The 144,179-nt window shown below is 36.5% G+C and overlaps 9 protein-coding genes across 11 annotated transcripts; 4 read left to right on the forward strand and 5 right to left on the reverse strand.

The window, feature by feature from the left end:
• The first annotated feature begins 7,776 nt into the window (after window positions 1-7,776).
• On the forward strand, window positions 7,777-13,252 carry LOC128224776 (beta-1,3-galactosyl-O-glycosyl-glycoprotein beta-1,6-N-acetylglucosaminyltransferase 3-like). The gene is made up of 2 exons (XM_052934823.1): window positions 7,777-8,899; window positions 12,531-13,252. Exons 1-2 carry the CDS (start codon window positions 7,777-7,779, stop codon window positions 12,818-12,820), a joined length of 1,413 nt encoding a protein of 470 aa, XP_052790783.1. The 3' UTR covers window positions 12,821-13,252.
• A 7,971-nt stretch (window positions 13,253-21,223) lies between these two features.
• LOC128241659 (beta-1,3-galactosyl-O-glycosyl-glycoprotein beta-1,6-N-acetylglucosaminyltransferase-like) lies at window positions 21,224-26,061 on the forward strand. Its single transcript, XM_052958684.1, has 2 exons — window positions 21,224-22,345; window positions 25,120-26,061. The coding sequence occupies exons 1-2, from the start codon at window positions 21,289-21,291 to the stop codon at window positions 25,407-25,409; spliced, it is 1,347 nt and encodes a 448-aa protein (XP_052814644.1). The 5' UTR covers window positions 21,224-21,288; the 3' UTR covers window positions 25,410-26,061.
• A 3,514-nt stretch (window positions 26,062-29,575) lies between these two features.
• On the reverse strand, window positions 29,576-30,272 carry LOC128216196 (uncharacterized). The gene is made up of 2 exons (XM_052922772.1): window positions 30,116-30,272; window positions 29,576-29,793 (listed from the first exon to the last, which is right to left on the reverse strand). Exons 1-2 carry the CDS (start codon window positions 30,270-30,272, stop codon window positions 29,576-29,578), a joined length of 375 nt encoding a protein of 124 aa, XP_052778732.1.
• Window positions 30,273-30,557: 285 nt separating this feature from the next.
• Window positions 30,558-32,950, forward strand: LOC128218701 (uncharacterized). The gene is made up of 3 exons (XM_052926383.1): window positions 30,558-31,030; window positions 31,176-31,328; window positions 31,457-32,950. The coding sequence occupies exons 1-3, from the start codon at window positions 30,727-30,729 to the stop codon at window positions 32,257-32,259; spliced, it is 1,260 nt and encodes a 419-aa protein (XP_052782343.1). The 5' UTR covers window positions 30,558-30,726; the 3' UTR covers window positions 32,260-32,950.
• Window positions 32,951-32,955: 5 nt separating this feature from the next.
• On the reverse strand, window positions 32,956-45,986 carry LOC128218709 (uncharacterized). Its single transcript, XM_052926389.1, has 3 exons — window positions 44,886-45,986; window positions 36,254-36,406; window positions 32,956-34,423 (listed from the first exon to the last, which is right to left on the reverse strand). The coding sequence occupies exons 1-3, from the start codon at window positions 45,190-45,192 to the stop codon at window positions 33,849-33,851; spliced, it is 1,035 nt and encodes a 344-aa protein (XP_052782349.1). The 5' UTR covers window positions 45,193-45,986; the 3' UTR covers window positions 32,956-33,848.
• Window positions 45,987-47,102: 1,116 nt separating this feature from the next.
• On the forward strand, window positions 47,103-56,842 carry LOC128224368 (troponin C-like). 3 transcript variants are annotated; one of them, XM_052934195.1, is made up of 6 exons: window positions 47,103-47,228; window positions 47,550-47,583; window positions 52,742-52,885; window positions 53,260-53,421; window positions 53,753-53,833; window positions 55,576-56,842. In XM_052934195.1, the coding sequence occupies exons 1-6, from the start codon at window positions 47,226-47,228 to the stop codon at window positions 55,602-55,604; spliced, it is 453 nt and encodes a 150-aa protein (XP_052790155.1). In that variant the 5' UTR covers window positions 47,103-47,225; the 3' UTR covers window positions 55,605-56,842. The 3 variants fall into 3 exon arrangements, with proteins under 3 accessions (XP_052790155.1, XP_052790162.1, XP_052790146.1); XM_052934202.1 differs by having other exon boundaries at window positions 56,201-56,842; XM_052934186.1 differs by lacking the exon at window positions 47,103-47,228 and having other exon boundaries at window positions 47,508-47,583.
• Window positions 56,843-58,598: 1,756 nt separating this feature from the next.
• On the reverse strand, window positions 58,599-60,801 carry LOC128244517 (F-box only protein 39-like). Its single transcript, XM_052962521.1, has 3 exons — window positions 59,814-60,801; window positions 59,379-59,537; window positions 58,599-59,105 (listed from the first exon to the last, which is right to left on the reverse strand). The coding sequence occupies exons 1-3, from the start codon at window positions 60,799-60,801 to the stop codon at window positions 58,771-58,773; spliced, it is 1,482 nt and encodes a 493-aa protein (XP_052818481.1). The 3' UTR covers window positions 58,599-58,770.
• A 24,431-nt stretch (window positions 60,802-85,232) lies between these two features.
• On the reverse strand, window positions 85,233-90,495 carry LOC128218927 (homeobox protein unc-4 homolog). Its single transcript, XM_052926705.1, has 3 exons — window positions 90,168-90,495; window positions 89,426-89,601; window positions 85,233-86,295 (listed from the first exon to the last, which is right to left on the reverse strand). Exons 1-3 carry the CDS (start codon window positions 90,493-90,495, stop codon window positions 85,570-85,572), a joined length of 1,230 nt encoding a protein of 409 aa, XP_052782665.1. The 3' UTR covers window positions 85,233-85,569.
• Window positions 90,496-132,521: 42,026 nt separating this feature from the next.
• LOC128224628 (homeobox protein unc-4 homolog) lies at window positions 132,522-139,162 on the reverse strand. The gene is made up of 3 exons (XM_052934556.1): window positions 138,354-139,162; window positions 135,948-136,117; window positions 132,522-133,242 (listed from the first exon to the last, which is right to left on the reverse strand). Exons 1-3 carry the CDS (start codon window positions 138,682-138,684, stop codon window positions 132,601-132,603), a joined length of 1,143 nt encoding a protein of 380 aa, XP_052790516.1. The 5' UTR covers window positions 138,685-139,162; the 3' UTR covers window positions 132,522-132,600.
• Window positions 139,163-144,179: the final 5,017 nt, after the last annotated feature.

The following is a 144,179-nucleotide window of genomic DNA, read 5'->3' on the forward strand; positions in this document are numbered from 1 at the left end:
TAATTACAGATTGTGCTATGCTTTTAAAAAACTGAGAAGAAAATACCATGCCTTATTTCAAAGATGTTAAAGCCCTTATTTCTAAATATGATAATTTAAGACCATTTACTTAATTGATGCCTTCTCACTGATATAGGGCATTCAATGAGCTAACATAACATCCGGTGATTTTTCGTATAACAAGACTGTGGGGTTATTACTCATATCCAGTGATAGCTCTAAAATAATTATTGCTCCGTTTGAAGATTGTATGTGTGAAAGTCTATAAGTATCTTCCATGGCCGACAGTTTTAGATAGGTTTATATTTCATCCGTTCGTGACGCATTGCATAGACTTAACACAACTTTATGAACTGAAAACAACGCACAATCATAAACAGCGACTGAAAAAAATGAAGTGAGATATTGGTTCAAGTAGAAAAATTTATAATCCCAAACACTGAAAACATATATTTGAAATCAAATGGCTATGCGACTGCCCCAATTGAAAAAAAAAACGATGACATTGACATCAATTTTGTGTTGCCTGATTTTTTCGGAAAAACGTAAATAATGATAGGCGGTTTCTGTAGTGTACGTAAATCATATTTGCCTTGTTTTGTTACACAACAGTGGGCAGTATTTTAAAATGACTATCCAGTAATGATTATAATACACACGAGTAGCACATGATCGGCAATCGAACCGGTAAGGGAGACCACTGTGTTTTCTGTTAGTCTTAATTATTTGAGTCTATTTGAAAACAAAAAGCCGTTTCAATTTAAACTACCTCTGTTTCAGGTAAGCCAGATGGCGTGAGACCACAGTTATTTTTACTATATGTTTCATATAGACACTAACCTGGCTTTTGACTTTATACACACCCCAATTGAAAAACAAGGACATGGCATCTCTAGAACAATTCAAGACACAAAATATAATCACAAGAAAACACCATGTTGACCATTGACCCGACTGTCAAAATTGAGTTCAAATACATAACCCCTCCGCCAGGGAGTCAATCGGCTACAAACAACTAATTTTCAGACTTCCACAAGCTATGATTTTTCCAATATTTACATTGAAAACTATCAATTTCAGCAATAGAGTGTCAAATTCAGTCAAGTTCTCTGCAAAAAGAACATTTTTTGCTTCTTTTTCATTCAATTTTAATAAAATATTGATACTTGAACACAAGCACTCTTTGTTTCTGTATTCACATCCGGATCTTGGTCAACGGGGGGCAGGTAACTGTGGTCTTGAGCCAGATAATAAGCCTTGGTTGGCTGTGCACGCGGCTTGGGGCGGAGTGAACCCGTGCAAAGGCAACCGCTCAACCTTACTTACTACCGCCAACTACCCTTCATCAACACTGGCCGCGTATCCTGATGTTCCCTGTATGTGTTTGTGTGGTATATATCATATAATGTGTATATACAGCGGTCCCTGTGAGGAGCATATGTGAAGCGCCGCTTCACATAACAGACTTGGCAATGTCAATTGAGGAAAGAACTTAAACGTGTGTTAATCAGCAGTAAGCGATAACTACACTTGTTTTGTATTTCAATATGGGGGAAGTTATCTCCCATGGCACGACCAACGTTTTGATTAACATTAAGAAAGGTTTGTTTGTCATTATCTCATCTATACCCGAGAGCATTTACACTTGTTGTTGTATATGATCCGTTGAAATGATCATCCCCTGTTAAATATCTGTGAATACTCAAAATGTTAAGTTTGTCAATGCCTGTTCGTTTTGTTGTTGCAAAATATACTAGTAGTCTTGTTTTATTCTGGCCATAATAGACGGAAATGCTCCACTTTATGTCCTTTTAAGCAATTCATTGTTTTACTTCTTTCAGTTTTCAGATGTGTTTTTATTCAATCATGGAAATCGCTTAATGATTTTTTAAATGTTTTTGATAAATTTGAATAACATAATTAGTTTTACGCATTACTTTATACTTTGTCATTGCTACTTATGTTTATTTACAGAAAATAAATTAAGATATAGTTTTAAATCATTATTTTATCTTGAATTTAAGTTATTCAAACAGCTCTTCAAAAGGGGCAACACATTAAGATCAACAATTTCTATTTACATGAAATAAATATATAGTTCATACTAAATATATAGTTTCTTTAATGGTATGTTTTCGTTCACCTCTTGAGCGAGTTAAAACGCATCAGAATATGCATGCATAAAATCGAAAACATGTTGTGTTCGTAAGTAGCAGGATCAGGTGAGTCTGGAATTGGATCTGTGAAAACAGAACAGAACAGGGAGTCCGGATCAGATGGATCTTGACCTTGATCTGTGGTAACAGAACAGACCAAGTAGTCCGGATCAGATGGTTCTTGACCTACTTAGTAACAGGACAGACCTGGTAGTCCGGATCAGATGGATCTTGACCTACTTAGTTACAGAACAGTCCAGGTAGTCCGGATCAGATGGATCTTGACCTACTTAGTACCAGAACAGACCTGGTAGTCCGGTTCAGATGGATCTTGACCTACTTAGTAACAGAACAGACCTGGTAGTTCGGATCAGATGGATCTTGACCTACTTAGTAACAGACCTGGTAGTCCGGATCAGATGGATCTTGACATACTTAATAACGGAATAGACCTGGTTGTCCGGATCAGATGGATCTTGACCTACTTAGTAACAAAACAGACCTGGTAGTCCGGATCAGATGGGTCTTGACCTACTTGGTAGCAGAACGGACCTGGTAATCCGGATCAGATAGACTTGACCTACTTGGTAACAGAACAGACCAGGTAGTCCGGATCAAATAGATCGGGACCTGGATATTTGGTAACAGAACAGACCAGGTAGTCCGGACCAGATTGATCTTGACCTACTTAGTACCAGAACAGACCTGGTAGTCCGGTTCAGATGGATCTTGACCTACTTAGTAACAGAACAGACCTGGTAGTTCGGATCAGATGGATCTTGACCTACTTAGTAACAGACCTGGTAGTCCGGATCAGATGGATCTTGACATACTTAATAACGAAATAGACCTGGTTGTTCGGATCAGATGGATCTTGACCTACTTAGTAACAAAACAGACCTGGTAGTCCAGATCAGATGGGTCTTGACCTACTTGGTAGCAGAACGGACCTGGTAATCCGGATCAGATAGACTTGACCTACTTGGTAACAGAACAGACCAGGTAGTCCGGACCAGATGGATCTTGACCTGCTTAGAAACAGAACAGACCAGGTAGTCCGGATCAGATGGATATTGACCTACTTAGTAACAGAACAGACCAGGTCGTCCGGATCAGGTGTATCCTAACCTACTTAGTAACAGAGCAGACCAGGTAGTCCGGATCAGATGGATCTCGACTTTGATTTTTGGTAACAGAACGGACCAGGTAGTCCGGATCAGATGGGTCTTGAACTTGATTTTAGGTAACGTAACAGAACAGACTAGGTAGTCCGGACTAGGTTGACCTGGACCTGGATTTGTGGTAACAGTACAGAACATGTAGTCCGGGCTAGGTTGACTTAGACCTGGATTTGTGGTAACAGTATATATATATATATATGTCTTTTAATTGCTGTAAAACATAACTGATGATCATACCTACTGTCTATGCAAAGAAATATTTCAAAACAGATTTTAATTGGGCTCATTGCAAGAAGGAGAGAGGTCGGTAATTGTTCCTCCAAAAACTGCTTTTCGTTATGAAAAAATAGTTTTTCTTTTCGTCATAACAATATACAAACATTTAATGTTTATATAGTGTATACCTCATTTGTAGGTATATAAATATCCTGAGGATAGAATATGCATTCAGAGACTATAGTTATAAACAACTGTTTGGACCAGAAACGTAATTTGCTTTTCGTTATAACAAACAATATTTTGTATATTATGAGCATTTGCCCACGACTATTGCACGGTTGCGAAACAATGGCTCCAGCTCTTTTACGAGAACGAGATGTTATAGTGCTATACTGGTTCTAACATAAACAATGTAAAATAACTATAGTAGTATACAACATTCCTGCTGATTGCTTCAAATACAATGTTGAACCGTAATTTAGACATACATGTATTAAGTATGCCAGATAGTAAGTGAATTGAGTTCAAGAAGGTGGGAGGGACTGCATTTGAACATAAATAAGTGTAAGCCTGTTTGTTTTTTAATTAATCAGGTTTGTTTTATTTTATTCATTTGTGTCATGGTTTATTTCAGAATATACAATACGTATATATATTTTATTGTCAGTTATATTGATTTTATTTATTTCATTTTGTACAAGTTTACCAACCATGACTTTTCATTCTGATACAACTTTATCAGTTATAATAAAACGAGGATTCAAGATAAAACATTTGTTTTTGTCAAAATGAAAATCAAATAAAAATGTTATTGCCAGTCCATTTGTTGAAGAGTATTGCTTCTTAGATTGCCCTACCAATTTAAATATAGGTACTATATTTGAACCAAATATGTTGAAATAACAGTGTCCTCCAATAACAGAAAGCGCACATGGTTTAATATAAAATGTCCGGAGTTCGACGATTGAAACACTTTTTAAAACCCCTGAACCTTTTTTAAGATGCAGATATTGTCAAACTTAATCAATTTATCATAGTATTACACAACACGGGTTTGCTTTATTATTACGATAACAGAAGTTAAAAATAAACACCTTAGAAGTATCCTCGCTCACTTTTATCTATAGAAATGAATGAATTAACATATATCTAACAGAACAAAATAGATTCCAGTTTTTGCTTCACATCTGACTTTCTGACTTGGAATATATCGAAGAGTAATACATATAACATTTTTTTATTCAGTAATCTTTATTATTAAAGAATTTAGCGTTCTGAATTTGCCGATATTTCTCATCAAAACGTGCATTATTATACAGCGTATTGGCTCAGCCTCCACGCTTTGGCTCCAGCTCCCTGACTTTTGGCTCCAGCTCAACCCAGAAAAAGAGTATAAACATGCTTATTCTGGTAAAAAGGCGGTCATTTTTATTCCCGACAAAATAAAAGCTGTCGGTAATACTGGTTTTATCTTAAATGTAAGCTTCTTGAGTGAAATTCAGCAGGAAATTGGTGAAACTGTTCTACTTTCGTTTGTAAACATGCAAGAGTTTGATGGGAGCATCGGTCTTATAACTCCATAAACAATATGTTTACAAAATAACCGAAATACGTGTGAAGATTAAATATATTTATATGGCACTGCATTCCCCGATTTCTCAAATAAGCCCTCGTAATTGTGATATTAGATAAAATAACGAGTCATACTTACGTTTTATGATGATGTCCGTTCTTTTGCTCTAGCTCGGAAGTGTCATTGGCTCTTTATATATACAGCTCCTAAAAGAGCTGGAGCCACTGTTTCGCATCCGTGTTTTGAAGTTACCATAAATTGCTCAACATATTACTCAATAACCGAGTAAAGTGTACAATTTTCCGCTTAGCCTCCGATATGTTTTATAAAAATGATATGAAAATAACAAACTTACAGCGATAATCCTTTCCGAATCGAGTGTTTTTTTGCTTCACGTTATAACCAAATGTGACGTCACAAACCACGTGGTATGTCCACACTGTTTACGAAAAGTGTTACCTCTGGTCGTGTATATCACCACGATCCAGTGTTATCCCACCACTTACCAACTTTACCTCCAACACTTCACCTCGTTACGATTCGACTCCGTGTTAATTGCCCTGTTAAATTTAAAAGTAATTTTATGAATTAAATAATATTATTTGGAACATAGATGCATGATAAACTATAAAAAAAACACTATCAGATATATTTTTTTCCACACGATCCAGAAATAAAAAAAAATACAGCTTCGTTATCAGCGATACTTTTGCATGAGGGGCGACCCACGGGTAGAGGCGTAGAAAACACTTTTTCTTTTTCTTTTTTAAAAAAGGGGGTATTTAAAACAATAGATTTAAATACTAATACAACTCAGAAATTGGCATAAAAGAAAATGTGTTAATTAAAGTGTAAGATGCTGACCCACCTCCAAAGAAGAGTGCTTGACGCATCCTAGGTGATGTGGCTCACGTTCAAGACGGTACACAGATGTTTATATGTACATGTCAAGGCCATCATCTGAGCGCTTGTCAGGAAAATGGAAATTTTAAAGAGGATTTAATTTGAAGACTGATACAGTTGTTTCTAACATTTTGATGTTAGTCATTTTGTGATATTGCGGAATGGATTTAAATTATCTATACACAGAAGCAAAAAATCACTTTTATATTTCTGTGTTTAGTGCTGTTTACCAGGTTCAAAGTTTGACCAGGTTTTTATGTGTGCTTAGGGTGAACTAGGTCCCAGCTGAGTTTTGTGTGCATATTGTTCATTGGTATCAATTAAAGGCTTAGCCCAGGCTTTGGATTGATTGAGAAATTTTAAATAATTTAATTTGCACAGGAACACATTGAAGATTGGAATTTGATCTACAGTTTCCGACTTAAGAAAAAGACGAGAATGGGACATTGAATTATGCCTGTTTGTCTAAAGACAATATAGTTATACCAATATATCGCATACCATTTTAAAGGTAATTGACTCCCCTTTTCATGTCACCTTTTTAAAAATGGATTGTTTATATGTTGGTTGAATGTTGTTTATTTCATTTTATGTACCCAAAATGGTTTTAATCAACATTTTAGTGACTAAAAATGATTCAGACGTCTGTGGTTGAAACTTACAAACTTGAACTTAAAATATGAAATCCTGTGTTACAGTAAGCTCAGAATTGTCCAAAGTAATATAAATGTCAATGAAGGGAAACCTGCCTACATTTTTGTTTTCCTTGTTTCTTAACGATGTGCGTGACTATTTTACAAGTAACAATATAAACCGTATACATATATACGGACAATATAAACAATATAAAGTTCATAAAATATTCATCATTCTATATTCTTTCGGGCCTTTGAATTTAATTATTTCACAGGACCAAATTCTGCTTTAAAAATCATTTTGCGCATAGTGAAACTGAAAATGGATTTAAAAATGCAGAAAATATTCAAGGATATCTAAAACAAATAAGACCAGCAATATCTTATCAACCGGGAAAAAATGTGCACGAACTAGATAATGGATGTGTGTTAATAATTGGAGATAATTTACGTTGTGCGAGCCCATGTGCATGGAAGCTCTGGCCTTTTCTGAATCTGGCATGGCAGCTTTATAAAACCTTGCAATGATAGAAACATTTGTATTCTATCCACGCATGGCGTTTCTGGATTACGTCCGTTAAGTAAGCGGCCTTGTGCTCTAGAATAGTGAAGCTGGTGGCCTTGCGGCTTAGTGGTCTGACGGCGTAAAGTCGGCACTCTAACGGCCGGGCAGCGGGAAGATAGTAGCCTAGCAGTTTCTTGGCGTGAAAACAATGCTCACGGGGCATAGTATCGTGAGGTTAACAGCCTAGCTGCAAAATTATCTTTTAAAAAATAATAAGTTTTAAAGTTCAAAAACGCCATTTTCAGCAGTTTATTGTTTTAATTGACGCAACGTATGTAAATTATTATGCCACGTGCGTTTATTAAACGGGAAAATGCATAAGTTGCGCTGTATTCAATGAAACGTAAATGTCACTACTGTAGACAACATTTAATAATTTTTAGGCCTCCAGTCCGTCAGGCTGCTGACTTCACACCCAAGGTGCGGGGCCGCTTACTTCCAACCTCCGAACCCTAGGCCGTTCTCTTCAGGCCGCTTACTTCAAGCCGCCAAGCCGCTAACTGCATGCTTTGTTTTGTACTGCAGATTGCATACAGGGTCGGGAATGCGGTGGATTTGGTTTCGGCGGCGTACCCTGGCGCTGGTGCTGCTTGTATGCCTGGTGCTATGCATTTCCATCCGTCTGTCCACCAACATCCAGCCGGCATCCATGTTATACCAGAGGTGGTTTGAGAATCTCTTTCATTTGTCCGCGAATAAAACTCGTACAGAAACTCGACAAATTGAGAGAGACATTGAAAATGATAAGAGATTCCCTAAAATACTCCGCACAGCTAGACAACGAGTTTTTGACGTTAACTGTGCAGCTGTCATTAGGGGCGACGTTAAAGAGATTAAAATAGGCAGCACAATTATGGACAAAGATGGGTTCGTGCGTGGTGGCAATATATCAGACATATCATATATCAAGTTAACGAAGGACTGTGATAAGTTCAAAGAAGATCGTGATTACAGGAACTATATTCTCTCTGCGGGAGAGGAAGAGTTTCCAGTGGCCTACAGCATACTGCTTTACAAAGAGGTGGAGCAAGCAGAACGGCTAATGCGCGCGCTATACACGCCGCGGAACGTGTTCTGTCTGCACGTAGATATGGACGCGCCCCCGGAAGTTCACCAGGCCGTCCAGGGCATAGCTGACTGCTTCCCAAACGTGTTTGTAGTCTCCCGGAAGGAATACATGGTATACGCCGGCTTCACCCGCCTCCAAGCGGATATCAACTGTATGCAAGATCTCATGCAGAGGAACAGGGATTGGAAGTATTTTATTAACCTCCCTAGTCAGCAGTTCCCGATTAAAACGAACAAAGAAATAGTGCAGATTTTACAAACATACAACGGTGCTAATGATATAGAAGGCCTTACAGGAAATAGACGACTAGAGCATAGATTCAAATTTAGATACGTTTATAAACGAGCTGCAAAGGACCAGATAAAACCGACAATAATTAAAACAAACTACCAGCGGGTGGATCCACCGGCGAACGTGACGATGGTCAAGGGAAGCGCATACGGCGTGTTCAGCCGGGCGTTCGTGGAATGGATGCTCCAGAGTAAGACGGCTCGGGAGCTGCTGGACTGGATGCGGGACGTGTACAGTCCGGACGAGTACTATTGGGCCACTCTGCAGTACAACCAGAACCTCGGCACTCCCGGCTCGCACTACTCAGGTAGGTAGTAGATATATACACGGGGGGAGCACACATGTAGTCCACAATTCAGCACCCTTACAAATCACAATATTACACTCAGGTCGATCTTGGATCTATCTTTTAGTTCACACTATTAGAACTGGCAAATATGAAAATGATAGGATCAAGCGGTCGGCAATGCAAGTTATGAATTCGCTATAGACTGACTTCAAGAGCATATGAGCACGGTTGCCGCTATAAAATGAGTTTCAATAGCAGTTGGTTAAGTCCCGCCTTCATTTTATTACCGGAGTTTTATTAGGTGATTATTTTCCGACGGTACCTTTATGTTTTCATTATATAAGCAGACAATGCATTTTAACAAAGATTCAAAGTCGAACATTCAAAATCATTAAGTCACGACATTGTTGTTGGTATTTGTTTTTCAATTTGTACATTTTTTGGAAGCACTTACTAATGAATGGTCTCCGGAAGTACTTGTATTTCATCGGAGAAACTGCACGGCCATCATTCTTTAGATTATGCAGTTTTTGTTTGTGTATCCTTTTAAAGAAAAAATGCATTAAACACTGTTGTGTTGAGTGAACTTTCGTTAATGTGCACACTCATGAAGTTGTCTCTCTTTCGCAATACTTCTCCATAATGTTAGTACCGAAATGATATCAAAGCTCTGAATCTGTGTTTTAAATTGTCAGCTTAATGTTTCATTTCAAAAAGTTCTGTATCCATGCTTGGTTTCTTCTGGAACTGTCATCGATGTATTTTCTTGGACTTGTTTTATATTTTTATAAGCCTCGTGAAACTAGGTGTAGTATAACTCTGAACATGGCTGGTGAAGCACAACTGATATATGAATATGTATCTTAGCAGGCTTTAAGATATTAAGACAAATAAAATTTAAATTCGTCACCTTCATGCAATGCACTAGGGTGACAACATATAATTCTATTCAAACTTTATGAAGTTTTATGGACAGCAATGAAATCTATTATAGATAACTGAACAATGATTTAGTTGCGTTGCCTTGACACAGCGATTTATTAAAAACAATGGCTTTTAATATGCAAAGCATTCGTTCAGCAGAGGAATGCGGAAAATCACACGTTACGTTAGATATTCAGCGAATAGATAAACATGCTATTTTAGACCATATTTATTTTTTAGGATAGAGAATCAACTGTCGGCCCGTCCGTCCTTGGTCATCGGGGCAAGTCTACTATCAGATCCATAACTCTGAATTGCATTCCTGAATATATGTGATTAGTCGACCTTTACATCGAGGACGTATTATATTTACACAGCTAGCACTATGAATAACTTACTTGACAAAGAAAATGTTATCAGGCTCAAGGTTTGACCAGATTTTTATGTGTGCTTAGGGTGAACTAGGTCCGAGCTGAGTTTTGTGTGCAGTTTGTTCATTGATAAATTAATAGGCTTAACCCAGGCTTTGGATTGGTTGAGGAATTTTAAATAAATGATACTCAGCATGATTGATTGACATAAGGCTTTTAAGGCAATACATACTGGCACTTAAAGGGTCGGGTTAATGGAATACTCGTAGCTTTAGATTGAAAGCTATTTTGAAAGAAAATGTTCATATTATCAGAAAGTGGACATGCTTCATTCATTGTTATATAAATGATATGTTTTCGAACAATGTTGAGAACATTTTCACATGATGTAAAGTTAATATGAAGGTTATCGATGTTTGATGTACTTCATACTTGGGTGACAGCTTGCAATATTATAAAACTGAAATTATTGAAACAGGACGTTACAGCAAACAATCTTTATTATATATGATAGGGAATCGCCTGTCGGCCCGTCCGTCCTTGGTCTTCGGGGCAAGTCTACTTTCAGATCCATAACTCAATATCTTGTTGAGCTACTGTGTTTAGTGCTGGGCAAAATAACATAATTTTGTGTGTCCTATTTTTAGAGTTATTGCCCTATATCCCCCTATGCACTTTTTTCTATAACTCCATGTTTTTGAAGTACTAACAACAAACTTCACAAACACACACATTGAATGTATTGAAGATAAGTACTGTGCTAAAGAAACTTTTTTTTTATTTTAAGTTATTGTCCTTTGATTATTTTTATACTTATTTTTTACTAAAAAAGTCTGCTTTACTACATAACTCCATGTTTTTGAGGGATTTACTTCGAACACATGTAAACTGTGTTAGGGAGATATGCTATGCTTAAGAAATTCTATTTTGTGTTTGGCATTTTAGAGTTAATGCCCTTTGATTATTTTTATACTTTTTTACTTCTCTCCATAATCCTTTTGAATTTCCGGTATTGACTTCAAAGATCATACACATATTGAGGTGAGTTGACTGTATTGAGGAGAAGTGCTGTGACAAGGAATTTTGTGTATTGTATTTTAAGAGTTATCGCCCTTTTATTATTTTTAACTTATTATTTTTTGACTTCTCTCGAAAATTTGTTTTTGAGGTATCAATTAATACAGCAATTGTCAAATTAATTAAAGATTGTGCTATGCTTTTAAAAACTGAAAAAGAAAGTCTCATGCCTTATTTCAAAGATGCTAACGCCATTCAATAAGCATACGCAACTCCTGGTGATTTTTCGTATAACAAGAAGGTGGGGGTATTACTCACATCCAGTAATAGCTCTAAAATTTATTATTGCTCCGTTTTAAGATTGCATGTGTGAAAGTCTATAAGTATCTTCGATGGCCGACAGTTTAAGATAGGTTTATCCCAACCGGACCGTAGGGTGTTTTTCGGGTTTCCGCAGCGGCCTGGAAGATGCTTTTTCTCCCACCTCAGTTAATCAAAATGTAGTTAAAAATGTATTTCAATTATTATTATTTTTACATACGGGTTATTTTTATCTTTGCCCGTGGGCAAGGTTAGAATTTCCAGCATGGTCAAATAGTTGGATTTACCTACCTGGGTTGGTAGAAATAAGTGATAGTTCGCCCAAGAAACAAATAACTAACATTCACATTCGAATGTTCGCAACGTTCGAATTTAGCTTTATTTTTAGGCGTGTTGCTAACATGTATTCATATGAAACTCTTTTATGTCATTATGGCGCCTTTATTTTATCCGTTCATGACGCAGTGCATAGACTATAAACAATTTTGTGAACTGAAAACAGCCCACAATCACAAACAACGACTGAAAAATGAAGTTAGATCTTGGCTTTAAATGACTCGAAATATACATGTTTTGAAATCATATTCTGTCGAAGGGCCGTTATCGTTTTTCATCCGGTGAATCTGTACATTAAAATAAATGCTGGTTCAAGTAGAAAAATCTATAATCCCAAACATTGAAAAGATATATTTGATATAAAATGGCAATGCGACAACCCCAATTAAAAAATCCCATGACCATGACATCAATTTTGTGTTGCCTGATTTTTTTCGGAAGAAATGTAATTGACGTTAAGCGATTTCCGTAGTGTACGTGAATTATATTTGCTTTGTTTTGTTACACAACAGTGGGCAGTATTTTAAAATGACTATCCAGTAATGTTTATAATGCACACGAGTAGCACATGATCGTCAATCGAACCGGTAGGGGAGACCACTGTGTTTTCAGTTAATCTTGATTATTTGAGTTTATTTGAAAACAAAAAGCCGTATCAATTTAAACTACCTCTGTTTCAGGTAAGCCAGATAATAAGCCTTGGTTGGCTGTGCACGCGGCTTGGGGCGGAGTGGACCCGTGCAAAGGCAAGTTTGTGCGAGGCGTGTGCGTGTTTGGGCTCGGGGATCTCGAGGCGCTCGTGCAAAAGCGACACTTGTTCGTAAACAAGTTCTACCTGGAGTACCAGCCGCGTGCGCTCGAGTGCCTAGAGGAGTGGCTGCACAATCGGACAGCGGAGCCCGCCCACCAACCGCTCAACCTTACATACTACCTGCAACTACCCTTCATCAACACTGACCGCGTATCCTGATGTTCCCTACATGTGTTTGTTTGGTACATATCATATAATGTGTATATATACAGCGGTCCCTGTGAGGAGCATATGTGAAGCGCCGCTTACGGTAACAGACTTTGAGTTTGAAATGTCAATTGAGGAAAGAACTTAAACGCGTGTTAATCAGCAGTAAGCGATAACTACACTTGTTTTGTAGTTCAATATGGGGGAGGTTTTCTCCCATTGCACGACTAACGTTTTAATTAACATTAAGAAAGGTTTGTTTGTCATACTCTCAACTATACCCGAGAGCATTTACACTTGTTGTTGTATATGATCTGTTGAAATGTTCATCTCCTGTTAAATATCAGTGAAAACTCAAAATGTAAAGTATGTCAATGCCTTTTCGTTTTGTTGTTGCAAAATATAGTCTTGTTTATATTCTGGCCATAATAGACTAAAAATGCTCCACTTTATGTCCTTTTAAGCAATTCATTGTTGTTACTTTTTTCAATTTTCAGATGTGTTTTAATTAATCATGTAAATCGCTTAATGAGTTTTTAAATGCTTTATAAATCTGAATAACATAATTTGTTTAACTTTATACTTTGTTATGTTACTTAAATTTATTTACAGAAAATAAATTAAGATATAGTTTTAAATCATTATTTTATCTTGAAATTGAATTATTCAAACAACTCTTCAAAAGAGGTAACACATTAAGATAAACAATTTCTGTTTACATGAAATAAATATATAGTTCGTATACAGTTTCTTTAATTGTATGTTTCCGTTCACCTCTTTAGCGAGTTAAAACGCACCAGAATATGCATGCCTTTTGTTTATTTCATGGAAATGGAGAAGTGAACTAACGTGTGTGTATAAACTGAAATATACCATGCTTTCTTAATCACTATGAACGCAAATGTTGAAAAGTTGAAAAAAAATGCTAAAATCGAAGACATATTTTGTTCGTCAGAAGCCGGATCGGGTGAGTATGGATTTGGATCTGTGATAACAGAACAGACCAGGGAATCCGGATCACATGGATCTTGACCTACATAGTAACAGAACAGACCAGGTAGACCGTATGAGATAGATCTTGACATACCTTGTAACATAACAGACCAGGAAGTCCGGATCAGATGGATCTTGACCTACTTAGTAACAGAACAGACCTGGTAGTCCGGATCAGATGGATCTTGACCTAGGTCTTTGGTAACAGAACGGGTAGTCCGGATCAGGTGAGTCTTGACTTTGATCTGAGATAACAGAACAGAACAGGTAGTCCGGACTAGGTTGACCTGGACCTGGATTTGTGGTAACAGCACTGAACAGGTAGTCTGGACTAGGTTGACCAGGACCTGGATTTGTGGTAATAGTATAGAACTGGTAGTCCGGACTAGATTGACTTGGATCTGGATTTGTGGTAATAGTACAGAACAGTTAGTCCAGACTAGGTTGACCTGGACCTGGATTTGTGGTAACAGTATAGTACAGGTAGTCCGGATTAGGTTGATCTGGTATCTGGATTTGTGGTAACAGCACTGAATAGGTAGTCCGGGCTAGGTTGATTTGGACCTGGATTTGATTACAAATTTGAGTGACATACTAAGCAGTGTGATGGTGATATTTACTGTAGTTGTCATATAATAATAATATATATATATATATATGTGTGTGTGTGTGTGTGTGTGTGCGTGTGTGTGTGTGTGTGTGTGTGTCTTTTAATTTCCGTAAAACATAACCGATGATCATACCTACTGTCTATGTAAACAAATATTGCAAAACAGGTTTTAATTGGGCTCGTTGCAAGAAGGTGAGAGGTGGTTAATTGATCCTCCAAAAACTGCTTTTCGTTATAACAAAATAGTTATTGCTTTTCGTCAGAACAAAATACAAACATTTAATATTTTTATATAGTGTATGCCTCATTTGTTGGTATGAATATATCCTGATAAAATATGCATTCCGAGACTTCCGCTTAAAAGCAAACATGGTGAATATACCAGAAACGTAATTTGCTTTTCGTTATAACAAACAATATTTTGTATATTATCAGCATTTGCCCACGACTTTTGAAGAAACTATAAATTGCTCAACAACCGAGTATAGTGTACGATTTTCTGCTTAGCCTCCGATATGTTTTATAAAAATTGACATTTAAGTAACAAACTTACAGCGATAATCCTTTCCGAATCGAGTGTTGTCTTCACGTTATAACCAAAATGTGTGGTCACAAACCACGTGGTATATCCACACTGTGTACGAAATGTGTTACCTCTGGTCGTGTATATCACCACGATCCAGTGTTATCCCACCACTTCACCTCGTTACGATTGGACTCCGTGTTATTGCACTGTTAAATTTAAAAGTAATTTTATGAATTGAATAATATTATTTGGAACATAGATGCATGATAAACTATAAAAAAACTATCAGAGAATGTTTTCTACACGATCCAGAAATAGAAAATTAACAGCTTCGTTATCAGCGATAATTTTGCATGGGGGGCGTCCCACGGGTAGAGGCGTAGAAAACACTTTTTTTTAAAAAGGGGGTATTTAAAACAATAGATATAAATACTAATAAATCTCAGAAATTAGCATAAAAGAAAATGTGTTGATTAAAGTGTAAGATGCTGACCCACCTCCAAAGAAGAGTGCTTGACGCATCCTAGGTGATGTGGCTCACGTTCAAGACGGTACACAGATGTTTATATGTACATGTCAAGGCCATCATCTGAGCGCTTGTCAGGAAAACGGCCGGCTGCCTAGGAAATTTTAAAGAGGATTTAATTTGAAGACTGATACAGTTGTTTCTAACATTTTGATGTTAGTCATTTTGTGATATTGCGGAATGGATTTAAATTATCTATACACAGAAGCATAAAATCACTTTTATATTTCTGTGTATAGTGCTGTTTACCAGGTTCAAAGTTTGGCCAGGTTTTTTATGTGTGCTTAGGGTGAACTAGGTCCCAGCTGAGTTTTGTGTGCATATTGATCATTGGTATCAATTAAAGGCTTAGCCCAGGCTTTGGATTGATTGAGAAATTTTAATTAATTTACTTTACACGGGAACACATTGAAGATTGGAATTTGATGTACAGTTTCCGACTAAAGAAAAAGACGAGAATAGGACATTGAATTATGCTTGTTTGTCTAAAGACAATATAGTTATACCAATATATCGCATACCATTTTAAAGGTTATTGACTCCCCTTTTCATGTCACATATGTAAAAATGGATTGTTTATATGTTGGTTGAACAAAAATGAATAAAACTGGACTCTGCCATGAAATCCGGTTAGTTTGAGTTACACACCTTGTTTCTTTTTTTGTATATCAAAAGCACTAAATATCTTAGATGTGTTGTTTATCTCATTTTATGTATCCAAAATGGTTTTAATCAACATTTTAGTGACTAACAATGATTCAGACGCCTGTGGTTGAAACTTACAAACTTGAACTTATAATAATAAATCCCGTGTTACATTAAAATCAGAATTGTCCAAAGGTATATAAGTGTCAATGAAGGGAAAACTGCCTCCAATTTTGGACGGTACTGCGAAGCAGTGCCGTTTATAGGTATCATGCTACTTTTCGACAGGCATGCATCATTTGGTCCTCGGCTTCATACCTCAAACAGAAGCGTTCAGGAACCAGTTTTAAACGGAAGTGCACGGCCAAATGAAATAGACCTTTTGTCCGCTATTCATAAGTATTCAAGTCAAGTAGCGCCCAAAGGCGGCTGATTCATATTGTAAAATATATTCTTCGACTGTAATTCCACAATATTCCATGGCCGAGTTGTTACGATTGTATAACGAGGTCTATCTCGAAGCTTTGTCGGAGGAGGCCGAGTTATAACGATTGTATCGAGTTGTTCCCCTTCGCATAATTGTTGTCTGTGTCAGTCTACTTTCGTTTTATTGGAAAGGTGAACAACTTGTTTTAATGCATCAAATCCTTGTTTAGTGCAAAATAACATTTTTAAAACACCCCCGTTTTTTTGCACATTCCCGTTTAGACATTAGGGATTGGAAGAATCCCGTATAACACGTCTATTATTTTAAACTAGGTTACTCAATAGACTGCATAACTATTACAGTTAATTTAGGTTTGATTTGTGCATTTACTGTTTTTATTGCAAATGTTAAAAATTCATGGTGTTGCAGGTATCGAGTGTGCCATTACACAGCTCAGAAACAATTTATTCATTTGTTTTGTTTATTGTTTACCAAAGGAAGCAACAACTTCAAATAATTCAGTTCTTTTCCAAGAACTCAAAAAAGCTATTACAGGTCAAGATCGCTTTATTGAGAGATTTCAATTATGATCAAAATGAAAGGGCTTCTATTGCACACTCATTTCATACCAATTTCAATCTACGCCAGTTAATAGATTCAGTTACAACTGATTATGGCTAATATTAATACCATATATACACAAACTTGGATTCAACTTGTTTAAGATCTTACGGCACTCTAGAATCATACTACTCCGATCACATACCATTGTACCTTGTACTGAAAGTTGACTAAATTTTAGTTAAATGCTATAATATGATTGACAGTAAGTTACCAACTATGCTTCTTTGACTGAAAAAGTATTATACGTGAAGCCAGTGGTCGAAAATAGCACCAGCCCACAAGTCCTGCACTGGTAAAATGACTTCCGGGCTTGCTCAAATTCTGAATTTTATATAGCACAGCTTGTTCAAACATATGATTCCATGCAATAGTATAAGAATTCAGGCTTGTTCATCCAAAAGTCTTATTTCGATGACAAGAATAAGGCTAAGATCAATACTGAATACTGGCCCTGGTCTCAACTGTTATCACTGTATAGCAACACTATTTATTCAACCGTTACTTTATCATTTTGAATTATATTTTTTAATTATTAATTGGAGTTGTTTTAAAAAAATTCCAGCATCTGTAGTACAGTATTGACGCACTACAAATGAACCTGATTCTTCAATTTCCATATAAAAAATCATTAAGCTGATCAATTGATAAAATAGACGTCGCCATTTTAAAATGAAACATATGTATTTGCAAATGAATTCCATCAATGAAGCCTTTGAAAAAAGCGGGCCATACCCCAGTCTTTGCCTGTGGGAATGTGGTGTACCACAGGAGGTCAGATGGCATTCCATGATGGAATTACATCTCTTACCAAATTCAGCAGGTCAAAAGTGCTCTTTACCATCCACAGACATTATTTGGCAGACTAGGAACAAGAAAGACCACTTAATGTAATAGCGGTTTGTTTGTGCATGAACAGCAAATGCATCCGGTGCTGGTTTGTTAACATAACATGTAACTGAAAAGATTGAAATTACACCAACTTCCTTCATTAACACAAACTATCTGTGTACCTGGACCATCAGCTTGAACAGTATACTACTTCAACTACCATTTCCTTATATTCAAACATTACTAGAAAGGTCTGAAAGGCAATAATGCTATCTTCAGTGATTAATGAAGAATGATAAACTCCTGTGTTATAAATTCTGCTGCAACTTGAGATCACCAGTATGTACAGACATTGCCAAATTTATTGCATTTATTACTTGTGTCTTATCAGTGCTCTATGCATAGATATTGTACTTGAAGTTAACTATGATTTTATTAAGATGCGATTTTTCACTCTGTATTGATGTTCACATACTTCAATTTCTGTTGCTATACCGGTGCCACTAACAGATAATCTAGATTAATTTGTTTTTATTTATTTCTACCACTGTTGTCTATGATCATTTTCATATCATATAGTTAGTACACTTCATTATATACAAGGCAGTCAGTGTCTAATTTCCTTTACCAACTCAGCAATAAGCCTTTTGACATTTCTGCTTTCAATTGTCTTTATATTTTTCATTAACATTTCTTTCTAAGTTTGAAGTCTGATCACTGTTAAGAAATGTCTTCCAAATTGATAATTATTTAAAATAACAATAACCTAATGCCCTTATGGAAACATATTCCAAACATTCCTCAACGGCTATGAAATTATTTTTGAACAAACCTTTTTGCAGTTTACAGCCTTTAAAATATTAAGATTCCCCCCCCCCCCAACCATATGCGCTGCTTAACCTATAAATAAATGATTTTTGACATATTATAATCATTTTCACTCATTGCATGTTTTTCTGCTACAATGTTATCACGTTTTCATGTGTATCATTTAGATTCATTGTTTTCACATTGTTACTTTACTCATGATTCATTGCTAATCTCATTTTATGTAAATGTCTTCTTGTCCAATTGTAAATAATGACAAATGCTGCTCAAAAGAGTGTGATAATGGATATACTCTTCCTGTCATGTTATTTGATAATTGTCAGCTGCGTCATCTCCCATGAATTGCATTACTTTTACTTTGCCTCAGCTTTAATAGTATGTGTGATGGTTTTATGTTGTTGCTATTAGAACAGGGGTTATTTTGATAAGCCAAATATCCTGTACATTATCATTTCGCCAAAGTAGTTCATTATAGATTCATATAACACTACAGACTGGTTAATTGTAATGGTAAACTATTTTTCAATTCTTTTAAATGAAATCCATCCTTTGATATAGCCTTCATCTTACACCATTATTTCCTAGAGCTTTACCTTGCATTTCTGTCATTCAGGCATGGTTGAAATACATTTCAGGGGACTAGACACCAGATGCTACCATTACAAGATGAAAAAAAAACTGTCCAAAACTTTAATGGAATTTATATCTTAGTGTACATTTTAATTGAGTTTTTGGACCGAGTAAATCCAAGTTATTTTAAAAAAAAAGCTTCTGAGTGTGTCTTGTAAAAATCACAGGACCCCCACATGCTATCCTTTAGTGTATACACACAGCTGAGACAGGGATATAAATACCAATGCACATCAAAAGATCACAGTCTGCCCTTGCACCCTGCCCTTTTTAAATCATAGCTCGGGTCCTGAATTCCCACTTAAGAAACTTTCTTCTACAAAACAATACCAGACTAGGAGTGTTGTACACACATCTGACATTCATACAACCAGTTGTAACTCTCCTGCTGCCAGCTTTAAGCAGTAGCGTCCCTCAGCACTTTCAATGCTTTGATTGTTTTCCTTGTTTCTTAACGATGTGCATGACTATTTTACAAGTAACAATATAGACCGTATACATATATACGGACAATATGAACAATTTAAATTTCATAAAATATTCATCATTCTATATTCTTTCGGGCCTTTGAATTTAATTATTTCACAGGACCAAATTCTGCTTAAAAAATCATTTTGCGCATACCATTTAAGGAAATCTTAAAGAAATAAGACCAGCAATATCTTATCATCAATCAACCTGGAAAAGAAATGTGCACAAACTAGCAAATGGATGTGTGTTAATACTTGGAGATAATTTACCTTGTGTGAGCCCATGTGCATGGAAACTCTGGCTTTTTCTGAATCTGGCATGGACGCTTTATAAAACCTGGCAATGTTAGAAACATTTGTATTATATCCACGCATGGCGTTTCTGGATTACGTCCGTTAAGTAAACGGCCTTGTGCTTGTGAATAGTGAAGCTGGTGGCCTTGCGGCTTAGTGGCCTGACGGCGTAAAGTCAGCACTCTAACGCCCGGGCAGCGGGAAGATAGTGGCATAGCAGTCTCTTGGCGTGAAAACAATGATCACGGGGCATAGTGGCGTGAGGTTAACAGCCTAGTTGCAAAAATATATTGTAAAAAACCCAACAAGTTTTAAAGTTCAAAAACGCCATTTTCGGCTGTTTATTTGTTTTAATTGACGCAACGTATGTAAATTATTATGGCACGTGCGTTTATTAAACGGGAAAATGCATAAGTTGCTCTGTATTCAATGAAACATAAATGTCACTGCTCCATTTAGGCCTCAAGTCCGCTAGGCTGCTGATTTAACACCGCCAAGCTGCTAGGCCGCTTACTTCAGACCTCCAACCCCTAGGCCACTCTCTTCAGGCCGCTAACTTCAAGCCGCTAGGCCGCTAACTGCATGCCGCTCACTTAACGCCGCCAAACCGCTAAACCGCTAACTTCAGACCGATAGATTTATGTTCAGCATTGGACTAAAAAGATCTACGTGTAATCGCCTTTTGAGAAAAAGGAAAATTGCTTTTATCTTTAACCCTTAGACACCGCATACAAGAAAAACTGATATTTTTGTTGGAGGAATAAAAGAATCGATCTATCTATCTTATTTTATTTATTTTGTCAAGTCTCTGGAGTGTAATAAATTCGGATATAAATGCTTTAGGTTTGCATTAATTATAATGCAGGTTCACGAAATTGCGAGTGTGCCTTTCGCAACCGCTTAACACACAAAAACAATAAAGGATTGAACGATATATAAAAATGAAAAATGAAAAACAACATTTGTTTCCAAGTCGCTTTGTTTTGTGTTGCAGATTGCATACAGGGTCGGGACTGCAGCGGATTTGGTTTCGGCGACGTACCCTGGCGCTGGTGCTGCTTGTATGCCTGGTGCTGTGCATGTCCATCCGTCTGTCCACCAACAACCAACCGGCATCCATGTTATACCAGAGGTGGTTTGAGAATCTCCGTCATTTGTCCGCAAACAAATCTCCTACAGAAACTCGACAAATTGAGAGAGACATTGAAAATGATAAGAGATTCCCTAAAATACTCCGCACAGCTAGACAACGAGTTTTTGACGTTAACTGTGCAGCTGTCCTTAGGGGCGACCTTAAAGAGATTAAAAGAGGCAGGACAATTATGGACAAAGATGGGTTCGTGCGTGGTGGCAATATATCAGACATATCATATATCAAGTTAACGAAGGACTGTGATAAGTTTAAAGAAAATCGTGATTACAGGAACTATATTCTCTCTGCGACAGAGAAAGAGTTTCCAGTGGCCTACAGCATACTGCTTTACAAAGAGGTGGAGCAAGCAGAACGGTTAATGCGCGCTCTCTACACGCCGCGGAACTTGTTCTGTCTGCACGTGGACATGGACGCGCCTCCGGAAGTTCACCAGGCCGCCCAGGGCATAGCTGACTGCTTCCCGAACGTGTTTGTAGTCTCCCGGAAGGAATACATGGTATACGCCGGCTTCACACGCCTCCAAGCGGATATCAACTGTATGCAGGATCTCATGCAGAGGAACAAGGATTGGAAGTATTTTATTAACCTCCCTAGTCAGCAGTTCCCGATTAAAACGAACAGAGAAATAGTGCAAATTTTACGAACATACAACGGTGCTAATGATATAGAAGGCCTTACAGGCAATAGCCGACTAGATCATAGATTCAAATTTAGATACGTTTATAAACGAGTTGCAAAGGACCAAATTAAACCGAAAATATATAAGACAAACAACCAGCGGGCGGATCCACCGGCGAACGTGACGATGGTCAAGGGAAGCGCATACGGCGTGTTCAGCCGGGCATTCGTGGAATGGATGCTCCAGAGTAAGACGGCTCGGGAGCTGCTGGACTGGATGCGGGACGTGTACAGTCCGGACGAATTCTACTGGGCCACTCTGCAGTACAACCAGAACCTCGGCACTCCCGGCTCGCACTACTCAGGTAGGTAGTAGATATATACACGGGGGGAGCCCACATGTAGTCCACAATTCAGCACCCTTACAAATCACAATTTTACACTCAGGTCGATCTTGGATCTATCTTTTAGTTCACACTATTAGAACTAGCAAACATGAAAATGATAGGAACAAGCGGTCTGCAATGCAAGTTATGAATTCGCTATAGACTGACTTTAAGAGCGTTTGAACACGCATGCCGCTACAAAATGAGTTTCAAGAGCACTTGGTAAAGTCCCGCCTTCGTTTTATTACCGGAGTTTTATTAGGTGATTGTTTTGCGGCGGCACCTTTTTGTTTTCATTATATAAGCAGACAATGCATTTTTTTCAGAAGATTCAAAGTCGAACATTCAAAATCATGAAGTCACGACATTGTTGTTGGTATTTGTTTTTCAATTCGTACATATTTTGGAAGCACTTACTTAAAAATGCTCTCCGGAAATACTTGTATTTCATCGGAGAAACTTTGCACGGCCATCAATCTTTAGATTATGCAGTTTTTGTGTATCCTTTTAAAGAAAAATGCATCAAATATTGTTGTGTTGAGTGAACTTTAGTAAAAGCGCACACTTATGAAATTGTCTCTCTTTCGTAATACTTCTCCATAATGTTAGTACTGAAATGGTGCCTAAACTCTAAATCTGTGTTTTAAATTGTCAGCTTAATGTTTCATTATAAAAAGTGCTGTATCCATGCTTGGTTTCTTCTGGAACTGTAATCGATGTATTTTCTTGGATTTGTTCTTTATTTCTATAAGCCTCGTGAAACTATGTGTACTTTAACTCTGAACATGACTGGTGAAGCACAACTGATATATGAATATGTATCTCTTCAGGCTCAAAGATATTTAGACAAATAAAATTTAAATTCGTCACCTTTATGCCCTAACTCAATGTCCGCTTCCATGTCTCATTGCAGTTATTAAGTTATTGCACGAGGGTGACAACATGTAAATCTATTCAAACTTTATGAAGTTTTATGGACAGCAATGAAATCTATTTCAGATAATTAAATAATGATTAAGTTGCGTTGCATTGACACAGCGCATTATTAAAAAAATGCTTTGAGGAATGCGGAAGATCACACGATATTCAGCGAATAGATAAACGTGGTATTTTAGACCATTTTTATTATATAGGATATACTTATAGAGTAATGACCTCTGGTAATCGGGGAATGACCTCTAGTCATCGGGGCAAGTCTACTTTCAGATCCATAACTCAATATGTTTTTGAGCTAGTGACTTTAAACATCATACACATATCGACTGTGTTGAGTGCTGTGCAAAAATATGTGTGTGGTATTTTAAGAGTTATTGCCCTATATCCTCTTTTGTACTTGGACTTTTTTTTCTATAACTCCATGTTTTTTAAGTACTAACTACAGACTTCACACACACATTGAATGCGTTGAAGAGAAGTACTGTCCTTCAGAAACATTATTTTGTATTTTGTGCTTTTTATCTACTTCTCTCCATAATCCTTGCGAATTTCCGGTATTGACTTCAAACATCATACACATATTGAGTTGAGCTGACTGTATAGAGGAGAAGTGCTTCGAAAATAAATTTTGTGTATGGTATTTTTAGAGTTATCGCCCTTTTATTATTTTTAACTTATTCTTTTTTTTACTTCTCTCGATAATATGTTTTTGAGGTTTCAATTAATACAGCAATTGTCAACTCAATTAAAGAATGTACTATGCTTTTCAAAACTGAAAGGAAAATCTCATGCCTTATTTCACAGATGTTAACGCCCTTATTTCTAAATAGGATAACTTTAGACTATTTACCTAATTGATGCCTTCTCACTGATATAGGGCAATCAATGACCATACATAACACCCGGTGATTTTTCGTATAACAAGAAGGTGGGGTTATTACTCACATCCAGTTATAGCTCTAAAAATAATTATTGATCCGTTTAAAGATTGTATGTGTGAAAGTCTACAAGTATCTTCCATGGCCGACAGTGCAAAATAGTTTTATCTCAAAATGTAGTTAAAATGTATTTTAATTTTATTTTTTAAATACGGGTTATTTTGGGTTGGTAGAAATTAGTAATAGTTCGCCCAAGAAAAAATAACTAACATTCACATTCGAATGTTTGCAACGTTCGAATTTCAGCTTTATATTTTAGGCATGTTGCAAACATGTTTACATATAAAACTCTTTTCTGTCTTTGTGGCGCCTATATTTTATCCGTTCGTGACGCAGTGCATAGACTATACACAACTTTATGAACTGGAAACAGCGCAGAATCATAAACAACGACTGAAAAATGAAGTTAGATTTAGGCTTTAAATGACTCGAATTAATATACATGTTTCGAAATCATATTTTGTCGAAGGGCCGTTATCGTTTTCAATCCGGTCAATCTGTACATTTAAATAAATGCTGGTTCAAGTAGAAAGAACTATAATCCCAAACACTGAAAAGATTTATTTGATATAAAATGGCTATGCGACAGCCCCAATAAAAACCCAATGACCATGAAATCAAGTTTGTGGTGCCTGATTTGTTTTCGTAAAAAATGTAAATGAGGCAATTTCCGTAGTGTACGTGAATTATATTTGTTTTGTTTTATTACACAACAGTGCGCAGCATTATAAAATAACTCCCGTAATGTTAAAGCGCACGAGTATTACATGATCGTCAATCATACCGGTAAGGGACACCACTGTGTTTTCAATGAGTTTTGATTGTTTAAGTGTATTCAAAAACAAAAAGCCGTATCAATTTGAAATACCCCTGTTTCAGGTAAGCCAGATAATAAGCCTTGGTTGGCTGTGCACGCGGCTTGGGGCGGAGTGGACCCGTGCAAAGGCAAGTATGTGCGAGACGTGTGCGTGTTTGGACTCGGGGACCTCTCGGCGCTCGTGCAAAAGCGACACTTGTTCGTAAACAAGTTCTACCTGGACTACCAGCCGCGTGCGCTCGAGTGCCTGGAGGAATGGCTGCACAATCGGACAGCGGAACCCGCCCACCAACCTGTCAACCTTACTTACTATCGCCAACTACACTTCATCAACACCGACCGCGTGTCCTGATGTTCCCTGTATGTGTTTGTACGGTATATATCATATAATGTGTGTATATACAGCGGTCACTGTGAGGAGCACATGTGAAGAACCGCTTCCGGTATCTGACTGAGTAGGCCATGTAAATCGAAGAAAGAACTCAAACGTGTGGAAAAGCACTGAACGATAACTACACTTGTTTTGTAGTTCAGTATGGCAAGGGTTATCTACCATGGCACGACCAACGTTTTAATTAACATTATGAAAGGTTTGTTTGTCATAATTTCATCTATACCCGAGAGTATTTACACTTGTTGTTGTATATGATCCATCGAAGTGTTCATCCCTTGTAAAATATTTGTGAATACTCAAAATTTTAAGTTTGTCAATGCCGATTCGTTTTGTTCGTTTTGTTGTTGCAAAATATAGTCTTGTTTTAATCCAGCCATAATAGACAAAATGCTCCTCTATGTCCTTTTAAGCAATTCATTGTTTTACTTTTTTCAATTTTCAGATGTGTTTTTATTTAATCATTTAAATCGCTTACTGATTTTTCAATGTTTTTGATAAATTTAAATAACATAATTTGTTTTACGCATTACTTTATACTTTGTTATGCTTCTTATGTTTATTTACAGAAAATAAATTAAGATATAGTTTTAAATCATTATTTTATCTTGAAATTGAAATATTCAAACAGCTCTTCAAAAGAGGTCACACATTATGATCAACATTTTCTATTTACATGCAATAAATATATACATGTAGTTCGTACTCAGTTTCTTTAATGATATGCTATCGTTCACCTCTTTTTCCAGTAAAAACGCATCATACTATGCATGCCTTTGGTTTATTTCATGGAAATTGAGAAATGAACTAACTTCTAAGTACAAACTGAAATATACCATGCTTTCTTACTCACTTTGAACGCAAATGTATCGAAAACATATTTTGTTCTTAAGTAACCGGATCAGGTGAGTCTGGATTTGGATCTGTGATAACAGAACATACCAGGTAGTCCGGATCAGATGGATCTTGAACTACTTAGTAACAGAACAGACCTGGCAGTGCGGATCAGATGGATCTTGACCTGGATATTTGGTAACAGAACAAACCAGGTAGTCCGGACCAGATGGATCTTGACCTGCTTAGTAACAGAACAGATCAGGTAGTCCGGATCAGATGGATATTGACCTATTTAGTAACAGAAAAGACCAGGAAGTCCGGATCAGATGGATCTTGACCATGCTATTTGACAACAGAACAGACTGGTAGTCTGGAGCAGATGGATCTTGACCTTAACATTTGGTGACAAAGCAGACCAGGTAGTCCGGATCAGATGGATCTTGATCTTGATCTTTGGCAACAGAACAGACCTGGTAGTCCGGATCAGATGGATCTTGACCTACTTAGTAACAGGGCAGACCTGGTAGTCCGGATGAGATGGATCTTGACCTACTTAGTAACAGAACAGACCAGGTAGTCCGAATCAGATGGATCTAGAACTTGATATTTGGTAACAGAACAGACCTGGCAGTCCGGATCAGATTGATCTTGACCTACTTAGAAATAGAACAGACCAGGTAGTCCGGATCAGATGGATCTCGACCTACTTAGTAACAGAACAGACCTGGCAGTCCGGATCAGATTGATCTTGAACTACATAGTAACATAAGATAACTGGTAGTCCGGATCAGATGGATCTTGAACTGAATATTTGGTCACAGAACAAACCAAGTAGTCCGGATCAGATGGATCTTGACCTACTTAGTAACAGAACAGACATTGTAGTCTGGATCAGATGGATCTTGACCTGCTTAGTAACAGAACAGACCAGGTAGTCCGGATCAGATGGATCTTGACCTGCTTAGTAACAGAACAGACCTGGTAGTCCGGATCAGATAGATCTTGACCTGGATATTTGGTAACAGAACAAACCAAGTAGTCCTGACCAGATGGATCTTGACCTGCTTAGTAACAGAACAGACCAGGTAGTCCGGATTAGATGGATCTTGACCTACTTAGTAATAGAACAGACCAGGTAGTCAGGATCAGATCGATTTTGACCTACTTAGTGACAGAACAGACCAGGTAGTCCGGATCAGATGGATTTCGACCATGATCTTTGGTAACGTAACAGAACATACCAGGTTGTCCGGACTAGGTTGACCTTGACCTGTATTTGTGGTAACAGTACAGAACATGTAGTCCGGACTAGGTTGACTGGGACCTGGATTTGTTGTAACAGTATAGAACAGGTAGTCCGGACTAGGTTGACCTTGACCTGAAATTCTGGTTACAGTACAGAACATGTAGTCCGGACTAGGTTGACCTTGACCTGGATTTGTGGTTACAGCACAGAACAGGTAGTCCGCACTAGGTTGACTTGGACCTGGATTTGTGGTAACAGTACAGAACAGGTAGTCCGGAGTAGGTTAAACAGGACCTGGATTTGTGGTAACAATTCAGAACAGGTAATCCAGACAAGGTTGAACTGGACCTGGATTTGTGGTAACAGCACAGAACAGGTAGTCCAGACAAGGTTGACCTGGACCTGGATTTGTGGTAACAGCACATACCAGGTAGTCTGGTCTAGGTTGACCTGGACCTGGATTTGTGGTAACAGCACAGAATAGGAAGTCCGGACTAGATTGACCTGGACCTGGATTTGTGGTATCAGTACAGAACAGGTAGTCCGGACGAGGTTGACCTGGACCTGAATTTGGTGGTAACAGTATAGAACAGGTAGTCCGGACTAGGTTGACCTGGACCTTGAATTGTGGAAACAGTACAGAACATGTAGTCCGGACTAGGTTGACTTGGACCTGGATTTGTGGTGACAGTACAGAACATGTAGTCCGGACTAGGTTGACTTGGACTTGGATTTGTGGTAAAAGCACAGAACAGATGGTCCGGACTAGGTTGACCTGTTGTTCGATTTTTGTTATCAGCAGTGAACAGGAAGTATGGACTGGTTGTCCGGTTAGCGAGTTTGTCCGGTTACCACATTAGCGCACTCGCTTCTTACATAGGCGACCCGGGTTGTATTCACGGTCTTGGCGCATGTGCGTATTGATTGTGGTCACCAAGCCGGACAAATTGGTGTCCATCGGGCACTACGATTCCCCCAATTACACAAAACCACATCCTCGCAAAACACGCGAGAATGTTAAAATAACATTTACAGTTTATTTTAATTTTCACAATCATTGCATTTTTATTCATTGACTTAATGACCGATTCGAATTATTGAAATGCCTCTTGCTTATAAAGATTGAATGTTGGTCTAGCACGATTAACAATATTCAACATTCATCTTATTCAGAAGTTTTTAAGGATGAAAGTTTAGCTGGTTCGACAAACGACAGTCTCTTGGCATCTTCATTCTTTGTTAACTTTGAAATGCATTATTTTACGTGTTTGTAGTTGAATGAATATGAGCGATCGTTTGACCATGACATGTATTACTTGACATCAGGGTATGATGTGTCACCAACAGATAGCATAAGGGCAAAATAATTGCCGTTTGGTATTTTATTCAAATCTCATAAGTTACTTCTTATGGATTCACCGATATGCATGTTGTTGCTACACTATTTTGTTTCCTCGAACTATTTAAATACTCTACGTGTGTGCTCTTCTTAAAGACTCTTCGGTGTTTTTAATTCTGGGATTCATCTCTCTGGCCTTGGCTCTTCTTTCTGCCGCCCTCGCCTTTACTATCTCGAGTTGCCGCATTCGAGCCGAGGTCGCACTACAAAATGGTTCCAAATATTGCGAGAAAAAGCACGTGGCTGAGAAAATCGAGATACACGCTTCTTTGTTTCGAGCAGTCTCAGTTACAAAATTTTGACATTCAATCGCAATAATTTTAGTGATGAGACAAAGAGAATGTAGCACTCTTTATAATATATATATATATATGTTCCACTTTTTTTAGGATAATGGGGCTCGTTTACGCACGAGTACCTGTCCATCGGCGGTTGCGGTTGCGCCTCCTCCTCCGCGGCAAGTACGAGGCGGCGCCGAAAAGCGTCTGCGTGTAGATGTGTCCGGCACGCGCTTAGCCGCCGATCTTCCAGTGCCTCCTCCCGAATGTGTCGCGCCAGTAACTTCCGGTCTGACCGCGTCATTTGCAGCTTCGTGGTTTAAAATAACTTCAAGTATTTATATTGAACGAACAATACTCAACACTACTAAATGAAAGAGTTGATTTGGTGTCTGGGTTCACTATAATATATAATAAATGATTGATTAATTTCGATTAAAGGCATACGTACGTTGTGTGGAAATCCAATCTTTGTTTTATCCCCGCCTTTTCGACGCAGCCGGTTGACAATCCTGTCGGGAATCTGGCCTGGTCCCCCGCCAACCTGGAACGCGATTCCACCCGGAGCAAGCCGCGGATACTGGCCTGTTAATGAATGGATCAATTTGTTTGTCTGTTGGAATCAGGGTTTTTGGCTTTGCTTGAATTATGCATTTTGGGATTAAAATCATATGTATTCGGTTTCGTGCGAATATCTTGAACGGTTTTTAGTAGTCGCCAACGTAAACTTTTGCACGACGGCGACGACAAAATCTGGGCATTTTGTTGTATTTATTTTTAAATACAGCCGCAAATTAAGATGAATGTATTCACATGTATACACAAAAACGAGTTTTATAACTGATCTTAGAGAAAAAATATTTTTAATCAATTGTATGAGATCAGAGTATTCCTGCTATGTGCCTACCAGGGTGCAGGTCCCTGACCACACTCTCGATACCGTGGACTGTCAAGTGCTTCTCGCTCGGCGGTGAAGAAGGTGGGTCTTCAGATGAAATGCAACCTTCTGTGTCCTCTTCAGGTGAAACTTCCCCCGATATTTCCTTAGACTGACAGTTGCCCATCAAGATAAAAAATTGCTGTGTGTCATAACAGCATACGCCGTTGTTATGGGTGGCAACGTCATCAAGTATAAAATGACTTAAAGAATAGTGCATCATGAAGACGGCGTCATAATTATGACGTCACTTACACCGAGGAATGATACACGTCTCTCTTTTCGTTGAGTATGCTACACTTTGAATCAGTCTGAATTTATTTGACAACGCAGATAAAACTGTCTTTCAGATAAGCAAGGATTGAGAATATTAAATATTTACTGTTTTACAACCACTCAAAACATAAAGCAAATACTTTAATCAGCCGTTATCAGTCGTCGATAGTCAATATGGCTATGCACTTCCCTGTTTGACACACAAACTTTGAATTTCCATCACATTTCGAAATTGGAGGTGTTTGTTAAAGAGGAAAATTCAGCATGTTGTGGATTTAATACAAATTCTTGGAATTTCGGACAACATGTCGCGGTCCCGACACGCCACATGGTCGCTAGTGGTGACTTTGGTAGCCATGTTTCTGCTCGTGATGGCCTACGCTCTCCCGTTCTGGGTGAACTACGAGTACAAGCCCGAGCAGTGCACGGACGGGTTCACGGTCAGGGTTAGTGTTGGGGTCTGGTATGTGATGGCATGCAAGGACGGAAGCCGCGGCTCGTGTACCGTGAGGGGTATCCGGCTACAGAAACACAGCAACAACACTTTCGCCTTCCAGGTACCCGGGTGTACGACTGAGGATGTCGCTGCCAACGTGGCTTCTGGCTTAGGTTTGTGTTAAGACCTTATCATCTCTACTTCTATTTACTTGGCAACATTGAAAACATTTATTTTGATCTCATGTCCAAGGTCGCTTATGGTCTTGAAAGTGTTGTTTACAAAACATGTAAAATTAGTACCGTGTTTTTCTTCAAGGGTCGTATGTGTACTGGTGGGCTGTGCAACTGACTTCGACCTTCGGCCTGGGCCTCCTCCTGCTGGCCACCCTCGTTCTCCTCTTTACAAGGTGTGCGGGCGTAGTCTCAAAAGCGCTCAACATCGCCATGTGTGTGCTCCTCGCATTGGGCGGTCAGTAGAATAGTTTCAAAAAGTAAAAGTGATTACTAACTTAAAACTGCTAAATCAAACCTGCCTAGCTTTCGGCTTTTTGCTTTGTTGTTCACAATCATAAACATATAATGTATATACTTTTACAGGGGCGCTAACTCTGTCTGTGGCTGTCTTGGTTGCTGTTTGCCTGGCCCATACATTTATCATTCCGGATCTGCAAATACAGCCGGAAACCTTCCCATGGAACGCGCTTATAGCAGCCATAGGCGGGGTGCTCGCAATCGCTGGGGCGTGCCTCACCGTGGTGACCGTGTGTTTATGGACTGAGACTGAGGTGAAAGCAAGATCCGACAGCATGGAAATGTCCGAGATGTGTCACTCAGACGGTGGTATATATATTGAACCCGGAAGTGGTAGCCTCCCTCAGGGCGTTGTGCTCTACACCGGCCGCGCAAACACACCACGTATTCCAGTTTCCGAAGATCGGTATGAGAACACAACACATCAGCGTGCGAATACCGACGCTCGTAATGATTTCCTTTCGTCAAATCCAAACGTTTATCAAAGAAACGAGCGGCGACCTACGGAGCATTTTACATCTGAAACGAAGGAATCGGCAAGGCAATACCCCGAGCCTAAAGCAGACTATGACGTAGGTAACAAATATGGCAGAACACACTTTTCAAACTCTAAAAAATACAAAGAAGAGGACTCTTGGACGATGGATACCATGACAACGATGCCAACCTTCCAAGGCGGCTATAGTCAGGGACGACAAAATCCTTCTTACAGCTTAGATGGTGATGATTATGAATCGAGGAGTGAAAATAGACAACAGCGAGGTCTTCCGAGATACATCATTGGCGAAACAGGTGAGAGATATAACGACAGGAGTGAAGCAGGGCACATAAGCGACTGGAACGCAAACATGTCAACTGGTTACAAATAATCAGAAAGTGGGAGCAAGTTTTCACATTCTACGGGTTGGGCTTGGGGACGGAGTTGTTGTGCCGTCCAGGTTGACCCCACAAAATTGTGAACTATACTGATTTCTTGTAATTAAATTGTTTTGCGATGCTGTGATGACTTATACATTTATACATGTACGTAGATATATCTAGACAACTTATAGGAATATAGCTTAAACAGTATTTAATTAATTTTGATATCAAATGGTCAAATGCTTTATCTTTTCTTTTTCTTTCTTTTCTTTCTTTTTGTTTCAGGCTTTCATTTATTTATAACCGATCGCCATGTGTATATGAAGAATATTCAATGTATCAAAGATCAAGAGCCATCTTTGACTTATAACATTGTCTTTATTGTGTGAACTGATTGATACGAACTAAACTTTGTTTTGTTCTGTTAAAAATTAACTGAACGGCTTGCTTAGTATATTCAGTCGTCTGCGAAACGAAGGTTTTCTCCTTAACAACTGAACAGCGTATACAATCAACAACTTTGTTAAAAGTAAAATTATTTATTTAAAAATATATATATCGTCGATCCTCTATACGTCATATTAATAACTATAAAAGAAATGTATTATTTTATAGATATGTACAATGTATAGTGTATGGTTTATGATTGCCGTAGACAATAAAACTACAGCAGAATGGAGATTCTTATAAATGTACTAATATAATAGGGTACTATGCCCGTCCGTCATTTATTCAGAAGTAAGTAACTACACTGTGTCGCGTTAGGGATGGCCTCGAAAAATGAAGGCCAACAAAAATTTGAAGTTTACGAAACGAACTTTGTAGTGTTAACTTTTTTGTTCTAAGGCTAACTATAAAGCTGTTTATTATAATTGATATACTGCATGTGTATTGCAGTAAACATGACATTACCTGAAGGTTAAAAAATGCGTCCATAAAATCGTGCATACATCAGTAGGTAAAAAGATTAAAATTAAATGGAACGTGTTCTTCCTCCAGATAACAGATCATAAACTGTCTGGCATACATTGCAGCTATTTACGAACATTGTCGCGTAAAGCTTGTTATTTACTGTTGAAAAAAACATCAAAACCTTAGTTTTATAATCAATCACGGTGTACCTGTTTTCTTGTTATTGTTTCCCTTTGTGTAGGACGGTTGAGTTGCTTTAATTAATTAATGGTAACGGTAGCTATATACATGCATTCTATACTTTGCAGCCAAATCGGTTCAAGGGGGATAACCCACTATAAAATCACACTTATAACTGCCCATGTAATTTATCTGTGGATGTGAGCGGTTGCATAGAGCACCAATGTAGCACGTCAATCCCTGTAAGTCCTATACTTCACAACGGCGCGTAAACTTACTGTTTTATATCCATGTAAATGTTTCGATGTAATGCCACTGACACTTGAAAGCAGAATATGATGGTTAATGAGGCTCCTATATCACACTGGTATTTCGTATCCTTGTTTGTAAATACACGCAAAAGTGCATGAAACATTGCATTGCGACTAAATGTCGTTGAGATGTCCGAATAAAATTACAAATTCTACGCGGACAATGATACACCGGAACTAGACTACATCCCGTATCAATATTTATATTGTGAATATGGTCGGTACATATTATCTTGTCGGGAGGCGGAGAGCGAGTTCCCGCCGGTATCACTCTTCTCATAACTGGGTGGCGGGTAGTGTCCCCTATCATATCCCTCATACCCCTGGTTCCGGCTACCGCGATCTAAACTTCTTCCATAGTCACGGTCGCGCGACCTGTCATCATACGGGTCTCTGTATTTCTTTGACTTCGAGAAGCCGCCGTAGTCTGGACGGCGGTCATATCCGTTTCGTTGGCCGTTGCTAGGGGGCAAACGTGGTCGGTCGTAATTTGGTTGTGAGCGTGACATCATTTCGATACCACTAGGGGATACAGGCCGTTCGTCCTCGGAAATGGATTCCTTGTCTTGTTCGCGGTATTCCCCGTAGTCACGCCACTTACAGGAGACGACGAGGACCATGATGGCGGCGATGATGGAGATGAGGCTACCAAACCCGAACAGGAGCACGGACCAGGGGAACGTCTCTGCGGTCACGCTGTATCCAGGGATACTGAACACCAACGCGATCAATATAGGCTGAAGGATGGATATCGCCAAACTAGGAATACCTGTCAACAAATGAATGTTAATAGTTTAGTTAAATGAAAAACATGAAATCCTAACTTTATAAGGACAATGTTTTTTTTAAAAAACAAGAGCTATTACAGGAACGTGACAAATGTCCCGAAATACCTCATTGGACAGATAGCCGTAAATGTTTAGGCCTATATCATATGAACATATATCTAACATAGTCCCTGTCTTGGTTGAAAATATTGATTGCTGACATTTTTAAAGAGTAAAGATGTGCACAAAGATGATAAGTTACTACAAGATTGAGTGTATGTTAATTCGTGTCTGTTATACTTTTAAATGCGATTGATGTACATAATTGAATATGTATATGTGAATAATTCACATACTGTTAGAGATTCAATTTAAATGAACAACTATAAAAGGACAAACGGTCTAACAATACTTATTTTATGTTAAAGAAGAAATGAAGAAACAAGAAAACAACACTACACCTGTAAATAATGTAGATAAATGGCTTGATCATGTTTACCGTATTTAAATCTTAGTATCCAGGTAATCTGAGGTAATGCTCCAACAGCACGAGGTTCATGCGCCGATGAGTTCATTAGCTATTGGTTAGATATTGACCTTACTTTACTAGTCATGGACAATCTGCACACCATGTTTGAGGTACAAGCGTTCATCGATTATTGACCGGTAACGGATTTTCAGCTCAAAGTCACCAAGACCGTGACCCACTCACCATAAAATCAATAGACTTAAGCTACTGGTCATGACTAACCATTCGAGCGTTCTTCGGTTATTGATTGGAAACGGATTTCATATCATGTCTGAGCTACTCACCAAAAATCAGTAGGGTTTACCTTTAAATATAGGTGCATTAAAATATGTACGTGAAGTTAGCGGCCTAGCGCCCTAGCGGCCTAAATTGAATCCTATTTCGAAGCATGTTTTTCAAAAACGTCGATAAAGCAGTCAGCTAATTCAAAGCATTAAACATGCCTGTTCTTTTAAAACAATGATGTATTTACTGTTTTTATGCACAAATTATCACTCTGAAGCGTTTTTCATTTTTTTCCCCAAAAAAGTCGATCGAGCACTTCAGCGGCCTAGCGGCGTGAAGTTAGCGGCCTGCCGGCCTAGCGGCGTGAAGTTAGCGGCCTGGCGGCCTAGCGGCCTAGCGGCCTAGCGGCCTAACATGGTTTCCTATTTCAAAGCATGTATACATGCATTTTCTTCTAAAACAATGATATGTTAACTGTTTTTATACACAGACTATCACTCTGAGGCGATTATCAACATATTTTTGAGAAGGAGAGGCATGTTCACATGCTTTGAAAAGCTGACTGCGTGTTCGACTTTTTGAAAAAAGGTTGATAATCGCCTCAGAGTCTGTGCACGCCGGCCGCTAGGCCGCTAACTTCACGCCGCTAGGCCGCTAGGCCGCTAGGCCGCTAACTTCACGTACATCATAAAAATGCATTTCTGAGCGAACGAATGAAAACATTCTTTGAACAATTAAAGTAACCTAGAGATAAAGGCTTGAACAGCTTACATGGTTATCCATATTATAATATAAAAACCATGTTGTACATGAGTGAATTGTCTTTTGCCACACGTGAACAAAATATGCGTTGAATATCTTTGACGTTTTAGTTACGGCCAAGGTTAACGTGTATCAACAACGACACCAACGCCAACGACGACAACGACACCAACGCCGACGACGACAACGACACCAACGCCGACGACGACAACGACACCAACGCCAACGACGACAACGACACCAATGCTAGTACAATACCCCGATTTTTTCTTGAAAAAAAACGGACGAGAAAAATACGTATTTAAAGAATACTTACTTCCAAGCAGCATGATGAGACCGGAAATGACGAAGAACCCCCTGGAGTGGATGCCGGCGCAGCGGCAACAGAGGAGCACGAGGGCCGCGAGGAGGACGAGGCCAAGCCCGACAGTGGTGCATATCTGCACCGCCCACCAGTACACATACGATCCTGGAATGTGGAAGGGTGCATGTGAATTATAGGGACGTTAAAAGGATACAACGCCAAACTATGTATAACCACATTCACACGGTCCACCATTTTGATGGATATATATTTATCTGTCTGTGCTAGATTGTAATGACACCTATCAGCTTATACACTCGCCCTCGATGCCGTTTTCTGGGTATTTTGTTGTTTTATAGTGTTCTATTTGAGAGGCCAAGAACCAGGAACCCCTACGTGTATGCTCGAACCCAGTAACTCTTAAGTTAGAGGCGAGTATCAACACCACTCGACCACTCTAGCTTATCAATGTGCGGTAAACTACACGTGGATATCCAAGACAGTGGTGGGTGCTAGTGGGGGCTAGTACAGGGATGTTCCAGGAAAATGAAGATCATTTAGACATATTTGAAGGGATGGTATTTGAGTTAAATTGTGTTTGTTAAGTAAGAACTAATTAACAAAGCTGGCTAGCAAATGTGGTATGCTGGAGTCGGACAGTTGTAGTCTCTTCATTTATGGAGGTATATAAATGGTCTATCAAAATGTGAAACTATGTACTTGTATTAGCGAAGATAAAGCGAAGATATTATTGTATTTGGTGATAGACCAACACATATAAATATTTTTGCGCTATGTCAATGATTTGAAGTTGTAGAAACATTAAAATATCTACGCGTGACATGTTTATTTAAAATCTACTTTGTAAATGCAAAAAGGCATGCTATTGATCAAGCAAGAAAGACGTAATTTAGTATGTATGTTAAAGTAAGTAACTTAGATATACAATGAGATTGTCACCTGGAACGTTTTTGATAAAACTGTTATATGGCTGTGAATAGTGGGGTTTTGGTGACCTTAGCTCAAAAGAAAAATACATATTGCATGAAAAAATGTTATGCTCAATAGTGACTAGGGTAGATTCCCACTAAGTATTGCTATGAAGAAATGTCTTAGCGGATTATGGTATAAACTACAACATATTTTCGATATTATACCAAGTACCTTGTAATAAGTCCATTAAAATGAATAAGCATTACTCTTGGCTTTACAATGTAAGGACTAAACAGTATAGGGCAAAACCAGCTGTATGACTACACACGAATCTTTGTTAAAGGGGCTGTACTCCGTATGATAAAATAGCGGAAAAAAAGAAAATTGTCGAAAACTGATATAAACTTGGCATCGATGTGTACAATGCATTGAAACTTACTAACTGAAGTACCACATAGTTTACAATTTAAATAAGTTTAGCAGTTATTTAGTATTTTTACATTAAAAAAGATTACTGGGTATGTCTACCAGGTAGAATTCATTCCTTATGCGTGATTGGCTAGTCACGTGATATTTCCGAGGTAGGTGTATAGATTAATTATGTCACCTAATTAGAGTAAGTCGTCGTAGCTCAGTGGATACGACGCTGGACTGCAATATTGGCGACAAGGGTTCGAACCCGGTCTCCGACACATTTTTGTTTTACATTATGGTACTTTTTTACAATTATGATATCAAAGCGTAACACATTCTATAAGATAATTTTCCTGAGATTCGTTACAGAAAAAAACGTTTTGGCGTCAATCTGGTGTACAGTCCCTTTAAATCCTGTTGAAATGTCACTAAAATATCAATACAAACATACTTGGAGCAATATTGTTAATGAGTCTCCAAAATGTTACAATTATAGTATTTACAAAACTGATCATACATTTGAAGAGTTATATAGTTCAATACCAGACAAGTTTATCCAGCATCTCATAAATCTAAGACTGTAATAACCACTTGCCGCCGAAAATGTACTTTATGTAAACATGGTATTAAACATTAAACAATATCAACATGCTTTCAAAGGAAGGTACATGTATATGAGAATGCCCGTCAAAAGCTTATTCAGATATGCACATTTATCTCGATTGTATTGAAAACTTTAAGAAGCCCATTTAGGCAACGTAGCCTCGCCTCATCCAATTTTCCTTTAATACATTTTTTCTGTTACTGGTTAAATGCTTCGTATGTATTTTATGTCTTTTAATATTCAAATACTTCATGCTGTAACATCTGACCTCCCATGTACACGTGCTGAGAGGGAAAAACATGTAAACTTATCTATCTGGATACGTTCAAATTAGGCAGTACATAATTACGGATAAACGCTTCAAGTTAGCTTATAGATCATGAATTCATGTATTTGTATAGGACCATCAGTGACCATGTGTGACAATAAGTCATCATGACCATACCTCAAACCAAATGTATCAAATATCCAGGTCTACTTGTTTCACAATCGTATATTTTCATTGTATTTATGTTCGAAATTGCAAACTTTATGGTTGAGTTGGATTCAATTACAAGATGCAGTGATCAGATAGTCCCCAGTGTTGACAGGGTACAATGCAGTCTGTGTTTTTCACCAACACTATCACAATGTTAGTATTAGGTTGTGGGAATGTAGATATACGTAGATAAAAGGAAGAGGGATGTTGCTAACGGCCAAAGTTTTCACATCACTGAACTTAACTTTTCTAAAAGTGTGTGTATCCACTGAAGCTTTAAATGGCTGACGTACATCTCGGTAACCAAACTAGTCAAGGCGTTGAATGGACCGGGCACGGCTGGCAGGTTAATGTTTTCTCAAAGATGATGGGGGTGTGTGTATAATGAGTGTCATCTGATGCCAATTCTTAATGCAACTATTGAACGAAACTTGGTGAAATGTTCTCGCTTTTAGTTTAAAAAACACACGACAATTGCATCTGCATTTTATGACTAATTATAACGAGGAGTCAGACGGTCGTGTCAATACCGTGCGCTTATTGACAGGGAAATATGGATATGAATCAATAACATTTTCACACATTGTCTTCTTCCTTCTTCAATGTCATTCATTTGATTCGCCTGAAATATGATATAAGCTTAAGATCAAAATCTTAAATATCTGCATTGAAATATGTTATCGTTATTCTTTTTACCTTTTCATGCATAAAATATGTTTAAACGGAACAAAGACTTCGCCTAAAAGTTACCTTTATACTTCAAATACGTAGATGGTTGAGAACACTTAAATCATAGTAACTTTTAGCGTAAGTATCTATAGGTATATTTATTGCTTTCAAGTAACAAAATCTTACTTCATTGAAGCGTAAATGAATCACCATCACCTGAGTAGTAACATGAAAAAATAGACACAATCTCCGATTAGGGATTTTATTTTGTCCACCAGAAGCTTATAGAAAACGTTTTCCCCTAACGTGAGCCTTAGATGATTAAACAGGGTAAATATAAAGACAAGAACATGTGGATCAGTTTCAAAACAATTAAAATTCGTTACATCACCAACCTCCGAGACAAGAGGGCGGACATACCGACCGCAATTGAAATTGGAATGACAAGATAATAATTGTACAGTGAACGACTGAAGTATTTGTGTATTTAGCAGGGGCTGATCTAGGATTCGACGTTAGAGGGGACATAGCTTAGGCGGCGTTTCCTTATGAATTGCGCCCTTCCTCAGAAACGTAATTTATTTGGTTAAAAGTGTTGGCGTGTGTGGAGGGGGGGGGGGGGGGGGGTAGGAGTAAAAAAAACAACAATTTCTTGTCCGAAATTGTGCATTTTGGGCGTATTTTATTACTTTTCTTCTCCACTATTGATAAAAAAGATATTGAAAACGAATCCGCTAGTGTTTAGTGGAACAAGTTATTGCTATGTTTATTAATTACATATGAATCATAAAACATATGAATCATAAAAATCATTCAAATACGTACTCGCATATATAAGCGTCGTTAGAAATAAAATAAAGCCTGCTATTCAATCGAAAACAACGTCGTCATAGGTTTAGTCTGTCGTGATGGAAATATAATAGTAAAACTTAAAATGATAGCTTTTTATGGTAAACAAATGCCTTTTATGGCAAAGAAACATGAGCAGGTATATATTCAAAAACACATAACAGGACATGAATGTTAAAGTCAAGGTATAGGGCAACCCAAACCAAAGTTGAAAGAAAACGCGATTCTATATGGATCTCATTATTCTATATTTTTACTAAAATGCAAACCCAAATGCTTACTTTATGTACATATCTCATCGACGGCAGTTACTTATTCAAAAGCAAATTGATTTTGAATTTTGATTCATACATATTTCAATTCTGGTTAAAATGAATTAGTTCTAAGTGGTTTGTAAACATATCAGTCTGAAGGGATTTTTTTTATACTTGTTACAAACCTAAGCGTATACAAATGGGTCAAGATGTTGCCACATTGGAAACTGAACTGAGCAACATGTGCGAATGAGCCCCATTGATTTGTCAGGCAGGTATTATCATCGGGAAAAGAACATAAAATACAACCGGTCACATATCTATCTTATTCCCCCCACAAACAATGTCGATATTATTTTACGTAATCCATAGGTAAAGTCCCTCAGCTAATGAATGGCCTTACATAGTAAATAATAATGACGTATGGTGTTCATGTAGCGTGACAACCAGGAAGTCTCGTCTCCAATGGATGTATAATATTACATAAAAACTTTGCAGTGGAACAGAAGTGTGAATAGGTTTAGATAAAACGATTAAACGGTTAACATAATTAAATTGAATTTTTAAAGCAGATTTGAAGGCTTCCTAATTATCAGGGTATATAAACGCAAACGAAATCTCTGTACATATGCTGCTATACTTTAAACTTGTTAAACGGCATTACAAAAAGAACACTTTGATATTTGCACGGTGAATATATCACCTAATTGAAGTTGCTGTCAACTTACTTACATGTATATGCATATTTCAACTGTTTTGTAAAATGCGTCGAGTTTCAAAGTAGGTGTTCACTTTGCCTTATTTGGTAAAGCTAGCAGTTTCAACAAAGCAGTTTTTCTGAATTTTTGCTCTTTATAGATAATGTCTTGACGACCCTATACGGTTTTATTTAACCAATAAATAAATTTAAAGGCTTTGTTTGAAATAAAGATATAAGTTTTGTGATAATGAATAATTAGAAAAGTTTTTACCTGCACAAAAATGCGTCTTGTTTGTAAACCCATACTTTTATTTAAAGCTGCACTCTAATAGATTTATCGTTTTGACATTTTTGTTGCATAAGAATGAGCCAATTTTTGCGTAAATATCTACAAACCAGTGATATTACACTGCGGACAAAGATCAGATCGCAGATTTTTATATTTCTGTCCGAAAATTTATGTTTTATGGCTAAAAGCGTTACTAACGGTTTAAGAAAAATGCATAAACCATCATTTTTTTTTAACTTCAATATGAAAATCAGCGATCTGATTTTTGTCAGCAGTCTTATATCACTGGTTCCATGCATTTTTGCATAAATTGGCTCGTTCCACGACAAAAGAAGTGTGTGAGGGTGCAGCTTAAAGGGTAATAATTTACTTAAAACAGTAGCATAATAAAGCAAAAACATCTTAATTAATATGATATTGCAGAATAATGTGAAAGAAATTCAAATATAGTTTTTGTCTTGATAATTTAAAAGACAACCACTCGTATGATACATATTCGCATGTATAAAAAAATAATGCATATGGTCTATTATTTTAATGAACCATCATCTTGTGTTTTTAATCTTTCATGTATATTTGAATTGAAGAGCATGTATAAAGTAGAATAAGTGGAGGCTTAAAAAGGTTTTACACATCACTTCGCACCATCACCTTGACGACAAAAGAGACATGCTTCTTGTACTGCTGGTCACAGTGGTGGAGTAGATGGTGGCGGCGGCGGCCGCGGTGGCGGTGGTGGTGGTGACACCTGCAGTAGGCTGATAGGGCAAGTTTCACAAATTCGTTAGTGACTAGTCCTATAATTATTATGTTGTTGTTTTCTTTCGCTTTTTGAACACAAGACATTGAAGAAATCATTGGCTGCTTTTAATCTTTGTAGTTAATGGAGCCTTATGGCTTGTTTTATCGAATACATAATGGGTAAGTTCATTCAATTCTATTATTCTTGTAAGATATTTATAACTTTTTTCCAACGGTGTTTAATGTTAATTACCCAAGTGGAACTTTCTACCGAAATATGGTGTTGGGGGTCGTAAAACACTTATATCAATAGAATAACGCGTGTAAATCGGTAAATTCTTAATACTAATACATTGGTGATGGCAGTATTGGTACTGGTCGACGTGGTGGTGTTGGTGATGGCAGTATTGCTACTGGTAGAAGTGGTGGTGTTGGTGACGGCAGTATTGCTACTGGTAGAAGTGGTGGTGTTGGTGACGGCAGTATTGCTACTGGTAGAAGTGGTGGTGTTGGTGACGGCAGTATTGCTACTGGTAGAAGTGGTGATGTTGGTGACGGCAGTATTGGTACTGGTCGAAGTGGTGGTGTTGGTGATGGCAGTATTGCTACTGGTAGAAGTGGTGGTGTTGGTGACGGCAGTATTGCTACTGGTCGAATTGTTGGTGCTGGTGATGGCAGTATTGCTATTGGTAGAAGTGGTGGTGTTGGTGATGGCAGTATTGCTACTGATAGAAGTGGTGGTGGTGGTGGTGATGACAGTATTGCTATTTGTCGAAGTGTTGGTGATGGCAGTTTTGATACTGGTCGAAGTGTTGGTGTTGGTAATGGCAGTATTGCTACTGGTAGAAGTGGTGGTGTTCGTGATGGCAGTATTGCTACTGGTAGAAGTGGCGGTGTTGGTGACGGCAGTATTGCTACTGGTTATAAGTGGTGGTGTTGGTGACGGCAGTTTTGCTATTGGTAGAAGTGGTGTTGTTGGTGAGGACAGTACTACTTGGCAACGTGGTGGTGTTGGTGATGGCAGTATTGCTACTGGTAGACGTGTTGCTGTTGGTGATGGCAGTATTGCTACTGGTAGAAGTGTTGGTGTTGGTAATTGCAGTATTGCTACTGGTAGAAGTGTTGGTGTTGGTGATGGCAGTATTGGTACTAGAAGAAGTGGTGGTGTTGGTGATCGCAGTATTTCTACTTGTATAGAATTGGCGGTCATCTTGGTTATTGGTGGTAAAAATAGAAATATTGGTTGTTTTTGTTGCAATGGACGAGTCGGAAATGGTAAAATAGAGAAATTGTAAAATTTGAAGTAATTACATGTACTAATTTGTAGCGGCAGTGGAATTTGAAAAAATACACTTTTATATAGTTTCAGAAATGATGGTCGCCATGGTGCATGCTGGAGACAGCAGTGGAAGAGTAACTGTAATCATGTTGCAGTTTGAAACGCAGTTATTATGTGGATTCACACAAAAAAAGATACAAAAAGCAAGTTTTTTTTAGATATGTGCATGCAATATGCTATTCGTGTTAAGATCCCAATTTGACAGATCATTCTAGTAATTAATTTTCCCTGTCTGTGTTATAATTACTGCACAAAGATGCACATGTTGTCTAAATCACTCCTTAAAAATAGTAAAAACTTTAGTTTAAACATCGTGTTCAGTTTTGCAGAAAGAAAACAATGCGACATGTCCTCCGTCCCAACATCGGAGAGGTATCGATTGCTAGTTCGATCGGAGGGATAAAGGCCAATCTCACATTATTGTACTTCACATTCATCCTTTACGGTAGCCATAGGCAATCCTTATTAAAATACGTAATTGTATATCAATACTGTAAATGTCATATGATACAACAACTGGTAAGCTATCAGCGATATGACATAAATGCTAGGTTATATTGTATACGAAATACAAATCAAAGCAATTTATTCCAAAGCAGTGACATTTTTAGCATCGTTATAGTAACTGTAAAAGATAAGTCTATATATACATGGTGACATTTAGTCCAATCCTTTTGATAGTTCTGAGGTCAGTATTGGTGTAATGGTCCCCTTGTCTGATGCTGACATCGGGTTGAGCTATTTGATCATTCTAGATATCCCCCAATGCGGAAAATAAGAGTGTCCAATGTTTATAAACATCTTAATATCTGACGAGAACGAGAATTCAGGTGAGGAATACCAGTGGCCGTGGAAACGTAAGAATGTCACACATGACACTGTTTACACCGAGCGCCAAGTGATTTCAATGTCTTGATAAGAAAATAAATGACGTTCACTGTCCGAGCTAATTGTTTTATATTGTTAGCGTTGTGATTTGACATGTTTATGTCACTCTCACCGGTGTTAACAACTTTTTCAGTTCACAGAAAAATGAAAGTTTTATCAACTGGAAACAGCTTTAAGCCATAACAGGACACAGACCGGGATACCAATATCGACCAAACCCTAGCTATAGGCACACAGTACATTATGATACTTCAAAAGTTTTGGTATCTTAAGAATTTTGTATTAAGACCTCAAAGCTACCGTGACAACCGCAGATGGTCTTTTCGACTTGCGCACTACACATAGTAAAAGTCATACCAGGCATTATATGTTCTATGTCACATGCAGTTATATTATTTGATCTAAACAAAATAGACCTTTTAAAATTAAAATGACATGTGTATACTTGAATTAGACCTTAAGCAAATATAGCTTTGTTGCTCTTACCTAAGGCGTTGGCCCCGGACTTTGCTAGTGTTTCCGCGGTGGTCCCGTTAAAATCCCAGCCCAAGGAGTTGAGTCTGGAGTTAAACTTGGGCTCTATGGGCTCGGAGGAGCACGAGTTGCTCTCGCCTTTCTCGCACGCCATAAGGTACCACGTGCCCATGTATAGATTGTAGGTGCGCGTGGCACCGTTTTCTGTCACAGGCTGGGAGTAGCTGAGCCAAAACGGAATGGAGAAGCCCACGGCCATCAGGAAGAGCCCGGTAAAGGTGAAGGCGATGGAGGAGGTGGCACAGCAGGTCCACCCCATCTCTGTGGCAGTGCTGGTGGTGTATTTGGGAGGAGAGGTGTGTATCCTAGGTTGGTCCCAGGTAGGGATATCCTCTGACAATTTCCAATCGATCAGTAGCGGTCTGCACTTGTTGCTCTTTATTTCTTAGTCAATGTTCTGAATAGTCTTTAGCAAGCACCATCAGTTGCTTCACTGAGTAAAAAAGTTAACGACTCTAGATCTTCTGTTCAGTCCTTTTGTTCACAAAACTTCGAAAGCTTAATTCTTTTTTTCCAATGTCAACGCCTTAAACACGAAAAGCGAAATAAATATGTATTTAGCTGGGATGGTTTACCTTGTCATACGCGGTTGCCTATTAAATCCTAGAAATTCGATACACTTAATACCTTACAACTATTTCGAAAACACCGTTTTGCATACTTAAATTATATTACGGTCTAATTAAACAACTCTTCTCATATCAACTATGTTAACTAAGTCCTGTTAAACTCCACTGTCTCTCAACCCAAGACGCCGTTCAGTTAACGTATGTACTGTACATTACATGCCTGAATGGGCTTTCCGGGCCAGTTGTAGACTTCAAATGATAGCCCTTCGCTGTCACACACACACAATGGTAGACACGGACCGTTCACGTTCAACTAAAAGTCCATAATTTCACACTAAGCTCTTCAGAAATATATTTCTTAAGTAAATGTTCAGGTATGGAGTTAAAATACCAACTGTATAAACGCGAATACCCCTTTCTGATGATCGATAATGGCTATAATAACCATTCAAACTACTTCCCGATAAGGTAGATTAATTTACACTTAGCAATACTGGTAATGAAAACCAGGTGTTTCAAAACGGAAAGTTATGGCGTTGTTTAATCATTGATAAATTGTCGATTGTTTTTGTTTTTGTCTAGCCATCAATCAGTGGACAGTCACGATTGAAGAGGCTTTGCATTTCAAATGCAGGGCATCTTATTGTTCAAATGAAACAGGGGATGTGCCCATGCATGCTGATGCAGGCAATTTACTGAACCATTCATTGATAGCCACTCTTGGCTAGATCTATGAGTCGTGTCGTACTATATATAATTCTTTTTTTTTTAAACATTTAGTTGGCCAGTACACACATTTGTATTAAGTCTAGTTTTATTCAGAATTGGGCTGTGAAATGCTGTACACGTGTTTTCATGTGTTAAATTATTTAAAAACATGCATTTATATCATATGAATGACAATGTTCCTATTAATGCATTTAATTTTATGCGGGTATATAGCCTCGGTTAGAGGTAGTTGACCCTAAAATATCTGATGGTTCCATTACCTGTAATGTTAATATGTGATACCTTGATACCTGGTTACCAAATACAATCTTGGGAACATGTGAGAAAGTTATTGTTTGCTTATTAAAGTATAAACAAAAACAAAAACGAAAATACCTTATCATATATCAAGTTATTACTGTCGACATTTTTTTCTCTAATTCAACTGATATCGGACGAGAAATTGTCGTGTTTGCAAGATAAAATACTCTCAGTTGTGGTATATTTTTAAATCATAGTTTTGGTATATTTTTTAAATCATTTTTGATCATGATACCAAAATATTATGGGATATACACATTCAATAAGTTTTGACAGGATAAACAACTCGTACATCTTGGGGTCTTGCATGGTTGCGTTACCTCCCATTTACAGCTGAAATAACAGAAATGTGGCACTGGCGAGAGGCCCGGGGAGACCATTGTTCTTTCGCTGCCTCCTGCCTAATTCATTTTGATACACATGGCCTTATTTCCAGATTGGTATCATAAGACATTGGTTATTCATTATTTTAATTAGCTTATCGATCATGTTGGCTCGATGGCAGATCTTGTATATTACATTCTTATCTCATGCATCTCTCTCGCTGCATGCTTCTGAACATCAAGATTAACATTACACTACATCTTGGCACTCAAACGCTTGTTCGCACATGCGCAACACTGAAATTCCGGAATCTGAGGAATAACGGGGGTTCACGAAAGGTAGAAAAGTCGGCTATTTATTCAACGTAAAAATGGTAAGTTTTATAAATATCTTTGAAATGTAATCTAGGTTTATTGAGATAGTTCTGTTGGTCTCCCATCAGGAGACACGATCTTAATGCCAGGAACTGACATATACAATGTTCAACAGAGTTTTAGGAGGCTTTGTGAAATAAATGAGAAATTATTGAACATGTTAATTTCCATTCTTTTTATCTGAAATTTCCCCAATTCACTGATACTGTATGTTGATTGATTGGTGATTGATAAGATATCTTGTACTATTTATATGACTTGTAAGTTGTAATTTCGTTGTTTTCTGTTCAAAAATGAATCGGCGGACTTCTATATTTCAGTCGGAATTTAAAGTGTCAGAAAAACAGTTTACGGGTAAGTTCATTATATTTTATATTATTTTCTGCAGCATGCACGTATATATAGTTATATAATTTTGCTTGGATCAACAATATGGCTACTAATAACTACAACTCTTTGCTTACTGCTATTTCTTGGAGAGATACGTGACTCACAACCTCTCGTGCATTTTAAAGTGCTGGGATAAATCCTACATCTCAGAAATTCTTATTATCTCGGTGAAGAAAGAAAGTCTCTAAGAAAATATAATTTAATTGTTTTGGGCGAATCATAATTTTACGCATTAACACATAATACGGTGGCAAAACTCTAGTTTGTATGTAATTATTTTGTTATTTTTGGGTTAACACTATATATATGTACTAGTATATTTGTATTGAAGCGGACGTATTCAGTAAATGATTCCACATGCGTGTAGACCTTGATGGGTACATTCTGTGATTAGTCACAGTCTCGACTTCTGTAATATGTGCTGTGTCTTTCAGCTAAATTGCACACGTCTGTTTATCGGTAATAAATCAATAAATAATAAAACTATTACTATAGAACACCTTTATAGTGCCCCATTTTACTGCCTTGAACCTGATACAAGTGTATCGAGAAGGCCAAATATGGGGCCAAGTTTGATTTATTACCGATGTGTTGGTGTTTATTTCTAGAATTTTTGAAATTATTTTCGCCGCTTGCTTGATCCAGACCTGATTATTTCTACCATTCTTTCCAACAACGTCAAAGATTATGCGATTAATAACTTCTTCATATGCTGAAAGCACTCTGATACTTCTGTTACCTTGATTTTCATAGGAATGTTTCCTAGGCAACGGATAAGAGGTGTTTACGTTTTATCTAGGTAACTCGCTACTGATTTGCAAACATACATACAGCCCTCGCGTACTCTCCATTATAACACAGACATCGAAAACACCACTGGTTATGCCTACACGTGCACTGATCGAGGTTGCTGTTTGGAAAAATGAAACCGTATTTCTTATAGTATATATATTTCTTGAACATAAATCTGTGTTATCAACCAACTAGCATTCTTTCTTGATTAAGACATTTCACCTAGATTTAAGCAAAGAATACGTATAGCTTGGTAAAATGGGTAAGATTGAAATAGAATAACAGTATCGACATCCGTATATCAGAACTTCTATAAACATAGCATACCGTTCCATCCCTGGCGGCATCTATTCGGGTACACATTACCTGTTGTTTGTCGCTCTCAGAAATGTTTATGAAGCATGATGCCGTACTAACATCAATACATAATTTAATTTACACACATATGTGTGTTTCATGGATAGCTGAATTCTTTATACAGTGTTTGAAAAATACACCGTTTTTCTTCCATTTATTAAGATTGCATTAAACTGCATTCGTACCAATTTACAGCATGTTCATAAAAACAAATCCGCAACTTCCTGGTCGACCATCGTATGCAAATTAGAGTCCTCGTGGCACGAACACTTGCTATATTTACCCAGAAACCAAGTTAAATTATTTACGCACTCCATTTGTTCTTTCTTTATTACTGCAAACTTACGTTACGTTGGATGATACTTTCACAGTATTTTTGAAGCAATTCTTTAAAAATATTTGAACAATTATCTGGTGTCCAACGGTGTCTTGTTGAAACAATTATCACATTTTTTTCACAGGAACAACACCCTACCGACTGCAAGTGAATTTTTCAACATTTAAAGCAGCATTTAAATTGTAATGAAAGTTTCAAGTCATCAGTTTGAACCATCATTTCGAATCGAACCTTTTGCTTTAATATACTGATATGCCCGACTATCTTAGAATTGGCCAGCATCAGCATGTACACTGTAGTCACGCCGCGGATATTGTTTATAGGTCCGTTATCATGCTGACCGTTGTCATTTTACATTTAATGTCGTCTTCATGCATTCCATCTGTATTATACTGCAACGTTTTATTTTACAAATGGCATTTGCCCGAAAATGATCTATGAATAACTATAATTTTAGGATACAAATGCTGAACACTGCATAACCATTCCATGACTATAATAAACTACATACAGTCGAAACGCGTTGGCTCGATATCGCTTTGCTCGATTCCCTCATTTGGCTCGAACTGGATGTGAAGAATCGATTTTATTTACCCGTTTGAAAATATTCCCGATTGGCTCGATATTCGCGAGGCTCGAAGTACTTTGGCCGGCCCCTGGGATATCGAGCCAACGGGTTTTGCCATTGCAAAAATCGTCTGTGGTCACAAAGCAGGATTCTACACTATAACCTTGCAGCTGTCGTCTGCATGTATACAAAAGGCAAGCTTCTACACTATAACCTAGCAATGTCGTCTGTCTGGTTACACAAAGCAAGCTTCTGCACTTTAACCTTGCATATGTCGTCTGCCTGTATACACACAGCAAGCTTCTACTCTATAACCTAGCATATGTCGTCTGCCTGTACACACAAAGCAAGCTTCTACACAATAACCTTGCAGCTGTCGTCTGCCTGTATACACAAAGCAAGCTTCTACAATATACGGTTATGTCGTCTGCCTTTACACACAAAGCAAGCTTCAACAATATAACCTTGCATATGTCGTCGGCCTGTATACATAAAGCAAGCTTCTACACTATAACCTTGCCGGCAAATATTCATTTTTATTATAATGGTAATGAAATTCAGATTGTTAATAAGTTTAATTATCTGGGAACGGTTTTTACTCCCGGGGGCTCATTTTCAGATGCCCAAAATACAATTGCAGGTCAAGCTTTAAAAGCAATTTTTAAGATGAACAAGTATTTGTATAAATTTACGGACCTTACTATTAAACACAAGTTAGATTTGTTTGATAAGCTTATTTCGCCCATTCTAAATTATGGTAGTGAAGTCTGGGGCTTTGTCAAAGGTAACGCCATAGAGCGAATACATATGCAATATTGTAAAAGACTGTTGGGTGTTAAAAGAAGTTCACAGAATGATTTTATTTATGGTGAGCTTGGACGTGTTAACTATCAGCCAATTAAATACAATAATATTATAAAGTATTGGGTTAAGTTATTACGTACAAGTGATTATTAGTTTAATAAGAAAATATATCTTACTTTATTGAATGACTGTAAAAGGTACCCTAATAAGAAAAGTTGTTGCTCGTTATTACGAGATCTGTTGAGTTCACTCGGTGTTTATGATGTATGGCTCTTCCAAGAAGTAGGGAACGATAAATTATTTCTTGCTTATGTTAAACAGAGACTAAATGATAATTTTATCCAAAACTGGAACGGAAGATTAGAAGCCTCTAGTAGATCTTTGTTTTATAACAATATAGCATGTTTTAAACTCCAACCTTACTTAATCTCATGCAGTATTAAAGAGATTCGATTTAGTTTATCAAGATTACGAGTATCTGCATAGACATATGATCGAGAGTGGAAGATGGGCGAATGTAATACATGTCAAGTCTTAGAAGACGAATACCACTTTGTTCTGGAATGCGGCCTATACTCTGATATAAGACGTAAATATATACCAATATTTTATAGACGTAGACCAAACATGCAAAAGTTTATCCAATTAATTACATCTGATAAAGAAGACATATTAAGAAATCTTAGTATATATGTTTACAATGCTTTTTTAGTTAGATCAGTTGACATGTATGCGTCCTAATTATTGCATGTGTATTGTGATCTATCCGTTTATCATGTAACGTTTTGTATTGTGTAGTTAGTTATAAATATTTACTAGTTTAACAAACATGTATGATATACTTTTACATAGAAGTACTGTTACATAAGTGAGTGTTCAGCTTTTATTATTTAGTAAAACAAATTCGAAAGTGATAGTTGCATAAATGGAGTATGCAAATACTTCTGGTGAAGTATCTCTACCTGAAACAAAATGAGTACTCTTTTAAAAGTACGCATGATTGCTTAAATTTATAAGTATTTATCAAATATAACTTTTCACTTCGACACACATTTTCTGTTTGTATTGTTACTAGACTGAATATTTGCACACAGTGTTCATGTACAATGATTCTCTAAATGTTACATTAACAGTCATTATCTAATCTTACCTGATTCAGATATGACTATTACAAAAGTGAATTTTAAAGTTTAAGTGATTTCCCTTAGGCTTCCTATAGTTTCGTTTTGTATAGGTTGTCCGATATAGGGAGTTGCAGATATTTGCAAACATAACTCTCATCATAGAACAACTATTGTATATATGTACAGTCATGTATACCCTTTATTTCAACTTATCTGTGATTAAACATATTACGTTATTGACACGTTAATTTAATTAATAGATTACATTATAAAATATTTTGATATACTGAACTTATGAAGTTGGTGTATTTGCGTATTTGATATTTATGGGTTTTTTTGTGTGTTTTTTTTTGGTTGTCTTGTTTTGTTATTTGTATATATGGAATCACCTGAAAACACTATATTGTATATATATTTGTCCACATGGGCTATGGCCTTTTGGATATTCTGTAAATAAATCTTGAATCTTGAATCATATGTCATCTGCCAGTATACACACGGCAAGCTTCAGCACTATATCCTTGCATATGCGGTCTGCCTGTATACACAAAGCAAGCTTCTACACTATAGCCTTAGATATGCGGTCTGCCTGTAATCACAGGGCAAGCTTCTACACTATAACCTTGCATTATTCGTCTGCCTGTATACAAGCAAGCTTCTACACTATAACCTTGCATATGCAGTCTGCCTATATACACAAAGCAAGCTTCTGCACTATAACCTTGCATATGCAGTCTGCCTATATACACAAAGCAAGCTTCTGCACTATAACCTTGCATATGCAGTCTGCCTATATACACAAAGCAAGCTTCTAAACTATAACCTAGTACATGCCGTCTGCCTGTATACAAAAAGCAAGCTTTTAGACTATAACCTTGCATATGTCGTCTGCCTGTATACACAAAGCAAGCTTCTACAATATAACCTTGCATATGTCGTCTGCCTGTACACACAAAGCAAGCTTCTACACTATAACCTTGCATATGTCGTCTGCTTCTACACATTACTCTTAGTGTACGAATGTTGTCTGGCTGTAGAAACAAAGTTCCTCACTGTAACCTACTGCAAATGCCGTCTGCATATAGAGTTATAGACACATGGTATTTATTACCTGACTTAAACAATGTCGTATATCTGCAGATGCGAAACAGACGTTTCACTTGTACCTGAAGAAGGGCACGGAGGAGGTGGCAACCAAAGACCTTGACCAGCTCTTCAAGGCCATGGCGCTCCACATTGACGACGACAAACTCAAGGATTGGGCTGACGAGATGGACGAAGACGGTAAGAACATGAAAAACTGTATTTCGGGCCGACCCCCGTTATCTTGATTTTCCACAGAAACAATTCTAGAGACCGAGGCTGTCTAACGTCAAGTATGCAAACTCTTCGCAAATTCGAATGAAATGTATTTTGCATTTGATTGAAAACATGATTGTATATAGTTATATATACAGCTTGAAAGAATAATTCTCCACAAGCACTGCTAGGCTCAGCCGTAGATTGAAACCACTGCTTTAATGTTATAAACGAACAATAGCACGAATAGTAGCAGAATCACTCATAAATTACGCGACTTAAATTGAACTTTTTTCGATCCTGAATGTGAACAATTCGAGAGAAAGACTAATTTATTACTTGAACTTGATAAATTTCAGCGACTGGTTGCATCGACTGGGCAAAGTTCAAGATCCTGTTTGAGAGGAAGTGTAAGGAGGACGAGGAGGAGAAGGAGCTTAAGGAGGCTTTCCGTGTCCTTGACAACCAGAAGAAGGGTGTCATACCAGTAGACGACCTCCGCTGGATCCTCAAAAGTCTAGGTACATGTACTTCTGTTGTTTTTTTATAGTTTATGATGTTTTTGTCAATTTAAAGATATTTGTGAATTACAGTGATTTATTTATGATTATACAAGTTCGGGTCACTTGCAAACAAATTATTTAAGCATGGCCTGGGAGCCTTTTCATTAAGTTACGAAGTAAAGTTAGGAAACAGGGTTTTAATTGCAACGAACTGTTTACGCAGCTTTACTTCTTATTGACCTACTTTTCTGGGACGTAAATTAATGAAAAACGTGTGATTCTTTCACGTGTGATTCTGTCACGCTTAAACAAAATGTAAGCCCCATTTGTTTACTTCCTGCCCACTCAGGTGACGACATCACGGAGGAGGAGATAGACGACATGATAGCCGAGACTGACACGGACGGAAGTGGCACCGTTGACTACGAAGGTAACGTCAAAGTCACGTACATTACACGTTAACGAATTCGCTAATGGTGGGAATGAGTCTCTCAATACATTAAACTTGATTTACTTCAGTCCGCTTTCCTGTCAGTAAAATATTTAATCGCATCCATCCACTGAAGTGGAACACTCGTAAAAGAAAGAAAAGGAATACCATATTATTATAGTTCTGCGAAGAGTTATTTCATGGAATATATTACTCATTCCCACATATAATACCGATAATAAACATATATTCATAAAGACGGAAATGTTTTAAGTTATGATCGAGTCAATGTGGCTTATTTCACATGTACGTTTTAAACTTTTCATCTTAGATGTCTCTCAACATATCATTATCTAGCTTTTTATCTTTATAATTTGGCATTGTTTTAGTATTCTACTGAACGCCAGAATTATAAATTTGTTAAAAAATGCATATAGGTGAACAGTTCACAAATTAGCATTAAGCTAAAATGTAACACTCATTTTTTAATATTATGAAAAGATATATTCTTGGTCAATGAGTATTTGATATGTCCGTGTTAAGGCAAGGTAAATCTCCTATATCCTTTTATAATAAAACACGTGCCCATGAAAGTGTGGGCGAAAACTATTAAAAGCCTACTTGTAATAAATAGTATTTCAACCATTCAAAAAATATCCGCGTATTCTAGCGCAAGAAAGCCATTTAATCATGACTTTGTTTTCTCCCTTTGATACATTTCGTGTGCGAAAATAAGGGGGATAACAACGCTATGACTAAATTGTCAATTTAAGTTGCCTTTCTTACTTTAATGTTTAAAATGTTATCACATTAAATATGATGGAAGATTAATTCGGATATATTTTCGTAAAAATCTAGTCAGAATACCGGAAATTGTGTAATAGGAAAGTTTTTATTACAATGGTTCTGTTGCCGCAATGGACCGGGATCCATTTCTTCATAATCGAGTCTGGTCTGATGAGGCTCTATCAGAACAACTCACTTAAGTGTCATCTGATAGAATATTTTTTTTATGAAATCAAAAATTCACAAGATACAGAGTTGGTTCATAGGCTGTTAGCTTTCCCCGGGAAAGTGCTCTGTAGCAGGCCTCTATTTTATCGGGGCTTTCCCGTCTGTATTTTACTTCTCTCTTTTCGGATGCCTGACGTTTCAAATGTCAATCACTGTTGTTACACAGCCACTTTTTCACCTCTAAATTATTCTTTTCGGCTCCTTTTATACCCCTCCTTTAGGCTTCCAAATTTCTTTTTAACATCATATGAGGCATGCGGTGGGGTCGAGCAAAATAATGCAGCGAATCGCCGCGGCATTCTAAATCTACCACAACCGCCGCCTGTGTCTTCAAAAAGATATTTTCTGACTAAAGTTGTTCAGTGAAAGTAAAATACTGGCGTTCAGTATGTTTTCAGTAGATACAAGCAGTTATTTTAATTGTATCAGCTATATTTGGTTAGCAGTGTTAGCCTATTGCCTTATATTTGTGATCGTACAGTGTGTTTGTCTTTGACAGGTGATATATAATTGTATTTAGATAATTATTATACAATACTTGTAAAACCTATAATCCAGTAGCTGCATTGACTGTGTAACGCCACTTGCTTTTTGAGACAGTATGATAGTTTCTGTCTTCTGATTCTATATTGAGATTATAGACGTTGCTCCCAATCCTAGTATTTTGACATTACAAACCACCAATGCTGTACGCCATATTCACATTTAAGTACTATATTCCGTTTCAGAATTCAAAAGTTTGATGTCTTCCGAATGAGCTAAGCGCAAGGATGTATGGTTTAAAAGCCACACACTTAAAAACAAAGTCATATCAACGCATACGGTCATCCCGCATCTCCTGAGCGATTGGTTATATAAGCTCCAAAGGTGGCATTTTGTGCAAGATTTTGTGCGAGATTGTTTGTGCAAGAATTACTGAAATAAAAAGTATTATGTTCTGCATCATAAAATTCTATTAGATACAATTCTGACCTCTTGTTATTTCCAGTGGCCCGTATTAATTAGGGATCGTTATCTAGAGCTAAACTGTTAGTGTTTCACGTTACTACTTTCCTGCGCAACTGTCAATTTACAACTAAACCACGCCTTAACAATCTGCTGGCTATTCTCGTTACTCGTTCTGCGTATTCCTCTCACTGTGTAGGCGGATGCGGATATTTTTTTTCTGGCAGTATACTTGCCCAGTGCACGAGTTTATCGTATCCGACTATGTAGTGGATGCATTTGCTAATCATCACTAGTACTTATCTCGCACAACTGCGCTCGCTTTACTAACACCACGCTAGCTAGATCATACTAAATCTGTACAAACTGCACTTGCTTTAACTCTAACCATTGTTCTTTTGTTTACAGAGTTTTATACCCTGATGATGGGATAATTCCACCATCTTCAAGTATGAAAAGAATGAATCACATCGACTTTTGAGTCTCGGTTTCAAGTTATACTTGAACATTTTCGTTCGCGTCTTAATAGTGTCATACCAACGCCATTACTAATGGCATTATGTGTTTTGATATCGCATTTTGACACTAGGCGGTTGCCACTTTCTATACATGTATGAAATGCTTTGTTTTTAAAAAAGGTTGAACTACCTTTTTTGTCAAAGCGCCTAATTTAATACTATTGTTTGTTTTAATAAATGCTAACATATTATTAACTTTATAGCAAGTATGAATGAACTAGTGTTAAACCTTATACACGAAAAATACAAATAATCAAACAATTTTTTAAATGGATGCATGCTTCCACACAGTTTCTATCACTTCACGTTTTTACTAACTTGTGCAATTCCTTTAATTCACTGCTGAACGCACGGGCACTGTTTTAATTAACTTAAAAAACTATCCTACTATATTTATTATTAATGTTGCTGACGCTTACGATTCATGAGTGCGGGTGTTAATATAGGTGTTGACTTTGTAAATATGCCCTTGATGATCTTCATATCAGTTACATGCGATTATTATTTGAAAATAAATTTTCCTTATACCGTACAGCTTAGTTTACTTTTTCACTCTTATTGTTTTTTCATCCATTGCAATTATCACTACAAGATGTTTATCATAGATGTTAATAACATGTTGTCATTAAAGAAAAATTGCAAATATATTATCTGACGGTTAATGTCAATTTGCTGTTCTTGTTAAGGATGCTATGTTCTGTAGCGATAACAACCGTCTTCCATCACTCCCAGCACTTTGATTTTTCGGTATCATTCTTATTTTTTTTCAAAACATGATTTAAACATATTATAAAACCAATATCTGCTATAGATTATGTTGATGGATCTATTCGTGACTAAAAGATATCCGTTCTGGGAAAAAAATATTCCTAATAAAAAAGTTGGAGACATATGGTTTGCCAAAATAATAAACTTACCAGACAGGCTGCATGAACCTGTTCAGCTTACAGCGTCCATGGTGAACTTATGGTATCATGATAAGCTTATGGTATAGGACTGACACCGGTAGTTTGTCGTCGATGTTTTTTTTTCTTTTCAATCTAAGATTTAGTCGGAATGTGCTTCTATTGAATATATGACGAGTTCGATGTCAGGTCAAATAATACTTTTATAAACCCATTAAACATCCAAAGACAATATTTATTTACGCGTACATAATCGTCATGAAATTTTGTGTGGATGTTTGCGTTAATGAATTTAAGTTAATTGATTCCTTGACAATGTCCGGTCGTAGTAGGGCACTCGTTCAAATTTCGAGAAAACCCAACTTATTAAGACTAAAGAGGTCATGTTATCTTACCAATCTTGAGGAAACGTGTTTACAAGGTGCGTTTTTATGACAGCAAAGACATCTAGGTCGGGCATTAGTCATAACATAAGTCACATGGTAAAATCATCGAACAAAATTGAAAAACATGGCTTACACTGTTGGGTCCGGCCACATTATTTCATCTTAATTAATAGAAATTAATTGATAAGAGCTGGGAGATGGTTTACACGAAGATTATGTGTCGTGTCCAGTCAAATAATTAATGTCACAAAACCAAATTAGACAATTTTAGAATATGCAAGTTTCTCCATAATTCTTTAAAATCGTGTCTATTAAATCTTGGCCAATTTCATGGATCATGTCTGGTCAACTTTAAATAACTAGATATTACCGAGGTAGGTGTATAGCTTAATTATGTCACCCATTTATAGTAAGCCGTCGTAACTCGGTGGATACGACGCTGGACTGCAATTTTGGCGACGCGTGTTCGAACCCGGTCTCCGACACATTTTTTTTTTTTACATTTTTGAACTTTTTTTTTAAAATTATGATATCAAAGCGTAACACTTTCTATTAGATAATTGTCCTGAGATTCGTTACAGAAAAAAACTTTGTTTGGTGCCAATCTGGTGTACAGTCCCTTTAAGGCACACCCCCCCCCCCCCCCACACACACACACACATTTTTCTTACCTTCCGGCAATCTATTTAAAAGCACATTGTGACGTTCCCGTTATTTCATAACGCTAAAAACGTCAAAAATTGGATGAATTAGATTTTGATTTTAATGAAATTGACCTTCAAAAGGCCACCTTTTCTAATCATCATCAAATTAGTATAGTACTTATAAGTGTGGGTATTTGTTTCAGGCAATCAGCCGGTCGATTGTTTTAAAGCCCGTGCTTCTCTTTTATAGGCCTTGACTTTTGATATGAAACCATTGGGACTTTTACCCTCTATTCACTCTGTATCTAAGGAAAATAACATGGAGGGTTCAAATATAGCAAAATAGCTTTTTTAATAGTACGTGCATTGTGAACAAACGTATTACCGCCATGATGAGCAACACATAACATTGAAACAGCATATGTGTAAGTCATTTCCCACAGAACTGACTTCCATGAGTAACATTGCAATGTTGTATACATAGAACAAGCATAGCCCCATCGCTTATCGCTTATTTTTGCTCATTCATAATAGAAAATTGTCGTCATCATCATGGTATGGATTTCTTAGAGGTCCAAAAATTGCATCTTCATCCTCAATGTGAATTTCAATATTGTTCAACTGTACGGCGAACGCATTCTCAGCATCGATGTTTTCATCACCTGCTTCAACGGCGTGAACGGCGTCACCGTCATCCTCCAGCGTGATGGTGCTGCTGCCACTGTCGCTGGAATCGTTCTCGCTGGGGCCTACGTAGACAAAATCGCCGACGGTGGCCAGCAACCGCTCCTTCTCGGCGTCGATGCGCGCCCAATCGGCGTCTGTTAGCCCAGAAATCGTCAGATTGATGGACTTTAACGCTAAAAAGACGAACGTAATAAATTATAATCTTAACTTGATAAGTTGAGCGTAATTATGTTTGACAGATACTTCAATGAAATGAAGCATCACAAGGCTTTAAGCATCCGTTATTTTATCAAATGGGTTTAGAGACACACAATTACGTATATACTATAGATAAAGCATGAACGTCTGTTCCTTGCAACGTTGTTCAAAACCAAAACAAAATCTGAAAAACAATTTGTCATATTCAATCAATTTACTGACAGAAGACCACACGTGTAATCACCCACCGAGTAACCGCTGGTGCTGGAGATTCATGATGTCGATGATTGTGTCGGCGGAAATGCTCGCCAGCACGGATAGGTCCTGAAGGTGCCGGCACCTCCGCAGCATGAACAACAGCTCCACGTCCAAGTGCTCATGCTGCTCGAAGAACATGGCGAACGACTCTGGACGGAATGGGAACTATTTTGTAATTACGTCATACCACGTCACAAGAAAAAACGATACATACAAAAACTATTAGCAGCCGTATCGATAGTGTTATGTTCTTTACATATACTTGTACGTCTTTATGTTAGTTTGGGGAAATACATAACGAGTTTAAAGCATACGGTATTTATAAAATTGAGACATAATTAATTATGTCAATGTTAGATAAACTTCAACCCGAGATACTAGTGATCAATGCCTGGCAATCGGCTTATATAGTATACAAGATATACCTAGAGAAGTGTTGTACAGGTGACCCAAATGTCTCAGCAGGGCCGCCAACCGGAACTCAGTCTCGTCCGCGCGAGACCAGGACGTCAGGTACACGTTGTTCAGGGGTAGACCCCGCACAAACGGTGTCCGTAAGTCGTGGCCCCTGAGAATCGTCGTGCAGAGATACATCCCAACTTCCGCAAGGGGACATTGCTTTGCGAACTCCACCCACACATCTGTGGGGATCTCAAGACCTCGGATGTCTCCTTCCAGAATCAGGGATAAGCTTTCTAGCTTCCTTCCAAGTTTATTTGCAAAGTTCCTCAGCACTTCGCCGTTAAGGTATTTGTAATTAATATGAATGTATTGCAGCGAAGAGAATTTAGATATAGCAGAGACATATCGTTGTGCTCTGTGTGGAATAACGTTAGTTTCAAAAAAGTCTTCCACGTAAATGTTTGTTATAGTCCGCGCGTTTGTACCCTTTACAAGCGCCTCCAGAACTCGGCAGCCGTCCACCATGCGCATGCGAGCACCCGCCATGTATATTGTCTGCAGTCTCCGCTGTTTCCTGATCATGCGACAAAGGGCGGTAACCAATCGGTTCCTGGAGAGAACGAAGCGCCAGTTCTGTTCAAGATGCAGTGATTCTAGCTCAAGCTCCCGCAACTTAATGTCGTTCCGTCCGCATATGCGCGTTACGTACGTCTCCGCAGCTTTCGATATGGCCATGCATGTCTTGAAATTTGGCGTACCGATATTTATCGACAATTTGTTTAAGCAATGTCCAAACTTGTCCAGAAATTGTATTTCTTTTTCCGCCGTTAGTTCAGCGGAATCAGAGTTAAACACCACCCTACGATGTCGCCACAGCAAAGCGGAAGAGAACAGACGATGCCAGTTCTTACAAGTAAGCGCCATGCTCAACCTGTCTTGATCGGCTACCTTATAGTAGATGTAAATCAGGGCAATATCCGGAAGCTCACTCCATTCAATGGGCGCCGCCATTTTAACTCTGTGATTTTCACTGACGTTGACGTCATTTTGCGGATGTCACTTTCCCGCTTTTCACAAATAACAATATTTCTTTCATGCTTTTCGATGATATATGGGGTTTTATCAGTGAAATAACAACAGTGAAAATATCAATTTGATATTTCATTGCAAAATAAGGACTAAAAATATCAACTTTCAAAACTACTTTTAAAATCCTTTGTAGTAACTTCCCCTTGATCAAAACAGAACACTTTGAACCAGAAAATGTTGGCAAAAAATGTTTAAAATGTAAAGAAATGTTTTATAAATTTAAATAAATATATATTAGGAAATTAACATCTTACCGTTTATTTACGGTTATCCCGTTTTTCAAACGTTTTCTTGATCTTGAAGCTGAATGTTCGAACATTTGCTTTCATACCAAACAAATAACAGACGAAAACAACTGTTCGAACATATTATTATTTTTTTTATATCATCGTTCCAATGTATTTTGAACTGTTTGTCGTTGTAATACGGACTTGTTTCATTGATACATTAGAAGGGGGGTAATTCGTAAACATAAAGATAATTATCCTTAACCGGTTGTCTCCCGTACAAAGTCCCCTTCGAAAGTAAAACAAGCATGCACATTTAAATAATTTACTCTTATCTACGCGATAATCGTTGTTGGTCATTTTTGCGTTCAACAGAATTACTTACAATCAATTAAACACAAATTATTATCCCTATAGCTAGTTCTAATTTGTCTAGGTCGTACAGGAAGGAAGGGAGGTGGAAAAACATGCAAGATATGTGTCCAGATTGCACCATTCATTCGGTGTGCTTAAAATTGGGAAAAATTTATCAGTACAATCATATACGTATGTATATATATCCATAGTATACATGTATGTATTTTTGAGTGTCGGGTTTTCAAACGGGGTTGGTTAGGAAAGGGTTTCCTTTTGTCGTAGTTTATTCCCTGGCGTGTTTTCAGTTCTGTTTCATATCATACAACGTGACTAAATTGGTAAAAGGGTAGAGAAAAATAATTTGAAAATGGGGAGGGTTTGGAAATAATGACAGTCATTTATGCGACGTGTTTTTTTGCATCGGATCTAAGCTCCGAACCACAGTGACAACGTAAATTGAAACTTCCTTTATTTGCGCGCGCAATTGTCCCATTTAATTATGCTTTTATGAACAAATTTCTCTGAAAAAAAAAGAAACATAGCATTTGTTGCAAAATACGTCAGAAATTGATTAAAATATATTGCGTTTTATTTGACACATCTATTAACCGTTTAAGCTCTATAAATCTTCATTTAGAAAGAGTTTTTTCTATAATTGACGGTATTGGACAAATAATCGTCAATACGAATGTATTTAAAAACAAAAACTGTTTCGATTAAGATTAATTATTTCGATGTTTCATATTTTATAATTCAATCTCCTTTCGGATCCTGATATCAAACTGGCTAAAGCTGATTGTGTCTCTTGTTTACGAACTACTTTTAAAGTTTATATCTCGCGAGTATGTTGATAGAAAATTGCAATAAAAGTGGGGTATGTTCAAGAGCAGAAAATTGTGCATGTGTGCATAATTCAAGCTGTCTTCTATACATCAATACAAATAATAAACAAGTAGATACTTATCTCTTATTCGTTCATATATGTAACAAATCAAACTCCCTAATTTTAGGAATAATTCAAGGAATGCGTTTGCTAGGTGTTCACTTTGTAACAGATACTGCGAAATTCTCAGAGTATGCAAACTTATATGTCGAACTGACACAAACCTTATACTTAAAGTTATCTTTAATTTCAACCACCATAAACTTGTAATAACGCGATTGGGCTACAAATACCACCGCTCAGTATTTACAAAAATGATCTGGCCCCAATATCACAAGAATACTCGAGTCAAATTTCAGGTTTGGTTTTGCCAAATTCTATTGCAGCGAGTATAAAGGCGTTGACGAAATAAACCTGTAAACGAGTTCTTATAAGATACAGAAAATGATACATTCTCAGAGTATTCGAAGTTAATCTTTAGATTAGGCGAACCTTAGAACCATTATCCATGATGTTCTTCGAAATATTCTCAATCATTTATTGATTCGGACAATTTGGGCAGTAAGTCCCAAATAATTTCTAAATTAGAACCACCCCTTATGCTATCAAAACACAATTGTTTTGGATATTTGGTTAATACTAATTGCCTCCCTTTGCACTGATGAAATAAGAGCGCGTGTCTTTAATGGCTGACGCCATGGTTACATTAACATGTCAGGCTACTATCATTAGTACAGCTTCAGTGGTAATACCGCGAGCTGATTCCGGAAGCACTATAATATATATTTATCATAAAGTATATAGACTCTTACAACTCAGATTGAATGGCAATATTTTTCTTGAAATGTATAAACGTATTGCTGGGTCTTAAACACACACTGGAACTACATGTCTGCCATTGTTTGTACATTTGCTCCGTACATTACCGATGATAAGCAACGAAAGGTCTCACAAAGGATACTCCAAACATGTCATATTTCTAAACCATTCCGTCCAGTATAATGTCAACACTGATGGTGGTGTGTAAGCTTATCTATACTCGCACACGGGCTTTGCCCATTCGGCGAGTGCTCCGATAAGATTGTTAGTAATTTCATGCTTTATTGGAGCATACCGCATAGAAGGAATGTAACCCTGGTTAGAGATATCCTGATGCATCAACGTGCACCATTGTTCAGCACTGTCACACGGGAACCCCCATTTAACGTCCCTCCCGGAAGGCGAGTTGATGCGGCGAAATGAGTTTTCTCGGAGTAAGATTTAGTATAGTAGCACACCATAACTCCTAATAAATCTTCATTTTGGTTACCATGATCCATTACTGTCTTCTTACATTTGATGTTTTTTTTGTAATTTAATTCACATCAACTATAAACGACTCAAATGTTAATCAATCACAACATGTATCAATTATTCCATATGTTAATTGTTTCTGCAGTTTAATTGCAATAAAACTGTTAATGTGCAGTGAGTGCACCATGTAGTAGAGGCGTTCGCGGCTCCGGGAAGTTCATTTGTTTTATATTAGCAATAAATGATGGAATGAAGGGTCGTATTCCTATTGGAACATATATATTTTGACCGGACTAGTCGATACCGAAAACTGTCGACAAAAATGATATCTTAGTAATAATGTATGTTTATTTCAAACAAAACAACAATTACATTCAAATGTTGGCACATTCCGCCACAATTATGTTTATTTTATCTTGAACATGAAACCCTATCATATTAAACCTGTTGCATGGCGTATTGGATATGGTCGCCGATTGCTGACCGGAATACTGGGATCTCTTCCTGCTACAGGCATACTTTTGTTTTCAATTTTTGTGTTCTAACTTCTTGTTAAATCAATATTTCTATAAAATGTTTTTATGATTGAACTTTTAACCTTGATTTTTTTTCCACAAGACAGTGTATTTTATCACACCACAAAAGAAGCTCGTTGGCCATTAATTACTGCATCTATTTGCATTGAAGACATTTTGAAAAAGACAAAGAAACTACAAACTTCACTAGAAATTTAGAAACAATACTATCAGACTGTAGAAAAAAGTACAACAAATTTGGTTAAGGATGTGGACGATAGTGAAATTCAAACGCACTCATTATGAAATAAATACCATGGCTGACGAGTAAGCCAATGGATATTGCTTAATAAGTATACATGCACATGTAGCTATTGTGCCCACGTACACGTAAACATTGGTTCAGCCAAGATATCAATCGGTACAATAAAGGACAATTATGTCAATATCGCAATCACTAATTAGGAAAGCGCGTGAGCCGTCAATACCTGACCAATCCGGGATGTCAGTACACTCTGTCGTTATAAACATGACCTATGACCCGTTGCTGGGGTGACATGACTTCTAAGGACCCGAAGGTCGTAAAACACTTTCTTGGATATGTTAATTAGCGAAAAAATGAATCGACTGTCATGTACATCACAAATTGTCACTTGAAAGTTTTCAGTGCTAAACACCTGTGCGGTAGATTCCTGTGATGATTTCAGACAGAAGATATTTCACATAAATCTTGATTAAATATTGCTCTTATTATATGCAATAAGATTCATGCTCTTTGTTTTTATTTACTTACCAAAACCTCTAAGAATTCAGCAGCCTGAGGTTTCTAAGTATCTGCTAGGAATGTTAAATATGTTTACGTCACATTGCTAACACATTGCTGCTCTGTTTAACCATCGTAAATACAACAAAATAGAAACTATAATAGATGCCCGGCCGACATTTTTGTAAAAAAACAAAACAAGTGTTAACATAGAGCAAGGCTGTGTGACCAATGTCCATTTGGTCGACCTGCGGACACGCTCTGGCCGTCACTTTATGATTTAACGCGTATTACCCAAAATTGCTCAATTATTACATGACTGACGTTTTGATATAATTAACAACAGCACTCATTGTTTTATTTGTTTTATGCTCACCGTTTACCATAAAGAAGTTGTTTGTGTTTGTCTGGACTGGGCCATAAATTATATCACATTCTCTTAATGATAGGAATGACGCAGTGTTGCTTATATAATTTTAATATTATCATAAGTAAACTCATGGTAAGCTTATATTTTTATCCCCCAAAATCACATTTGACGGAAGTTATACTGAAATAACTCGGTTGAGGAAACCTATGACCTCTACCCTTAGCACTACAACTAATAGGCAGCAGTCATTGCTGTTACACCACAACTCGTTCGTAACTAAAGTTTTATATTCGCTTTTAAATCTCATCTCACTGGTGGATGTCAATGAACTCCTGTGGGTTATGGGCTTTCAATTTCCTCTTTTAAACTGCAAAGGTGCGTGTATGTTTGAGTGTGTGTGTGTGGGGGGGGGGCTGTTTGGGGGGGGGGGGGGGTAATCCGTAGTTAAGCAGCCTAGCAAACCACACATATTCTAAAAACAGCACAATCACCAAATCAAACGCCGCTGTATACGGGGTATGTGTCACACAGATCCTCAAATTCTTCTGAGGCTGATTGAGACATCATGCAAGGGTGCTTGCAGCCCGCCCATCCATCAAATATCACATTAACTTTTATAGCATAAGAACTAACATTTACACCAAACGGTTTTGATCTGGAATTGTGCGAATAATAATTTCATTGCTCCATTTTCACGACATAAAGTTGTCAATTTTAATGCGACATCTTCATTTGCCCCAGAACACCTGTTCAATTTTATGTAATTTAATAATCTGTATAAAATATCCAAATATTTATAACACTCAAATACCATCCCTTATTAAGCACAATCATTCATAAAACTTCCAAAATCAAACGACTTTTATTATAAATTATTGCCCTTTATTAACTATTACCACTTATTGCAAACATTATTCGCAATATTTGTTCAATTTCAAAATATCAAATTTGATATCCTTTTATTGATGCACGAATGATTTTATCACAAGAATGGAATATCATTATAATTATATTTTATTCAAATAATTACTCATCTTACCTCTTAAAATCGTTTATACATTTTTGTGAGATTCCACTATCCAGTGCTGATACGGAAGACCATAATTTCCGAATAATTGTATGTCAAAAGTTATGGAGATATCTTTGACGACAGATACACCAAACTACAGGAGCTAACAATTACGTGACCTTTTGTGGTGCCATTACGCCATCATAAAGGTCATTGCCAGTTTTTACTAAGAAATCGTGGTGACCAAATTTAGAGTCGAAACAGAATAAAGTGCTGTTTAATCATGTAGCCGTCTAACTTGAAAACGTTATTAAAACGTTGAGTTTTGCACTGCCTGTTCAGTAATTAATGAAAACTTCAGTTATACGAAGATATGTTTGGTTGAACACTCGAAAACAGGCGAAACATATGTTTCTATCGCATTTTACTTACCCCTTAGGAAATATTGTGATCGTAACAAGGCGATAATCTAAGCAAAATATTTACTTCCATGGTATCAGCTGCGAATGTCGTCACATGCTTCCGGTCATTTTTTCTTCATGGTTGTTTTTAGTAGCATTGAACCACGTAAAATCCGTACATGCCTTAAGCTTGATCACCTCGGTACTTACTGAATGAGCTTTTAAACACAAAGCTGTATGAGATTACTTTATACACTGGTTTCAAAATGATACAAGAAACAAATCCTTTAGTTACTTTTCAAATGAACTCAGGAAATCGTGTATACAAGTTAACCGAAAATAACATAAAAACACATCTCCGGTTAAGTATTAGTGCCATAGATTGGGACGTTTACCTGGCAAGGGGTAGGAATTAGTGTCATGGATAGGGAAGTTTATCTGGCAAGGCGTAAGAATTAGTGCCATGGATAGGGAAGTTTATATGGCAAGGCGCAGGCATTAGTGACATGGATTGGGAAGTTTATCTGGCAAGGCGCAGACATAAGTGCCACGGATTGGGAATATTATCTGGCAAGGCGTAGGAACTAGTGCCATGGATTGGGAAGTTTATCAGGCAAGGCGCAGCCATAAGTGCCATGGATATGGAAGTTTATATGGCAAAGCGTAGGAATTAGTGCCATGAATTGGGAAATTTATCTGGCAATGCGTGGGAATAACTGCCGTGGATTGAGAAGTTTATTTGGTAAGGCTTAGGAATATAAGGTGAGCCGACGAGAACAACAAGGATCTTTATTGTTAATACAATACAACCTGCAGGGCAAACACAGTTGCACATTGAGGAAGGTCTTGGATTCATCCTTCATAATCTTAATCACATGATCGTACTATTAATACGATACACTACATGATATAACATTGCTGTTAGCCAATCTGAAGGTGTACATCAGTGAGTGATAATTATCCCCGCTGGCTAAGTATTGCAAAATGATGGCTAATTTAAGACCAGACTCAATAAACTTCCTGTACCATGTATCTTGTTTGGATATATGGTGCTCTAATCTCTGCAGTAGTTCATGGAACATCATAGGATCAACCGAAGGAAGTTTCGGAACGACCGCTCATCTTCAATATGCAGTTCCTCTAGAAGTCTGGAGTCATGTCCGAATTAAAGTCTCCTCTGTAACCAAGGACAAACCCACACTGCCTTTCTTTGGCGTCTTCGTGGGTGTCGTCTGCTGATGGGCAAACTGTAGCTGACAGTTTACCAACTCGAGTTTGTTGTTGGTCTGAATCACATAATTCATCTTGCTGATGTTCGATGCTTTCAACTTATACACAGCGAGAATGTGTCCGGGGCTACCCGTAACTACACCTTGTCTGATTGTAGCATCGACGTCTGTAATACCGTCGTGGAAACGGAATGATCCGGCAGAAAGCCTGGCAACGGTTTAATAGGGTGTCCCCCGGACCACAATCCGGGACGTACCGGGGCGCAAAACCGGGACATTGAGAACTAGGCTTAATTAAATGATTATTACACACAGGTTGCAAATTATTTATCTAAATCTCAGGAATATGTCAGGAAAAATATATTTACTATTCGGTATCACATAATTTTTATTATCTCGAGTTCCCAGGTGAACGACTAAATTTTCTATCAATGGATTCGGTTTGTCGCATTTTGAGGCAGCATGTTACTATTCTCTAACCGCTTTATCAATATATATGCACCCATAAATATCATATTAGTTACTGTAGGATTTTAACTTTCGAAGGAAGAGCTGACGATTCTCTAGGTAGTATGTGTTGTCACTATTCTACGATATATTTTTTTATAGAATACCATTCTGCAAAAGAATCCGATGGTCATATCCGTACTTCCAATGTCAACAATATCAACATACATCGGGAGTCATAGGGAGTCATATGTACACTGCCAGGACAGCAGTTATGTATAGTGTACTATAAACAGAACATACATGTGGCATGTTTAAATTGACTGAAAATGGGGGGAAACGAGCATTATCAAAAGGCATAGGATGTGCGAGTATTGTCTTTATTTTTGATCATTTTGTTAAATTCTGTCGCAAAGGTAGTTGTTGGGGGGTCGTTGGGTGTACTGATTAGAAGATATGAAACGGTGCTTCATAACATGGTAAGCCAGCTCTTACCAGAGCAATTTTTATGCGGCATCATATATTTTTTTCAAATATGAAAAAGAGACTGTCGTCTTTAATAGGGTTTGGTCTGTAGAGCGACTACCTATTTCAATGAAGTCGGTTCCTAATCGCTCGGACGTATGTAAATGGAGACATTTAAAAGGGTATTTCTTTGCCGAGAATCAGTGATAGCCAAGTTGACTCATAAGCAGAAACACCCTCGGGCGTTCTGGGTTGAAAGAGAGCGGAGAAGTAAGACAGGCGAGTCGTATGCAATTAGGTCAATCTTGGGCTGGAGCGTAATTTGGTCGGCAGAGAACGCTACTTCCGCTTCAAACGTACAGGTAATCTTTCAACAGACCCTGAAATACAAGAGCAAATTGAAAGGCTGTGGAAAACGTATTTCGCAGAATGCAGATCTGAGAATAGTACAGGTATGTCAAAAGACGATCGCCTTGGACTGTCAATTATGGAACTTACCTTAAAACATGGTTTTAGACACTACAAACTAGGTTTGCCGTGGTGTGATCATAACGTTTATCTGCCACATAACTAATCTATGGCAGCCATTGCGTATTTATGTCCAGTGTCGTGCCAGCACAACATTCGATTTTGAATGTCCAATGTCGTACCAGCACGACTTTCATTTTTGAATGTCCAATGTCCAATGTCGTGCCAGCACAACATTTAATTTTGAATGTCCAATGTCCAATGTCGTGCTGGCACGACATTCGTTTTTGAATGTCCAATGCCCAATGTCGTGCCAGCACAACATTCGATTTTGAATGTCCAATGTCCAATGTCGTATGTTTAGCTAACTTCACACAGCTGTCTACAATCTAATATAAAGTTAAATAATCAGTATCTTTATATAAAATGTCGTCTTAAGATTATCCCCATTACATCATGGTAAAGGGAACAGTATAAGTATATCAATAAAATACCTACATCGTATATTTTTCTTTTTTAAGCTCAGCCTACATGTATTACGTATATTTCCTTGGCAGTATATAAACTCGCTAGTTTGAAATTCCTTAATTTGAACGGATCTCATGCTAGCAAGTTACCTGGACGGAAAACTGAGTTGCATACTATCTATAGGGATACCATGAGCGGATATATGCTGCGCCTCTGAATGATACTGGCAAACAACGTTCTGGTAAGGTTTGGAATCTTCCGCATCACCCAGTTGTTAACCAAAACAAGCCCGGCAAGGTGCCTAAAGCACGGTAAGTTGGACAATGTTTTCTCAATGTCTGCGTTGCACATGCTTCTGAAGTAACATACGGGTCTGAAGTGTACTTGGAGATATATGACGTTACGGAAAACCGTAAATGCAGTCTCGTCCAGGTTAGCTCCAATAAAGGCTATGACAATACTTAGGCTCAGGCTAGCAGCAGCAGTACAAGCTGTCGAATTGTACCAGTAAGTGACACAATAATAATAAGATTTCAGAATTGATGATAGGTTCTTTTTGGTCAGATTCAATGATTGTCCTTGGGAACATCCGGAATGACAAAAGGCGTTTCAAGACGTCTGTTGCAAACAGATTGGCAATTGTACATGACGTCACGACCCCGGAAGACTGGAGGTAGGTGCCTTCGGAATTGATTCCTGTCGACTTGACAACAAGAGGTTTATATCCGCATGAAGCTGAAAACTTTGCAACATGCCTGCATGGGCCTAAATGTCTAGAAAATCTTTTAACTCGAACCGGCAGGAAGTCCAGTAACTATTAACGATGGGGACTCAGAATTGAAGAAGGTGACGAGTATGCAAGCGGAACACAATAGGGCCGTTTCAAGTTTAGCTGATTGCTTATTAAACCCTAAGACTTGCATAAATTACTAAATAACTGCGTGTTGTTGGTTGGTTGGTTGATAGATTTAAGAAATACATCCCAGTAAATATTTATGTATTTCAGCGGTTTGTAAGTCGCCGGGGTCGACCAGAAAAGAAGGTAGTGATTAATGATGATGGGAGATTTCTCACCGCGGTATAAAGGGGACTACGGGAATCAGTTAAACAATGGTATCAAAGATATTAAATAATGTTCCACTTTGAAACAGCGAATGCTCTGTTATTAAATCAAAATGCTCAGATGAAACGGTAGAGAAAGAATGTGGGGCTTTGCTAAAAGAGGAGGGGGTCATCGCAATATGAATGAAAACGATCGAATTCGTATAGTTGTCAATATTTGAAAATTGGCAGCGAACTACTTGATATGCGCAAATGCAGAAACCAATTTACACAAAGGGCGTGACTAAGGCTCTGCCGTTTACTGAGCCATTTCCCGATCGGTAAACTAAACGAATACAGTGTGGAGTTTTACTTTATCTCCACGATATTTTGTTTAACTTAAACAGCGAACATGTGTGAATATAAAGCTTAAATGCAATTCTAAATGCCGGAGTTCAAACTAGCAATCTCCCCAAGAAGCGCATGGGATTTTCGAGGTTTGATCTACTGGGCATTCAAGAACACATAAATGTACTCAGAAATGAGTTGTAGTACTGAATTGAATGTTCGTGAAAACGTCTGATACTAAAACTTTGAATTATAAGAAACTTGTCTAACGAATATTTAATCTTTAATGTACGTACAAAAAAAGTATATAAGCGAGCATTCCACTCGGAACACCCCGGCCATTTTCCATCGAAAACCACCTCGGATATATGCCGTTACATTTAAAAAGTAGAAGTAGGTTGTAACATTCTAAAGAATAGCAATGATTTATTGTAGTATTTTAACGTGTATTTTGTATTACTAAGTTTAAATTACCAGCGAAGTGTTTATATAACTATGTACAACAAACAAAATTGATCTTTAAACGGACAGAACACATACTGGGTCTGTATACAAAATCACACCAAATGTTGTTATTCGAAATAAATTTAGCAATTAGTTTTAATATCTTTGTTTTCATTCTCTTTTTTCTTTGAAATAGTCATAAACAATTGTTTTAAAGACTTAGAAACAATTCACAACTCGTTTATTGAGCGTCTGTGTTAATAATTCACAAATTAATACTGCTATAATGACGATAGCTTTATATGTGAGGACATAAATCGCCCCATTCCTAAATATGCAATAACAATATCAGTAAAACAACGATTTGAAAAGATTTAGTGAGTATTTCGGATTGCATTCACGCCAATTAGTCTAACCGCCATGATTTGTCGTGTTGCGCATGCGTGGCGCCTGTGCGGAAGCGACAACGGCGATGCCTATCTGCAGCCTCCGACTATTCCTGGCGATGAAGCCTTGTTAGTTTCAATTACCGACAATACTGTCTCAGTGTAATGAGTTTTATTCATTACAGTAATGACTTAAGTGATTTACGTATTTGATAATTGTCACACTTATGTCTAATTTTGAAAATCTTGCATCTATATATCTTAATAGGAACACGTTAATACTCCTAAAAAAATATTTGAAGATAATTTCTTTTGCAAAATCAATTTTTCGTCGACATCAGACACGATTTAAGATAAACAGTATCAATTAAATGTGATACACATAGCAAATATGTTCATTCTAGCTGTCAATGAAACTTTGAAGGTGTAAAGAAGAAGTTTTATGTTAAATGTTAATGCGGATACTGGCAGATACATGGCGTCTACTGTGTGGCAACTGGCGGGTAACCTCCCATCGCCAGTCTTTGTTTTACAACACGTTTAGTGTAAAATAATTAGCTTTATTTTAAAATGAATATTGATGAATATCGTTGCAATTAGTGAGCAGTACTTCACTTAAACAAAACCAGACAGATGGGGCAATGCAATAAATAAGGTTTAATCACTCTTTGTTAAAGCAATACTTTGTACTCTTATTGCCTCATTAAGCCTTTGCTGCATACACATATAAGGCTATAGGTTACCTCTGTACTATCAGTTGATGTTTACTTTATAACCATATTACAAAGCGTTATTTATTTTTTAACATATAAAGTACATACTAGGATTTAATTTTTATACTCACAACCATATTTAATCAATTTTTAGTTAATATGTCGTTAACGCCATCACTTAATGGCATGTACGGGATTTACGGGGCGCAGGAAACCATATTCGGATTCGAGCTTCGCTCTCACCCGATATGGTTCTTTATGCATCGTATATCCCATATCGGGTCACTTACTAACCCCGTAACTTATAATATTGACAAAGGTTTCGCATCGTTGTTCAATAAAGTCAGCCTTGGCCATAACTAAAAAAAAACGTTAAAGATATGCAAATGGAGCTTGGTACACAATGTGACGTACGTGTATTGATAGACCCCTATTGGTTACGCTCAATCACTTTAAGTTTTCTTATAAGACGCGGAACTTTTTTCTTACGTTTAATATTTAGAAATCAAGTTGAACTTTTTTCCAATATACGATATTTGGGGTCGTGAAACACTAGAAATTAATTTTATCTCACGTGGAAATCGGCCAATGCTCTATAGAATATAGAGGACATTTATGATGTGGTCTCAAACCTTTAGCCATTCTCAACATATTGAAATGTTAACCATCGGATGTAAACCAGAAATATTTCCAATTCTCTGAGCAAATAAAATCCGCCTTGGTTTAAAATGTACCGTTATGCATTTTCTAAAGCTGGGCCAAATAAAAAAAAAGAAGTTTGTTGCTGAAGATGTTGCTGATCATGGCATTTGGTTGATGATTTTCCCTGTGAAAAATGGACTAAAGCCATCTTGCAATTCGAGGGGTGAAAGCGAAAAGGTTCTATCTGCTTCTTTATTTAATGTCACTTAGAACCTTTTCGCTTTCACCCCTCGAATTATTCTTCTAACTTGGGCAATTATCAACAATACATTACTCTATAAATATAAGCTCAGCAGCAAACATGCATGCTCATTTTGGTTTTGAGATCAATTTATAATTTTATATACATTCATAAATGTAACTCGGATATCACACCAGTTAAGTATTAAATTGACGTTCATTTTGCACTTTTCGGTTTCGTAGAACTGACTTCGATATTAGTACAACTACTGTAGTATGGTGGAAACTGGTGTCGATATTAGTACAACTACTGTAGTATGGTGGAAACTGGTGCAATATGAGACACGTGGCAGTTTGTTACATAAAAAAGTTCGAAAATCAAGCAATTAATCTCTTCATATAACTTAACTGCTTCTGTCAACATCGTACTCACCTCCACAATATGAAAGTATTGTGCAAATCATATGTACCTATACACACATTTTCACGCCATCCTTTAGTTTTGCTGTATAGCATGCTGCGATTGATGCTTTGCGAAGGGAAGCGCTCAAATTTGTTTGTCGCTGGTATTTAAATAGCCATCTCCGTTCTACAGGGCATCGAAGATTCAAATCAACGCATCAAAGGACCATCCAAGGCTCTTGGCGATGATAGAGTACGCCATATTAAATGGGCCTTCCTACCTTTCCTCCTTAACATTTAACATTAAGTGTGGCTTGACAACATTTGTTGTACAATCGCTCAATAGTTGGCACGTTTAACTGTATGGTCTGATCCAGGTAGACCCTTTTCCGTTGGGTGCACCAACATATTACTTTATGAATGGTTAAGTAGTGAGGAGCCTTCGACGATCCAAACAATTCAAAGCTAGTCTCATAAGTCTGCTAATTCAAAGATTTCACTCTTTTCAAGCAGGGTAGTTCGGGGTTTCCATTCTTTTCGAGCATGATAACTCAGCGTTCTCATTCTTTTCAAGCATGGTAATTCAGTGTTCCCATTCTTTGCAAGCTTGGTAATTCAGCGTTCTCATTCTTTCCAAACATGGTAATACAGCGTTTCCATTCCTTCCAAGCATGGTTATTCAGCGTTCCCAGTCATTGCAAGCATGGTTATTCAGCGTTCTCATTCTTTTGAAGCATGGTTATTCAGTTTTCCCATTCTTTTCAAGCATGGTAAATAAGCGTTCCCATTCCTTTCAAGCATGGTAATTCAGTGTTCCGATTCCTTTCAAGCATGGTAAATCAGCGTTCCCATTCCTTTCAAGCATGGTCATTCAGCGTTCCCATTCTTTTCAAGCATGGTAATTCAGCGTTCCCATTCTTTTGAAGCACGGTAACTCAGTGTCCCCATTCTTTTCAAGCACGGTAATTCATCGTTTCCAAGTGTCCTCATTCTTTTCTCGTTCTTTTCGTACCGAGAAATCATACAATTATCGTACTCTGACAGTGTGTACACTTTGAACTTTTTCGTGAATGTTGTGTTTTAGTTTTTGACATTTTGAGGGAGGCGCTACGTTAAGTGAAACTTGTGAAGGATTCTCATGCTATCAAGACTTCGTTCTGCAAATATTGACCTTGACACGAAGAACAGGCATGCTGGTCTGGAATATTTAGCATACTTGTATATTAATGCGGTAAACCGCATTATTTTGATGGCAGTTGAGAGCGGTCTTCGAATATATATTTAATTATCAAGATATTAAATGAATAGGAAAATTACCATAATCGTTATTTAAATTTCTTAAGGCGTACACTCTCATTTTGTTCATTAATTTATCTAACTGAGGAATTGCCAGTAATTATTAAACAAATCAAGCAAAAGCAAGAGTGCCTTATCGTTATGTTTTCCCTGAAGACAGATGCACTGTTTTTGTCTAAATAATGCTGCTACCCTACGACCATACCTGACGGAATATATGAATACATACAGCTTACTTAAGTCTTTTCAAGTGTTCTTGATGAATCTATCGCACCTGTAGGCAATGTCATAAATAGCTAATTTGTATCATAATTCAATTATAAACAATTTGTAAACCTAATATGTTACATAACTCAACCAAGATCAAGAAACAGAATGTATAAATCTGACTTGCTTCAGTTAGCTACTATTGATACGGACAAAGACAATGTTACTTATATAACTTAAAATATTATAATGATTATGAATCGAGCTTGATTATAGATAAAAACAAGTAATGATTTACTTTTTGGTTTTCAAGCTTCTTAAATAGATGAAATAGAATCGTTTACAAATGCTGTCTGAATGTTGCATCCATAAAGACGTAGTATGACATGAGCTATTTTGATGCATGTGTGGTCTGTCGCTTGTTTGATTATTGTGTGTCATTCGTTTCTGTTCGACTTTCCCCTTGTGCCTTCAAACGTCTAATTATATTGTTTGCTACTTGTTTTGCCCAGTACTTCCCATTGTATGATTGTGTTACCGTTGCTCGTATTAGGCAATACCATTATGCTGTTCCTGTGCGTTGGCATGCATTTCCCGATATTTTCCATGAAACTAATTTCTGTTGCTTTTTCAGAGCTTTTTGAACATATTCATGAATTTCAATGACTTAAATGAATCTAAAAACTGTGTTGGCAGACCAGACCTTCTGTTGTGTTTGGACATACTTGGGGAATCTTTTTTTTTATTTCGAAGTCAACGCGTTGCACATTGAAGTCTCTTCTTGTTGCGGTCCCTACGCCGTATTTATGATCAATGATCAATGGAGGTGGCAGTTCTTAGAACTAAATTTGGTCATCTGTTCTTTAAAAAACGTCCATATCAAGCTAGCATGTATTTTGCTGAAATTGAATTGTGTTCAATGATATTTGTAAACATTAGAATATTTTGGAAACAATCTATACACAGTCTCACTGATACGCCGAAAAAGTATTGATTAATCCCTAGGGTTGCGCGCGTTTGCCTTGTGCTCATGTTCATTCCCGCTGGTCTCTATAAATTTTGCGATTCATTGAAAGAGGTTTTTACTTTAACGTTAACATTTCGCGTAGGTTTACATTCAACTATAGTGTACTGCGCATCCATCACCGTTGCTAATCATGACTTGTGCATTTTGTTTTCGCTTCACAAAAGACGTGTGTCGAACAACCGCGGTTTTGAATACATAGGTACTTCAAAAAGTTATGTTGCAAAATAACGCATACTTAAATTTGCCATTTTACTCAACATTTTGATGAAATATTTATTTTAAATAAAACTAATAAATCTTTGCAATTGAGGTAGAAATGAAAGAACGTCAATACAGAAGCACATATGAGTAGAAAGGGCATTGTGTCTACAAAAAATCGCAGGGTGGTTACCTGTCAAATGGTCAAACCCTTCTTAATAAGCTTTTGAGAAGCCGTCCGACAATCGGAAATAATATTTGTTCCTGGTACTAATGTTTCCGTGGTAATATTCTCGCCATGCTGTATTTAATGATGGAAAGTAGTGTTCCATGGTTCCAGTTTCAACACACAGTAACAATTATTCATGAATATATCGGTCTGTCCCTCACAAACACTGCACACCTTCTCTTTTGCCTTGATGGTACTTGCGTTTCCTAAACTAACTTGTTTGTATCTCAACTATCCGGCCGAAACTACCATATTTCTTGTAAAATTTCTGTACTATAAAACTTCCCTGGAAATCCTATACCAGTCTTACATTGCAGTCGGGTAAAAATACAATTGGAGATTCAGAGCCCTTTCCAGATGGAACGAACTGTCCTTGGCCTTTCTGGCAAAAATTGGGCCTGGTAAACACACACGCACGCACGCACGCACGCACGCACGCACACACACACACACAGCCATTCTAGTGCTGCTTCTATATTGACAGTTTTCCTGAATATATATCTGAGTTTAAGAGGAATAGAGGCAACTTTTGACATATAAAATGTTTCCAACTTACACGTGCATTCTGATACATCAGAAAGTTCACAAGAGTTGTTAGATGGATCACCTGAATTTAAAATTGATTATTATCTCTGAAAAATGTTGTTGTTTTTTTAAATCATGACCTTAAACGAAGTCATAGTCAGAAAAATATGTCCCAAACATTAAAAATCACGACACAGACAATTGGGTTATTTGTGTTTACTTCTATTGCATATATTCCAAGTGAAGTCGAGCTGCGCTTGACTCTCGATGGTGATGAAGGCCGATATACACTTTTGGTGCCTAGCAGCTGCCTTCTTTTAATACGGGAACCGATAACTTAAAGATGTCTTGAAAGTTGTAAGCTACCACAAAAAATGTTTGTATTGTGACGGAGGTAGCATCACATACATGAGACCTCAAATTAAATAGGTATTAGAACAAGCCTGGCAAACTAAATGCAAAATAATTGCCTTATCCCATTCTCATATTTCTCTTTGTCTTATATCATGCAAATGGCAATTTAGTTCTTAATTTAATAAATCAATAATATTCATAAGAGAAATACATCAGAGTCAATATATATGCAAAAAGCTACAGAAACATGCTCAGTAGCAAGAAGTTTAAACATAAACCCGGTTTAGTGGCAATGGGCAAACGCCAAAGACATAGAACACAAATTCACATAGACAAACAGCACAAAACTCTACAAACATCACAGTGCATACATACTATATATATATATATAATTGTTAGGTACCGCCTTGGAACAATCTTGTGTAATCCCATGACACTTAGATACATGTCATATGAATTCTCCATAACCATATGCACCTTGACTCTCCAGACTCTCCAGAATATCTTTTCAGTTCTCCAGAGCTTAGAAAATAAATATAATGTATATAAATTATAAAAGATCAAGTTTCACTGAAAGAAGCGAGACATGGATGAACTACACACAATAGAAGGATTTGTAAAAACTATAGAACGTAAAACCGCGTAAATGACGGAATGTAGTAGCGGAAATTATCAGATATCTGCAGAAATACTTTGCAGAAAATACTAATCTAAGAAAACAAAGAATGTCGAGTAAGCGGGAACGAAGACTTTACAAGGAAGGTCGAGTAAGCGGAGACGAAAAGTAAATCACAAATCTTTTTTACATCAAAATGACACAACCATTTTACTGGTTATTTCCAATTGTAGCAGCAATTCCATTACGTTACTGAGTTACTATTTTCAATGTCCCAGTTCAATAATTTAAATTAGGGATGCAAACGAATGGCAAAATAGATATTCGAATATTCGTTAATTCTTTCGATCGAATATTCGAATATTCGATTACCGAAATTCATATTTAAGAAGATGTAGAAAACTACTATTATTATTCGTTAAAGTAATAGCCGGGACATTTAAACCCTATTTTGTCGTAGCAAGTACGCGCGGCGGACCCTGATTTTCCTCAAATGAGCCTTTGAAATTCTCCATTTTTAGGAAGAAAAAGCAATACATTATAAGCAGACAAACAACAAAATCGAATTATTCAATTCCGCTGTCTTTTGTAAACAATGTAAAATTAGATGGAGTCCTATGTTTTGCGCCAATAGAAGGTCTTTCCGTAGGATGATCAGCCTCGTTCTTGACCTATAAACTGACTATTTATAACTATGGAAATCCCAAACCAACTCGGTAACTAATAGTTGTAGCCCGGAATTAAAGCTATTCTGGTTTTTCCGACCTAGTAAAACGAACACATTAGAGAATTGGACTCATCTATTGTACACCAATAAAAGAAATATATCCTTAAATCCATTTCAAAGCACAAAAATTGTATCGAAAGATGGAAACAGTTTAAAGCACATATATGTAACAACATTATTGAGCACAATATTACATTATTGTGGCAATCATATCATCACCTCGATTCGCGCTATGTTGCACAGCATAATTTGCAGCCAAGATAACACATTCGTGTTAAATCCGATCCCTAGCCAGTTAATGTAAAAATAGGGGGACTTTTTATAGTACCCGACGATATGTCCCTAAATGACACATGACGCGTGTCTTGTCATCACATTCACACCTCTGGGATTAGGGGCCAATCGTAGTAAAAACAAGATAAACGAGCTTTATAAACACAACACCAGTGATGAAGGCACAATGTGTTTTGTTCTCTTTATCGAACTTTCTTTTCGAATATTCGAATACCGATTTTGACATTCGAATACCAAACGTTTGATCGAATATTCGAATATTCGAATATTCGTTTACAAAAATAAAAAAAATAACCGCCGGATATGTAACAGCTTTGACAAAGTTTTGACTGTTGAGGTAACAACAATTTATGTATATATACTTTCATTTTTATTATTCATTCCCTCTCCTCATAATTTGCAACGTCAAAAATGCAATCAATGGAATTAAGAATATACATAAATGAATAACTAAAGTCTTTGAGAACAAGCGGTGTACGGTATAAACAGAGGAATATGAGCCGAGGATCCGAAGAAAGTGTAAACAAGGGTATAGGTCTACCCAAAGCAGATCAGGCGACCGATAGTCCTCGACGGTACCTCAGCCCGCCGGAGCCCGCTAAATGGTGAGTGCTCAATCACCAAGCCCACTCATTGACAGGCATTATGTTCTGTGGAAAGATAAGTTTTCAATTAGTCGCCATCACTAATTGATTTTCATTGTTCGTTAGTTTAAAGATAGACGTTCTCTTGTGAATGCTTCCCCGTGCTAGGTATGATCTTTGGGGGCACCACTGATGACCTTAGTGAAATAATAATTCAATTACCGTTCTGTGTAATTAGGGAAGGTAAGAAATGGCACAGAGAGGACACGTATTAATCTTCATTATAAACTATTATAGAATTCGTGTCATATGTGAATTGAAATCTCAAACCCAGGTACGTGTCTTATGACAGATTGGCTGTCAATGTAACAAAATGCTTTAAACTTTGTATCAGCTTTCAAATGGCAAACATGTGCAAATAAATACGGACGATGGTATATTTTCATACTATGAAGGAGTCGTCGAATGCTTTATAATCTTGTTCGTGTCATAACCAATTATTTTTTAACACTTTTAATATCCTGTCGCCGGTACATATTAATCTATGATTAAACATTTGGTTATTCGTATCATTATCTACCTTCCTAGAAAGAGACATACATAATGACTTTGCATCTGGAAGTTACGATGATGCATCGTGTGACACTGCTCCCTTTGAGTTCAGATATATCGGCAAATAGATATTATGTGTGATCTTGTCTTTAAAGTGAAATGTTTTGCGAAGTAAATAAGCGTTTAAAAAGATAAATTCCGTTTCATTGAAAGATAATAGGCTTTTATGGTCTCTTAGGTAGAGACAATTGATTGTTGTTTTTGAACAAAACATAATGTTTACCAATTTATATATTTTCGAGTCAACACATTTTTTTTACAAATAATTCATCGAATGTTGTTTGTGTCATTAGTATAAATTTCATCTGAACCACTTACAATGATATTGATCATTTGCATTTATTTATGTTAACACTGAAACATTGTTTTCAATTGAAACACACTTGGTAACTTTGAAACATATCAGTATATATGCATGTGTTTACAATATAGTATAATTACAGAAGGTCACCACCGGACGGATCATTTTGCGTTGGCCTTTCAAGTGACCATTGCTTAAAGGTGCATGAATCTATACAAGAAACAACGAATCGTTGGTATGTATTTTTAACCATTCATTGTTAACAGAGGAAGAACGTCACTTCAGACCACCGAATGCTTAGCGACAAACAAAAGTTGTGGAACATTACCTTGCCATAAATCTGTTTTAGATACATTACAAAGGTCTTGAAGCAATGCCTCGGGCTTAATCTTGCTGGCATGGTAAAAATGTAGTTTTGATGGTTCTGGGTCATTGAAAACGAGTTCGTGTCATTTAGATATCTACCTTCCTAGAAAGAGACATACAAAGTCTCATACAACGATGGTGCATTGTGTGACACTGCTCCCTTCCAGTTCAAATATATCGTCAGATGATGTTTTTAAAGTGAAATGTTTTGCGAAATTAATAAGCGTTAGAAGATAAATTTCGTTTCATTGAATGACAATAGGCTTTTATGGTTTCTTAAGTAGAGACAATTGATTGTTGTTGGGGTTTTTTGTTTCTTTTTTAAAAAATCATTATGTTTGATGGTGTCATCGGCTTTGAAAGCGTTCCACTTACCATTGTAGTAAATGTACATTTGTAATATAAACGTTACTTCGTGGTTCGACCTTTGGACGTACTTTGTGTTGCGGAAAGATCTGTCTTCCCGAATTTGCTCTGAGTTAAACTTCCACAACAAAAGATGTTTATGCAACAGCTATGGATATCTTTTTCGAAAACAGCAATTCAGAGAATCAAAAGAGTGTTGACAATATGTATCAGGTGTAGTGAACAAGGGCAGACTTAATAGGAGGTCCGTTTAAGTATACACAATGAAACAAATGGGAAATATCTTATACAAGCATTTGACTTAGGCTAACGCGTGTCGATTAAAAGGAAATAGCCAAAACGATTAAACTCAAAAATCAATTAAAACGACTTATCTTCCTTTTGTGAAGTTATTCAGTATCAGCTTGTTTAAACGTTAATTGAAATGCATTTGTTACAACTATGCTTTGATTTTTTGTCTTGTCCCGTTCAGGAGGTTGTAACCGAAGATTAATTAACTGCGATAATTAAAGGATCGCGGCCCGTCCTCGATGTTATGAGTTCTCCAATTGTGAATCCATTTCGACCAGGTGCGTCACCCGGGTACGAGTCCAATATACCTTTTGTAATGATCATACTGTTAACGTCCACACGACATAAAATATGGTATATTGTTCGTAAGAATATGCGGCTAATGAATGTTTTACGAAACTTGCCAATTAATTTGAAAACGATAGCCTATCCTACCACAAAACAGATGCAGGTAAACAAATTATCAAATGACTAAGTGAAACAAACTTATTCAATTACTGCTTCCTAAAATGACTGAAATGACAATGGTTTTACGATAAGGTCCAAAACTCATTAATCTTAGCTAATGTTCAATGGGTCAGTCATTAGGCCAGTTCGGTATATGGTATGTGGCATAACATTGTATATGGTAGAAATTCTATTCAGGCTTATCGCTAATGATAGTTTTAAGATTGGGTTCTTCGGGGTTTTTGTTCATGATCTTTTTTGTTAATCATAGGTCCGTTAGCAATGGTAATTTACAAGTCATGGTTGTTCCTTGCCCTCAAATATATAATTCCCAAAATATGCTTTTTCTACACGACTAAATTGGCCTGTCTTTATTTCATTGCCAACGTGTAACAATTAAAATTCCATATTTACCCATGTACGAAAATATTATCTATTATTGCGATTTTCAGGAGGAACATATCAGGGTCCATGACAAGGAACTGGCTCAAGTCTTAATTCAGACTCAAGATTCGATACCGTATATCTTCATATTATTGTAACTAATTCCCTGGCATAGCATTGATGGTGAACTTTGCTACTTGACATTACTTCGTGATTTGTTTAGGATAATTTACAATTGTTTGGTAAGAGGAATGAAATAAAGGCGATTTTTTTGTCATTAAATAAAAATTCAGAGAAATTTTCTGAGTCTGAGTCAATACACGGACACGTATTTAGTCTAACTGAGACGTGAGCATGTGCCAATCTCTGACTGGTTCGTAAAAATGTATGTTTACATGTGCTAGAATAAAAACAAACAGCAACAAAGTGGATATCGACTGTAAAACAACAGCTATCATGGTTTCCCAGTGGAAGGATGTTTTCATGGCTGTTGGATGCACACAGGGCAGAGGCCATATTCACTATAGCGTTTGAGACTCACACTCAGAAATGCAAGATTTGAAAATGTATCAACTATCATTCGTTTGGTTTAAAGATGTGCAATAGCTGTTTGAAATCCAACAATGTCCTTCATAACCCGGGAGAACGATCCGTCATCTATACCGCAATTGTCATTAAAAGCTGCTCAAGATATTGCACTTTTATAATGAAAAAAAATCATTGGCACTTTTATGAAACTCTTTTTTCTGCACGTTATGGGCTCAGCATGAGTTCAACTTCAATAATTCGTTTTATAAGTAAACATGTACATCACCTTTTATAATGGGAGTTCCACGTGTTTAGTATCTACATTTGTAGCTATAGCAGCTTCAAATGTCAAAACTTACAAGTACACACGCCGTTATTCAAACAACTGGGCATGGCATGTGAAGCGAACGGCTGTCCCGTGTGGACTGACATCCGACGACCGGACAGCGGTCACTCACCTCTCCTGCCCTTCAGCCATTGTTAAAGTGTAATATTTACAAATTGGACAACTTGTTAAATTTAAAAAAAAATATTAATCAAAATTGACAACTGACAACTAAATATTTATATGTTTTCGCGACATTTTCACCTTTCAAATGGTCTACATTGTCAAATTGACGTAAAATGAATCTGTTGTCAACAAGTATTATAAAAACAATAGTTGTTCAACATCGAATATACAAGTAGGTCTAACATTGTATTGTTTGGCTGCTATACAATTAGTTATCACCACTATCTTAACTTATTACACTACCATCCATACTGCTTTTGGCAGGCATTTTACTCCTGGGTGTGCACGGTGTATGCAGAACCGCGACTATACACGGCCAACCGTCCGTGCCTAATTGAATACCGCATGACTGCGCCTCGACCGGCACACAATACTGGTGGTCCGCGTGTGAGTGTCGCCTTACCGGGGCTGCCGGAAGGCAACACACACCCGTCAAACTCAGCTCAGGCATCTACCCCTGCCCATGTCCCTGTGTAAGCCGATGTCTGCGACATTTGACCGTTCGTGCAAAGGATTCGACTTGTTAGTGATATCTTTGGTTGTTAAACTATTGTGTAGGCATGATGAATTGACATTATTATGCAAATATCTTGTGATAATTGGCAAATTAATAAACGCATCAGATAAACGCGATTGCAATTAAATAAGTTTTGTTTTAATTTGAATGCATTATCAATTTTGCATATTTGTGACAGCGCTAATCTAGAACCTGATTGACAGGGGCAAGGTGGATGCGACGGAGCATCAGAACGGAATCAATGATCTCGTCAGGACGGTTGGGGTGCAAACTGTTTTTTAATGCAAGAAATAGTATTGTTGCTAGTTTTGTAAGCATCTTAACCAGATTAGATTGGGAGGCATGTAAGGGCATTTTCCCAATTAAATGATTCTTCGTTTATCGTTTTCATTTTCAAATGGGCCGGGTTCATCATTTTATGTTAGAGGGAGCGCAACTTCTGTCCCGCGAAGGTTTGGGATGCTCCTCTTCAAACATTATTGCATATTATAGTATAAATATATGTATTCTTGTTTATTCTTTGAGTTATCCTCTATCAACGCTAATGGTCACAATTGGAGGGTGTATGCTCCGGATGCGGCCCACCTCCACTGGGCCCGCTACTATTTTTGAATGAAGAAGGTATTAAGGTATTGAATACTCGGCGCTCATAATTATTCTCCTTTCAAACACATTTTATTATTGAATATTGGCTTTATCTTATATGTGGTCTGGAGTTGTCATCTTTACAGGCACACCCTGAAGTCAATGTTCATACTTCAAAACGTATACACATGTAATTTGCTTCACCTTCTCTCCAAATGGTTTCAGCAGACTACTGCTTGTTAAATATTTGAGTCATTGAACAATAACAATGCCTGTGTATAATTTGTATTTTTTATTGTATTCCGTCATCGTTAACATAGATCTAACAACACTATATATAACAACAACTTTTAACAAGATTCGTAAATACACTTTAACAAGGGCTGTGTACATGTTAAAACAATATTAAACAAAAATTAAAACAGAAATATAATGAACATAATATTGGGTGAGGTAATAGTTTTGACTAAAATTGAATGCACATTAGTCATTATAAAACAGAGAAGTTTGTCAGGAGAACACATACACTAACACGAACAATATGTGATATTGCAGGAAAGAAAGGTGGGTCATGTTTTGTAGGATTGTGAAGTCATTTCTGGATAAGAATACATTCACGAGCTCCCCTCCTCGTCTGTGACGTCAATGTCGTCATCGGAGTCGGAGGACTGACGGTCGGAGTGTCCACTCTCGTCCAGGACTGGGTGTGTGTATTGCAAATCTGATTTGGGCGCCATGGACTGGACGCCCTCGTCTGAGAAAGAGCTGAGGTCCATATTGTCTATATCGGACTTAAATTCATCCTGCCTCTGTTCCACAACAAATCCAATAGGTTGTGTGACCGGGAACAGGGGTGCCATGCCCACCCCGAGCTGGGGGAAGGATTTGCTGGCCTGGACCCGCGGGTATTTGCAATTAGGTCTGCGGCCCCTGGGAACTCGCGGCTCCTCAAGCAGCCGGTCAATACTAAAAGCACAGCCGATCTTTCGATCTTCGACAACGTCTACGTCTGATTCATCGTCCAATTTCTGGTCACAGTCATTAGTGTCACTTACAGAGTCAAGCGCATTCATTTCATTGTCATATTCCTCCTGTAACTTTCGGTTACCTTCCACATCGTTTGGGTTCAGAAGTTTTCGCTTTTCTTCCATTTTGCGCAAGCGGTCTTCTTGTTTGCGGCGTTTCTTCTCAAGACGCTCCTGTTCCCGGCGTTGGATTTCCTCTTGGTTCATTGGTTCCCCGCTGCACGTCTGTGGGTGCGCGTTGTGTGCAGGCCGGCCGGGACCCTTCTTTGTATTATCACGCTTACGGAATTTTGCGCGTCGGTTTTGGAACCATACCTGGAAGCAAAAAAGAAGCGCACGTTGAATATAAAGACAATTTATAAGTTCAATTGAAGTGTGTTAATGATATAACGGACCGCAAACGGAACGCTACGGTAAACGATTATACATTTTCTGTTTTTAAAATAATTAAATACCACATGAAAAGAAAGATCGTGCTTCAAATGAGAAGTAATCAATTTTCCTGACAAGTTCCACTTATGCAACCTTGTCACACACAAATACAGATAGGCTTAGATTGCGATCTACCAGTAATTATCATAAGACATTCAAATGTGTATTTTGATATCACTCAACATTTAATTGAACGGAAAGTTCTCATTCTAACGAGACCTACAAGACATGTCAAACTAGCCTTCAATTCCCCTAAACATATGAAATCAGTAAACTTATATCCTTAAAAAACCCGATTTGTCCCAACTACTCTGTTGTCTATGGTAACGGAATCTTATTAAGTAGATCTGATTTATCACTGTTTAGGACGTAAAATTCTCCTTTCAGTAAGTGAAGCCGGGCCCGGGATATCTAACACGGCCTCGGTGGCCCGGGCTCGCTAATTTGAGGCATCTAATACTGGGCCATCACGCTAGAACCGACTCTATCTCCTTACACACCCCAGGTGGACAGGCGCTCTGATTCCCCTGGTATGTCTTTCAGACACAAACCATACCATATCGCATGCTAACGAAATCATCTTGGGACAAAAATTACATACTATCGCATTTAAATAAGTCGTAAATTTTCTGCTAACTGCCTTTTCATCAGAAAGTTTGATATGCATCTAGCTATATTTGGAGTATCTTTTTTCTACAATTTTGTAATTTAAAATGATTTTGATACATTTGATAATGTGCCTGATAGCGTCAATTACACATAAATTAAATATTTTATAGTGAGTGCATAGCTCGAGATTCAATTAAATATTTATTCTCTTATAAAAAGAGACTTTTTGTAAACAATGTCTTCTTTATTTGCTGAATATTTTAAATGAAATAACCGAATCTGTTGGATTGCTTGATATTTCCTAATGTACATTTTCGAACAATTTAAAACTAATAAAATGTAGCAACATTTAGTGATCCCTAATCAAATACACTGGGTACATTAATTATTTTATTAATAATAAAGGACTTAAACGATTTTAGAAGTCAAAACTTAGTGTCATGCGGATTCGCAAAGTCACTATTGTAAGTAAATATCTTGTATGAACATTTAGTGCATATATTGTATCACTGCGAAAAAAACACGTTTATTATTATGATGGTGGAATATAATTAGCCACAGAGTATTTCACGCGCTGCTAAATATCAAGAAATTAATTTTCACCCTTAGTTTAGGTGTGTGTTTTTGAATAACGATGGGATGTGATTTTAACGGAATTCCTGTTTGAAGTGCTACACTGATCAAAGGCCCTTCAATTAAAACCACGACCTCTTCATTAGAGTGGTTACATAGATAAAGTGGAATAGGTTAAAAGGTACTAATTACTAACTACCAATTTGTCAATTCATCGCCCATTGCTCGTCCGTGCAATATAAGTAGACAAACATGTAGAACTTTGCGTATTTAGAGAGCAAACTAATAGTATAAAGGCCCTTTTCTGTATAAAAACTATTGTTATTTATGTGAAATCAATCCTGGGTTATTATTACCTGGAGTGCTAATAATTCATAACTGCGATATAACTGGTACATGAAGTAATGTGACTGTTCACTGATCGACTGTTACATGAAATCTATGTGGTCTATGTAGTTAGAAAACAATTAAAGCCACGGCGATGAGGATCACTCACGGGCTGCTTTGTTACATTTGTTGCTTATAGATTGATTAATAATTGAAATGATGGGAGGCGATTGTCTAATTGATCATTATGGATAGATTTTCTGACGTTTGGAATTCGTGGGCAGTTCTACGTTACTTGAGGCCACTATGCATCGTAGCGGACCTCTCAATTGTGAACCACTGGACATGACATAAGTATGGCAGTAATTGGTATTTTATTACCTATTTAAGTGAGTATCAAACGAATTTAGACATACAAAAATAATAAAAATATTAATTTTGACAACAACTAAAGCGGTTGAATTTCTTTTAAGTTAAAATACAATTATTTTATTGTTCACAACTACACGAGAGGCTGTATATGTTAATGAATCATTTCAATTAAGTTTGCGATCGACATAAAGTCCGTGTTCGCTGACTTAAGTGAAAATTAGTGAATTAACTTCGTCTGACATCGAGGATTTCGATATTTAATACTCGATCATGGCGACATATATTTTCAATTACCAGGTTTGTTTCAACTGAAACACTTTGAATCTGTCTATAAAGTTGGCTTAACAGATCATAAACTTCATTTTTGTTACAATAAACATTCGAAATCTCCATTATCACTCGATTATCATCCGCAAGTTTCCCTCCGTGAATATGTTGATGCTTTAAAATTAAGTTGTTAAAACAGGCATTGAAAATCCATTGTGAATGTTTAAACTGTTCCTTGATTTAAAAGTCTCGCGTCCTTTAATAAATTACATGGCAATGACTTAACCTCACTGATCATAGGGGACTCACCCAGCTAAACATCTAACTAAAATCCGCTCAAAGTATGAAAGAGGATTTACAGAAACTTGTATTTAAACAAATGAAAATCGTGGTGCATGCAAGATAATTCGTTTTGAATGTTGTTGTTCTTTTCGCAAAACAAAATATTCTTAAAGCTTCTAGAAAGTGTTCATTATTCTAACTCTGACAATGAGTACAAATTTTGGCTTTCATCTGAAATATTTCCAACCCCTGACTTATATCAATATCAGTATTATCATTAAAACTTTTAAATACATATTGTATTTCATTAAATTAAATTATTATTTATTTTTCAAACGGCAACTTACCAACTATTATTGTTCATTTTATTATTGTTATTACTATAATTATAATTATTATAATTCTAATTATTATTATTATTATTATTATTATTATTATTATTATTATTATTATTATTATTATTGTATGCAATCCAAATTAGCAAACATTTCAAATCGAATTGGCAGTAAGCAGTGTGTCGTGTTTTTTTAAGAAAATGTTATCCCCAAAACTAAATCTCTTCTAATCAAGCGTCTGTACATACCTGTACTCTGGATTCAACAAGATCCAGGCGCATGGCAAGCGCCTCCCTCATGAAGACGTCCGGGTAGTGGGACTCTTGGAAGGCGCGCTCGAGCTCCTCCAGCTGCCAGCCCGTGAAATTGGTTCGCGTTCGCCGCCTCTTCCCCGCCGCCCCCTCGCTACACTCGCTGTCACTATCTGAAGAGAGGGGAACATGGGATAGGTTAAGAATTGTTGGTATTGCTGTTGTTTCAACAGTATCATTCTTATTCGAAACGCCACATTTTGTAGTATGCTATTTTCAACAATATTATATCTTTTCATACAACTATTTTATTGCCTCTATTAACAGTATGCCTTTATTTTTTATGATCGTGTATAATGTATATTTCTGTCAATGCTTACAATATCAATATTTTTTTCCAAATTTATTTTAATGTTTTGTCCCCAATGACAATAAATCCTGAAATCCTCGGTAAATATATTGGAAGGTTTGATATAATATTAAAAATATTAATTTGTCTATTAACGAAATATTGCAATAAACTATTTGAAAACCATCATTTTATTTGGTATGTATGTTCTAACCGACAATTTAACTAAACAAATCTGTACAAATCGTAATTGTAAGTTTATGCATGAATAGCCGCACTTTCCCCTTTTTATTTTCAAATTCATTCGTTTCTCGTGTTTTAATTGATTAGTAAATGGTATAGGCTATATCGTCGGAATAAAACCATAAGGAAAATGAAGTTTGTACATACCATCTTTGTTGAGGTATCTGTCATCCTTGCCGTCCGAGATAGAACTGTTGGGTGAGAGCGTCATGGACTTCCGGGCAGCTAGCCCTGCAGTGTCCATGGCAAAGTTCATCTGAGATGCGAGCGTCTGTGCGTATTCGTACGGGTACTGTCCATGTGAAGCGAGCGCGAGCGCCGCCAAGTTTCCCGGGTAGCCGGCATACGCCAGCTGCGGGTACAACATCCGGAGAGCACTAGCCTGAGGGCCGGCCAGATAGCCCGACTGACCCGACATTCGGAATAATTCACTATGTCCCAAAGAGGAGCTTCCTTTATCACTATATGCTATCATTTCTTCTTTCACTTTGAATTTGACATTATTTTCATTGTGACACAGACGTTTTAAACCGACAATAGCTCATGAATATGCATTTGTCAACTTTCCAGCCGTTCACAGCCAATAGTTATTCGGTGGGCGGGCGATATCGACAGTCGCCGCGTTCATACGTTGGCTGGGCGTATCGATTGAATCAGTGAATGTTACCCACTGGCTATTATGTTTTACAAATAGCTCGATTGTAAACAATGGTCAATTAACATAAATATTTGATACTGATTTCAGATAAGTGTTATTAAAGATATGTTGGTATTTTTATTACAGTATATTTGGTACGATCGAAAAAGTTTGGTGTAAACAGAAACATATACCAAAGTTATATATGTTATATACAGTTCAAATGTAGAATATAAGATATTTTCAAGTTTTAAATTCGTCGTTGATCATAAAATCAATTCAATATGTTTCAGAAGCTTTCAGGATTCGCAAATGAGATTTTCATTCGCAAGATGTTGTTAATTTGTATGCAGAAGATTGTATCGTTAATTGTTTAAAGCCGTATTCAGGTTTTAATTTAATCGCAATCTGTAATAAGACACAGCTCACAAATTTTGAGCGTATATAAATACTTTAGTGCAATTATTATTGCAATCGTCAATATACACTTTCTTCAATTAAGCATTAATATGCTATTTGCACTATAAATTCAACGAATAAAACCATTATCAATGCAAATATATAAAAATGATAGGCAACAAACGCACGTTTGGGTTTAAATGGCTGCTGTTTGTATAACATTCACATTTTCTTTCATAGAATTGATGTGACAAAAATAAAAACAAATATTTTTGTATTTGATATATATTTAACAGCAATAGGAACAGTGTATTTATTCACTATGAAATAAAAGACTGTTCAAAAATCAATCAATTTTGTGATATTATTAGCTTTCGACCTGAAGTTGACTATTTTGTAAACATAGTTCGTTCCGTCAATCATATCCCCACAATACTCCTGACATGTTTGGTTTATTTAAAAGAAGGAAAACAAATATATTGCGCGCCATTATACACGAGGACCCAAACGGTCAGTTTCCGGGAACATTACATTTGCAAACATTAGCCAAAGGTCCGCCATGCCAGTCCGAGGGGACGCAACGTTACAGGCGTGTCAACCCGCTATCTTCCATCATTTCTATCGATTTACGGACTAAGATTTCCAGACACTGGTCATTTATAACCAAGAGAGTGAAATAATATCTGAATTAGGTTGTAATTAGTTATCGCATTAGTGTTTTACCTAGTGCGTAATGAGGCGACTAATGTTTTACCACCGCGAGGCTTCATCTTGAAAATGTCATCACCGTCCCCCCGTTCCCGAGAGTCCGGGGATCACAGCCATCTGCCCACGTCACACCTCGCTCCCTATCACCCCGGCCATCAAACATTAATACCACCGATACGCCAGATTAGGTTATTGCTGCGCCTAAAAGTAAAACATATCTCACTGATACAATTATTGAACGCCCTAGGGGTACACAAGTCTGATTTAAAATAACTGACTTCGAAGCTGATATATCTAATTCGAATGAAATGGACACATCATTTGGGTGTCAGCTCACAAAATTTAAGTTTGAAAGATACATAATGTACATTACCGTTAAACGTGTCAGTAAATTTCACCTTTGACACTAATGACATTATGACGAGTACCACTGACCAGTTTAACAAAACGATTTGTAACGGTAATTATGTAAGATGATATCTCTACACAATGTCTCTTGTTACAAAAAACATTATCGGACTAATATAGTCCAAATATGGTTTATTGAATGTAAATATCTGTGACAATCCTAAGTAAAAAGTAAATTCAATTATCATTTCAATCAAGATATTGTTCTCTATAAATCAATCTTCAATGGCAATCGTACAATCCGTGTCTTCAATGTTTAAACAAAAGGACCTCCGGCACGGTAAGAACATTATTCCAAGAGTTTGAACTCTGCCAGAAAAGTCCATACCATTTCGTTATTTAATTCTACAGGATTACAGAATTCCTTAGAAGGATTTCATCCAATCTCGCGAGTGTAGTTAAACGTGACGCAGGATTCCAGATTCCTGTATTAATTCGCTATTAACGGTGATTTCAATTCTGTTTGTAATAATATCACAGAGTTTCTATTAATTCTGATCCATTTTGGATCCCATTTATGGTAGTTGCAAAGATTTATGCCATTTTTGAGGTCCACATTTCTTTGCCAGGGACGGGCATCTCTCCATCTTTAATCCCTCTACATAGAACGGATTCCCAACCGGGAAATATGTTTGGTAATTCTATTTCACATTGGCATCATTAATTACTACAAGACAGAATTCCAGCAGAAGGTATATTCGAAATAAATGGACGTCGAGGGTAATTTTGGACCAGTATCTAAAGCTTTATTAATTACCCTCGAATGGATTAGAAGGGAAAATGATTTTGTTATCTTTATTTTCTCCTTGAAAGGACGGAATATTATCAGGAATCTTCGTGTTTAATTGTTCACACATCGCTCTTAGCCATTCCTAGTTGCCAATTACAGCAACATCCAAAGCGTAAAGAGCACAGCTGTCCTACAATATTAAATATTCCGAATAATAAATATTATTATGATTTACGATCAGCGATTATTGAATTTATGGCCGTTTATTTGGGATGGTAGTCTAACCATCCGTCACATGTTAAAATCCCACCATGTATAACTGACAATTAATAAATATTTTAATATTTAACAAAATGGAAGTCATATCATCTGTATACGAGATGAACATTAACTAACTTTATGCCAATGGTTCTTGGGTTTGTCGCACCATTTCATTATGCCGTAATTCACTATAATCCAGATAGCTCACGTTCCCAAATCATTCAGGACATGCCAGTAAAGAGAGATAAGCCGTAGAACACGGCAACATCCATATAAGCGTTTAAAAGAACATGGGTTCGTTTCATCAATAATTATAGGAGCGGTTTTGAACATAGGTCACAGAGTTTCAACAGTACAGAACTCCCGTTTAAAAACGTTGCCAAGGTACGTATTTGCTCCTCACGTATTTGATTACACAGCCCTTAAATAACTATTTTAAACAGAAGTCAAAGTATACCGTAAAGAGAGTTCTCATTCAAGCACACACCTCCATTGCCTAAGAATAGTGCGTGTTCTTCATCCATACTTAGACTAACTACCTGCATTAAGTCATATCATTCGGTAGCACAATTTACGACAAATAATATGAAAAAAAAGTCTTGGGATAGTTCATTGACCGTAACGGAATATATGTATTGCTGCCAGCGCCCCCAGCACACAGATATCCTGAACATGAATAAATACACTGTAGACGAAGTCCTACTGAGGGTCTTCACGTACTACTCAACGCCAAGTTGTTTGAGAATAATAAAAAGAATCACAATCAATGCCATTGCATATGCGGTTTGTATTCAAATAGGATGTAGGAGAGTGCTTGTGATGCGTTTGTCTTGTCCCAGCTTCTGCCCCTCCACTGGCATATGGTTCTGGCCGTATTGGGTTTCATCTACGTACAGAAAGATCAGCCCCGCCAAACATTTTGATGCGTTTAAATAAAATATCAAGCTTAATTTTATTTCATTTAAACAAAGTATCGACGCAGTATTTGCATTTAATTCCCAAACTTTAGATTGGTATTTTATTTCATTATCTTGTCACTGGTGATCTTTTGTTATGAGCGGTTACCAATTTGTATATTTTTGGAAAAGTCTTTGTTCGTGTGAACTATGTAGGTCCAACAATTTGCGAATTCTCGACAATTTGTCACGTTATATGCAGTTCTATAATGACTAATTAACTATCCTCATAAATTGGTTACTTGATAAATACCTGGTACAGCAGATTTCTTAATTGATTTAAGTGAACCCCATCCTGCCTTCAAGAGGACACGCAAACACTCGGAATGTTTGTAGAACAACATGTCATACTTTTGTTACAGTGTGTACATTACTATATGATCGCAGCGGCTCGAGTGTTTGGTGGCACATCATTTTCCACTTTAATTTGTATCAATGACAAAACCTCGAGTGCCACATTTGTTATAACAGAGCGATTTAAAAAGGTCCACGAACTTGAAGTGTAAATGACAGGCACGAGCATATGCCAGCTGAATCTTGTCACTATAAGTCATACATGTTATCAATCAATATATTTTTATGGAATGTAACACTGAACGCCAACCTTCTTTTACATCCATTTCCAAGGAATGTTCTGCAGAGTTCTCTTTATCTTCCAATATGATAATAAGACTCTTAAGTCTTGAATCTAGGGCGAATCTTGCAAGGATTCCATTTTGGAGAAAAATTGAATCGATTAATTAGTTTACACTTTAGCTGCACGAGAGTGTGGCCTTCGGAACAGGACAACCAAGAGAAAAACTACTGGCTCGGCTTGGTGACCACAAGCAAAACTCACTTGCTTCTGGCTTCGAATGTTTCTTAGTGTGATACTTTTAGATGTATGGGAGGTTTAACTTCATTGGGTGCATAAAACTCAAATTGATATTGATTTTGCGCAGTATCAAAATAGTTTCATGCTAAATAAGCGTCAAAATTAAAATGCGCCATAACAAGCATCCAAATCAAATGTTTGCACTTGCTTCTTTTTTATTTGGCAACACACAACAATAACTCCGGACAAAATAAAAAATATACAAGGCAACCATATGTGAGAATGTTAATGACACAGGCAGCACAAAGACAAGCTAAAATCAACCACAAGAATGCATAAACAGTACTAACAATGAAGCTGACCGAACCGATACAGGTCTCTCAGCCTTGTAAACTACATCATTCATTCAGCCTTGCCAACTACATCATTCCTTCGGCCTTGCAAAATACATCATTCCTTTTACATGTATATCCTTTTTTTCTTCTTTTTGGAACCAGTTCCAATGGCCAGTTCATAGGTAAGTATATACATTGCACCACAAACCTATTATGTCCTATAGCATTATATGTATGTGTTCTACTAGGCGTAAACTCGTTGCTGGTAAGAAATCATAACACAAACAAGCATGTTTGGAAATGGGCATTCATTAAAGTGCCCAAACAAGTGAATACAAATAAACATCAAATATATGAATTGGTTGCTTTCAAATGTGATTGCAAAAATGCTTTCAGGGAAACACCGCTAGATGTAATAAAATGGTATTAACAAGAACTGATTTGTAATTTCAATCGTTGTATATAGACATGTTTGATATTCTGAATGTACTGTGTTGAAAGGCTGCAAGAGAGAAAGATGATCGTGAAAATTCATGGTGATCTATTGAAACTGATTATGTGGATGAATGACAACTCTCTACTGTTCTTTTTAACAATTAATCACAAGGAAACGTTAAAAATTATCGTTACCTGTCACTTTACGCACACTTCATAGTCATTGCACAATTAACCCTTACTTAAAAGAATATAGTTAATAATTAAGAAGCCTTTAATGTCAAGGGTATGCATGTTAACAGTATGCCGTAAATTAAAGGCTTCCCTCTGACGGCCGGATGCCCTTTCCCCGTTATGACCATGCGCACATACAGGCCAGTGAATCCCTCTAACGTCCTTAAAGGGGCTCTTGTTAGAGACCATTTCAAGAAATCTGATTGCAAAGCCTTTGAAGTGACAGCCTGTTTATTAAGTTTTCGCCTCTTGATTGGCTACTCTCGCTTTAACAATTTAAACATCTTAAATTGTATACTAAATTTCAATAAAGATATTGAACGATCATGATTATTGACATTAATCATTTAAATAAGCTTTTTGTGATATCTTAATAAATGTAGTATATACATCTAAGTGGCTACTTATTATTGAATTTCAGTAAATAGTATTTCACATCTGACAAAATACTTGATGATATCGTGAAAAACGTCGATTAACTACTAAATATTTTCAAGAGCCTTCAGATTTATGGCTACAGCCACTTAAACATTTGAAAAACTCGAAAAAAATATTATCTTAGAACAAACCGATCGTATCAAACAAATGGCTTTTTGGACCACTGTCGCCTCTCTCACACAAGCCGCTATTTTGGAATGTTAACATTCAATTAAAATTGTTTGGACATCAATTTTCAGTAGCAGCTGGTACCTGTTTATATCAATTTGCTCGTCAGGCAGCTTGGATATATCAATTGTTGCTTTTCGAATACATTTTAAAATGGAGAAGTTACATCCACATATGAATTGTTTCAGTTTGGGTATGGTATTTCTGAAGGCAAAAGAAGTGAAGTGCTTATTGTGATTAGAAGCGCGTTTTAAGTCAACACAAGATGAGCCAAGCCAAGGTAGATTAGGAAGAGCGGTGACGATGAAGCTCCCGTCCCCCATGCGTACCGAATACTCCTCCATTGTTTCTTACCCGAATCCTGCGTAACAAATTATCCGTTTTACTAGTCTGCGTACCGAATGATGGCAGTGTTTAACATTTTGGATGATTAAAGTATCAGCACTGTCAAATCACACCACAACAAATACGTTTTTGCTTGATTTCAACACGCATTTGACATGAGAAACAATCATCATGAATCATTTATATTACTGAAGCACGCTGTATAGCATTTGTTAAATAGTTGATATTAATGTTTTCATGGAATGTATTTGCATTTGAATTCGAATTTCCATATGACCATAGCATTTGTTTTACCATTTGATGTAATTTTAAAAACAGGTGTCCACAATTCTATCCGTTTGATTGTATGTTTCTAGTTGAGAGAGTTGATGGGTAAGTGTTGCCCTCGACTCACCTCTATGCTGGGGTTATTTTTGCTTGTCCTCATATCAGCGACTTCACCGGCCTGAATGGTAAGCACAAGACACAACTCCGTGTGCATATACATGCTATCTCTGAAATTATGTTCCAAATGTTTGTACGGTCTGTTTTGTACATGCGTGTCGTTCCCCTGTCTATTCGCGTAATTCGTGTGCAGGTTTAGATATAAAATAATGTCAGCATTAATGTCTATATATGTCTCTCAACAACTTCATTATGTTTTAAGCTGAGTGTTTGTATAAGTCTATGTTATGGCAATGCGCGTATATTGATGCAATAAAGTTTGCACTTCCGAGTGCTTGACATATTAAAAAAATATATTCTATTAACCGACATTTGTAATTGTAATCTGTAAACGATTTTCAATCAGATCGTCTTCAAGGAAACCATACACATTCGTGTGCGTGTAATTATGATGGGTCGTACAAGAGCAGCATTCTAATTAAGCGTTTTCATCTTCTTGATTGTTTTAATAACTGAAGCCTGACGCCACTTTGGTTAATGATAAAACATTTAAGACCATTAATTAATTATGAAAATTGATAATTTATTAAGCCTATGTCACTTAAAAGAGTTATTTTGTGACAGTAAGCTGTAATGATGTCACTTCGTTTGAAGTTAAGGCGGCTCTATCAAATCTAAATTCTTGCTTTATCATGTAATTCGTCATGTGAAAAAATTGAAAACAATTTATGATTCGAGAAAATATTTGCTGTTTTTTTTTCCTTATGAAATAATGATTTCCCATGACATTCATGGGAGTTAACAACAAACAATTAAATCTATTTTTAATGGGAAAGATGTTGTTTAAATGGATTTATTAGCCCCTTAGCAGCTGGCAAACCCGAGGATGAACCGGGCCTCAAATTATTTCAGATTATTAATATTAAACACGCCTTGTTAATGTACAATAAATTAAACGAAGTATACCTCTGGGTCTCAGAATACGTTATCTTATCTCTAAATTTCCTCTTATTATTCACAAAAATGGATCATTCTATGTGTGACCTGATGCTGAACCAAAGACTACCTACCTCGACACAATAAACCATCAATGTCTATGAAAAGTACAACGCTCCTAGACCTTTACAATGTCTTTGGGTAGGTCTGTTGTAACTGTCACACCTCAGCAATTAATTATTCCTTAAAGTTCACTTCTTAACGAAGTACTGACAAGGTGGAAAGGCTTTATTTAAAGTTAAACTAGATACAAAATGAATTATATATATCAACGGAATTAAATTTATACGACCGATTGGCGATTGACTAAAGGTAGTATTAATAAATCGCATGCAGGCACTTGCATGTTTGTTTTATTGGAAATTAAAACTCATGGTCCGTTGTAGCTCACGCACCCCTAATGAAGCCTTGACATTCGCTGTTGTTAGTGTCCCATCCATGTGTTCTTGAATATCAGTAACTCTGCTACCGAATGCGAAATGAAATATTTTATTCGAATTGTGTTCTCATTGCTCCCCTGTATTCCGTTGGTGTAGGCATAGGTTGCGCTGCACACGGAATCATTTTCAATGTAACTCAGTGACTCCTGAAAAAAGAAGAACTTAGACGTTGATGGCAATGACATATGGAAATCTGAACTGTGTTTACAGCCCTGAATAAATCGTATTTTTTCATTGTTAATTTGTTTTGATTGATACACGCAGGTAAACTACTGTGTTGTTACTGTAACACCGGAAGGCGTGCCCGAAGTGTCTTAAATGCTATTCTATCAAATAAATGTTTTATATTGAAAACGATCATTCATCATTTGGTTTTCAATTACGTTTTCACATTTAAATGATCGAGGAACTATGCAACGGTAGCTGCAATCACATGTCAAGCAGCCCTAAAACCTAATGCTTCATAGAACAAAATCTCAGTAAGATTAGGGGACGTGCTACAGAAGCATCTTAAGAAAATTTAAAATATCCTAACTTTGGTGTATCATTTCAAAATGTTATATTTCTTTGTAAAAAAGCTTTAAATTATTTAAAATATGTTTAAATTTATTTTAAAAAAGCAATTGCAGAATATATAGCTTAAGCATTACGCTTTGTACCAGTGCGAATATATAGCTTAGGCATTACGCTTTGTACCAGTGCGAATATATAGCTTAGGCATTACGCTTTGTACCAGTGCGAATATATAGCTTAGGCATTAGGCTTTGTACCAGTGCGAATATATATAGCTTAGGCATTACGCTTTGTACCAGTGCGAATATATAGCTTAGGCATTACGCTTTGTACCAGTGCGAATATATATAGCTTAGGCATTACGCTTTGTACCAGTGCGAATATATAGCTTAGGCGTTACGCTTTGTACCAGTGCGAATATATAGCTTAGGCATTACGCTTTGTACCAGTGCGAATATATGTAGCTTAGGCATTACGCTTTGTACCAGTGCGAATATATAGCTTAGGCATTACGCTTTGTACCAGTGCGAATATATAGTTTAAGCATTACGCTCAAAACCAGTGCGAATAAAACCGATAAGAACATCGTTGAATTAAAGGAAAGGGTATAATTTCAGCCTCTGTAACAGGACCCCAGTAATCCTCACTGCTCGATTTGTCACTTAGTTTTCCAGCATTATTTTTTCTGGTTGTTGAAACGCGAACAAAGTAATTAATTTAATTAATTTGCTTCAATAATAACCCTGGTGTCTATGATTTTCTTTTTAAAACTGAGAGTTTAAACATTTATGTTTTTAGTTTCACTTTACTTATAAGATAATAGTATTAATCTCTATTAACTAGACAGTTGAAATACAATAGCCAACTGAGAGGCTGGAGAGTATCTTTCGAGGGGTCTCGTGGCAAACAGGAATTACTACTCAAATATCTTTGTCAGCGAAAGTGGTAAATAAAAACACGTCATGCCGCGAAGATGCTATTGCTTAGATATTTTGACAACTTTATATTTTACAAATTTGATCTTTATTTTCTTTTCTTTATTTAATTGAGTATTTCTTTGTGTCAAATATATATTTGTTAATTTACCACGATTCTTTCTTTAGCATTGAACGAGGGGTTCTTAACCAAATTCTGTCACCAAGTATGCTATCGACAAAATCTCCAAATAACGGAGAGTCACTTCAACGAAGGAAACCGGTAATTAAGCAGATTGTATCTCTGTGGATAATACTATTAGACAGCAAATAGCTGTTTCGTCAAAGTGGTTTTGCTTGTCTTCAAAGGACAGCCACACGCCGAACGCCATGTGATAGGGGTTTAGCTGGTACATGCAGGTAAAACAACAATACCTCTGTGTGTTCTTATATTTTTATTTTAAGTGCTTGCAATATGGGGACTTCTTTTTTTGCTTAACTGAGCAGCTGATATTGATGATGAAAAAGTGGAAATGTTTCAATTTTCTGCGGTCTGTATTAGACAATCGTTTAAATTGTATGAAGTATCTCTATTGTGTAGTTTAACCTATGCTAAAGTAGGCAACCCGATTGTTGAAACAATACTGAATATTTGAGTTTGTCATTATGTTCATGTCTTAATGGTTCTCAACGTTTGCTTCAATCCAGGTGTAATCAGTATTTGAATGTTGAAAAAGAACAACGGCACTTCGGTATACATACGTGTTTCTGTAAAATATAATATACAGTAGGACAATTAATATTTAGGTTCAAAATTTGATTCATCTAAATTAAGGTAATCAACTATCTTTTTTACTTAAATTATTTTAAGTGAAAACTACTAATTTACCATATTTCATGGTCAAAAAATGAAATAAAAAATGATAAATGAATTACCATGCAATTTATAAAATAAATGTTAAAAGTCATTTGACGTGCTCACTCCAAGTGTATATAGTGCACGTATTGTTGTATTTTGATGGTCATTATCATGTATCATAATCACGGTTACGTAACATCAAAGTGACATTAACAGATACAGTGTCATTATAACAATATGCATTATCTAGTTATAAAATTATGTCTAAGAAATATGTAAATAGAACGGCTAATTGCATGTTTCTTGAATTCAAATGATCGTTAAGGTTTATAACTGTCAATGAAAAATGAAAGAACAAACTAATTCGTTTTTTATGCGTTAACATAACCCACTGCTATGTCTGATTTTCAATGTCAATGCCAACAAACGCAGTGTTCGTCGTCATAGATATTTAGCATATATTTTCATCCACAAAAGGAACAGGTTGCTTAGGGTAAAAAGGGCCCATTGAATTGGGCTGTGAAGAACTTGAACAATATTAATTTTGCAGAAAATGTTAGAAATTGTGCTAAATTCAAGCACACTTCCATAACTGTTCAGCTAAAAACCTGTACATCATATAAAGACACATTGTCTCGTTACATGTACTGTGCTTAAATTAACATGACAATTCCTTCAGTAATTGAGACAAAATGTAATGTTCCTGAAGTCTGTGTTGGTTGTGTGTCTCTCGTTTTGCGCGTTTAAGCCTTAAACATGGTCAACGTTATTGTTTGTGTATGCTGATGTTGTCGCTGTAGTTTTCATTGTGCTATTGGACTTAGACTGAGTAAAGCAGTACATCTGTACTTGTTTATTACAATGTTCATGGTTATGATATACATGTACGTTGATTTTGACCTAAAAAAATAGAACTGGTCATATTTGTTAAAAATAAACATGCTAATTTTGTTTCAATGTATCAACTTATTTTAATTAATCATTCAATTTCACAAGCATCATGAAATGACAAGTGAGACAAAGCAGTGACTAACTGTTTCATTCTTTTTCTCTTTGGCAGGTCAACATTTGTTTTGTTTATTTTGATTGAAAGTGGCAACTGACATATTTGAAAATTCGAAATGTTGTTTTGTTATTCTTTAACTTTATTTTTACATTAATTAAAAACGGTTTCTAGCATTCTATACGCTGTGATTGTTTTAAATTTATTAATTGGTACCTTGGTAGTTATTTTTGAATATTCCTTTTGAAATGATGGATATAAATTAAAAATAGAACACCATTTAAGTCGTTACAATGATGCGCTTACCGCACCTGTTAATAAAAGACTAAACAACTGAGACTGCCTTTTCCATACGAAAGTATAGATGCCTATTGTGCACAATAATATATTATCCTCAGACTTGTCTAATTGTATGACAAACATCTTCCCTTCATATTTTTACACCCACTTTACGTACTGTCGTATTTTCAAAGATATAGGACAAAAAACAGGCGCTCATCTTTCTAGCAAGATCGGAAGTAGAGCTACGACACAGCGTTTCCAGCATGGTTGGTAGATGATGTATGACACAGCCTTGCAAGTTCGGTAAAAGAGCTATGACACAGCATGTCCAACAAGATCGGTAGTAGATCGATGACACAGCCTTTTCAGCGAGATCGGAACCAGATCGGTAGTAGATTTATGGCACAGCCTTTCCAGCAATGTAAATAGTAGATCTGTGACACATGGCACAGCCTTGTCTGAGAAACATCCATCCCCGCAGCGATTGTGCAAGTCATTGAGGCATGCGCTACATATTAAAACCTCTAAATTATTATTCAAAACAATTAAGATGTCTATTCCGGCAATATATCAACATTGAAACAAATCGGTTATTGAGCAATTAAACACTTAAAAGTTATTCAAAATTTCACTTCAAAGATTTTCCCTTAGCCTTTAATGATTTATCATAATACTTCAAAATGAACAATTTACACACATTAAAGACATAAGATATGTACAATTAATAAACGATAAATTATTAAATGAAATTAGTTTGGAACAATAACATACCAAAGTGTTTATGAGGTATAATCTTGAACAAATATGCACTACACAATTCGGTATGGATCTTTTTAACTGATTTTGAAAGATACTTCATTGCACTTAATTTTGGAGTTTGTAGTTAAATTGTCTATGCAGTTATGACCCTAATTTCTCGAAACTTTTTAACGAAAGTCCCGTATAACAGGATTAAGCATAGCTCGCTATTTTTGTTTTCAATAATTTGCGTAGTATTTTCTTCTTTAAGAACTTTCATACTTTATATGTGAATTAAATTTATGATAATCACAATAAACCATGTTCCTTTCATAAAAGTTCAATTTAAGTATATATTTTAGCTATTTTGAAATAAGCTACTTAAGCCTGTAAAGCTTAAGAAGTTTCGAGAAATTGGGGCATGATCCTCTACGACAGTTGCACCATCACGCTGAGCACTTCACAAACGCAATTGGATATACACTTATGTATTTTCAAGGATCACCTCCAACACATAATCCAAATAAAGTGTCACAAAAATGGATTCGGAATGCATTTTTATAACTGGTGTTCTTATGATAAACTTTGTAGTTTTATTTTTTAGTTTGTAGTAAGGAGCCTATTTGGTAGTTTGGTCATAATACATGTGTCTGAATTGTTCCCTGTATTTTCTTGTGTGAAACAATTAGCAAACCTGCATCTTACTATTATAGGGGGACAACATAGTTTTACTCTTAAAGATGCACAAAAAAGTAATTTTATAAATAGTTAAGAGCTTTTATACCGGGGAATTAGTGACCACGTAGCTATTTATTTTATATCCCTTTTTTCTGTATCTATTCTTTTTTATCACTAAAGTCAAATAAATAAGAGATTCTTAAGCATTAAAATATATACGTTTTTTGTGTGTATATAACAAGTGTAAAACAACATTGTCCCCCTTTAAAACATGAATCTCAAACTGTTAAAAGGTTGAACATAAGCCACGTGTTGTGTATGTAATTATGGCTAACACACAAGCTATAATGTTTTATTTGTTTTAACTTATCTTGCCGATGTGACAACAAACCCATGCATATCTCTGAATATAATCTAGAAGTTCACCGAGACACTAATTATTACTTGAACACAAAGAGAATCTCCACCTTTCCGAATGACTTTAACAGTTACACATGTGTCCTCTGGCAATTGTTTTTGGTGTTTGTCCTTGATATTACAACAGATAAATATGATACACTTCTTATATTTATCTATTAAACATAAAACAATCTTTGTCGGTTTTCTTTAAAGATGCAAACGGAAATAATTGATTTTATGTATTGGATCATAAAAAGAAACGCCGTTCGGTCCTTCAAAGCTCCTAGAGGGATACACGATATATCAGATTGAAGCCTCTTTCCGGCGACTCGGTGTGAAAATATGGAAGTTGTTGATAATGAAAAGGACATATTCGTTAGATGCCTTTGACCAGTTGCTATGGCACGCGTGCTCTGTCGTTCGCGACGTCTCTCTTCTAATTAATTCTGCAATGGAACGTTGGCGAAATTAACAAAAATAAAAGGGTTGTTTGTCTCTCCCTAAACTTGTGTTTTGGAACTGCTCGACCCTGTCGAATAAAGTGGTGATTAAAATTCCCCCGGGTTAATAATGACAAGTGCTTTTGTTTTTGTTTTACGAATACGCAGTAACGCCCTCGGAGGGCACCCGTTGGCTCGAATTTCCAGTCTGAATGTTCGTTTCGACCTAGGCATTTATTTTTTGTCTTCTTAGGTGCAAAGGTCAAAATGGTATGAAATACTATCATTTTTGTGTGTGTGTTTTTATTTGTTATTGAAAATGAGCTGAAAATAAATTGAATAAATGCAAATGACTAATTTATCGTGCTATGTTTGTGGCTAAACCTTTGAACTTATTTTGAAGGTTTTCGTGATTGCATATTTTAATCATACTGTTTTTTGCATGTCTGTATTCAATTTTATTGTCATCTACGGTTACTTGAAAATATATCTGGCACGCGTGCATTCCACTAAAACTACATTTTTTCACCACAAATATTTATGTGATTCATACATAATGACTGGGTACATTGGATTTCTTCTTTGCAGATATCTTATACAAATTGGTCCAATGTCACATATCAATTAGCATTAAACACCGGTTTCTGAAATAATATCTTTCGAAAAGCTATATTATTTGTCGCTTTATTAATACGTCAAAGTGTCATGCTTAATAGAAGAACTATTCTTGATTCTATTATGGAAAATACGGTGGAATTAAATCAAGCAGATATTTAATAGCATGTTATTTTTGGAACACGTCAGGAAGTCTATCAACGCGTTGATATTGACGGGTAAAATTGAAATCGTTCAGATCTACAAGAGGTCTGATATTGAACTTTAAAAGTCAAGAAATCAAATTGATTTCATTCAATATCACCTGCCCTGAATTTGAAATTGCACTCACACGGTGCGATAGAAGTAGGTAGGTACACCAAGACACGTTTGCGTAATTGTAACTGTTGTTGAAATTTATTTAGTAGACAAAAGAACGCAACCAAATTAATAACAGGAACTTGAATATTCTGTATATCACATTTCTTAATTAATGAAACATGCATACAGCCTAATACAGGAGAAGTACGTCACGCGATATTTCTGTTAGCGAACGCCAGTATGACAGGATATAAACAATTACAAAGTTAAAGGCAGCGCAAAAAGGTGTCAGTGTAGGCGTGCTAATGTTCGGTAAAGAAAGTGATGCACAGCAAACTATAGATACCATAAGATATATATACATTAAACATTAATGATTTGTGTTTTTATTTTAAAAAAAGGTTTTACAAGTAAAACATGACTGGGGACGAATATTGTAAATCATTTACAGTATTGGAGACTGTGGTGTTGTGGAGACTGTGGCGGCATTTTTATCTCCTTTATGTATTCTGTAGCAATGTAAATCCCTTTATTTTCATATGAGCTGTTAAAGAAATTATTCCTATTCAGAGACTCTGATAGAGGGATTTTTACTGGGGTTTATTTTCTGAAAACTTACATTAAATAGACAAAGGTAATTTGGCATGTGGTTTGGTGCCATTACAATTAACCAAGGGGATATTTCAAGTGGTTTGGTGCCATAACACTAGAAAAAGGGTTATTTGTCATGAATTTTGGGTGCCATAACTCTACCGATACTTTGGACAAAGGTGATTGAAGTTGGGTACCATTACCATGGACTGATACTCTGGACCAAGTGATTTGTCATGACATTTGGTGCCATTACTCTGGACTGATACACTGGACAAAGGTGATTGAGGTTGGGTACCATTACCATGGACTGATACTCTGGACAAAGGTGATTTGTCATGACATTTGGTGCCATTACTCTGGACTGATACACTGGACAAATATGATTGAGGTTTGGTACCATTACCATGGACTGATACTCTGGACAAAGGTGATTTGTCATGACATTTGGTGCCATTACTCTGGACTGATACACTGGGCAAAGGTGATTTGTCATGACATTTGGTACCATTACCATGGACTGATACTCTGGACAAAGGTGATTTGTCATGCCATTTGGTGCAATTACTCTGGACTGATACACTGGACAAAGGTGATTTGTCATGACATTTGGTGCCATTATTCTGGACTGATACTCTGGACCGAGGTGATTTGTCATGAGGTTGGGTGTCATTACTCTGGACCGATACTCTGGACAAAGGTAATTTGTCATGTGTTTGGGTGCCATTACATTAGACCGCCGAGGTGATTTGCCATTTGGATGGGTGCCATTACAGTGGACCGAGGTGATTTGCCATGTGGGTGGGTGCCATTTCATTGCATCAAGTTAATTTGCCATGTGGATGGGTGCAATTGCATAAGACCGAGTTGATTTGCCATGTGGATGGGTGCAATTACATTAGACCGAGTTGAATTACCATGTGGATGGGTGCCATTGCATTAGACCGAGTTGATTTGCCATGTGGATGGGTGCCATAACATTGGACCGATGTGATTTGCCATGTGGATGGGTGCCATTACATTAGACCGAGTTGATTTGCCATGTGAATGGGTGCCATAACATTAGACTTAGGTGATTTGCAATGTGGTTGTGTGCCATTACATTGGACCGAGGTGATTAGCCATGTGGATGGGTGCCATTACATTAGACCACGGTGATTTGCCATGTGGATGGGTGCCATTACATTGGACCGAAGTGATTTGCCATGTCGAGGTGAATTGCCATGTGGATGGGTGCCATTACATTAGACCGAGGTTATTTGCCATGTCGAGGTGATTTGCCATGTGGATGGGTGCCATTACATTGGACCGAGTTGATTTGTCATGTGGATGGGTGCCATTACATTAGACAACGGTGATTTGCCATGTGGATGGGAGCCATTACATAAGACCGATGTGATTTGCCATGTGGATGTGTGTCATTACATTGGACCGAGGTGATTTGCCATGTCGAGGTGATTTGCCATGTGGATAGGTGCCATTTCATTGGACCTAGGTTATTTGCCATTCGGATCGGTGCCATTACATTAAACCGCGGTGAGTTGCCATGTGGTTGGGTGCCATTACATTTGACTGAGCTGATTTGCTGCTATGTGGTTTGGTGCCACATGATTTGCTATGCGGTTGGGTGCCATTACATTAGACCGAGGTGATTTGCTATGTGGTTTGGTGCCATTACATTGGACCGAGGTGATTTGCTATGTGGTTGGGTGCCATAACACTACACCGAGGTGATTTGCTATATGGTTGGGTGACATAACACTGGACCGAGGTAATTTGCTATGTGGTTTGGTGCCATTACAATGAACAGAGATGAGTTGTAATGTGGTTGCGTGCCATTTCATTGGACCGGGGTGATTTGCCATGTGGACGGGTGCAATTACATTAACCGAGCTGATTTGCTGCTATGTTGTGGGGTGCCATCACATTGGACCGAGGTGATTTGCTATGTGAATGGGTGCCATTACATTAGACCGAGGTGATTTGCTATGTGGTTGGGTGTCATAACACAGGGCCAAGGTGATTAATCACGTGATCTGATGCTTTAATACACCGGACCAAAGTTACTTGTTTGATGCTGCTGTGCCTGCCCCTGTTCCAGATTAAATTAATATTTAATTGCATAATTTACATCCCTTAATAGTTAATTAAATTGCATGGTTTTTTTATAAAGTTACAATGAATATTTGTATAATATATTGTCATGTCCTGTAGGCGCGGAAAGTGGACCTGCAGCTCAAATTGAGAAAACGTTTTAAACGAGTAGCAATGTTGTAACCCCACAAAATCGTATGTGATTGTTCGAATAAGGATGAATTCCAGTTCGATGGTTATTGATAATGTGAATATATCATATATAATCATCACTTGATACAAGTCTAGTGAAATTTAAGGAAATAACCATTTGCCAAAATTTACGAAGGCACATTTAATTTAAAACGTACCCCCACAAGTATTTAATAGTTTCTTTTACCTTCTGTAAAAAACCAAGCGTTTCATGAAATAAAATCATAATTTAAATATCAATCCATCCTGTTGATATCTTCATTTAAGATTTTTCTCTCAGATAATTGTCCAATAAACTTGATTCACGATAAATATAATAGCTTTATAATTGGGTAATAAAGACACGACTCGAGTCCTAACCATTTCTGAACGCAGAAGAAATAAACGCTATGCCGTCTATCATTACATTATATGGCTTTTGTTAATTGTAATTTATATGACATTTTATACCTTTCCTTTTTATATCTTTTCCCACTGTATAGAACTTTTGTATCGGATTGCAACGCAATGGTATGAGAGTCAAACCGATGAGAAAAGCGGTTATGAGTTTCTGTAAAATGTGTTCAGTGTGAGGCAGGCGAGGACATTTCACGCACAATGGAGCGACATAACAGAAAATAGTATATCTGACTTTATATAATCACACCTGTAAAATCCATCAAGCTATGGTATCCAACTCGAAAAGTTTTTCAGAAATTATTTATGATATAAATTTATGACACCATGATTGACATATTCATATCTGGTATGTCTTTGATGCGCAAAACTGTATCGTTTTATCTGTTTGTTTATTCGTTTTATATGTAGAAAATGCGCATTATAGCACTAGAACGGTATTAAAGAAAATGTTGAGATTTGAAGTGTTTAAAAGTTGTACGAGCAAATTTTGGCTTAAAATTTTAATTTTCGGTTAAAATTGTGTTCCAATTCGGAGTGCTTCAAACAACGGTTTAATAATGTTATTGTTAAAACACACCCTAAATGAATCCTTAATCACATACCGTAAACAAATCATTTTCAAAATATTATAAAATGTCAAAATTTAATATTGAATAATCATTTTATAAGGAATGGCCGATCAAAAGAAAATCAAAGCATATTAAAATATTACAAAATGTATCACCAACAACGAGATTTTGAATTGTAATGTATGTAATTAGAAAACAATGACCTATCAGATCCACATCAAAGGGAAAAGTAAATTAATTAAATAGTTCAATAACATAGCGATCGGTTACAGCCTGTCGCCGGTACCAGTCGCCGGGCCGATATAGATGACGAGTCCTCATCGCGGTAGAGTATAAATCACTGAATCATTGAAATGCGGAAAACGAAACATTTTAACACATTTACCGTACTTAGTAAGTGAAATTAAGTAAATTTTGATAGGTTCTAGCGACTTTATCTTAAAGCGAAAGGTCCCAGGTTAAATGATCCGAAGCCATTTGAAACGAGACAAACTCTGCATGGCTCTGCTTGACAATTCGAAACGTCACGTGCTTTCGTGAATGCTTGATATTTGAAACATAAAACGCAGCATATTGATTAACTTAAATGGCATACGGTAAAAATTCATCTTACGATTTAGCTTAATGTCTTTGTTAAAAGAAATTAGAAATAATGGTTTAATTCACCACTAAACGATCTAAAGTAAGGTTTTTAACCAAAATAATAAGTCATTAAGATATGAATGTTAATATAATTATTGTGTCTGTTTGTACCGAACACCAAGCATAACAACAATAAACATCAAACAGGCATGCAGAGCACTTAAACGATATACACCGCGTATGAATTCGTCCCCAACAATTTATTTACTGTTTGCAAGGGCCAGCGCAATGACTGCCAATAGCTCTTAAAGTAGATCCTAGTTTTATTGCTCAATTTGGAAAACTACAAGGGGTAGCGCTGTGTACAACAGACATAAAAGTCTTTCATCTTCAGAAATCGACTAAACATGGCACAAACCTCCCCATAACGGCTCCTAATTAGCCTCTTACAACATTTAAGATGTGATTCCAAGAAATTTGTCATCAGGATATAATCTTCAATTAATAATTAAGCTTGATTTATTTCAATAAGGATGTCTTTTCCTTTGAAAAGATCGTGTACATTAATTGATAGATGTTATCGAGCCAGTAGAAGAAATTGATTTTAAATGTTATTGTCGTAATCTGACGTTATGATCTGATTTAGCGGGACTTTGTGTGAGCTCTACAAGGCATTTCACCATCTTGATTACGTAAATTACGGGAAGGCGCACGCGCTTCCATATATACATCTATACATTTATGTTAGAAAACATCTCAGCGTCATAGCTTGATTGCTATTTGAAATGCAATACTACATAGTAATGACAGTTCAAAGTAATTTTCAATGGGAACGATTCAAGAGTGCAAAAACAAACTGATACTTTATATAGACTATGCCATAGAACCTGTAACGATATAGAAAGTATTTATTTAACTTCCTTAATGCTGCATATATATGCGGATATATACACATACAAATTATGTGAATTTTAAAAATGTAATCGCATTCTTTAATTCATTTAGTTAGTTTCCTGAATGTCCAGAAAATGTGTACTTTCAACGTTCTAAAAGATTGGAAGGCGTCCTTGGTAACGCTCCAAGCTGATTGACGTCACAACATGGCGGAAAATTAAATCATTGAACCCAATACTATATATCTGCCCAACGACGATCCGCATTGTTCAATATTGATAATTCATTGTCTAAACGCCACTTTTATGTCAAACTTGGCATTATTCGAAGACGATATAACTAATATTTTAACGAATTATTTCTCATTGTTCATAAATTCTGGACAAATGGCGACATGACGAGAAGCAATTTCCCGAGATGTCAAAACGAGTCAAATGAAACAATTGGCCTCGCTTTTTGCTCCGCTGGATTGATGAAAACGGTATTCAATTCGGATGATAACGGAAACATTTACGGCAATCTAATTTCTTTAGGATCATTTAATATATATCATTATAAATATATCAACTGACCGCTACAACGGTCAGTGCTCAAGTAAACAAGATGTCTAGACAATGGTAATTGCAAGTGACCAATCGTCAGTGGCAGGAAAAGCCATAGACATGGATGAAGTAATCATCAGATACAGCTCATGGACTCACAAGGAAAACACAAACGTTACGTTATAGTCATTAAGATTGGCACCAATTGTTTTGTTTAAGTATTAAAATAAATCAAAGAAATGGGATTCACGTGACAAAACAACAATAATAATGGTTCAAGTGTTTACATACAGGCATTCGATTTTGATTTACAACAGCGCTTGTCGACTTCGGTCAATCCTCTCGGAGATATCAGGTTTCAAATTTTAAAAAGAAGACTTATCGGTCAACGCCTCATTCGAATTGTGCCAATGCGATTCAAAACCTAGATTGCCTTTTCCTTAAACACTTAAACTTAGCTTCACAGAAATATATGTATGTGTCATTTCTTTTAATTCTTTTCGCCAAGAAAATAAGTGTCCCGTATGTATGACAGAAAGGATTATTATGATACAATGAATTGAGTATTTTATCTACGTTTCTCCCTATATTGTTAAAATGTGTATTTATCACTTCTATAAAATGGAATCATATCATTGTTGATAACAGCATGGCCAATGTAAGATTTTTTATATATATCAGGACAGTAACAGTTAAGACGTTTTTGCCTATTTAAGTATTGATAAACTTATTTTGTTTATAATTGTTTAATTGTTTAATGCAAAGGTACTCTGAAACAATTTTGAAAGTTGCCCAGGTACATGGGCTTTAAGACAAATGATTCAGACAAAAACTCATCATTGAAATAAAAGGTGTCAAAGGTGAATTACCTTAGCATTTAGGAGGACAAGTAATGTTAACACGTTTTATGTAAAAATAATACATTTCCGTTTTTTAAGATCCAACTCAGTTGAGTTGTCTACCTTCGTTGTTTATAAAGTCATAAAATTTTGAACTGGTTAAATAAACAATCTATGCTATGATCTTTATTTAATTTCGAAGGAGGCGGGGCTGATGTACTAAGAAGCAATCATTTTGAACAAAAAAGTTGCCTATTTATGCTATGTGGATTGTTTTCACTTACCTCTGATTGGGTGTCTGTACCCTCTGACCTTGTGAAATGTATAAGGGTCACATGCCATGTTGTATTCAATTACGTTTTGTTCTTCTTACCACCAATATTGACGGATATTCAATCATAATCTCTAACAAAATCACTCAATGTGCTATGTTAATTGGATATAGTTTTCAATGCGAACCATACAAAGCCATTCGTGAGGATTCGATTACGGCGATTTAAAGTGTAATAAATTATTTCAAAACTCTGAAAGAATGTTCTGATATACTGATAAAGTCTGGCAAATGCTCACCGCGTAATGAACTGCCCTTTTAAAACAAATCTACAAATCTTAAAGCGTGATTGGCGGTTACACAATGGCTCTTTAGTTTCTGCGCATGCGCAGAAAGACAACCAAGTGACCCCTGGACCTCTGACCTAGATACATATTAAATATTTATGACAAACGCTTACTACAATATGTGTCACGCATTGTATATGTACACATAACAGTTAAATATTATGTTAGCATACAAGTCACGAACACGAAGTAATTATAATAGTATACGTAGCACAGAACATTGTGCAATAAAATATATTTCATGGCAGATATATTCAAAAGAAGTTCTCATTTACTCAAATTTCAGAGTTTATATTTTTTATGTTTGTTTTTTTTGTTTTGTTTTATTTATTTATGCATGTGAAATAAAAAGGAAACTTCTCTGAATTAGGGTAAATATACAGAGTAAATAATTAACTACTTTGCCGACTAAATGTAATCTAATTAATCATTTGACCAACGACCCAGGAAATTGGAAGAATTTCAAGAATGGAATTAAGTCAATTAATCAATGATAATTGGCGATAACAAATCAACAAAATCATCTGAAACGAGCGAAAAAAATATATATAATTGCAACCCCATTGTTCTTAAATAATTAGCAGGCTAATTAAAAATACATGTTAAGTGTATGCTTAACAGGTGTTTAACAAAATACGTTTAATTAAATACAGAGCGATTTATAATTAATAAACAAACCTAACATCTATGTTGAAACGAATAGGATAAAGGTGCGGGTCTAATATATCCCGCAATGTGCAACACGGAACATTTCAAAAAAAGATGCATGCATAGAAAGGCAAACATCTACTGATATTCACGGTACACTATCACTGCATTAATAACACGTTTCCAAATATATTATTACAATGAATATGCTTTAAAGAAAGGATGGTACGACCGTAAAAGTGTCTGGTACTGTTCTTATACATTCGACATAAGAAAGACCAGATTGTCTATGTGCAGCAAGATTTGCAGTCCTTTTCATCTTTTGTTTCAAACGTTCGAGGACCATGGCAAAAGACAAGGCTGGTTCTGTGTGCTAGAGGGCGGGCCTTCTAGTGTAATTGAAAATTACAAGTCGTATGAACAATCACAGTCCTTACACAGACAACGGTGATCATAAAACTGACATAAAAATCAACCGGTATTGAATTAGGCGGATGATCTTTCGTCCGTATGCCCACAATTACCGTTGAAAACTAACAACAACCATAATGTTTCCACTTTCCAGTCACCGAAGCACCGCATCATTTAAAATCACATTTCGCATTTTAATTTCATTTAAATAAGATGTCTAAAATTAGTGGGTTAGCAGTCGTAAAGTATTGTCCATGAAGATAATTCTATGTTCGTATTAGAACGAAATCACGGTCATCTAGCAGATTTATGTAGTTTTGTCAACCGCACAGCTAAACAGGTGGTCTTGCTTGCCTATAAATTACAAGGCGATTAGCTCTAATGTCAGATTGAATTGAAACACATCTAAAACTTATTAATTTAATATAATTATTCTTATCCGAATAGGTATACTTGTGAAATGAATAGATTGACATATTAATTAGCTCAATTTGGATTTGAACTTCTAACTTTTAATTTAAATTTTGTCAATTTAAAGTCAATTAAAAACCGTTTAACGGAATACAAGAAATACGCAGTATCTTAAATTACACGCATTCACAAGCAGTTCTTGAATGTAGAAGTGAAAACTGCGCAAATAGACAAGAAAAGAGAATGGACGACGAAGGATATATATGTATATATACCTCTTACATAATGGGTTGATTCATTAATTTGAGTCTCCTTTTTCTGGACCTTTATTATTATTTTATTACGATTTACCTCAGCAATTCAATATTTCCAATTCATGGTTTACCTTGAATAAATTTAGGGTTTTAACGTCTTCAAAAAACACAAACAATATAAGAATTGTATCCAAATACATTTACAATGCTTTTCAACGACGTTCTGCCAGCATTGATGCAGTTGCTTCATAGTTAGATAGTACAATAAAGTAAATAATGATTGTGTTCTCATTACTATGTACGTGTGAAATGTGTTTGTTTTTGTTTAGTTTATTTTGTATTTGTCACCTATGTTCATGGCCAAAGGCTTATGTATTGCCGATATTGCCAATAAACTTGAAACTTGAATTATTTTGGTAGCACTTCTTTATTAAGATTCCATCAGGCCTCGGTCGGGCTGTTTTGTCAACAAATGTTTGTGAAATACCGCGAAAATACCTCCGGAATTCTTTGCAACTACCATCAGTACATCTAACATGATGGCGTTTTAATTACCCCTTAAAGATAGTAATTAGTCAGATCAGGTACAAAGTGAGTATGAACAAGTTAGTTGAGCCTGTCATGCCAACAATACGTGGCGCCACCAAGAGCTTTTGGCCCAGGGTCACTACTACCAGGTAAAAGCAGGCTTCGTGGTCCCTGGCATTTAACTGGTGTAATTATACCTCTTGTGATGCATGATTTTAATATAACTATTTACTGCCAAACGTGAAGAATGTGATATTATTGTACGTATTATCGTAAACGTTCTTCAATCATGACTCATGTTTGTTGGTAAATATTGGTGACGTTCTATGAGGATTTAGATAAAGAAGTTTATATTTAAACAAGAAGGGATCTATGTACATATTCCAATTACATTTTGCAGGATAATTTCGAACCCTATGAAATGTATCGAGCGTTGAAGGATTAAAGGACTGGAGGAGCGATGAATGGATGTAATGATGAGCACAATTTTCTCTTACCTAGTGAAAATAAAAATGAATTCCAGCATTACGAAAACATGTCATACAGTAAATGATCTTATATAAATGGACATTCTTAGAGATTTACGCTAAACAATATTCATACGTTCATCAGTCTTCTGTCTGAGACGAATCCATCATGTTCCGGCGGGCAACTGCCTTTCTCTTCCCGGGACACCAATCATAACCTCGGTCGCCCACAATCCCATAACGCCTGCCATTATTATTGTTATAGAATTTGATTATGATGGTTATCAAAGCAATATACATTTCTTTATTACCACAAAAGCATCCTAAATCAACTCGATACTGATAAATAACCAAATATGAGAGACACTGCTGCATCCCCAATCATTTCCCTTTATTCTCCGTAATTGGGTAATTTGTAATCGACTGTAGCCATTATCTAGGACTATATTAAATACTCTAATTTAGAACTGGGATTGCTATGGAGGCCTGTAGTCACGGGAGGTAGAGGAACCAACGTCGCCCGATCCCTCGTTTCGGGGCAAACAAAAGGCATTGCTTTAATTCGCGAGCGGAAAGGAAATTAACTGTCGCCCATGCAGGTCTTCCATGTTGTTACTTGGACACCGAATAGTCGTGACATGAGATACGGAGGGCAAAGATCGAGATTTTTCTGTCTTAAATTTCAAATGTGCGTTTAAATTAATGAAGCCTTTAGACCAAATTTTGCACCCAATTAACAGACATGATGTTTCACTGTTTCTTGGTTAATTCCATATTGGCAGAAATAAAAAAAAAATCATTACAGGTTAACCCCGAGAGGGTCAAAATATCATCACCAATGTTTGTCCATTTGGTAGAATATTTACTGAATGTGTCTGTATTTGGTAGAATATTTACTGAATGTGTCTGTATTTGGATGTCTGGGAGATATTTGTGAATCGATTGCTCGTTGGGTTTTGAGTAGAAAATTAGGAGATAATCTTGTACAATCATGCTGATGTATTGATGACATAGTTCTAATTAAGCAACTGTCATTCTTTAGATTCCAGAGAATTAACATTTGATATTCAATTTCGAGAAACAGATTATTTACTCCGGCAACATTTCCTAATGCAATGAATGGGAGATTTGATTTTTCTAAATTTGCTCAAACACTTACTTTTTAGACTGTCAATTTTACAGCTTTGCATGACCCAGCATTCGAATGGGAACGGATGGCTACTTCCCATTACAGGCTTTCAATTTTCACAATCTAGAAAAGGCCAATCCAAGATCAAGGAGTTCAACGCTTCACGCCAACATTTCCAAGCAAGGAGTGACAACGTGATCCCAGCTATAGTTCGTAAATGATATCGAGACGGCTACATTTCCGGTACCAGCTGTAATTAAATAACGTGCACTTAACGTGCTTCCGGTTCCGATCCAAGCCTTAATTTAGGAGATTTAGAGAATGAAATTTATAGATGTATTAGCACCATAATATTCAACTCTTCATTCATGAACTTGTTAGCAAAAACAAGTATGTTTCATGATATTTGTAAGCGCATTTCTAAGAGTATCAATTTTCAATCAGATCACTTAAAACAGCAATTGAACATTAAATATTTTGAATCTTTGTAGGGCCTAATTATTGGTGATTAAAAACATCTTATCCTTCAACGCGCGAGCCTTTTTATAACTTTTTTTCTTTCTTTATTACTCGCTTTTTTTGTTCTTGATTTTATTGCGAAATAAACATTCTTAAATAAAGTAATGTTAACATAAAGGATACCCTCCCGTCTAATTTACTTTCTTATCTTGCTCATTTAATTTAAACTTTGTAATTGAATATATACTTTCGAAAAAAATCTGTTAAAATTGCATTTTAAAATTGTTAGTGGAAAGTTAGAAAAATGCAATGCCTTATCTGTTCGCGGCCCATGGTCAAGATCAAAAGCCCAAGCACGCGTATATTGTTCAGGGCACGACTAATATGCCTAAAAAGAACAAAAAACTATATAATTAACGCAATTAAGTTTGTCGTCTAATTATATATGTGCGGTAGAATTTTAGAAATTGAGCCGTTTTCGTTAAAAGCTGAAATCTTAATGAGTGGCTAATAGAGTGAGTTGACAAAGAAGGTATACAAATAGTTTGCACAGCATGGCCCTAAAATAAGTGCGACTTGTTGGATTTTCAGGGCTCCTCACAATCTGTATTGTCATTGTAGATGGCATTGCATTTAACAATTGCTTCTAGTGTGTCCTAAAACACATTTGACAATTATGAAACTGTAACTGGCAATTACCTTGTCTCTCATCTCAATATTTTAGGAAACACAGAGCGCCTGAAGAGTTATAAGTAACCAAAATACTAAATAATATGTTAACAAAATTTAGTTAAACAAAGAAGGAATAAAATCGGGACCAAAATTTCGCAATAGCTATAATTTCGAATAAACGGTGTTCGGAATAGCGGTATTTAACTGTATGTTATTCAATTCAGCGATATTTTTAGATGTTAAAATTTCAACCCAGAAACAACATAAAAAATTATTTAATTATATTAATTATTAAAACAAAATGTATTAAACCAGATACAATATTCGACCTTCTGGGCCATGTTAACGACCGGTCTCAAGTCTAGACTTGGACTAAAAAATAAACAAAAACACGTTTATATTTTTCTTATAAAACATGTTGAAGCATTCAAGTGACAAATACGCTGCAAATTTCATCACCACTCTTCTGAATGACTGGGGTTTATAATAAATTAAGATTTTAAATTTTGAGTCCTGGAATTGAGCTTGAACTGAGACCTTTCACAGCGCCCGGTCTGGCGACCTTTGTATTTCACGAGTAAGCCGTCCAAACTTGTCTGGTCCCGCCCTCCCGATCAACCTGAAGAAGCATTTCATGGGTTGACATAAACAAATAGTTTCACCCATGACACGGCAGACTTGTATGAATAGGGGCCGACCGCCGTTAAATGTCCCCATGTTTGTACCCATATTGTTTCCAATGTTTGATTTAAACGCTGAATAGCGCCTCAACAGGGGATCGTTAAACAAAATGTTGCCAATTACCATGAATATCCGTCAGTTTAACGCGATAATTAACTGTCTAATGGTTTCTAATAATTTTGTCAATAGTTCACGTAAAGAACTTGCTACAGATGCTGGCTCTATTTGTTCCATATAGAAAATAAATTACCGACGACTAAAAGTGGCGATAAAATCTCCGAGCAAACATAGGCGTCGTGTGACATCCGTTATATGCCGGCAGACGACAGTGCTCCCGTAAATGATAAACTAATGTTGATACCGGAGTCTTTATTATTTTTGTTCATTTCCGATCAAACCAATGAATACATTACCGCCGGAACATGTCACATTAAGTAGTGTTAACTGGATGTTCAATTTATACAAATATTGTATCCATTAGAAAAATCAGACAAACCATAGTTCAAAATAGTATCATTGTGACAAATGCTAACATTTCTTTTTAACAAGTTCATTAAAATGATATAACTTTAATGATATATTTATAGAACAGGTTGGAGTTATTTCAACACGTTACTGACGTCTATTTGTTTCCCAATTTTTCATGAGGAAAATAATGACCAGTCCTTTTTTGTTTGCCGTTTGTTTAAAATGGATGGTTACTGTATTAAATCTTAGAATTAAGGCTAATTATTTCGCAAATATTATTGCTATAAATTTGTTTCGCTAATGTGTTCCTTGTCAAATCATGCAATAGCATATTACATCTTTGTTAAATTGTTTACACAACGTTGACTTAACGTACCACCTTAAAACAAAACCGCCGATCACTTTTGAAATTAAGCTATCGCGAATAGATAGTTAAACAGACATAAACCTACCCCTTAAGACATTTGCCGGCGCAACATTAAAGAAGATGCTACACGGGTACCGTTTGAAACATTGATACACATCGTTAATGTGGACGGTTAACGATGCAGCTATTGATACGTAAGGTCCACATTCTTCAACCACCTGAGCCCTGAGGCTCACTAAGACAAGATAGTGTTTCATCTTATGTATTTGACATCGATACAATTAACAATATGTGATGTTTATGTAATTTTTACTGCTTCTCAATGAGTATTACGTAACTGCTGTAAATGAGAATCTGATTAAGGTATGGTTTATTTAATGAAGTCAGATGATTATGACAAGGTGTTACTTCAATTATTACAAACAAGGGAGCGCGTGCCAGCCTCGTGCCGAACAGCGTTCGTTGTTGTTTGACTTTAAGAGATAGTTATTGTAGTTGTGGTTGAAATAAATGTACTTTAAGGACAATGAGAGACTGACACTGCCATTAGTTTCAGAAACAGTGAATAGGTAGGGACAAACAAATAAAAGTAAATGACGTCAACTACCTATTAGTTCGTTTATGAGTATTTTATCCAATTATGCAGATGATTCTCGTCATTTTTGTCATCTTGCACAATACCTGTAACGTGACATCGTCGCTGCCTTTGTCCGACCAATCAGCGAAGCTTTTGTCATCATGACCCTGCAGTCTTGAGGTCATTATATCCAGCTAGTGTAATTCAAAAATTATTAATACAGCAATGAATGTGTTGCTATGGGATGGGGTTTCATGTCATGTTACACAAACTATTGTATGATTTATGTAATCCATGCGCAATTACATGTCGGTAATAAAACAACATTTGCATTAATTCTAGAACAATTAACATCTTTTAGCTGAAATAATTCGTCTAGACACCTCGAATATATTGCGTACCTGACGACCACAGTCATTACAACGCATTCATATGGTGATTATTGGGATAATAAATATATTAAATATATCAGTATATGCAGCAATAATTTGATAAAACACTGTATATTATTTTATTCTAAATACTCTCAAATGCCTTGTTAAACAGACGACACATGTTTCGAGAACTCGACACTGCGACTAATTTAATTCGACAACATCTTGAATGATTTGCCGATTGTATTCACTAAAAGTTCATTTGGCGGTAGCCATAACATTTAGTAGTATACGTGGAAATGTGTTGAATGGTTTTGCCAGTTTCTTAAGTATTTTGTTTGAATATATTTTTTACGCATATCACTGAAGGGTAAGTTTTTGTTTTTTAGACATGTTGCTGTATCTTTATTGGTGTTATTGATATATATATATATCGTATCGATACCTGCATCGGGACAAATAACGTCATTGCGTTACATATATAATAAAATAACAAGAACTAATACAACAAACGCTGTTTACTCCTTTTTAGTAAGTTTGTTTGTTGCCAAAACTGTGCATGGTAGAGCAGTACCCTGGTATTTTCTAATGACGGCATAAATTTGCAAAGTAGAGGACTGTGACATCCTAAGTGGTAAATTCAATATCTGTGAATGCTTCACTAATATGACTTAATTCGTTCATTTATGAACCATTAATATCGTTGTCAATACCAATATTAGAACCATCTAAAACTTGACACTTAAATTACTTGTGACTGTATGTAAATGAAATTAAACGAAATACAGAGGGAAGATTTCAGATCAGTTTTCTTGTTAGATATCAATTAGTGATCGTCTTAATTTCATTTGATTAAAACTTGAGTGAAGTGTTTGATATTTGAATAATAGCAAGAATGTGCCATATTTTTCATTAAATTAAGTAAGACGGATATAATATTTTGGACATGAGTCAGAACCGCGGGAAATAAAAAGAAAATAAGTACGAAATAACGCACCTGAATAAATTTAAAACTCAAATCTAAACAGATTTTAAGCAAATATAAACATGTTTTGCAAAGTACTTTTTGTCTGATGTATGTAGTCTTTTTTATTTCACTTTCTCTTAACTCATTATATAACTTATTACTAGGTTAAGGTATTTGACCGCTCAGCACCAATGTACAACATCTCACTTGGAATAGAATCGAGGCAGCACAGAGTATACGCTTGGAATCAAATGAGTTAGCCACAGGGAACACGCCTGCCGGTGAGCAACCATATGCAACAACTCGCTTGGGATCAAATGAGGTAGCCACAGGGTACACGCCTGCCGGTGCGCACCCATATGCAACAACTCACTTGGGAACAAATGAGGCAGCCACAGGGTACACGCGCAGCCACAGGGTACACGCCTGCCGGTGAGCACCAATGTACAACACCTCAATTGGGATCAAATTAGGTAGCCACAGGGTACACGCCTGCCGGTTAGCACACATCTGCAACAACTCACTTGGGATCAAATGAGGTAGCCACAGGGTACACGCCTGCCGGTGAGCACCAATGTACAACACCTCACTTGGGATCAAATGAGGTAGCCACAGGGCACACGCCTGCCGGTGATCACACATGTGCAACACCTCACTTGGAATTAAATGAGGTAGCCACAGGGTACACGTCTGCAGGTGCACACCCATGTGTAACACCTCACTTGGGCTTAAATGAGGTAGCCACAGGGTACACGCCTGCCGGTGCACATCCATGTGCAACAACTCACTTGGGATCAAATGAGGTAGCCACAGGGTACACGCCTGCCGGTGAGCACCAATGTACAACACCTCACTTGGGATCAAAAGAGGTAGCCACAGGGTACACGCCTGCCGGTGAGCACACATGTGCAACACCTCACTTGGAATCAATGAGGTAGCCACAGGGTACACGCCTGCCGGTGAGCACCAATGTACAACACCTCACTTGGGCTTAAATAAGGTAGCCACAGGGTACACGCCTGCCGGTGAGCACACATGTGCAGCACCTCACTTGGAATCAAATGAGGTAGCCACAGGGTACACGCCTGCCGGTGAGCACACATGTGCAACACCTCACTTGGGATCAAATGAGGTAGCCACAGTCTACACGCCTACCAGTGAGCACACATGTGCAACACCTCACTTATAATCAAATGAGGTAGCCACAGGGTACCCGCCTACCAGTAAGCACACATGTGCAACACCTCATTTGGGATCAAATGAGGCAGCCACAGGGTACACGCCTGCCGGTGAGCACCAATGTACAACACCTCACTTGGGATCAAATGAGGTAGCCACAGGGCACACGCCTGCCGGTGATCACACATGTGCAACACCTCACTTGGAATTAAATGAGGTAGCCACAGGGTACACGTCTGCAGGTGCACACCCATGTGTAACACCTCACTTGGGCTGAAATGAGGTAGCCACAGGGTACACGCCTGCCGGTGCACATCCATGTGCAACAACTCACTTGGGATCAAATGAGGTAGCCACAGGGTACACGCCTGCCGGTGAGCACCAATGTACAACACCTCACTTGGGATCAAAAGAGGTAGCCACAGGGTACACGCCTGCCGGTGAGCACACATGTGCAACACCTCACTTGGAATCAAATGAGGTAGCCACAGGGTACACGCCTGCCGGTGAGCACCAATGTACAACACCTCACTTGGGCTTAAATAAGGTAGCCACAGGGTACACGCCTGCCGGTGAGCACACATGTGCAGCACCTCACTTGGAATCAAATGAGGTAGCCACAGGGTACACGCCTGCCGGTGAGCACACATGTGCAACACCTCACTTGGGATCAAATGAGGTAGCCACAGTCTACACGCCTACCAGTGAGCACACATGTGCAACACCTCACTTATAATCAAATGAGGTAGCCACAGGGTACCCGCCTACCAGTAAGCACACATGTGCAACACCTCATTTGGGATCAAATGAGGTAGCCACAGGGTACACGCCTGCCGGTGAGCACCCATGTGCAACACCTCACTTGTGCTTAAATGAGGTAGCCACAGGGTACACGCCTGCTGGTGCGCACCCATGTGCAACACCTCATTTGGGATCAGATGAGGTAGCCACAGGGTACACGCCTGCCAGTGAGCACCAATGTACAACACCTCACTTGGGCTTAAATAAGGTAGCCACAGGGTACACGCCTGCCGGTGAGCACCCATGTGCAACACCTCACTTGGAATCAAAAGAGGTAGCCACAGGGTACACGCCTGCCGGTGTGCACCCATGTGCAACAACTCACTTGGGCCTAAATGAGGTAGCCACAGGGTATACGTCTGCCGGTGAGCACACATGTGCAACACCTCACTTGGAATCAAATGAGGCAGCCACAGGGTACACGCCTGACGGTGAGCACCAATGTGCAACACCTCACTTGGGCTTAAATGAGGTAGCCACAGGGTACACGCATGACGGTGCGCACCCATGTGCAACACCCCACTTGGATTCAAATGAGGCGGCCACAGTGTACACGCATGACGGTGAGCACCAATGTACAACACCTCACTTGGGCTTCAATGAGGTAGCCACAGTGTACACGCCTGTCGGTGCGCACCCATGTGCAACACTCACTTGGGAGCAATTGAGTAGCCACAGGGTTCACGCCTGCCGGTGAGCACACATGTACAACACCTCACTAGGGCTTAAATGAGGAAGCCACAGGGTACACGCCTGCCGGTGCGCACACATGTGCAACACCTCATTTGGAATCAAATGAGGTAGCCACAGGGTACACGCCTGCCGGTGAGCACCCATGTGCAACAACTCACTTGGGCTTAAATGAGGTAGCCACAGGGTTTACGCCTGCCGGTGAGCACACATGTGCAACACATGACTTGGAATCAAATGAGGTAGCCACAGGGTACACGCCTGCCGGTACGCACCCATGTGCAACAACCTCACTTGGAATCTAATGAGGCTACCACAGTATTCATGTCTGCCGTTTAGCATCAATGTGCAACAGCTCGCTTAGAATCTAATGAGGCCACCACAGTATTCATGTCTGGCGTTTAGCATCAATGTGCAACAGCTCGCTTGGAATCTAATGAGGCAGCCACAGGTATTCATGTCTGCCGTTTAGCATCAATGTGCAACAGCTCGCTTGGAATCTAATGAGGCAGCCACAGGTATTCATGTCTGCCGTTTAGCATCAATGTGCAACAGCTCGCTTGAACATATATAGTTTTATCAAGAGATGTCGGAGCTACCGTCTTGGAACAGTCAGTGAAAATAGGTGTCAACTGAAAGTGGTATGAAGTGGGGTTTTAACATTTTGCCAGGTATATCTTCCTTAGCGCATTGCAATGAATCCTTTGCTTTGTTTCCTGTTCGTTACGGACTCCAGAGAATGGCTTGTGACGCTGTGTTAGAAAGGCTGTTGTCTTCGCAAGACGGTACCAATCTGTCTCTTTTTCTTCTGCTGAATACAGTCTGGTAAACCTTTGCTCTGCCCTAGCCCACTCGGCCCATTTGTTCCTGGACGATAAACTGTCCCCATATTGCAGTTTGCGTTTAAAGGGATTTTGAATAGAAATGAATAGGTAGCTTGAAACATTTCCATTGGGTTAGGGTGCGGAATTATTTTAAGAACAATGCAAACATTTCAAAACCAAATACGCTGAAGAAAATTGTACACAGCAATTTTAAGCGTGCATGTTAAAGGTGAATAACATTTTTGTTTGAAACACGATTTTGTTCATAAAAAGATTCTAAGCGCAAAGATCTTATTGGCTTGGCACCTCACATTATTGACGCTATTGTCTGTAGAATGTTCTTAAATGTTTGATACGTCATATCATTAATGATGGTTATGGAGTCAAAGTTTCTCATATTGAAATAAGCTCTCTTTGATTTAAAACTAAAGTAATATTTAAGATTAACGCGCACAATAATCGTTACGCGGAATCTTGCAACTGCACAAAGCATACAAAAATATTTTTTGCACTTAAATAATGTATTGCCATGACTTTGTGATCATCCTATGCGTTTTATAACCATTAAAATAATTATAAACTTTAATTTATGATCAACCAGAATTTTGTCATCTATGAACAGAAAAACTTAAATTTACATCCCTTTTCAGTGTTAATAACAAATAAGTGTAGCATGATTAAGTTAAAACCATAAATATATAATGTTGCGGAATAAAAAAACCCATAAAATCTTATAAGCAATAACCAAAACACAACCTATCGTTTTCTACTATTTCAAGCGGTATGTGTGAGGGCACCCGTTCCCAATGGGCAGAAATCAAGTTGTTTATTTTTTAATTGGATCTTTGCCAGTGAAATTCATAGTAACTAGGTTAATCCTAATAGACAGATGTATACTCATATGACATATATTATTGCGTTTAAGGTACCAATACAGGTAAGTGCCTTGGATGGGTAAGGTTTATCTGGCCAGGCGTAGGAATGTATCGGGTGGTGGCGAAGAAGTCGGGACTGATTTAACTGTTCCAATCCAAGGCACTAATTGTCATCTCAGGTATTGTTGAATTCCAAACAAGTATGACGCAAAAGAACACACAAAATACCTCTCAACGTGGCAAAGTTTACCTCAACTTTCTTCCATGTGTTCTCTGACATTTTGCTATGTTTCCCCAGTCATCAAAATGACGTCACAAGCATATTAACTCAATCTTAAATGGACGGAAAGAACGTGTGTTAGACAACATCTTTGTATGATATTGCTTTAAAAGTGCCGGTTTCAGATTACAAAAACCATTTAACGAAACAAAGACTACACATATACTAATTTATTTTTTAAAAGTCCACATAAATTGTCACGTGACTACATGTCTTTCGCTTAAAAACCACGTTAAAGCTGACCCGGTAAAAACATTTATCTGACATCATATTATCAGATTGATTTGTATGCACGTGGCAGGATAAGTATTTTAACCTGTTTTTGTTGCCTTCAACATCAAAATTTGGTCTGTTACAACAGCAAACAATCAAATATTCAATTAATCGATCATTTTTATCCTTTTAAACTGACATTTATGTTAAACGCAATTTAGTGCTATAAGTTCGCACGGACATACACCACAGTACTATTCAATGATGGCACGGAAAGATCACGTGTACGTGTTATGTTTATGAGACTTCCCCAGCTATCTGATTGGTAAAACAACGCTTGATATATGGTTGTTGCACGTTTAATTGAAATTGATTTAACTCCATACGTCATATTATATGTCATATAAAGTTTCTAAAATGGGGCAATTCGTATTAATATTAACCTCTTTAAGAAATATTTCTGAAACAAGTGTGTCACAAAAATACTAATTCAGCAATTCATTTTAAGTTAACAACATATATTGCTAACTCTTAAACACATAATAATACATCTTATACTCCTATTATTAATTTAAAATCGCAATGATGGTATTATAGAAAGAATGATATTTCCGTGTATGTACATGGTTCATAGATGAATTACCCAACGCAATACTTCCTTAAAATAGTTGTGTTGTGTACCCACACTGTATAATGGTATTCTTAATAAGTTAATATATATATTGGTGTATTTCTTGTATTCGTACATGTGTTTGCCACTCGGAGTAGTTCAGTTATATTGCAATATTTTCAGTGCACGTTGATATCTCAACAACCCAGTTGTTCGGGGTGGTATTCAATATAAGTCTTACTTGTATCTAAGAACGATGTAGCTAATCGGATTATGTGTTAAAAATAGCGGACCTATAATGTTAATGGAGTCAATGAAGTACGGCCGTAAGGTTTGCTTAAATTTAAGTTGCATATTAAAAACCACCCTTGGTGTCGTCAATGGCGACGGTCATTTCCGCTATACCAATAGATTATATCTTGTTAGCAAATATATAATAAATGAAACAAAAACTATATTTAGGCCACACCAAATTGATGTATTGGTCATCAAATAAAGCGCACCAACTTTTGATATTGTTGATGCATGTTATACATTTAGTTTTAAATAGATAGCAGTGCTGTTTTTGTTTTTGTTTCTAACCGGTTGTTACACATGCACCAATTTGTGTTCTTTGCAAAAATGTTCTTCTTTTGTTTTATATCTTATTACAACTATATGTGCCTGTTGAAGCTACAGTTATGAAGGGACACTTTGAATCTTACTAGAAATAAATAATGAACTTTGCGGATAAGTAACTCTAGAGTAAAATTAGTTGTGTAGACGGGCGGACATACATCGGACCGCCATTGTGTCGACTACATCGAGCTCGCCGCAATGAGAGTCAACAAAAATAATTAATAGGGACGTATACTGATTTGTTCAAAGACTTACAGAGAATCAGAAATTGTGCATACTTATGTCAAAGAAAAGATAACCCTATACACAATTATCAAGTGTGCCATGCAAGTTGTTTAGAAAACTAACCACAACGTGCATTCAATGTTTCATAATCAAGATGAAAAAAATCAAAAGTGCTTAAAAGATATCTGAACACAAAGGACTATCCTAATGTCAACACGTAAATGCATTTCTTAACATTTCAGGGTTATACTATTGATGAGCTAGTAATGATAGGACATTTATGCTTTGCTTGATAATATAAAATGTTTGAACATTCTTAAGTAAATCGTTGATTGAATCGTAAATATCGATTCTATTTCGTCCAAATTACCACGTATTTTCGAAAAATTAGGATTAAATGGTGCCAAGTATGAATTTTGATATAATGTTATAAATTGAAGAAGAAGAAAAAAAAGAAGTAAATCATCAAGATCTGTCAAGCATAAAAGAAATGGACAAGAAAACTGAGCTTTATAGTTCAAGTGTATGTAATTATGACTGATTTTGTCCTTGGAAAAATTATACGAGCAAAAGTAAAATGCCTTTTATTATTTTCTTAACAAGTTTTAATGTCAAACAGTGTGTGTGTCTATTATCAAAATTTCAATCGGCCAAACACACCATGTCGTCAAAGCAGAGAAGAACAGTTTTATGACGTCCGTTTTACACGACTCAATGCATAAAATAAAATAATGTGTTGAAATCCGTACTTCTTTTAAAGAAACTTGCTTCGCTGGACTTTCCTCACTGAACAAGCAATCCCCAGGTGTTACTGAAAGATAACATATTATGACCAGATAATGTTGAGATACATTCATATGAGGACACGATTTTACTACCCTTATGACAGGTGAGGTTTCTTTAATTACGAAATTAAACAGTTGACGGGTTACAGATTAAAGTCAACTCTACCCTGGTTTGAACACCATAAACCTAAGTACATCTTTGAGGTGAGGGTACACAGGTCATTTATAACTCAACTAATTCTCGAAAACGTTATTTCCGGTATAATGTCAACGTACAAAAGTGTATCATTCAATGTATTTTTGTTATAGCCATGGATAAAGTATTATTTTATTTATCTACGACCACGCGTCACAGGTGTCAAATGACAACGTTTGGAAAAATGTTGTTTTATGACACGTTGAATGTAGGAACAATATTGCTTCCATTTGTTGATTATACGCCCGAAGAAAGTGTGAGTGATGCTTGATTGAACTAAATGTTGACCATAACTTTGCTGAGGCTTAAGTAAATAATTAGTACAAACCACATACGGGTTAACCGACCAAACTCATCTGGTTCTACCAAGTTCTGTTACATGAAGATGTGCGCCGCAATGTGCTGAAACCTAATGCAGATCTATCGGAGCGGACATGATCGCTGGATCTCAGTTCTGCCAGAAGATCAACATCCAATATAGATGCAAATTTGGCCAAATCTTTTTGTCTTTTGTGTTGTCGACAATTGCAGACATCGTGTCTTTTATTCAATACCGTTGCTGATTATTCTCGTTGGAAGCTTGTTGATTAATTCAAATTTAATTACTTTCGACAATAAAGATAGTGAGTTGTAGTGGTAGGCTGGGGTTCCACTAGAGACGTCTGACCTGGCTGATTAGCCGGGATTCCATGCAAAGCCTCTTAATAACAGCCGCTGATGAACGGTACCGGAGGACTTTGTTCGGCGTTACTAGGTCTGCCACTCAACATGATCTGCATCGGCAATGGGACCTTTGGTACGCCTCACTTATTACGTTGAACAATATATAGTTTCAATGAATAAATTCATTTTCTTAATTGGAAGCACAAAACTTGAAGTAATTGTTTATAGCCTTTCCCGATATATACCCGTTTCCTTACATGCAATTTGTATTTCAACTCGGACACAAATGCTATGCAGTGATAAGACCCTTTCCCATCTGCTTGAAGTCACAGGACCACCGTGTTAGCTCTCTCACATTAATATATACCTTACACTGACACTGGGCATTTCAAGGGGATTGAAGTTTTGGAACATTGGGATATCAACAAGCAATCAAACTCTAACACGTTCACCTCGTGTCAACCAAGTGATATTCTAGAACACCAAATTATTTTATAATGAAAGACAAACTAATCAAACTAATAATTCGAAACAAGATTTGCTTTATCGCACTGTCAGGTCAAACATTAACAAAATCTTAAGAATGAAGTAACTTCTTTTCAAATTATCTAGAGCATAGTTTCGTCTAACACACTTACTGTAGTTATTAAGGCATGGCTGAAACCAAACAAAATCAAGAATAATTGTTCACTGTTGATTTGATCCTGAATAAAGAACCAAGTATTAATATACCGACTAATTACCTCATGTCCTTTGTTGACAACTAAGGCATTCCGTATTGAATTTCCAGTATGGAAGCTTGTTTAAAGTGTTTCTTTCAGAAACAATGAACCTTGATTTTGTTCAACTACCAATGTACTCAGATTTTGTGAAATAAGCCATTTTAAAACTGCCAAGCAATAATTATTTCTTCAAGCGTTCAATCTTCAAATTGTTTCTTTATTTTGTGGAACATATTATTTATTTCATTATGTGACCATGCTTAGATTTATGTGTTAAGATAGAAACTTTATTCCCACCGTAATTGAAATTACGGCGGACTTTTTCTATTAACTGAAAACACGAACCGGCATAAGTAAATTAAAGTTGAATCCTATAGTTGGATTTTCCTCCTCTATGTCATACATTCAAACAATAATGCCATACGCACAAATATGTAACACTACTTAGAATTCATAATTATTATTCATACAAAAGCACTATTGCGTATCTGAGAACGGTTTTTTTAGGTAACAATTTGCCTGTTTGGTTGTACAGTATTGTCGCTAATAATTATAGTAACTATTTTTAAATTAATATGAATAACATTGTATTTCTTTGGTAGAAATAAAGTTGAGTTCAGACAAAATCTCAGTAACCAACGATGTAAAGTTACTTTTTTGTCATTTTTGCTGAGTAGCACCGTTTCAATTAGTGCAGACCCTCATACAACATTAAAACAACAAGATTCCATTTCAAGCAAATCTCAAGGACCTTACATGATCGCTATATTAATTCCTGGCATTTCCATTTTCACTTTAATTCCGTCATTCCAGCTAATCGTAATTGATGCGGCCATAACACGAGAATAAATACCCATAACAAAGTGCACTGGAATCCGCACAAGGAAACAAAGATTAATTATTTTCTCCAATAGCAAACAGCTGTTTATCTGGGATCTCCCGGGACCCCAAGAGGGCTTTCCCGACGAGAGAGATCACCACTGATGTGCGCTTGATAGATTGTTCTTTGAATTTTAGAACGACAGTCCCTTTCCTTTTGCCTGGATGACTTATACTTGGTAATATTTAAGGAGCTAGTTTGACAGTTAAATGAGTGTAATCCCTTCCTTTGCAGACAAGCCTAGTCCTTAAGGAGCCTGGGCATCAAGGAATAAATTCCAGACCCCTTTTTCTACTATCAAAATATTAAGAAAGGCTTCTTGTAAATTGTTTAGTAATCTGAAGTATTAGAAAGCACTTCAATTGAATAATGTTTGAACACAATGCGTTAATAAACCGTTTATACTTTCAAGATACAATGTATGGTTCTACATAGTTGCATATGTCGCTGCTTCAATTTTCGAGCCACATATAATATCCGAAGAACCGAAGCAGTTTACCCGACCAGAAACACTGAGGGCTATAGAAGTGTCTTCATTTTATTACTTTAAATTCAAACAAAAACTGAAGGATTTAATATGTGTATGCTACCTATGCGTTTGGTTCCACAAATTTATATTATAAAACTATTCATTAGAAAAAAGATTTGTTTGAAGAGATTATTTTGTCAATCAACTTCTACATTCTAAGTGTTGCTTTTATTTTATTTTCAAAATATCTTTTGGTCTTTGCTATAAAATACTGATTAATGAAAGTATATGTTAAAATGTCTTCCTTAGTTGCGCTTTTGTATTGTTTTTATTTTAATCTTGTTATAGTACTGTGTTTTTGAAATTAACGGATGCAAATTGATATAACCATCGGTTTGCTAAAACTATCGACGAATGTCCTTGTATTTAAGTAAAAGGTTGGAATTGTACTTTGTTGTGATATATTTATTTAATTACTCGGCTACAATACTACACAAACTAGAGACCCTGTGTCCTGAAGAAGGGGCATAATAATTATACAATGGGGAAGCAACTAATTCAAAGTGTATTGAGAGAAGTCATTTTACCTTCCTCTTATATTGACTATAAACTCATATTTGAATGATTCGACATTATTTTGTTAATTGGCCAGGTTCTCCCATGCACTTCGCCACGCTGATGTCAACAGATGCTGTACCAGTCAGAGGGTTGTGTACTTCCAGTATCTTAATGGCAATGCATATTAACTCATTACTAAGGTTTTAAATCATAGGATAGTGATGTTATTGCACAATTTATTATATTAAAATGTTGTTAGTGATAAAACTTGCCATTTATTCATAATTTTCCTCTTTGACAGTTGTTCAGCAAGGAACATCTAAGTCTCGGTATCATAATTTTGTCGTAAAACTACGAATTCTTCGATTTTTTTTATGTCATCAATCTTCTCTATCAAACACAATTTTGACAGGTTTGATTAAAATTACTTGCTGTACCTGTGAGGTATTTTCCAAAGATTTAGTAAATCAAAATAATATCCATATTTAATATTTCGTTGGTTGCGATTTTTCTCTCCGCTTTTATTTAATTTCTCAGATATTATCAACCCCAAATGGATTGCAACGATTAAGACATCTCAATCGCCATAAATTATCTTAATCTACTTGCACTGAATACTTTGGTGACATACTATCAGTTTAGATGTAATATGTATTTAATCAATCAGATGTTTCGGGATGGAATTAGTATACAGGACATTTACCCAAACGAAAAGCAACTACTGCTAGTTGCTTGAAGAAAAAATACGACATCTTATTTAATATTTATGCCAACTTTACATAGCACATACAAAACTAACAAATACTAATAATAACTAACTAAGATATTGCTCACAGCATAAGGTCCGGGGATTTTGTTTGTCCAAATCCGTCAGGGGTATGAGGAATAGTTGTTGTATTAGTTTGATCTCCCTTATTAAGGAGGCTTTCAATGCTGAAAGGATTCCTTCTCCTCGCAGTTTCCTTTCTCTCGATGTCATTACCTAAATCACTCACATGTTTATTGTTACACTCTGGTTGATCATCGTCTCTTACTGGATCTTCACTAGACACTGGGACACGTTTCATACTTAATTCTTTTCTTCTTGAGCTTTCAATGCTGGCGTTTTCTACGTCAATTTCCTCACCAAAATCATTGTCTCTATCAATATTATTTACATGCTCCTCCTGTTCACCCTCTGTCTCTCTCTCCACATCTCTTACATGTTCAAACTGAGTGCCAGAGGAACACGAAGATGTTGATAGTGTGCTTATTGTGCTGAACAATTTCTTCTTCTCCTCGAGTCGATGCATGCGCTCCTCCTGTTTCCTACGTTTTCTCTCGAGTTTCTCTTGCTCTTTCCGGCGAATTTCCTCCTCGCTGATTGGTTCCCCGCTACACGTCTGTGGATGCGCATTGTGCGCCGGGCGACCGGGACCCTTTCGCGTGTGTTCGTGCTTCCGCCACTTTGCGCGACGATTTTGGAACCACACCTTGGAAGTATAGAGGTAAATGTTGAGAAAATTAACAATTTCATGAAATCGTTATTATCTTTTTTTTAAATAATTAAATGGAATGATTCAATATCAAATTAAGTTTATATGTTTAAGAACGAAATTATAAACATTTGAACACATGCTAAGGCCGAAGTTTGTTTTTTTCAGTGATTTTTCAAATCTGAAGCTCACTGATATGCATCAACCGCCACAAAGAAGGGCATTGATTATGTACTTGATCTCCAAACAGACAAGGGATAAGCGGGTGGGCGAGGACTGTGCGCTTGTGAGGCATGTACACTACCAACACATACCCTCTAATTAACGCATTGCTATTAGCATTCGGCGCGTGCAGGAGGACTTAATTACATATTTTAGTTACTTCAAACTACTAATTCAGTGGTCTTGAAAAGAATGGAATATACGCCTAAAGTGTCATAAATGTAAGAGTTGGTTGTGCAAGTCAAATTGGAATATTATTGCTTAGATTGAGTACAAAGCTCGTAGCAGATAAAATATTATTTTTTCGCTATAATTTGTTTGATGTTGATGAAATGTACAAAAAAATATTGTTAACATTAATTTATCTGATGATATGGAAATATATGTTTTGAAATATGTAGATGAAATCAAAATGAAATTAATTTGTATGTATAGCGACATTTTCCATTCAATTACATTTGTTTGAAAAATGTGTCTTCTGAAATTAATTAATTTACATTTTGATGATCAATGTATTTCAATTTTAAGGTTTTCAATAGTATATATCACTATATATTTTTATCAGATGTAGACATGAATCGTAAAGAAGTTGAGTTAACAAGGTCTCTTTATTATCTTTATTTTATTAAAAAAACCAACGTCATATCCAATACTTTAATTTAATTTTGGTGATATTTAAATTAGGAGCCAACGATTCAGATTATAATAGTAAATGTTCTTCAAAATATTTATTTATTTATTTATTTATTTATTTATTATTTATTTATTTATTTATTTATTTATTTATTTATTTATTTATTTATTTATTTATTTATTTATTTATTTATTTATTTATTTATTTATTTATTTATTTATTTATTATTTATTTATTTATTTATTTATTTATTTATTTATTTATTTATTTATTTATTTATTTATTTATTTATTTATTTATTATTTTATTTATTTTATTTATTTATTTATTTATTTATTTATTTATTTATTTATTTATTTATTTATTTATTTACTTATTTATTTATTTATTTATTGATCTTTGTATAAATTATTTATGTAAGAATAAATTTCTAATTATGTCATATTTATGGTAAAATAAAACTTTTAAAGGAGAAATACAAAATTAGACTCATTTTGTTATTTTTATAGTGTGCACGAACATTAAAGGCAGTTTAAACATTTTTTGGGGGTTGCAGAAATTTTAAATATCATAAAATGTAAGGAAGAAATAAACTTCCAATTTAGGTTCGAAATATTTCAAGTTGCTAAATTCAACTACCTTTATGTATATGAGGATACGGTTTCATTATAAATAAGAAATATAAATCTGTACAATGCCAGATTTATGAGACAAGAAAATTGCTATTAAGTAGTCTTTTTGGAGACATTTGCAAAACAGTAGCTAATGATGGGTGTCTAAACCTCTACCTCAATGACTAACAAATCAACAACAATTATTATCGGTGTGTTTTAATACTTCAGCAGTAAATTTTCGACGGATTTTAAATTAAAAACAATGTGTCCATTTTGACAGACCATGAGAAGGCATCCCTGATTTAACCCACCCACAGAGAGAGGTAAGAGGTAGACGTCTTTACAACTAGACCTCTCTCATCTTCTTGATGATTATTTTTGGAGACAGAATGATCGAAGGGCCAATACCTTTCACGCTAATACTGAATAAGTCGCTTTTAAGCTGTAGCGTTTCAAATAAAAATGTTGTTTTTTTACCATAAAGGCTGTATTAACGCATAGTATCATACTTAAATACAGACGAATAGACAAAATCAATATATTAATTACAAAATGGCGCATCTGTTACTTTTATATTAAAATGGCAGCTGTATATTTTAAACATCCCAGACGAACATGGAGATTTTCTGCATGTTTTATGAATTTCATGGATATACGCTGATCAAAACCTAGAAGCATATGGCGTTTTAGAACAGCTCACAATATCTGGTGATAAATTGATACTTAGTTTAAATGACTTCGTGGAAGTATCGATTGTATCTATTAATGGAAATGAAAGAAAAAATGATGACGCTAAAAACAGGTCATCTTGTGTGTTTTTATTTATTTCCTAAAGAATATTCATTCTATTTGTTTTTAAATATAAGTTGACAATTAAACGGAAACAGCAAAATTTTTATTTTTCTTGTTAATAATTTTATATTTCCTATTTTGTTTAGAAAGTCAGTAATCGTCTGTTAGATTTCTGACTAATTAACCGTATGGCATGGCACTTGCAACTGTATGAATGTAGAGGCCACTGAGTAATTGAATACGTGATATATTTGTTTTATTCTAAAGAGGTTACAATGCCTTATTGCGGAAGGCAACGTCCGGTTCAATTGAACAGATAATCATATTAATAGAGTGAAAATCATACGGACTTTCCCAGTAACACTTTAACTATGACTTAGCTTAAAGCCCCAATAGTTAAAACTTCACAGACATTCAAACGAACGTCCCCGTGTGCGTACCTGGACCCTGGACTCGACGAGATCGAGCCTCATGGCGATGGCCTCTCTCATGAACACATCCGGATAGTGGCTGGTCTGAAACGACCGCTCGAGCTCCTCCAGCTGCCAGCTCGTGAAGTTCGTCCGCGTACGCCGCCTCTTCCCGGCCTTCCCGTCATCTTCGTAAAAATCTGGAGACAAGGGTAAACAAAAAGTGAATTTTCGAAAAAAAATCTGAAACGTTCTTTAACAACACATCGATAATGCTTTCGACTTTGTGTACCAACATTTTAAGGGCATGTGGTCATGATCTGAACTACTCCGTGACCATGAAGCGGTTTACAACAAGAACAGTCGTGAAATACACGAACAAGACAAAACAGCAATTAGAACAGTTCTCTAGAAAAACTCTCATTTTGTTTGACGATTTAAAAGTAGTTTCAACATTTTTATTTCAATATAAAAACATTTACTTTCTTGAGTTTTAACTCTTTTGATCTTATTCCAAGGCATCACTTGCATCATTGTTTTGTTATATTTAAAATGCATTGTTTTACCAACAATGTTTAGTGTTTAAAGTTATCATCTTTGATAGATAGGTTATGAATTTTATTCAAAAGATTTCTTACAATTATATATTATTCTATCTCAATACATTGATGTTGTAATAATAAACGAGATGATGTTAGTTTATTCTGTTCAAAAGAGATTGTTGTGGTTTCTGCAACCCCTCACCTTAAAATCTTGGCATATCGATGTTCAGACGGAGCTGGCTAAGAATAGTTGTAATGAATATATTTCAGTTAGAGTGCTTTGTACAAGGAAATGTGACTCTTTATGTGAGGGTTCATTTAGAGAATGGTAGTTTCAGTGTACGTTTGATTCCTTGACAAAGCTTAACATGAACCAAAGCACCTGATGCAATTATGATTCATTGAAATATACGGCGGAATGATACTAATATTTATCGAAATTAATTTGAAATTCAATTAAGCAGAAACATTTAATCATGTAATTGTTTACCTATTGAAAATGTACTGAATGTCTCATGGTATGTTTTAATAGTTTTATAAGTCTTTTAATCGAATTTCTATCGATATAAATTTTAGAATAATAGTCTGTCACAAGATATTCAATTATGAAGACAGCTAAGGACTGTCTTTGTAAAAATGTCATACTGCTTCATAAAGATACGTTTAAACTAATTTGAACATATATCACTCAGGCACTTGCAAATATCAAGTTGAATTGATATTAAGAGTGGAAATTAAGTTATAAAATGTTTCATTTCATGTAAGGGAAGGCAAATTATAAAGGATATTAAAAACATGTTGCAAACATTTTTGAATAATTATTAGGTTCCCAATTCGGAAATTTATGAAGATCTATTAGGAAATTGAAATGATCAAAATGTTTTTGCGTTATTATTTATTGTTATTGTCAGGTTGATTTCAAGCGATGCATGCAAAAAAAAGATAATTTATTTTTAAGTATCCTTGTACGAGCGTAAAACAATTTTTCTGACTTTTAAATATATTTCATTTTTCTATTCAATAAACGCAAGGATAAAAACTGTTGGAAAAACATCTTCTTTTCTTAATTTAATTATTACCATTTATTGCATAAAAACATTTATATAATTGATTATATATCATACACAAGCCCTTTTATCGGTACGAAGTGCAAGTTATTGTTTCGGAATCTGAATTCATATTTTGAATTATTGAGAAAAATATGTGGTTATTTGTACAAATTAAAAAAAACACACCATATTTTGAAACTCATTTTTTTTTAAATCAAATCTCTTCACTTGAAACAAATATTTTTCACAAAATAGATGCTTTATATTTGTTGTTTTTTTAAATATTTTTCAAATAAAACAAACAACCATTTTTTTTAGAAAATTTGAACGGAAGCAAAATTAGGGAGAATGAATTGTTAACAGCAAATCTTTGATGACAACATGGCGCAGTAGAAGAAATCGCTCTGGATTTAGACAACATCGTTATTTGAGGTGAGAGTGACACTTATTGATTTAAGGGATTCGTATTATATTGCCAATAATTTAAAGTGATTTTAATTATTTATTTTGTACCAAATATTATCTACAAGACCATGTATTCTTTGGTGTTCTTTATAAGATTAAATTATAAAATATTAATTTTTACATGCCTGCAACGGTATTGTTAAGTTTCTCAGAACCTTTTGCAGTTGAAGTGAGAGCAAAAAAGAAGTTTTGTTTCCATGTGAAAAGCTGAATCAAACCGTTGATTCTTTCTCATATTTGGAAGCTATACTAGCTTGTATATTTCATTGCTTAGATATGGTAAATGAGCATGCATCATATTGTTTTTATTGCATGCACTGTATTTGTTCAAAATATTTGTACATGGAATGTAAATTTAGAATGTAATGTGTGTTATATACCTTGTTCTGACGACCTTGCTCTGTCGGATAGATGGTCACTCTTGGGAGACATGTCCGCTCTTGCGTTTTTACCGGCATTGCAGAACGCCGCGTTGACAGACGAAGCAAAGTCCCCGTGACTGACCAGTGACCCAAGGCCACCCAGGTACCCGGGTTGGAAGGGCTGTCCTTTATTTAATGAGAGCTGAGCTAACGTAAGTGGATCCAGCAGATGTGAGTAGCCCGCCAGAGGATGCAGGAAACGCAAATGCTGCAGATTGTAGTTGTAACGCTGCTGCTGTTGCTGCTGCTGCTGCTGCTGCTGACGAAGAAAGCTCAACGGTGAATCCATTTCTCGTTCGCTGTCGGCGTTGTCTTGACGGCTGATTTGTTCTTTTACGCGTCATATGATAAGTGCTTGCTTCACTTTTGTTGGATTACGTATTTTTAACTATGCAATGCTCGATTCGATCATGTATATTACATACAGCATCCGTTTAATGTAATTGCTGTTAGAACGCGCTCAAGTATGATTCAGAGGTTCTAACAGTTCTGTATACATCCGCTTTTCCTGACAATATTTTGATCGTTATCTCTGCAATTTTATCAACTTGTGCAAAACAAGCCCCTCATATGGCTGTTAGAAGTATAACCACATCACAAATGTTCCTTTGAGTGTGACGGTAATAACTCTATAAACATTTAGTATAACTATGATATCCTTTCTGAATAAGTTGTCATTAAAATCAACCACCACCTCCTCTATTATATTATAAGTATTTAAAGAGGGATAGCCATTGAAATTGACAGTTGTCAGTTTAAGCTTTACAAAAGGGTGAAAATTCAATACAGATCGGTGTTTCACAGGAACTGTGAGTTAATATCCCGTCGTCCAATCGTATCGCTGATCAAACGAAATCAGTTCCCTGCCTTCCACTGGTATCGATGTCGGAGAAGAGCGACGGCAATTGTAGTTTCACTCCTCGTTATGAGAGAATAATGAACACTATTTTCCTTAATTGTGTTTATTTATTGGTCTTGCAGGTTTTGCTACAGAGTATTCATAATTCAAGATTATTCACTCTTACAAAAACATAAAATATAAAAGCAGACAAGACGTAATTACATCTTAAAGAACCCACAAACAAGGATATATCAAATAAAAAACACAATTGTAAAAAAATGCAAAGAAAGATATTCTCAATCGTAAAGTACATAACAATTTGAGTAAAAAAATGTTTTTGTCAAGAGTGAAAATAATTAATATTAATTATACACTGCTTGTTTTTCAAGCAAATACAAGACAACAATGCAGAGCAAAGTAAATGTTTCCTAAGCACATGACAGCACTACCCAGCAAATTCACATCATAGTGGTGGTCCTTCAACGTTGTTGTGTCACAAAAGTGTATTTGCTTTCTTCAGCAACCCATTGATACGCATCGTTCCCGCTCATCTTTACAGGATTAAAGGAAAGAAGAATTGAATTAAGATGATATATCGCATATGTCGATTTGCCTTTAAAGACACTATGTTTAAAAAGCTTATTTAATTGTGATTTATCATTTTATTAAATATTCTGATGAAAGTTAAATGATAATAAATCAGGGCAAATGTATTTAGACTATAACTTTGACGCCAAACTTATTTGTGACGAACATTTGAAAACACAGGTAAAGTTCACAAGCAAATGCCGTAAATCATTTAAATGTACAGGTATGTGTTCAATAAATGTTTCGTCATATTTGATGATGAAAACTTACTCCCAAATGATATCCTTAGAATTATTAGCATGCAGCACATAACCATGCTTTCGGGCCATTAACCTGTTATTATTTAAAATTCTTCATTGCTAAGTCAATTACTCAGAATTATGTCTCGTTCTAAGGATTGATTGCCAAAATAAAGTTCTTTTTATGCTAAGTAAGACATTAAAATAATATGATTTTACTATATCAAACATTTTGCATGGTGCATAGTAGTGCTTTAGTGTAATAAATTCATTGCTTAGAACATTTTTAAGGCAATAATGTCATATCATTTTTACGATATTCATTTAACTACCATATTTGTACTAATGTTTTACTTAATTAATTGGAAGTCATTAATGTCTTTTCGATGATAATTTATAAATAGAGCAAAAGATATTTAAAACAATTTGTTTCAACTTAGTTTACATTAGAAAATGATGAAGTACTTAACGACATACAGTGTGAAGAATACTGAAATTGCTGAATACAATACAAGAAAGGCATACACTATATCATTATTCTAAGGCTGTCCATTTCATTTTGTAAAGCATTTTCCCTGTACCAAAATATGTACATAAGCTAACACTTGACTTGAAATGTCTATGTCATCACATCGCAGCTTAAGGCGGAAAGAGAGATCTGCTGGACAAGAGAAGGCAGTTAAACGAAACACAAAACATTTTTTCCACAACCATCATATCGAAGTTGCTAGTATTATTTTGCTCAATATTTGATACCCATCTCCTCAGCACACACTCGATTTTTGATAGTACTGTAAAACGCGTGTGTAAGACTATCTTTATTGATTGTTTTTGCTTGGCTTCTGCTCAACTCTTTGAATCACGTGACAACAATATGACGTGGTATTGTACTTCATGGGCCGTATGAAAGAAGCATCTTAAGAACATGTTTTACTTAAGTGTACAAATTTCAATTGATATATATTCATGAAAAATTAATTAAAGATGGGTCTTTCATTTTTAAAAAACTTAAGTTTCCATATTTTAGTTGCAGAAAATCCTTCAATACCAATATTTTCTATCATTGCAATATTTTCTATCATTGCAATATAAACCTTAAGGTATTTTTTTAATTGAAAGAATAGGAACATTTTTTACTTACGATGCTTATGTTATACATTATGTTATTAAAACTTCATGGCCGTGGCCTTTTTGCATTTGAAATAAATTATTAAGCTTTGAAATAATGAACATTTTGCATTTCACTATTTTGTTCAAGTAATTGTTTACAAAAAGGTGTTTTCTTTTGGGATAATTATTGAAACAGATGTTGAAATACAATGCTGCGGTTAGGCAAACGAAGTTATAAATTCATTTTTTTTATAATTTAGATAATTCTTTCACAAAAAAATAACAACAAAACTCTTAACTAAAGCTTTCTGTAATAAGACGCATCTATTCATAGAAATTAAATTAATAGCGTTGGAACGGCGACCGCTTTACAATAAAACGCAAGATGTCCGTGTGGTTGTAACAATATATTTTGTTAGTCTAGATAACACTTGTGTTAATCATGTTTACTCTTATTATTCGTCATAAATTAAAACACTCACGTATCTCAAAAAGATTCACAAAAACTCCTAATTCGGCATGAATTTAATTATAAGTGACATGTGCAAAGAATCGAAACCCAAATATAGCGTTTACAACAGATGGTTGAATTAAACTGAAATTCATCTCAGTGTGTTTACATTACGTTCGTCAGGGATTCATTACTACCATTTACTGTGATTTCAATTGTCTCTACAAGTGTCCTTTACGTTGACATATTCTTTAAATGAAATAGGGGTTACGCCCCCTTAATTTGATCATCAGAAATGGAAACATTATCAATAAAAGGGAACGTGGATAAACTTCACTGGGGGTAATGAGATTCAATACTTTGCTCCATTTTGCTTTACCAATGACAAAAAGATGAACGATTATATGCTTTATGTGTAATAATACAATATATTTAATCTCTACCCTGGAGCGAAGATGGCCATTTATCACAAAAATATTTGTATAATATATAGCAGAATAAGACGACTGGTGATGAATAACAGAGCATCTTTATCCGCTGCATAAAGCCATAAATCCTAACAATGGATGTGTACACACATATTATTTCCATTTCAGAACATTGTTTGGCTGACCGTCCATTCCAGTAGGCGTGTCTGAGCTATACCGTTACAAATGACAACAAATTAGTCAGTAATTAACTCGATTTCTCAGTTTCATGTCAGTCATGAAATCCATTTGTTTCATTAATAGATCGACAAAATGACGCTCGTAAATAACTTCCTCGAAATGTATTGTCACTCCCCCCAACAGCAATTATTACGAGGACTGCACGCTGCGCCAAGGAATAGCCTGATATGAACATACGGTTTCAAACCAGCTAAACACTAAACTATAATTTTCATTCCGATTATTTGACAGGTCTAACTCTAGTCGTGAAAGGTCATTATAATTTTGCACACTGTGCTTGTTAAAATTTATTACGTGTCAATGATCTCTGTTGACCATACTGTTTCACAAACCGTCTTTCTCCGGTGTTTGCTGATACGTTACATTGGTTTTATATATGAGATATTCATTATAACATTGTAAGAAGTTTAATTGTCCTATAGAAGACGGAGACAAATAAGGCTGATCATTGAAACATACCATAAGCGACTTCAGTTTGAAGGGATGTAATTCAAATAAGAAGACTTCAGAGGGGTAATAATAAGGAACAGTTCACAATTTTGAATCTTTTGTATAAAGGGAGATAATACAAATTAGGAAAAATATTTTTACTACCGCATTTACATCCCTACAAATTATTTATGCGTCAGCTTTATTTTGCCTAAGTATGTGAAAAAGAGCTAGCTAAAAGCTACGAGGGGTGTTTTATAGGTAATGTAAATGGCTCTTTCGCTGTTGTATTGTGTGTTCACAAGTTTATAATGCTAAATAGTTACCTTTACATACCAAATCATCATGTATATACGAATTTTATAACAACAGCCGACTGCAAACATACCTATTAATTGATACCTCTGCAAAAATAGGGCAAAATAAAGTGCAATTGCTTTTTTTTTTAAAGTGAGTATGCAAATACACCTATGCACTTGGCCATTGTGCTTCAGTGCAGCAAGATGGCAATCTTCTGCTACTATAAAAACGCATTGCCATTAAAAAGATGATCAGAGGAACCCAAACTCTTAAGGTAAACGTCAAAAAGAGCTCAAGGCCATGAAGCCAAGATAATAAGTATCGTAACAAATGTTAATGATTTTATTAAATCTGTGTTATGACATAGCACATAGTATTCACTGGTTTACTGCAATTATGTTTCCAATTTCGGTTTCTAGTTTAAATATTAGACTGTTCAGAGTATAATGGACACCCAGATTTTACAACTGAGAAAAAAGACACACTAGAATTAACACTGTTATGAAAAGAATAAATACAAATAAGGGAAGGTATCGTTCTTAGCTTTAATTATCTTGAATAATCCGCCCTTCTTTATTTGGCGCTTATTACGTTTGATATTAAGATTTCATTTAGAGCGAACATTCGATTTCCTGTGTTGAAAGTAAAGATGGCGTACACATTGGCTTAAAAGAAAACAAAGGAGCAAAGCGGATTACTTTTATTCAAGACAAGTTTGTTAATCTCGAAAACGGAAAAGCGCGTTTGAAATCAGACCTGGATAATCTGATGCCGAAGATAACTCCTTCAGACGCTGGTCGACGTGAGGGTCTTTTGAAGGAGCGGGCGTGACTACAACAGCTGGTCGCCGGCCGTTTTTTTTTTCCCTGAGTACCACTTTAAAGTCAAAATGTGCGAAAATATTATTTCTGTATTTGTTGAATGTTGATGGGGTTTTTTTGAAAGTCTATACACTTTTCAAAAGGTAAAAGCAAAGCTTTGTATGGATTCAAAAATACATGTTTGTAGTCAAAAGGAATCGCTTTACATTTGATCATGACACAAAACAGCTGTTCAAAAACCAAAATCAAGGGTAAACGTGTATTTTAATGTCTTCAACAATAAAACGGAATAAATCTTAAAGTAAAAGCGAAGCGCCCAGCAAGGAGCCCCCCGTCA

Source organism: Mya arenaria, chromosome 2, assembly GCF_026914265.1.
Source record: "Mya arenaria isolate MELC-2E11 chromosome 2, ASM2691426v1".
Taxonomy (NCBI): Eukaryota; Metazoa; Mollusca; class Bivalvia; order Myida; family Myidae; genus Mya; species Mya arenaria.

What these genes read in the sequence shown, in the direction of transcription:
- LOC128224776 (XM_052934823.1), top strand. Translation starts at nt 7,777, where the DNA reads ATGCGGTGGATTTGGTTTCGGCGGCGTACCCTGGCGCTGGTGCTGCTT. An exon ending in TCCCGGCTCGCACTACTCAG is followed by an intron (nt 8,900 to 12,530) that starts GTAGGTAGTAGA and finishes CCTCTGTTTCAG; the next exon opens with GTAAGCCAGATAATAAGCCT.
- LOC128241659 (XM_052958684.1), top strand. Translation starts at nt 21,289, where the DNA reads ATGTCCATCCGTCTGTCCACCAACAACCAACCGGCATCCATGTTATAC. An exon ending in TCCCGGCTCGCACTACTCAG is followed by an intron (nt 22,346 to 25,119) that starts GTAGGTAGTAGA and finishes CCCCTGTTTCAG; the next exon opens with GTAAGCCAGATAATAAGCCT.
- LOC128216196 (XM_052922772.1), bottom strand. Translation starts at nt 30,272, where the DNA reads ATGGGCAACTGTCAGTCTAAGGAAATATCGGGGGAAGTTTCACCTGAA. An exon ending in GGTCAGGGACCTGCACCCTG is followed by an intron (nt 29,794 to 30,115) that starts GTAGGCACATAG and finishes ATTCATTAACAG; the next exon opens with GCCAGTATCCGCGGCTTGCT.
- LOC128218701 (XM_052926383.1), top strand. Translation starts at nt 30,727, where the DNA reads ATGTCGCGGTCCCGACACGCCACATGGTCGCTAGTGGTGACTTTGGTA. An exon ending in CAACGTGGCTTCTGGCTTAG is followed by an intron (nt 31,031 to 31,175) that starts GTTTGTGTTAAG and finishes TTTTTCTTCAAG; the next exon opens with GGTCGTATGTGTACTGGTGG. An exon ending in TGTGCTCCTCGCATTGGGCG is followed by an intron (nt 31,329 to 31,456) that starts GTCAGTAGAATA and finishes ATACTTTTACAG; the next exon opens with GGGCGCTAACTCTGTCTGTG.
- LOC128218709 (XM_052926389.1), bottom strand. Translation starts at nt 45,192, where the DNA reads ATGGGGTGGACCTGCTGTGCCACCTCCTCCATCGCCTTCACCTTTACC. An exon ending in GTCCGGGGCCAACGCCTTAG is followed by an intron (nt 36,407 to 44,885) that starts GTAAGAGCAACA and finishes TCCACATTCCAG; the next exon opens with GATCGTATGTGTACTGGTGG. An exon ending in TCTCATCATGCTGCTTGGAA is followed by an intron (nt 34,424 to 36,253) that starts GTAAGTATTCTT and finishes ATTTGTTGACAG; the next exon opens with GTATTCCTAGTTTGGCGATA.
- LOC128224368 (XM_052934186.1), top strand. Translation starts at nt 47,523, where the DNA reads ATGAATCGGCGGACTTCTATATTTCAGTCGGAATTTAAAGTGTCAGAA. An exon ending in GTCAGAAAAACAGTTTACGG is followed by an intron (nt 47,584 to 52,741) that starts GTAAGTTCATTA and finishes GTATATCTGCAG; the next exon opens with ATGCGAAACAGACGTTTCAC. An exon ending in TGACGAGATGGACGAAGACG is followed by an intron (nt 52,886 to 53,259) that starts GTAAGAACATGA and finishes GATAAATTTCAG; the next exon opens with CGACTGGTTGCATCGACTGG.
- LOC128244517 (XM_052962521.1), bottom strand. Translation starts at nt 60,801, where the DNA reads ATGGCGGCGCCCATTGAATGGAGTGAGCTTCCGGATATTGCCCTGATT. An exon ending in CCTGTACAACACTTCTCTAG is followed by an intron (nt 59,538 to 59,813) that starts GTATATCTTGTA and finishes CATTCCGTCCAG; the next exon opens with AGTCGTTCGCCATGTTCTTC. An exon ending in CCAGCACCAGCGGTTACTCG is followed by an intron (nt 59,106 to 59,378) that starts GTGGGTGATTAC and finishes TCGTCTTTTTAG; the next exon opens with CGTTAAAGTCCATCAATCTG.
- LOC128218927 (XM_052926705.1), bottom strand. Translation starts at nt 90,495, where the DNA reads ATGATAGCATATAGTGATAAAGGAAGCTCCTCTTTGGGACATAGTGAA. An exon ending in CAGATACCTCAACAAAGATG is followed by an intron (nt 89,602 to 90,167) that starts GTATGTACAAAC and finishes CCCTCTCTTCAG; the next exon opens with ATAGTGACAGCGAGTGTAGC. An exon ending in TTGTTGAATCCAGAGTACAG is followed by an intron (nt 86,296 to 89,425) that starts GTATGTACAGAC and finishes TTTTGCTTCCAG; the next exon opens with GTATGGTTCCAAAACCGACG.
- LOC128224628 (XM_052934556.1), bottom strand. Translation starts at nt 138,684, where the DNA reads ATGGATTCACCGTTGAGCTTTCTTCGTCAGCAGCAGCAGCAGCAGCAG. An exon ending in AGCAAGGTCGTCAGAACAAG is followed by an intron (nt 136,118 to 138,353) that starts GTATATAACACA and finishes CCTTGTCTCCAG; the next exon opens with ATTTTTACGAAGATGACGGG. An exon ending in TCGTCGAGTCCAGGGTCCAG is followed by an intron (nt 133,243 to 135,947) that starts GTACGCACACGG and finishes TATACTTCCAAG; the next exon opens with GTGTGGTTCCAAAATCGTCG.